Below are 144,179 nucleotides of genomic sequence, written 5' to 3' on the forward strand. Positions count from 1 at the left end.
TTTGGAATGGGCTGATTTTTTGGTGAGGATGATCCTCAAGAGATCATCCTCAAAAATCATCCCATCCAAAACCTCTAACCCATGTTTTGAAAATGTTTTGCCAAAATGTTTGTCAAAATGTTTGTTGCTGAACGGGATATATATATATATATATATATATTAGATTTCGACTTTCATAACCACTGTCCTTTGATTATTACTTTGAGAGAAATCATCAATCAATCATTCTTTTTTAAATATTATTTAGTGAAAAAAATGATCGACGTGATAGTAGGAGACATACTCAATTTCAATAACAAAAGATCTATACTTAAAATTTTTCAGAAATTTGTTCAAGAACAAGTGAGATAATCGTCTCATAGAATGTCTCCTTTAACAATCAAGATGACTCGAGCTATACTTAAAAATATAATAATAATAATAATCTAATCAGAGATGATAAGACCCGATCGAGTCAATTGGTTTTTATTTATTTATTATTAAAATAATTAATTTGTATAATTTAAGTATTTATTATCTAAATAAAAGTATAGGCTTGTGACTTATAATCTTCTAAAGTCAAATACTTCTTATTTTATATAAATTTTTTTTTATAAAATTATAAATTATTTTGCATATAAATACATGCACCTTCCCCATCTCCCATCACTATAAAAGACTGAAATTGAAGCCTTAAAAAAAAGGGAAGTTGTTGCATGGAAGAGAGTAGGAATCCTAGAAGAAGAGATTTGTGAGGGAAAGAGAAGAGAAGGGATTTGCAGAGAGAGAGAGAGAGAGACGGAACCCCCATCATGTCTGCCATAGTGTGCGGCAAGAGAACCTTCTTTGAAGATCTCCCAACAACCCCTCCTGTCTCCAAGAGAATCCGTTGTTCTTCCACCTCACCAATCCGATTCTCTCCCCCTAGATCATCCACTACCATATCGTTTTCACAATCTCCATTGTCGTCTGATCAAAACCCTAATTTTAATTCCCCTAATCCTACTGCGCTCGATCATCTACAAACCATCTTCCCTGATATGGATAAGGAGGTCTCTTCTCTACTTCTAATTTAGATTTGGATTTTTTTTTGTTTAATTAGGAAATGTTGAATTTTAATTGGATTTTATTGGTTTATAATGATTAAAATGGGGTTAAATCGAATGGGTTGATTTTTATTAAGGTGTATGTTCTAGGGTTTCTGATTTTTTACTGATGAAATAAATATAATTTCTCTTCGTCAAACTTATTTTGAATTTGTCGATGATGAAATTCGAAGGGATTGTTATATTTTGATTAAAATAAGATTTAAATCAAATGGGTTAGTATTTAAGAAGGATTATATTCTAGGGTTTCTGATTTTTACGGATAAAATAAATATAATCTTTCTTCCTCAAACTTATGTTCAATTGTCGAGGATGAAATGTAAAGGGATTGTTATATCATGAATAGAATAGGATTAAATCAAATGGGTTAATATTTATTAACGATTACGTTCTAGTGTTTTTGAATTTTAGGGAGAAAAGAAGTATAATCTTTCTTCCTCAAACTTGCCTTGAATTTGTCGAGGAGGAAATTTGAAGGGTTTGTTATGTTATTATGATTAAAATAGGATTTATTTAGCGAAAAAAGAGAGAGATTAAAATAGGATTTAAATCAATGGGTTAGTATTTATTAACAATTATGTTCTAGGGTTTCTGAATTTTACTGATTAAATAAATAAAATCTTTATTCCTCAAACTTATCTTGTATTTGTCGAGGAAGAAATTTAAAGGGGTTGTTATAATATGATTAACATAGGATTTAAATCAAATGGGTTAATATTTATTAAGGATAATGTTCTAGGGTTTCTGATTTTTTACTAATAATGACAAGATTTTTTGTTAATCTATGAATATAATTTTTCTTCCTTCAAACTTATCTTCAATTTGTATGTTTCGAGGAGGAAATTTGAAGGGATTGTTACCCCTAAAAGGGTTATCGAATTCTAAAATAGAAATATAGGGCAGATATTCAGCGGTCTCCATCTTCTTACAAAAGATTTTATTATTTGTTAGTTGATTTAGTTTTTTGTACTTTTAAATATATATGGATGTTTGTTTTCTTGTTTAATCTCACTGGTTAACTGGAGATGATTTGCTATAATCATTTACTTATTGATTACACTCTGAATCATGGTTTGAAAACTCGTTTTGACAACTAGTCTCGTTCATGAACGAGACCAAGTCATCTCGGACGAGTTTTCCGATACGGTTTGGGTCGTCTCGTTCAACAATGAGACAAATGAACCGTGGTTTTAAATCTTGTCCAATATGTTTGACTTGTCTGTCCGTGTCTCATTGGTGGACAATACCGAGACGTATCGAACGAGACCAAGTCGTCTCGGATGAGTTTTCCGATACATTTGGATTATCTCGTTCAACAATGAGACGAATGAACCATGGTTTTAAATCTTGTCCGATACATTTGACTTGTCTGTCCGTGTCTCGTTGGTGGACAATACCGAGACGTATCGGACGAGTCATCTTGGTCTTAGACGAGATTTAAAACGATAATCTGAATGATTTCTTTAAATAATAGGTTTTTCGTGTTTATTTGCTGTGGGTATCTGATATATCTGCTTCAGCTGATATGATTTGTTAGCTAATTGTTATATAATATTTTTATTTTCAGCTTTTCGAGAGAGTGCTTGAAGAATGTGGCTATGATTTGGATTCTGCCATTAGGAGCTTGAATGAATTGCATTTGTCGTCGGCAGAAAGAAACTTGGCATCTGATGAAGACAAAACTGAGCTACCACCCCAAGGTTTTTGTAAATTCATCTAAGTAAAACTTAAGTTTGAATTCATTGTGCTGTTTGCGGGTATAATATTTCTTCTATATCTTAAGAAGTTAAAATAAATGATTGTGTAGATATTTTTCTTTGATTCTTTTCTTATCATTTAAGTTTTCAGCATGAAGCATATGGAAATTTCAGTATGTATCATTTGAAGTTGGCTCCCTATGTCATGGGTATTTCTCTTGATAAGTATAATTCTTTTGGTAAGCATAATGCATTTCATAAAAGAACCAAAGAAGAGAAAAAAAATAAAACAATACTACGAAACCTTCATTTCTCTTGATTGTATCCCATTTGAATAAAAATGTACTCCCCCCCCCCCCCCCCCATCTTTTCCGGGGAAGAGCCTTGCTTAGTAGAATAAGTTACCTTATTTTATATATATATAAAATAAAACACCACGGTGGACCCCACTTTTTTGTCTCAAGATTTATACCCATGATGAAAGTATCTCGAAGATGGTTGTCCCTTTACCTTTATCTTCTCTCTTTTTCACCTTTTCAAGAACACCCCCAACTACTGTCTTTTCTCTTTATCCCCTTCTAAAAACTCCTCTACGACTGTCTACATAGCTTTTCCTATTTCCCCCATTTTCAAAAATCCACTTCCAAATTTATTATTTTTCTTTTTTCACCCCCTAACCCCAGTGTGGATGTCCGTATCGTAGGCATGGGCAAACTCTAATATATAATAAAACTCAATGGTGGACCCCACTTTATCCCCCATATAAATAGGGGTTGGGATTAAATCTTGCTGAGAATCTCAAGAATAGTTTTAACTTCATTATCTTTCCTCTTCTCTTCCTTTCCAAGAATTCCCTTCCAACTTTATTGCCCTTCCACTTCTACCTCCCTTTCCAAGAATGCCCCAACTTTTTTGTCTTTCCTTTACTATAATTTTCCAATAATACCCCGTCAACTTTATTGTCTTTCTTCTTCTATCAACTTAATCCCAAACGGCATGGGCAAGGTCTCGTATACATATATTGTCAAAAGAGAAAGAAAAAAAAAACAGGTCGAGATGGCATACCTTATTAGGAGCATGAAACATAAAAAATAACAAAAGCACTACAACACTACAAGAAGCAAAAAAAAAAAAAAAAAAAAAAAAAAGGAAAAAGAAACTATTATCTTCCATTACAATTAGCCTACAATAAAGGTATTAAATTTCAATATCTATTTCGTGAAAATATTTCAACCAATGTGAAAATCAATACAATTTTAAGGAAATAATGGAAATATTATGAAAAGATAGAAATGTTGAGGGAGTTTTCATTGAAAGTGTAGGAAATAATAAAATGTACATGAACACACACTCAAATCATCAAACCATAATAAACAACCATATGAATTGTGGAAATGAAGGTTTGTAATGTTTCTTTCACTACACGTTAGTAGGACTATCTAAGAGTCCAACACATAAAACAACTATATGCTTCTTGAAATGAGAATAACCGTATCACATAACTACAAATACTTTAATATATGTACTATAATTTGAAATGAATAAACTATATGCACTGCATTATATATATATGGGTTGGGATCCATTGACTCCTAAGAATGACTCATGGAAAAAACACATGATCCTAACCCTTTAAACACAACATCCAATGGTTGAGATTGATGAGTATCTTGATAACACAAATTTCGGGGATACTTATCCCAAGGATAAATCTCAACCATTGGATTTTGCATTTGAAGGGTTGGGATCATGTGTTTTTTTCATGAGTCATTCTTAGGAGTCAAGAGATCCTGACCCTATATATATAATCTTTTGAATGTGCATAAAGTTACTAATATATCTAACTATTAAAACATAAATGATTGTGTCTACGTAGTTATATGAATATTTTGATCGAAGTTCACTATTCATCGAAATATTTCGTGAAATGAATAATGATTTCCATTCCACCGAAATATATAGATAAAGAAACTGAAATATATACATAAAGAAACTGTTGGTCAAATTTTGAGTTGGACATTATGGAAATAAAATATTTCACTATATTTCATTGAAATTAAATACTATGCATCCAATTGAGAAAGAAAATCCACAAAGGATACACCATTAAAATCCTTGAGTTACTAGCATGAAAAGAACATGGAACCTAAAGTGCTAATAATGAATTGCCAAGACACGATTCATTGATTCACTTTATACATGGAACAAAAGTTAATTAAAATAATACTTGGGATATGATATAATCTGTCATCAAAATCCTTAGGCAACCATGCAACAACAAAAAACACATTAATTGAGAATCATCAAACACACACCTAGGTTGGTATTTGGAAAGAAATTTGTCCTAAATGGATATATTTACATAATCATGCTGAGAGAGCTATGACTAGTGTAAAAACAGATGGTGAGGCTCAATTGAGTTCTTTGACAATTGGTTTATTAGAGATCAACTTTGAGATCAGTTGTGTTTTCTCTAATTATAAATGCACTGCTCATATTCAAGAGTAGGTCTCTTTGTGTATGTTATTTGCTAATGACTTTGTATTAGTTGCTAAGACTAGAGGATTCAGAGATAAAAGTAGAACTGTGTAGAGTTGTTTTGAGTGCACAGGCTTTAGAACAACTAGAACCCAAACAAAGTTATTGGATTGCAACTTTAGCGATGACACCAATAAAGAGGAAGGGTGTGTAAAATTGATGGCTATGAAAAACCACAAAAAAATCCTTTTCGTTAGCTTTGTTCTATTTTCCATTAGGATGGGGAAATTTTGGAGGATGCTTTCTACGAAATTAGAGTTTGATTATTAAAGTAGAGATGTGCTCTTGGAAAAATGTGACTTAACACATCCCAATCAAATCAAAGGAGAAGTTTATAGGACAGCAGTAAGAGTGGTATTGCAGTTATGCCTTATGGATCTAAATGTTATGCAATCAAGAAGCATGTTCGTTGATTGAGTATAGTGCATGCAGATGCTAAGATGGATGAGGAGAAAGACTAGGAAAGGTAAAATTATAAATGAACGCATTCGTGAAAATATGGTAGTCTTGATAAGTGATATACTAAGGGAAATCCATTGAGATGCTTTGGCAATTTGCAACCAAGGTCCATTGCAGATCCAATTAGAAGGAACGAGCAAGTTGAGGTTCTAAAAGTGCGAGAGGAAAACAAAAATGAATGTGAATTGAGGTAGGGATGACAGATATGGACACAGTTGAGTTAGCAGAAGGAACTTGGCTTTAGACATAATTTGAATGGAGGAAAGTTTTGTTCAGATGACCCCAAATTTTTATAGTAGGTTTGATGATGATGAGCTGTGGATTTTATCTATTAACAGCCCTGAAATTCCAAAAAAGGGTATAGTACCAAGCCAGAAATGGCACTTGTCATCTGGAAGGACGATGAGTTTGGTTTCCCAATGGGCTTTTGAGGCTAGGATTAAAGTTGGTTTGAATGGAAATTTTGCAGAACTTAGGTGGACTCGAATGGACTGAAAAGATGATAATCAATGACTTAAAAAAATTAGGTTTTTTAAAGGGTAAATTATGACTTTCTAGTGAAGGAGCTTATGTATCTCAAGGTTCAGTGGCTTCAAGGAAAACTCCATTTTCTAAGAATTCATCACGTTGGACTAAAATTAATTTGTTAAAATATTTATTTTTAGCTTTATTTATATGTTGTTTATCTGATCTATTATCAGTTTCTCCTTATTCGCTCCTATATTGTTTACTTAATTGAAATAAAGTATTTTTAAAGAGTACATCTCTCAACATGTGGAATTAAATGCATGGATGTATAGATATGTCAGGTTTGTGGGTCAGTGTGTCCACATATCATTGTTGGACACTCATAAAACTAGTGTTGGGCACTGAAGCACCTGTACTTGTCTTTGTTACATAGACCTAACCCACTGTTCTCCAATCAATGATGGACGAAAACTCATTTCGTGACAGATCCACTCCTACATCTTTATATTCTCTCTTAAATACTCACTAGAAACTGTTCTCTTAAATAATATTCTACTCAACTGATATTTATATTTCTTCCCTCCCTGATATCATCCATCAAATGGATCAGCATTAGCATATAAAGCATATGCGTTCCCTTTGACATTCCTCATGACCTGCTTGTGCCAACAAGTAAAATGTTTCAATTTTAACACAACCATCTTTATCTTCCTGTATATCTTATGCTCATGTACAGGTTGTTTTAAGCTTGTTATATAATTACGAATTCATTTAAGGGACTTGCATTGTCAAGCAGCCCATCTCATAGAAGTGGACTTTCTGATCCAAAAATCACTAAAACAGTGAGTCTCTAATAATATATCTTTGAATTGACCGCATAATCAAAGCTTAGATGGAGTGGTATAGATTTTCAAACTAAAAACCGCTTGCAGCTCCTCTTTGCCTTTTAAATCTATATATTCGATTAACTTGTCGGAAGATACGTTTTCACCAAATTTAACAGGGCCAGGTAGGTCACATATAATGTTCTTACTTAAAACATTAGACAAATAGCCAGTATTCTAGTACAGAACCTACTGAACTGAAAGTTAGTCCTTGTCTTTTAACTGACAAGCAAGAGCCTCATGCATGTATTTGTATTCAACCAGGTGTAGAAATAAATGGAGGAGGTCTTGCATCTTCTGAAGATCAATTGGTACCAGACAATCTCCCCAAGAATGGTGCGGAATGGGTGGAACTGTTTGTCGGGGAAATGACGAGTGCTTCTAACATGGATGATGCTAGAGCTCGTGCGTCAAGAGTGCTGGAGGTTCTGGAGAAGTCCATCCGCACCAATGCTAGTACCGAGGCAGCACAAAACTTTCACAAGGTGAGTTGCTTACTGATTGTTTGATTTGTTTATGATGTCTGTTTACTTATAGTAGGGTGGTGTTATTGTCAGGAAAATATGATAATTAAAGAACAACTTAAAGCACTGCTTCGGGAAAACACCATTCTCAAGCGAGCTGTGGCTATCCAACATGATCGCCAAAAAGAGTTTGACGAGAGGAGCCATGAAGTGCAGCACCTGAAGCAGGTCGTAGTTCAATATCAGGAGCAGCTGAGAACTCTTGAGGTACATATTCATCTCTAGTGAGATTACATATTTTAACCAAATTGGGTGATCCGAATCTTGTGATCCAATGGTTTTGATTTTGTCTTGAAGGAGTTTTCTTTTCCATGCTATGCTGGTATTAAATGAATTGTGTGTTTTTTTTCGACGTTTTTATTGTGTCTGACGTCCGATATTGTTATATTGTCTTGTGTTGCCAGGTGAATAACTACGCATTAACGATGCATCTTCAGCAAGCTCAGCAAAGTAACTCAATCCCGGGGCGTTTTCATCCTGATGTCTTCTAATAAAAGGACATGAGAATAAATTGAGTAAGAGCTGTTCTTTGATAGGTTTTATTTCTTTTTCGTGGTGTTGTGGGTTTTATATGGAGGTGGTGTTGCATGAAAAAAGTGACTCCTAGGACACTTGCGTTAAGGGTAGCTTATTGAGGCCAAAACCAATTTATCTTTGTTTGATTTACATGATATGTGGCAAGCTTAAGCCATGGTTTAAAATAACAGACAAAACAGTAAAGTAATGATGGTCATTGTTGTGGTGTTATAGATACCCAAGTATTACAAACTCATTTTTCTGTTTATAGTTGTGATTATTTTAACTTTTTTTTAATTTTTATTTTAAAATAAGAATTTAGTGTTATTTTTTGTGTTTTCGAAAATAAAGATGTTGCGGTGACTTTGAATTATAATTTAAAATATACACTCTATTCTGTTCTACATTATTTTGAGTCTTGTTTTAAATTAAGATTTTTTCAACAAAGGCTGATTATAGTTCTAGTTAGTAGAAGTGTTCAAGTTGTTGGGGTTTTAAAAGAATTTATGAATACTTTCAATAAATTGGGGTAGTCAAAGATGGTTTTGATCTGAACTTGGATCCCCATATTTTTTTTCCACCCTCATTTTATATGACTTTTGACCCTAATGGGGTCAAGTCCTCTTAAAACACGTTTTAGAGTAGATGTAGTTCAAAAGGGTTGGTTAGACAAATAAAACAAAGACCAAGTCTGGGCTTGGCCTTGAAATTTTAATGTTAAATGTCCTAAGCCTTGGCTTACAATCTTGGTTTTAAAACTAGTCCGAGACCAGATGCATCGCCCGACAATGAGACCAACGGACAGTATCTCGTGAGATGAATGATACATATCAGACAAGATATTGAAATTTCGTTCGAGATTTTTGAATGAACTAGATCTCTTCTGTTTTCATCTCCAAATCGTACAGGATATTGAAATTTTGTTCAAGATTTTTGAGACGAACGAGATCTCTTCCGTTTTCATCTCCAAATCCTATCCTTTCACTTCCAAATCGATCGATTTTTCTCCTCTTGTCAACTAAATGAATAAGAGAAGGAAGGGGTTTTATAAAAAACTTCATCTTTCTCTAAATCAAATCAAGATGAAACCTTAGACGGTTTGCTTTTATCTTCCTCCAAATCAAGTAATATCTCTCTTCTCCCATCCATAGAAGTTCTTATTTAAAAAAAAAAAAAAATAGATTTTTTAAATGATTTAAAACCATTGTCTCGTCGCTGAACGAGACATCTTGAACAAAACAAGATGACTGGACAAAACGTGAAAATGAGTTTTAAAAGCATACTTACAAGGTAGTGATTTCTCTCTCTCTCTTTTTCATTTTTTTCCTGAAAAATTTAAAATGAATTGGTAGCCTTACTGAAAATATATTTGTGTGAAATGGGAAAATAATTTTGTGGGCTACAAGACCATTTTTATTTATTTATTGTAACATGTGGGCTTTTTTTAAATACAAATATTTTCTTTGTTCTTCACTTTTCCTGTCAAGGCCTCTAAGATTTATTTTATTTTATTTGTTACACTTAACTGAATAAGACATGAATTTTAGCTAAAGAAAACATGTCTCCTTCATCTAAAATAAATAAATAAATGAAAAAGACACATGCCCCCCTAGTGGTGGTGTGCTATTAGACTAAAAAAAGAAGAGAAAGACAAAAAAATGTTGAACTCTTTATTAAAGATGTGATTCAGATTTTTTTTTTTTTTTTGGGACCTGTTACTAAATAGACCTTCTCAAAACACCCAAAATGTGTATGTCATAGTGATGAGCGAGACACTTCGAATCAAACGTACTAATGAAATATTAAAAAATTTAGAATACCAACTTTGTTTGTCATTTTTTTTAATCACAAATCATCGAAAAAGATCAAAAATTACATTTAAATGTTCAAAATTAGGAATATATCATTCTCCATTCGTCATTCACATAAAAATCATCATAAATTATTGCAATTTGATAATTCACGCAGGTCCAATGACAAACATAATTTTAAATAAATAATCTAATTTTGTGTAATAGTTTATATTTTAATATATTGTAAGAAGAAATTTATATTATTTAAAATATTAATTAGGCAAATTTGAATTTACATGAGACCCTTTGTGTTAACAAGTTTATCATTTTGACTAAAATACCATAATAAAGAGTAAGTTTAAATGTATTTGGAGGAAAATTTTGGAGTGCAACAATCCTCTAAATGCTGAAAAAAAAAAAATTCTTGAAACATTAAAATGAATTGGTGGCATTAGTGACAATATATTGTGTGAAATGGAAAAATAATTTTGTGGCTCTATGGTCTACACACATATTTTCCAAAAAATTCCCTATTACCAAAGAGGGACTATAAGGAGCTTTATTTTTTTTTTTTAATGTAACATTTGGGTTTTTTTTATTTAATTTTTTTAAATCTTTTTTAATGCAAATATTTCTGAATCTTCTTTGTTGTTAATTTTTCTTGTGAAGTCCTCATGAATTTATTTTATTACACTTTTTTTGGATGGTGGTGGTGGGGAATAAGACATGAATTTTAGCTAATTTGAAACTTTTCCAATTAGACTTGGACTAGTTTACATTGTAAGAAACATGTTGGCTTTTTTAATTTTTAATTATTTTTTAATAATAATAAAAAATAAAAAAGGTAAAATTACTTAGAAGGAACCTGGGAGAAGGATTTATTTCTAAATAATTCCTAAGTTTTGGACGGTAGCTTAATAAGATATTTAGTAAATTTTTTACTTCTAAATGGTCCCTTAGAATCATAAGTCATTCTCCTCAATGCATATCTCGAGGAAATGATCTATGGTTCTGTGATGAAGGCGTAGAGGGCATCATATTATCACGACTCCTTTTTTTAATTTATTGTCAAGTTCACCACTTTTTATTTATTGTCGAGCTCACCAATGGTAAAACCCACTCATTTTCGATTTTTGAGTTTTTTCAACTAAAAAACATGGAAAGATCAACTAAAAACTTGAGACAATGACTTGTTTAGATGATATCAAATCAAAACAATTATTCTTGATCCATTTTCATCCAAAAACTAAGAAAAAAGTGAAAAATCCCTAATTTTTTTTTACATACATCTTTAAAATATTTGAAAAAAAATCCTTGAAAATAATTTTTTCTTAAATCTTTTTCAATAGAATGAAGTCTCTGAAATTCGATTGAGATGTCAAAAATTCAATTTTTTTAGATAAAAATAATGAATTACAATGGTTAGAACATTCCCTAAACTATTAAGAAAAGAAAAGTTCACTAAACTATTAAGAGACTGCTTAAAATTTAGGGATTATTTAAAAAAAAAAAATCCCTCCACCAAGGTCCTTAAAGTAATTTTCTCTAATTTTTTTTTTTTTTAAATGAAACATGACTCCCCCCTTCTTGCCAAGTGGTGGAGTGCGATTGGACTAAAAGAAAGATAAAGTGCCACACCACATATGGGAGTGTTTCAGTTGACCTTGCAATCCAGTGTGTTGAAATGGTGTGCAGTGAGTGGAAACCATGACAAGTAATGCCCACTTCAATGTTTGGCAATTTTTATATATGTTAAAGCTGTTAAAAAATTTCTTTATAAAATTTAGGAGTGTGGTGGGCCCCCTGACCAGACAGTCTATTGATGGGCTCACCTCTTTCCAAAAGGGTATTTTCGACATCATTCAGTTGTGTGGCAATGGTTATTATTAGTGCTTTTGTGAACTTTGTAGATCCCACGTCATTAAACCCAACAATCTAAGAAGACTAAACACACCCACTCTTTTCTTTTTAATAGAGGACATATATGATACTTTTTTCGAGGAAAAATGGGAGACCTTTTAAGTAACATGAGAGCTTTGATTTGGTTAATTTGCCCTCCAAAGCTATAACACTTAGAGAACTAGCTATATAGGCTTTTATTAAGATCAGTTGGATAAGTAAATTTATGTTTGTATGAGATAGACTTTGATTTAAGAAAAAATAAATTCATTGCATTTGAAAAATTAAAATTCAACAGTGAAAAATAATTTTTTTTTTTAAGTTCTTTAAATTTTGTGATCTACATCCATGTATGTCACACAGATCATGATTTTGGATGCGATATGGAGGTGTGGTCGTCGTGGAATTTTTTTTCCTACTTTGATAAGTGTTTTTGTTTACTTTATGCTCTTGGGTGTGTGTAGTCTTCTTAGATTCTTGGGTTTAATGATGTGGGATCTAAAAAGTTTACAAAAGCCCTAATAATAGCCAGTGCCACACAACTGAATGATGTTGAAAATACCCTTTTAGAAAGAGGTGGACCCATCAATTAGACATCTCAATGTATCAAACGGACGAGATTTAAAATCTCATATTCATTTTTATTCCATTGTTGAAAGAGACATCTCAAACATATTGAAAAACTCGTCCGAGACAACTCAGTATCTGGCATGGATGAAACGAGACGTGAAACCAAGTTTTAAACCATGATGTAGGTTCATAAGAAGGGTAAATAAGTAAATAGAAAATGCAACTCTTCAATTTATATAACCATTCTTGTAATGTAAATAATTATAAAATCAAATATATATCATTTTCATAAATATTTTAAATAAAAAACCCAGATTTTTATGAAAAAAAAGGCATAAGAGGTTTATGTGAACCTTATCATCATGAATGAGAGAGAGACTCAAAAAGTAGAAAAGGTAGGTCAAACATGTATTGCTGGTTTAAGAAGCTACTATCCACATGCAAGCTAGTTATTCTTTCTTTGCTTGAGAACAAAGAAATTTCTACCAAAGATAAAGAAAAAACAAATAATTAAAGGGAGTCAATATTTACAATGCTGACCTATTCAATCTTCTCCATTTGGGCAGGAATTTCATTGACCTAGAATGCCCCCAACCTTGACTTTTTGTTTTTCTCTCTCTCTCACATGAGAGGCTTGAAATCAATCAAACAGATTCCACAAGGGTTAGCAAAAGAGGAATGAATTTATAGTGCACCACACCAACCATACCATATTGTTTCATCCATCTAGACCATCCAAACAATTCCCTCACAAACACAAACCAATGGTCATGTTTGAAGAGAGATGTGAAGAATCATATAGTACAGTGATGACATGAGAGAGAGAGAGAGAGAGAGAGAGAGAGAGAGAGAGATTTAAAAGAAAACTTACTAGGAAGAAGAGACTCAAAGAAGAGAGATGAACTTGGATTTTTTTTTTCTTTTTTTTTAAGAGACTTCAATAAGCCTTTTTCCACCCTTCATCATCTTCTTAAACTCATCAAAATTAACCATACCATCTCCATCAATATCAACTTTCTTGATCATCTCCTTACACTCTTCAATCATCTTCCCTTGTCTAAACCCCAAAGACAACAAAACTGAACCCAACTCCTCCACACTTATCAACCCATCTCCATCTCCATCAAATACACCAAAAGCGTCTCTCATCTCTCTTTCTTCTTCCTCCTCCTCCCCATCATCATCTCCTCCTCCTCCTACTACATCTCTCCTCCCTAACGACTCGTAAATATCGAAAAACTCGTCGATATCAATTAACCCATCACCATTAGTATCTAACTTTTCAACCATACTTCCCACATCTTTATCAGTTATGAAGATACCAATGTTCTTCAAAGAATCTCCAAGTTCTTGCTTAGTTATAAAACCGTCACCATTCTTGTCAAAGGTTGCGAATACGCTTTCAAGGTCGGCCTTCTCATAAGAACTCTTACTCTTCTTCTTCTTCTTCTTCTTCTCCTCCTCCTCCTTCTCCTTCTCCTTCTCCTTCTCTTTTACTTCTTTGGTGGAGATAATTGAAGATTTCTTTGGAACAAAAGATTGAAGATAGGGTAAGAGTTTATTTGGAGGGAAATGAAAGAAAGTGCTAACGAAGCCAACAAGGAATAGAAGTAATAATAATAGTATGGCTATCACCATGTTTTACCAAAGAACAAGAAGAACAAGAAGAAAAAAGAAGAAGAAGATGTGGTGTGATTGTGAGAAACATTTGGTGGTTGAGATCCATTTGAGTAAGGATTGAAGAAGAAACGCGTTGTTAGTTGATGGGTTGATCCCACAAACCGCGTGAACTATAATAACTGTTAATGTCATAGTGGTCATATTCATGAGAAGAGACAAAATGATCCTATGTTTCACTATACCATCATTATAAATAGGTCATGCCATTTCCATCTATTTAATGGTCAACTCAACACAAAAATGGGTTATAAATGAAAAAGATAAAATTCATTAATAAACTTGGTTCGATTGAAAGTGCATGAGTAAGATCATTAACAAGTTATTAAGGAAAAAAAAAGGGTATGGGTGTAGATATAAGAAAGAAGATTTTCTTTAGTAATTTTTTTTTTCCTTTAATTATTTGTAGCACTTTTTTTACAATGAAAATGATGTTATGTTCGAAAAAAATTTATAATAATAACACCGTAAGTTTTGTTAACATGTGCCTTCAGGGAAATAAGCGTTAAGGAGTATTTTGATAAAAAACAAAAAAAAAAAAAAATTTGAGGTCATTTTCGATACAAATTCAATTTTCCTAGTGCAATTAATGTACTTTCACATGTGTCATGTGTCCTAAGGGCAGATGTTAACAAGACCCTAACACCACAAGCATCAAGGGTTGGTGCCTAAGATCAAATTTAAAAAAAGTGATTATAATTTGAAAAAGACCTATTTAGATCAAATAAAGGGTATTGAAACTGAAGGGCCATTGAACTCTAAAAATTAAACAATTGGATTTAGATTGTTTGATGATGCCACTGCTCTCTCCATATAGTTAAAAACTACCGTGAGGAAATACATGAAAAATGTGCTACAAAGATAGACTCCCTAAATAGAATTGAATAAGAAACAAGATTCATTTAGTCAACCCAAGATAAAACTTTAATAACGATTGCAAAATGCATCAGGTACAGCTAAATGCATCATGTTCATGTCCCTCAATTTCCCGCGGTATAGCATGTCCTCTTTACACTAAATTGTCGAACTTGATTGCATAAAGGAGGGTTTCATTAGGTTGGTAATTGAAAGATCAAATTCAATAATAACCATTGAATCCATGAGAAAGATGAAAAATATGTGAGGTGACTACTTGTTAGAACATGTACTCAACTAAATCAATAGAAGATCATATAGATAGAATGGAATGGAGGAACAAGATCCATTGAATCCCTTGTATTACTTAGGATAATACGATGATGATGATGATGGGTTATTGAAACCATCAATGATCATTCGATCCTGAAATGGGTCTTAGACTTAGAGAAAAAAAAATCTGACACCCCCATCTGATTAACGCCCCCATCACAGAACCGTAGATCATTTGCCCTGGGATACACAAGAAAAAGATTTATGATTCTACATATCCCGAGGTAAATGATCTACGATTTTGTGATGGGGCATATAACAGAGGGGGGGGGGGGGGTTTGTCAAAAAATCATTATTAAAAAAAAAACTAGATAAATAAAGAGTTGTGATAATATGATGCCCCCTTTGACACAAGTCCCCATCAAAGATCCGTAGATCATGTGCCTTGGGATATACAATAAGATATTTATGATTATGCATATCCCAAGGCAAATGATCTACGGTTCTGTGATGGGGACGTGTGTCAGAGGGGAGCGTTATAAAATCATCACACAAATAAAGAAAAGATCAACCATGTGAGATACTAATGAATCAATCCATTAAGATAAAGAGAGTGGTTATAGACTTCAATGGCTTTGTCATGGAAAAGTGAGTTGGACGCGTGAAGGGGGGTTTCTAAAGTAATGGAGATGCTCTCTCGTGAATCTTGGAATTTTCTTCTCTGTATTCGTCTTTGGGAAGGCAAAATTATATATATAATCTAAAGAAAGAAAGAGTATAATATTATAATTAACATTTTTAACGAAAAGATTAACAGGTTGACTTCATTTGTTGTTTTGTATATAATAATAATGCGCACCTTGGCATATTAAAAGCATTGGATACCTAATCCCTTTCATGATAATAAAGCAAACCAAATTAGAAAAAGGCCCTCATAGGGTCTTAGGCTGTTATAAATTCTCCCTTGATGTGGATTCCACAGCACTATTTTTATCTTAAATGATCTAAATATCCCCATTTCTGATCTATATATATATTAAGTAAGAAGATGGGCTCTATCTGCTCGATTAGTGCAAATGATTTGAAATAATAGCTTCTCTGTACTTGATAGGTAGGTGTGTATAACTGGATAAAAAATATTTAAAAGATCATAAAGGTGTCCAAAGCTAACAAAATATTTCAAAAAGATAATAATAGGGTCTAGCACACAAAAATGTAAATGATTTAACAAAGTAACTTAAAAGGCAAGAGAATGTATATTTCAAAAATAAAAATGTAAGAGCCAAAACTAAAACAGCCTGAGTTTGCAAAGGTTACCCCATATCTTTGTCGTGGATTCGAAGATTGGCATGTCCAAGAGCCAGAGAACATAACCATGTTTCAGGCAAAGATCACATAAACCAGGCAAATATGGTTTTCAATTTCGTAAATGTTCTTCGTTTCTACACTTTTCCATTATTCAATGTGGAAGAAAAAAAAAAGATAGAATACAATCATGCTACAGGGGAAGTGAATCTCAACAAGAATTCCCTTTTCTTTATATATAAAGAACAAAATTAAGTAAGCAAATCTGCTTCAGCACTTCCAGGATCGAAGATTTGAGAACTCCAGATGAATACATGGTATGGATTTGGAGATGCAGTCTGATCTCCTTTCTAATATTAGAGATCAATAATCAATATTACCCCCATTTCATCTTTCTAAGAACTTGTTTAATACAGTCTTTCTCGATGGGGTTTCCTCCTCCCCGACTTTTTCAGAATTAATGGTTGTTTTAAGAGCACAGCGGGTCACAGAGTTCACCTGTTTTCTTAATCTGGCATTGTCAATAAAGATATCAGTCAGCATCTTTCTAATCTCATCGTTTGTTTTTCTTAGATCATCGTCATTGATATTGTGAGAAGCGGCAACGGCATTTTCATCATCTTGTGCTAGGAGTTGTGCCTGGTCAATTTACAGAAGTCAGAAAAGTGTACAAAGAACAAGAATGAGATGGAATCGTACCCAAAAACATGAAACAATTGTGAGATAAGGGTGAAGCAAGTATAATGTAACTGATCTATTGTCGTAACCCACAAATTAACAAAAAGCTTAACGTCCTACATCATTGTAACATGCCACCATAGTCACCAAAGTCGCCGACTTTTCAAAAATCGTGTTTAAATCGTGATTTTAAAGACTGGCGATTAAATCACGACTTTTTGAAAAAGTCGCAATTTAAACGCGATTTAATCACGATTTAATCTTTGACATTTTGAGATAAGGGTGAAGCACGTATAATGTAACTGATCTATTGTCGTAACCCACAAATTAACAAAAAGCTAAACATCCTACATCATTGTAATATGCCACCATAGTCACCAAAGTCGTCGACTTTTTCAAAAATCGTGTTTAAATCGCGCGATTTTAAAGACTGGCGATTAAATCACGACTTTTTGAAAAAGTTGCAATCACGATTTAATCTTTGACATTTTGAAAAAGTCGTGATTTAAAACACACAAAAATGTGACATTTTTTTTTTTTGCTGAGCAAGATATTTTAAAAGAGTTTTTTCAAAGATTATTTATTCTTAAGTTTAAAATAGGATTTGATGATATAAATGATAACACAACTTAGTAGAAAAAAATATATTGTCTTCATACTATTTCGATTTTTTCTCAATTTTTTCGACTTTTTCCCGAACCCCGACTTGGTGACTATGCATGCCACATGACATGGGTTGCACGTCAGAAGGCTCCAAGTCCTACCTAAACCAATAGGATGGCCAGTTAGGCACCAACGCAACGATGTTGTCTCTAGCACGACCATCCTTTTTTTGATAAGTGTAATATATTAAATGAAGGAAAAATAAGTACAAAGAGGCTGAGGAAGCCTCTAAGAGAGTAAAAAGCTAAAAAGAGAACAAAGCATCAAAGACTACATAAAGAATTCCATCTAAAAACGAAATCATCAAAAGTGATCCCCTTAAAATCGATGTTCTGCTTTGCCCAAAGATATAATAAGCCCAAGATCTCCAAGAATATGTCGTGAGAGCTTCTCATTCTATTGTTAAACACCCTGTTATTTCTCTCGTTCCACACCCCCCAAGCTATAGCCGAGGGAAGAATAGCCCACAGAAATCTTTTCCTGGAAGAGAAGACATTACTGGCCCACCCTTCTAATAACAGGGAATACTTACAAGGAAGGACCCAATGAATACGGAAAAGACCAATGAATATTGACCAAATTTGGTGAGAGAATGTGCAATGAATTAATAGGTGGTCGACAGACTCCCCATCTTTCATGCAAAGAGGGCAACAATTTGGAGTGATCCACCCTCGAGCAATCAAATTGTCCAAAGTAAGAATCTTCCCAAGGGAAGCCAACCAAACAAAAAAGGATATTTTAGCTGGAACGAATTTTGACCAAATGATAGATCTCAAAGGGGATTGCTCGGCACAAGGGTTGAGGCACTTAAAAAATGAGCTGACAGAAAATCTCAAGTCTTTAGCCTTCGACCATTCCCATCTGTCTTGTTCACTGTCATTGAGAGGACACGAATGCAAAAGATCAAGGAAAGATACCACATCTGTTAGCTCCCAATCATTAAAGCTTCTCCTAAACCCCAAATCCCAAGTGGAGTTGCTATCGTTGCGAATCAAACACTGCTGAATCGAGCAATTCTTTTTTGTAGAACAAACATACAAGGACGGAAATTGAACTGCTAGAGGCGATGTGCCGCACCAACTGTCTTCCCAAAATCTGATCTTATTACCCGTACCTGCTTTGAATCTAATCCCTTTCTTGAATTCCTCGCTCATTTTCAAAACACCCTTCCAAACACTACACCCGTACGATCCTTTAGCCTCACCGCTATACCAACCCAACCTCTTTTCCCCATACTTCGCTACAATGATCCTCCTCCACAATCTACCCCTTTCCTCCCCAAACCTCCAAAGCCATTTCCCTAAAAGTGCTCTATTAGCAAGTCTAAGACCCCTAATCCCTAACCCCCCATCTTTCTTGGGCTTACATATAACCTTCCATCTAACTAGGTGATACTTCCTCCTCCCACTCTTGTCATTCCATAAAAAGTTCCTCATAAGCCTTTCCAATCTGATTTCAACCGACTTAGGGAGCGTGAACAGGGATAGGCAGTAAACCGGGATACTCGTCAATGTGCTTTTAATCAAGGTAACTTTCCCTCCTTTGGATAGGTACTTGGCCTTCCATGTACTCAATCTTTTCTCTATTCTCTCCAACACCCCTTCCCAAATTTTGATGCTATTGTAGGGTGCTCCCAGCGGTAATCCCAAATAAGACGTAGGTAAAACATCATGCCCACAGCCCAAGGTTGCAGCCATCAAATGTATATCATTCACGTTTCCTACTCCAAAAAGCTTGCTCTTTTGCAAATTGATATGTAAACCCGAAATGACCTCGAAGCAGCACAAAAGGACCCGTAACACCCTCACCTGATCTCTAGAATGATCCAGGAAAACCAAGGTATCGTCCGCAAATTGTAAGTGAGAAATCAACGGCCCATCGTTCACCCTAAATCCCGAAAGCCTTCCTAGTTCCACTGCTCTCCTAAACAATCTACCCAAAGCTTCTGCTACAATAAGGAACAAGAACGGAGACAGCGGATCCCCTTGCCTCAAACCTCTCGATCCCCTAAAGAAACCAGCCGGGCTCCCATTGACAAGAATCGAGTAGGACACCGTAGTAACACATTTCATAATCCAACTAATCCATTTTGCCCCAAATCCCATTCTCCCCATCATATATTCCAAAAAGTCCCAACTCACATGATCGTATGCCTTTTGTAAGTCTATTTTTCCAATCATCCCCTCTTTCTTTTCCTTGATCCTCGAGTCAAGACACTCGTTAGCCATCAAAACTTCATCCAAGATTTGTCTTCCCCTTATGAAGGCCCCTTGTTCATCCTCGATAATTTTGGGGAGGACTATTTTCAACCTCGAGGCTAGCACTTTAGATATAATCTTATACACCGAGCCCACTAAACTTATAGGTATGAAATCACTCAATTTATCCGAACCGATTTTCTTGGGGATCAAGGCCACAAAAGTACTATTGAGACTATAATCCATGCAATTCTTGTCTTGCAACTCTTTGATCACTTTCATGAAGTCTTTAGCTACGACATCCCAGCAATGTTTGAAAAACTCCATAGTGAAACCGTCTGGCCCCGGGGCCTTGTCCCCACTCATAGAGAAAAGAACTGATTTAACCTCTTCCTCTTCAATTTGTCTTTCCAACCAATCCCTATCCTCTTGACTTATCGCTTTAAACTCTAGGTTATCCGGTCGGGGTCTCCGTGGTTCTTTTTCTTTATACAGATCTTTGTAGTAATTCACCACACCTTCCCGAATCTCATCTTCTCCCAACCATCCTTGCTGGCACTATGTTTGCCATATGTCAGACAATACATTATGTTATAACATCACTGACTGGAGCAAACACCATTGTCTTACAGTTGCATGGATACCCAAATGAGATCATTTAGACCCCAGTCGTTTGGGGGGTCAAACCACCACTCATGGCCTCCAAATTTAAGACATCCCTAACCCCCACAAGGACGTGACTTGTCCTCTCATCCGCATTGAAGTATATGTGGCACCATTGTGGCACTGACGCAGTATCTAAATACTGCCCGCTTAATGTTGATGTATCACCCATTTATCCGCCTATACAAACTGATGAGATAAGATGGATAGAACCATCTTATCTATCAAAATTTCAAGAATCAAGACTGTCATAGATTGAACCTTTAAAATGATCCAATTGGATAAACTTCCAAACCAGGTTACTCCCAAGGAAGGATCCATAAACACTAATTCATGTCTCCCAACTCTCATCCACACTACACTTGTGACTACCTGAATATTGCAGTTTTTTTCTCTCCTCCCATTGGGGTCTAAGTACTCCAAATGAGAGTAAGGAAAGAGATGTGGAAGCAGAAGAAAAAAGCTAAATATTTCAAATACAATCACCAAATTCAAATTACAACCACCGGTTCTAATTATTAAAGAACTATGCCTAAGTCAGAATAGAAGAGTGAGCTGGAATAATGTAACATAAACAAAAGATCAAGATGAGATATGAAAGATACCTCTGCAAGGAGGAGGCCGATTCGGTTGTCAGATGTTGTCAAGAGACCTAAAGCATCTGAAAGCGAAGAAGAATCCACATTTAATTTATCCTCCTCTGCAATAATATTAACACTGCATTCTTGAAGCCGGTGGCAAAGAATTTCACATTCATGCAGTAACTTTGCTCTAGCATTTTTCGCATGTTCTGCTCTTAGTTTTTCATTTTGAAGAATTCTCTGAAAATTGGCATAGAAAGAAAGAAATACAATATACAGTTTCAGCATACTATTTAACCTGTACAAGGAAGCACACTTTCTGGGAAAACAAAGTTATCCATGGCAACTGGCCAAAAAACTGAGTGTCCACCAATCAATAGACCATCCCTTATTTGCAAGTGGCCAAAAAATACGTTATCAGTAAATCCAACCAATAGATTTATCATCAAGAGTATTGTTACTGAGATACGCCAGAACAGTAATGAGGTCGAACCTTTCCTGCTACAAAGACCACAGTTGTCTTCATGATGCGAGTGGAATTTTCCACCCATCTATAGCTTCATCTAGGGGTGGCAATTTTAACACAACCCGCGAACACGACACAAAATTAGTGGGTTTGGGTCAAGCCTAATTGGGTTTGGGTAAATGGGTTGTGTCTAGGTTAGGGACGTCAACCCGCTTAACCCATTTTGACATGTTTAATTATTGTGTCATTATCATGGAACATATGTGGTATCTCAAATATCAACAATTATTTAAGGGTTTTTTTTAATTACCCATTTTTTTCAAATTTTATAAAACATAGAGGGTGTTTTAAGATATTTTTCAAATAAGTAAAGGTTAAGCTTTTAGTTTGGGGAAGAAAAAAAACTTTCTTACTAAATTAGTAAAGACTAACTACATTACCTTGTGGCATCCAAAAACATGATCCAATGCCACAGGGATGTAGAGGAAAAAATTCTAAGAACGTTGGATTTTTTCTTTTGTGTGTGGTGACGATTGAACTTATTTTTTCCAAAAAAGATTAAAATTTTACTGAACGGGTTACAAGGGTCGAGTCAGGTCACCTATTTAATAAGTGAGTCGGGTTTGGGTTTAAGTTTTTTGACACGACTATTAAATGGGTCAGGTTTGGGTTTGGGTTGGGTAAATTTTCAGAATACTCTTACCTCAACACCACCCAACCCATTGCCACACCTAGCTTCGTCATTTTTATATGGTGTGCTGAGGAGATCACAGAAGTCAACAAGTTGATAAGGAAAGATATGTGAACATGGAGTTATGAAATAAAGCAAGGACCTGACTCCAACTGTCCACCATGTCATTGCAAAAGGTACCCCATGGGATCCATTATCATAACCTCTTATGATAGGCACTATGCTATTGGATATTTTCTGATATTTCCAAGTACATATGCATGTGTGGCAAACACACACAGGCAGGCATATTGCGATCTGGTGAGCCTTCTCAGCATGATTTACTCACCCACATGTAAAATGGTAAGCTCTGATATGTTTGCATTTCATTAAGGATTTAATATTCTTTATCTAGTTTGTAAGAACCTTGATTCTAGGAGAGTCAACTAATTGTCAGTTATGTTATACTGGAGTTCCCAATTACCTCTATTGCAGACTTTTCCTTCAGTGACTGACCAAGCTCCTGCTTCAATTCTGTTTGAGAATTTCTGAGAGATTTAACCTCTTTCACAAGAACTTTAGTATCAGCTTTGGATTTCACCAGAAGCTCTTCGTGAAGCTTCTGCAAGTTCACAAGCTTTTCTTTTGTGGAATCCAACTCCTGCACCAACAATTCCTTCTCGTGAACAGCAGATGTTTTTGTTGACACAGTGAGAACCTTTTCATCCTGAAATAATCGCGATCATTCAAGCAATCAACAGAATAATTGGTTCACAACACAGTCGATGAAGAGGTTGCACCAAAATATAAGTACCTGTTCTGCTCTCAGCTTTGACTCCATCTCCAAAGACTTCCTCCGAAGTTCTTCCATATCCCACTGCATTTGGGTAAATCTTTCCCTTTCAGTTAAAATGGCTTGCTGAAGATTTTCTTTACTTCTCTGTTTAGTAGTTTCAAGTTCTATTTCCAAATCCTTAACCTGAGCAGAAATCATCACCATACATCAGGTCCACAGTACAATAACCATATAATGATATAAAAGCACTGGCTATATACCCAATGGACATACAAGTGGTCAAATCTTTTGAGGTCCGTAATGTTGGTTATAAATCAATAATTTTTTTTTCTTTTGATTCAAGGGAAAGTTTTACATTGATCCTGAGAATATGAATGATACATAGAAGGTACATCCTTTCAAGAAATATTTTCATAAAATAGTGTCATTTGTGTAATACAGAATTCTGATTTTGGTAAAAAGTTCCTGAAGTTGGAAGTGTGAATTTAATACTATGCCATGCACTTACAATAAAAGTAGGGTCGTTACTGATGAAAATGGCTTAATACATGCAACCCGCACACAAGCGTATCAAGTGTCATACCATTTTCATCAAGATTATTGTGTGTTATAAATGCACAGCTCCAATGATGGTTCCAAAAATCAATCAATTTGAGAAGATATAAAAATCCGGGGGATAGTACAGATAATGTAGAAGGGTTGCACCTTAGTTGTAAGGTATTCTTTCACCGCTATTTCTTGATTCAATCTTGCTATAAGATCCTCCATATCTGTTTTTGCTGTAGCTAGTCTCCGCTGCATGTTCATAAGAACTCTGTTCATTTTAAGGCGCTGATCCAATGAAAGAACCACTTGAATATCACTTGGAAACTGTAAATCTGTTCTGCCACGAATTTCCATTGTTGTCGGAGCTTCAGCACCTCCAACCAAGTCAAGGGACCCATCACCAAGTGAATTAGCCACCCCAATATTTGATATTTCACTACCTCTAATGGAACTTATGTCACTTCCAACACTATCAGAAGAGAGTCTTCGAGCATGACCAGCTAGCCTACCATGCTCTGCTTCAGACAGAAGGTCCACCCTATCCCCAGAAAGAAATTTAACCCCAGAAGTATTTCCATGAAATGTATCTCTTCCTGTAACACTGTTTTCTTTTCTGGCAAGCATTTCGTGCTGCTCTAAAATAGAGTTTCCCATAAAAAGACCATTATCCTTATTAGACATCCCATACTTAACAAGCGTCTCCATTGAAGTTGTCAAGTCATGATCCAAGACTAAATCTTCCGTACCAATTTCAGAGCTGTTATCCTTCCCTTGCCTTGGTGTCCCAAGCTCAGATGTCTCATATGCATTATCACTACCATAGTCAAGTGTTAAGGAAGAACTGCCACCAACCACAGAAACACCTGAACTTTGTTGAAAAGAAACTGCACTGTTTCCAGAAGGCTTTGCCTCTAAAGTTTGCTGATTTATATCATGAAAAGCTGGAAAGAAAAATATGTGGAACCAACATGTTAATATGAAGTCATACTTATTAATATGTGTGTGTGTGTGTGTGTGTGAAAGTTCAAAGAAAAAAAACGAAGTACAGATGTTTCCAAGCACAAATGATGCATTAAGGACAGTAGGAGACACCTACAAGACCTAGCAGCAGCCTCTAGCTCAAGGAAGGATGCCACTGGAACACTTCTAGATAAATTAATATCAGATAGTAGCTTGCCCATCCACTCCTCCAAAGAACACCTTCTCTGAAACAAAACTAAGCAGTTTGTGAACATTAATTATCCATACAGAATGCAGATAGCTGATTCCAAGTTTCTAGATAAAGGTAACTAATAATTTGGTATTTTTACGAAGCACATCACAAATAAGTATTGCATTCCATGGTTTGAAAATTGTTGTGTCCTAAAGTTCTGTAGGATTTGTGCATCTTTTTCACATCACCCGGTAAGATACATAAAGGTTGGGAACATATTGACACAAGTAAATTATCTGGGATAAGGTGTAGATGATAAAGAAGATAAAGATAGCTACCTATCACTGATAAAAAATGATAGCTGTTTATCATAAGAAATGGTACAACAACAGATTTTAAAGGGAAAAAAATTACACCTCCAAGATAAAGAAGTGCCAAAGTAGACAACATTCCAATCATATCTTCTAATGCTGGACATAATCAATTGAAGAGAATAAATGATGGATTTATAACCAAATCTAGAAACAGGGTAAATACGAGTAGCAATAATGCATACAAAGCCTGAAATGCTGCAAGAACATAACACTGCACCGTGCACATTGATCATAACACTTAACAATGAGGAAAATCGCAGCCTCAAACTTCAAAATATCATTGCCACGACAATCCCTCCAAAATTAAATATACCCCTCCCATATCTTTTCATACTAGTCATCCTTCTAAAACAATCTACCACTTAAAAATAAGCTATTTTGTCCATCCATCTTTATCGTTAACTTCCGAAATTTAGATTATCATCGTCCAAAGATTATTAAATGGGGTCCATTGTTCGGCTTCAAAGATTATCAAAATCCTTGAGCGAAAAATTGAAAATAGAAGTTCTAGCATGCCATCTTCTTGAAGCAAGCACTGCGTTACGGACCTAGCCCCTTGTTGTATAGCACTTGTGCGGCACTCAAGCTATTTCCCTTGAAGTAGTTTAATTCATCATTATCCCTAAGTTTTCTTAAAAGTTATCCAACTCACTTAAGCACACACAACACGAGAATACTCACACTTAGAGTTTAAACTTTTAGAATCTTTACACTCAACAAACATGGGTGATCTCAAAATGGATGATTTAAATGATGACTTCTCTCTTTATATAGAATTGGTTGTAAGGAGATTTTCTATAGAATTGTCATTAATTACATTTTCAATGTCTTACCAAGACACCTAGAAGTATCCTAGATTTACTCCAAAATATCCTAATCCTAAAACATTTCAAGTGTACAAGACTACACACAATTCTTATTGTACATTAGAGACTCATAGAAAATTCTAGATTCTTTCATACTTCTCCAAAGTTTTTAATATTTTTTATTACATTATTGACATTTGCAAGACCTTCTAGAACTCTCTAACATTCCTATGACTTGGTGAAGGAAAAAGTCTCAGGTCACATTATGGGATCGTGAAACTCTCCCCCCACTTGATTGCGTCAATGGCTTCATCACATTCAATAATCTATTACTTCTCTGAGCCTCTTCCCTAGGTCTTCCGTCCCTTGCCCAACTTGCGGTGCATATCATGTCACCTCCTCGAACCCTCTTTGGCCCTCACCATACTTTACTTGTCTGTTGACATTTCTTGCCTTCTTGGCATCAGTGACAATATCCTTTGTCTCTCCAAGTTTCTTTCCTGGGTCCTTTGTCCTGCACAACTCATGATTGTTCTATGCATCATTTGTGCTAGAGAATTCCAAAAGGTCTTGAAAAGATCTAAAAGGAAGTAGAAAAATAAAAGAAGTTCAAAAGAATCTAGAATATTCTAAGAAACTCTATTGTATCATAAGAATTGTGTATAATTTTGAATAATTGAAACATTTTAGAATAAGCATGCTTAGAGTAGGTCTAGAAAAATAGACGTCATAGGAAGATATTGAAAATGAAATAAATGATACAAAAATTTAGAAATTCCTCCGACTCTATATAAAGGAGAGAAATCCTCATTTGTAATCATCCCCTTTGGGATCAATCAAACTTATTGAATGTAAAACTTCCACGACTTTAAGCTCCAAGAGTTAGTGTTTTTTTTTTCCTTGTGTGTGTTTGCCCAAGTGAGTTGAGGCAATTCCTAAGAAACATTGGGGCAAAAGGAGGACTTAAGCTACATCAAGGGGATTAGCTTGAGTATTGCATGGGAGATGCACAACATGGAGAAGGGTCAGTGACAACTGGCATGATTAAAAGATTTATATCATTTGGGAATGTATCGTCTAAGACATTCTAGTTTTTGCCAAGACCAAAATGAAACATTAACTCCAAAACATCATATGTTTCGTGAAAGTCTAGGAATATTTCAAGGAAGACTAGATTTTTTCTCAATTGAAACATTGTTTTGAGAGGAGATTTTAAACCTTGACAATTGGCACCTAATATTTTCCTTAAGAATCAATTGAAGGAGAGTCTTTCAAAACTCCCCCATGTATCATATACTTCATTTTCTCTTTTATTTTGAGAAATAACATAAAAATAACGAGAAGTGGTGATATTATTCCTTCTATAAAATAGATATCCATTTATACCCTTTTAGCAAAGGAATCCACAATGGCTCTTATTCACAAATAGTACCCTCAGCTAGGAATCTTAAGATGATCTCTAATACATTGAAGTTTCCATAGACTTTCACTTTTCTCTTTCCCCCACCTTATAGTATTCATGGAATCTCTCTCCATCTCTAAGGGACCTAGCTTATTATACCTAAAGAGTTTTGAGGCCTTGAGGAAAAATGTAACCTCTACTTCACCAGAATTTGTACAACCAATTTAAAGAATATTGACTTGATCATTCTTGAAAATAGCCTTAATCCTTGGTGGCTCCCATCAAAGTTAAGCTTCAACCAACTAGCCCTACCCATTTCAGTCTCCTCCATGAAGAGGAGAATTCCTTATGAGGTCTCTCGAGAGTACAATTTCAATTACTTACGAGACTCAAAATTTTAATATCCAGGAATTCCTAAGGGATGAGACCAAATCCTCCAACAATTCCAGTCATAAATCAATCCACATTTATAACCAACTATCCTTTCATTCCACTCTTTCACACTTCCAAGTAATCATTTGTTTATACTTTTTGTAATAAGATGAGTTATAAACAGCCTGCAAATCATTAAGCTAAGTGGAGAACTAAAGATATTTAACGTTTAAACAGGGTCCTAACACATGAATTATGGATACAACGCCTTCAAGAAAATAGCATAACATCAATCTCTCTTTTTTTTGCTAGGCAAGTGAGATTAGTGGTCAATAATTAATAGTTGAGGGTGGGTTTTTGAACCCAAGTTGTGGTATCAACAATCACAAACTTCAACCAACTTAGCACGTTGGCACCTTCATCACATTAAACTGCAATCTCTATCAAAACTACTTGTGTATATCTTTGGTAAGTAGGAAATCTTCTCCTTGATTTCTCAAAAAGAGTTGCTATTTATTGAAAATTACTGCTAGAAACTAATTGTAAATCCTAAAATGTGAATCAATACAGAAGTCATTTAAATTCCAGAATCACATCCAATAAAATGCCATCCACAGATCCATACATGTTTTGAAAACTTGGAAGATGCCAACCTCATGTCAGATCTAGAGTAATCCCAAAGGCAAAGCCGTGAATAAGTTTAGGCTGATTAAATTCCAAGTCTAAGTTCATTCACAAATTCAAAGTCGACTTGGACCCAAGGCAACCCAATCAAGGCCAAGTCAAGGCTGAGTAGGGAAAGTTGGACCAAGTCCAAGCTGATCTCAATTTGCATAGGCTGATCACGAGTTGGATTGGAGGATACTACTTGGGATCAGCTGAGCTTTTAAACTATCAATCAAAAGTTACCAAATTAGAGCTAGAAAAGTACCAAGTATGTTACGTACCTCTTCCAACTGTTGTTTGCTGGAATTTAGTCTCAAAATGTGCTTTGGAGGTGCTGGAGGAAGATTTTTCTTGGGAAATGACCTTTTGAGCTACAAAAAACAGTCAAAATCTTTAAATGAAGGTGTTTCTAACTCAAAGAATTCTAAACCCAAAGGAAATCAATGACTCACTTCAGTAAATAGCTTCATGAAATCACTAAATCTCCGTAGTACTCTTCGTGCATTACTAATCCCTTCTGGTGATTGTATACCAACTTGAACCCTGTAAAACTGTTCCTTAGGGACGTTAAAACAGGGAACACCTGAAGCAGAAAACAACATCACCGAAGTTTTACGTGCATCTAATCTTATCGGATACGAATGTGTGGAACAAGCATCAATATTGTCAGTGTCACCCATGTTATCAAGTTTTGGAACATTTTCAGGAAATATTTCTAATACAACAAGGCCAATAGGAATGTTAATCGACAGTTTCATTTTGTATATATCAAGGTGAACAATAGACTTCAACCGAAATAATAAAATTTTGAGTATAAAAATGCATAATTTCGGTGAAAAAATACTGATAAACAATAAAACTTGACCATAATATTTACTAAATTGTGGTTGGTTAGGTGTCTATCTCATCCTATTTTTATGTATTCAAAACATAAGCAGACATTATACAATCAGTCCTGTAAAAGTGGAGGTGTGCTTCCAAAGTACTATATGATAAACACATACTAATCAAATTAATGTAAGACGGCAATAAGACCAACTATGCTTTTATGGAGCTGAATGTTGGGGGTCGAGAACCATGATGTTAATAAATTAATGAGGATGTCGAGATGGATGAGTGGAAATACTTACTAAAATATGAAATTTCGATAGAGAACAAAATAGTCATATTTATCACATGCAATCTGGTCTAGAAAAAGACAAACGAGAATATTATACGAAATTGCAGATGAATTTGATATCTTATCACGCCAAATACTATTGACGCAATATAAGCAATCAGTAATCTCACTTTCCATAAGTGAAAGCTGTAAAGTCATTAAACTTAAACAAAACCCTTACCACTATACCCTCTGCATCTCTTGATTTGGGAAGGATGACCCAAGAGGGAATTGTAACACAATAACTCCATCCTGTTCGGGGATCATGCGGCCAAACAGTATCTTTTCCATCCTACACAGAAAATAAGGAACTTTATTATGGAGGAAAGCCTTAAGTTACCTAGATTACCAAAAGAATTAAAGTGCATGACAAAAAAATAATATTACAACATTGACAAATTCCAAATCCTTAAGGTTCATGTCCTTCCTCTAGAGATTAATCTACACCTATTAATCAAACCACGCCACATTTAAACCTATCAAGAGAATTTAAAATATAAGTGCATTCCTCTAGCATCTTGATGATAATTCTCCAAACTTCTCATGTAACTTTAGTACCTTGGTTTAAAAATCTTCTTCATGTTGAATTGAAGTTCCTCAAATTAACTCTAACTTTGATTGAGGCGAAATCAAAGTTTAATAATTTGATAGAAAGTATTATAAGCACTGGCATGAGTTAATATGCCTTCAGCGAAGGATTCCAATCCATTTATGGAACATTGAACAATGACAGCCCATTGAGAAATAGTAGCTTTTATTATCAGAGCAATCAAATTCAAACCAAGATACAAAAGTTATTATCAAAGCAAAGTTAGAGCTGTCCTGATTTGAGAGCATTCAACGTACACTATATTGCATAATGAACATCTGGCATGATATGCATGTAAAGCGGTTCTTTAAGGTTTCACAAGGCAAAATAGAAAAACCCATTAGTAATTGGCTTCAATATCCTTTTCGGTCTTTCTTTTCTACTATAAAAATTCACAAAGATGACAACTTGATCTCCCCCATAGATTAGTAAATGTGAAACAAGAAAATCCCATAATTCAAAATCAATTATTTTACACTAATTCATTGAATTGAAACAGATGTTTTAGCTTCAAATATCAAACAACCAACAACTGCATGAACCTGAACATCTGAATTACACATACAAGACTCTAATTCGATCAAAATCATCTATTTTACAAGAATTCGTAAATCTAACGATCTAAGAAAGATCACCAATAAATCTCAACATCCACAGAACACTAATACAGGCAAATTACTTCCATTAAAACTTCAAATGAATTGGGGATTAAAATATTACCCATTTCTTCGGTGGAGGACTCCAATCCATCGCCAAAGGCAGAGGCGAAGTCCCATCATGTCTATGTTTCGGAGGACTCTGCCTCTGCATAGTTTTCCTTTGTGAAGGATCGATTCGTCAATCGATCGATCTTTCAAAAAAAAAACAAAATTGAAGATGAAACCGAGGAAAGAAGAACTATGGTTTCGTTGATCCGATCTGGAAAACCAGATGTTCGTACAATTTCATTCTCCCCTCTCTCTCTCTCTCTCTCTCTCTCTATCTGTCAGTCTAAGACGACCAACTGAGCAGACGAATGGCGCATTTTAAGAGGGTAATAGAGGGACGTGGCTAAAAGAAGCCGGGGTGTTCCCTTCTCTCTCCACAGAAATATTCGCTTTTCGTCGAGACTTGACGTCTGGTACACTGGTTCGTCTCTCTCTCTCTCTCTCACCCCGATTTTATATAACACCTAACCGTCTTCGGTGCCTCTGTTCTCACGCCAAGAAAAGAGACAAAATGGGTCGTCATGGAAAGGCTAATTTGACTCTCAAGTCAAGATGTAGACTTCATGGTTTGGTTTGCACCCATTGATGCTTGGGTCCAATGCTTCTCGTACTAGGCTCAGCCCCATCGCCATATATTTTTTTCTTCTAAAGCTGCTATTGACACCCCAAGCTATTACTTACTCAACTATTCATTTATTTTCTTTATTTTTAATGGGATGTAATGAGAAAAACTTTGGGTGCCAATAGCAGTTCTACCAATTTTTAGAGCTTTCATTGTCACACCAACTTTTACTAAGAGCATCCCAGTATGTGTGCTAATAAAATTTTCCCATAACATGCACAACTTTTACAAAAATTTCAATTTTGGAACACTGTTCATTTTAATTCCCAAAACATGTTTTCAAGCGATTTTGTTGATTGGCATTCTAATTTAAAATAACGATCTTGTTGATAAATTTAAAGAACAAATATCATTTATTTTAAAGTAACAATCTCGTTGATAAGAAAGTCACGATCTTACTAGTAAATTTAAAGACAAACATCTTTAATTTTTAACAGTGAGATCACTGGTAATTATCAACAAAATTTTCATTTTTTATCAGTGAGATCGTTACTTTAAATTAGAATACCTATCAACGAACTCACACTTGAATACATGTTTTGATAATTAAAATGAACATTGTACTAAACTCAGAATTTTATCATATCCAACACATGAATTGGTAATTTGTCCTCTGCTAATTCTTTGGTGATTTACACATGAATTGTGATTTTCTTAGTAAAAGTTGGTGTGACAATGGAATCTTTCGTTTTTTCCCACCATTGCAATTTGGGTAGAGGTATTCATTTACTTTATTGGACTTTTAAATGCTATTCACACCTACCATTTGTGCACACTCCACCCAAAGACTTTTTAAGTGTCACCTATATTGGTATTGTTCTCACCCAAGCACGTTTAATAGAAAATTTTATGATCGTATCTTATATGAGTACTATTAACAAGGAAAGTAAAGTTTGTTGTGGTCAACCCAAACCCAAACCCAAGCGTAATTTGAGCTTCAAATCACTCAACATGAGTCTTATGCAACTTGAGGATGATTTTAAGATGATCAATCTGAGTCCAATTTGAGCTATTCATTCCTCAATCCAAATTCGATGATAGTTTGATTAGGTTGGTTACATTTTGAAAAGAAGATGAAGATAAAAATAGAGAAATAAGGCATCATGGCAGGTGTTGATTGAAAGAAAATGAAGGACAAAGGTAAAGCATTGACAGTGGGGGATTAATGAGGGAAATATATGTAGATAAATGAAAAAAATAAAAATAACTTCGACTCAAACTCTCTTATTATTAGGGTACGAATTAGGCAACATGGCTCAATTGGGAGGGGGAGGGGAAACCTTTCTCTTACTTTAATATGGAAACCAAAACATTCAATAACTACCTTGAACTAGATTTGGGTTGGGCTTTGCTTTAAATTTCTTTTGAATAATGCTGAAAATACCTCAAGATTGTACATCATATCTCATTTTTTTATTTATTTAGAAGTGTGTAGGAACCATAAATGCTTTTTCACTCGTTGTTTACGGTTCCTACACACTTCCACGTCAGGAAAGTGAGATATGAGGTACAATCTTGAGATCACTCCAACATGACTCATTTCTTTTTGTTCCCAAACATGATCTGGAGCAAATGACCATGAAATCAAACTTGAGTCCCACGAGAGTTAAACATAATTGAACGCAAGCCCACATATGTTAGGTTAGTTTGCATCTTGTTGATCAATTGGCCATATTTTTCTTGAAAAAAAAATTGGAAAGAAAACAAACATGATGATAATCATGAAAAAAATGAAAGCCGACAAGTTGGTGGTGGGAATAATACACACATGCACATGACCATGCACACATGCTAACGTCCATGGTTGAATAAGACACTGAGAACCTAAAAAACCATTGTATTAATATAAACGTATTTTCATAATTTAAAAATAAATATGTTTATTTTCTTAAAATTAGTTAATGCTAAATTGTAAAATAGGTATTTTTTGCAACAAAGAGTAAGGGTGATAGAATAAGTACGCAAATGAAACGTACAAAAATAAAATTAATATTTAAGAATATTATTTGTGAGAAATGCTAACGTCTTTTTTCAATAATACCCCTACTCATTTTGTCTTTTAGTGAAAAATACAAAAATATATTAGACTTTTTATATAATAAATACTAATGACATTTATTCTTTAGATTTAATATTTTATTTGCAATAAATACTTTGATAATTAATGTAAATAATATTTATTATATAAAAGACCCACATACCCTATCTTTTTCACTAAAAAAAAAATTGATAAAATGTATTATAAAAAAAAAAATGTGATGGACAATGCTAATGTCCCCATGAAATTTGGACGTTAGCATTTCTCATTATTTATATAATACTTTGAACGCGTTCTACACCTAAGATATTTTTAAACTTGGCGCTCACGCTCTAACACCAGTAACTGCTCCATGCTTTGATCACTAAGATCCGAACGTGAATTACAATAATTAATATTTATGCAAGGTTATAATTATCTTTATAATTAATTTATAAAATTAGAATGATAATCTATCTTTATAATGTGCAGTATTGTTTAATATAATGTAATGTAATATAACTTTTGTATTAAAAAAATTATTAAAGTAGATTTGGGTCGATAATACTCACCCCTTCTCTCAAAATAATAGTAGAAACGAGTGGTTGTGGTGGTCAAGTTAGTCCAATAATCCAAGCCCAACCCACTTTCCAGTCACTTTAAAAATGTAAAAAATAAAATAAAAAGTGTTCTAACAGTCAGGATCCAATCATTTGTGAAAAAACATGAAATCCTAACTATTAAAACACAAAATCCAATATCCTGAATAATATTACATATCCCAAGACTATGTTATATATAAATCCTAATTGCAGGACTTGTAACAATAGGAATAATCTTTCCAATCGGAATTTCCTAAGTGGAAACCCTTTCCTTACTAACGTAGTAAGATCTTAAGTCTTAACTAAGGGTCATTTTGCTCAAATGGATTATTACATCAGAAATCCAACGTCACAAACAAGTTTCATCAAAAACTTAAACTTAAATTCAAAATAACAACAAAAATCTTTTGAACTAGATCCAAGATTTTAAAATGGATGGCTATCGAACTTCCACATAGCTCCCAAATTTTAAAAATGAAATTCAATGGTGAAAAATAAATTTTTTTATTTTCAAAATTCATACAATTTCGTCCATTACAATTATGAAGCATAGGATCATGTTTTCGGATGTCAACAGGTGGGGTGAAATCCTTACTAACTTAGTAAAGTTAGGGGACTCTTTTCCCAAAAATTGATATTGTAAACCCAGTAGTAAGTTAATAAACTACCAATACCTAAAAAGCCAACATATTTCATAGACCTTCTCACTACCTATATAACATATAAGTGGGCCACTCATGATCTCGATCTATAGTGGGTCCTATATATCACAACGTACACGTGGCTCATCTTGATCTTGAAGTGGGCCCAGGAATTGGTGGATTATTTGTACGGTACTCTAAGGTCCGACATTAAAACCTACCTTTTAGAGTTCAATTAGGTTTCGAGGTCCAATCCAAAAGCCCATTACTATCGTCACCGTATCCGTCTCTCCCTCCCTCCCTCCCTCAAAACCCTAGAATTTCCTTAGTTGCAGAGATCTTCGAAGCGATTTATTTATCCAATTAGCCACATATATATTACCCAATCGCCGAAGCAGGTAAGAACCCTAAATCATCTCTCCGCAATTCGTTTTATAAAGCTTAATTCTGTTATTTAATGGTGCGATTGATGCTCAGAAGCCGCATTTTCCATCGTTTTTTTCTTTCTTTTTCGATGTTATCTATATATATATATATATTTTTTTTTTTTGATTGTCAAGTTTACGAGTAATTTTTTTGTTTAAGAAGCTTGTTATGAACCTAATTAGACCATCGATTAGTCCAAACTTAGATAAATTTTCTGAAAAAATTGGATATTGATGATCTTAAAAAAAAATAGCTTCTTTTACTATCTGGAAATTCAGTGGTTTGGGTTTCAGTAGATTTGGGGTCAATGTTTTTAGGTTTTGGTGGAGCTGAAATCAGATTTTTTAGAGCTACTATTGCCACACCAATTCCTATATAAATCACTAAAGAATTGCACACAGTTGGTGTGGCATTAGTAAAATTTTGTGTGGCAATATCAACTCTCTTTTTTGAACCCTAGACATGCTTTATTGATGGGTCGTATTTTGATTGAACCCATAAAAATTTTGAACCTAATTAAGCTCAAACCCTAGTCCTTTATAAGATGAGATGGGCTTAACTAGTGGGCCCATTTACAGGGCTTGGCTGGACGTTTTGGGATCTTTGTCGACCAGTAGTTGTTTATGAAATGAGATTGTGTCTTGTTTTCATCAGATGTGTAATGTCAAAACACTTGCATATTTTTTATTTTGGATAGAATATGATTGGGGAATTTAGCAAATATTTGCTTATCTCACATAACCAAACATTCTTATTTGAGTTTTGATCCATCTATTGGGCCCAATTAATAATTGGGCCTGATCAGGGTTGGTTGACAACCACTCCCCATTCCGAATTTTTACAAATGCGTGTCAATGTGAAAATGTGTGATTCATATTCTTTTATTTAAACTCTTAAATAGAGAACTTTTTTTTTTTTATAACCAAAATTTTATTGATGAGAGGACAAGAAGTCTGCAAAAACAATCAAGAAAAGAGCAAATAACAAAACAAGGAGAGGGGGGAATCAACTCTCATCTAAATAAAAGGTCATCAAACTTAAGCCCCCTGAATTCCTGAAACTACTTCCACCAATAGAACAACAACCCTACAATACTAAAAAAGATGTCCTGAATAGCAAGTTCCCTTCCATCAAAGATATACCTATTCATTTCTTTCCGTTATCCCCAACAAATAGCCGGGGGACAAAATTCGAAAGAATCCTCTCCTTACCAGAAAAAGATGTGAACTTCCAACCAACGTGTAAAGCAAGGATAGAGCGAAGGGCACACCAAGAGAGATTGAACAAAGATAAGAAATGAGACCAAACCTGATGAGCCACCCCACAATGAATGTTTTTACAATTGCATTTTGCATTCCTAGCATGAATTAAGGGCTCGTTTCAGTGTGTACTCGACCAACACCAAGAACAATACAAGTTGGTGCCAATTTGACCAAGTTGTAACTATATTTATACAAAGTTCACAATTCATGCTCTTGCAGAAAGTTACTAACGTCAACATTTATGATCCAACCAAGATAGCCATTGTTGAAATGGACTACTTAGTTTGAAAAATGCCTTTTTGTTCCTATTATCCTCACATAAGAAATATAAGTGATTTATTTAGATCATATAGTAAATTAACCCTCATTCCCTTGGAAAATATAGATTGGAAGCCGCCATTGTGCATCATGGGGATTACGTTCTGAATTCTTGTAATTCGGTGCTTTTCTTACCATCCATTGTATTGTTATTGGATTTTCATCTCTGTAGGTGTGTATAATCTCGTTCTGCTTCCTTCTTTTTGGTTTTTGCCAGCTTCGTAGAATGTTATCAAAAGTCTTACTTGTAGAAAGACTTTACAGTATAAGAAGTTTCATTGCATTTGGCATGATGGAAATGGAAAATTAAAATTTAGCTTTAAAAGATAACAAGAGAAAATTTTGGTGTCAAGAAATTGGATAATAGCTTTGTTCATATTCATGTCCTCAATGTTGGTAAACTGGGAATCGTACCAGTGTCCATATAAGTATCTGTGCGTGGGCATCTTAGATATTACTTCAGTCCGACCTCACTTTGATGTTCGTCGGTGCATGTGAAGGATGGAGTCTTTTCTGTTGAGCGTGTGGATGTTTATTTGATTCTTCTAATTAAATTTAAATTTATTTTACTTTTTTATCTGAATTTTTTTTTTAAATCCCTGTAATTCTCATGTAGAATTATTCAAATTTTAACATCTTTTTTCGCACCTTTCCTTCTTAATCAGAAATTCCACTTTCCATTGAAAGTAATGAGCTCTGCTGAGAACAACGAGCCAGGCACCTCAGAAGCACCGAATAACAAGCGTAGAAGAAAGAAATCCATAGTGTGGGAACACTTCACTGTGGAAACTGTTGGTGCTGGATGTACTAGGGCTTGCTGTAAGCAATGCAAACAAACCTTTGCATACAGTACTGGTTCGAAACTTGCAGGTACAAGCCATCTCAAACGGCACATTGCGTTTGGGACCTGTCTAGTAAACCGCCGCAAAGAAAAGAATCAACTTATCCCATATTCATCCCCAGCTTATACAACTGGTGGAAGTGGGAGTGCTACTGATCCACCAAAGAAACGCTACAGAGGATCTTCTTTCTCATCAAGCTTCCCATTCGATGAGAACCGTTCCCGACGTGAAATTGCTAAGATGATCATCATGCATGAGTACCCACTACACATGGTGGAACATCCCGCATTTGTATCTTTTGTCCAGAAGCTCCAACCTCAGTTTAATATGGTGAACTTCGACACCATCCAAGGGGATTGTATGGAAATTTACATGACGGAGAAACAAGAACTATTGAAGCTGTTGGGAGGTATCCCCGGACGGATCAATCTCTCTGTGGACTTGTGGATGTCTAGTCAAACCTTAGGCTATGTGTTTCTAACGGGACATTTCATTAGTAGAGGTTGGAAGTTGCATAGAAGGATTCTTAATGTTGTGATGGTACCATCTTCCCATAGTGGAGATGCTCTTAGTCATGCCATTGGAATTTGCCTCAGCAATTGGGGTTTGGAAAGCAAGTTAGTTTCCATAACATTGGATAAGAGTATCATGAGCAATGAATCTGGAAGCCTCAGAGGTTACCTTTCCATCAAAAACCCACTTATATTGAATGGTCAGTTCTTAATCGAGCATTGCTATGCTCATGTTTTAAGCAGCATTGCACAACATGCTCTAGGAGAAATGCAGGAAACAATCAGCAAAGTCCGTGAAAGTGTCAAGTATGTGAAGACATCACAGGTTCACGAAGAAAAATTTATAGAACTCAAACAAAAACTCCAAGTCCCGAGCACGAAGAATCTGTCCCTTGATGACCAGACACAATGGAACACAACTTATCTCATGTTGGTTGCCGCTATAGAATTAAAGGAAGTGTTTTCTTGCTTGGATACAGCTGATCCAGACTACAATTTAGCCCCATCCGTGGATGATTGGAACCTGGTTGAGAGTCTATCTACTTACTTGAAGCTTCTGTACGATTCGGCTAATATCTTATTGGGTTCAACGTCCCCAACTGCCAACTTATACTTCAATGAAGTGTGCAAAATCCAGTTAGAGCTGACCCATGCAGCCATAAGCCAGGACCCTTTCATTAGCAACCTTACTAAGCCACTTAAAGAAAAATTTGAAGCATATTGGAAGGACTGCAGCCTTGTCTTAGCAATTGTTGCAATTGTGGATCCTCGGTTCAAGATGAAGCTCGTGGAGCTCAACTTCTCAAAGATCTATGGAGATGATGCCAACACATATGTCAAGGTCATTGACGAGGGTATTCATGAACTTTTCTCTGAATACACGGGGCAACCCCTTACACCAATACCAGATTCTGTGGAACAATTTTTTTATGATAAGTATAAAGATTTTATAAATATTGCGAGAAACGAAAGAGAAGCACCACTCCAGGTATCACCAGGCGAAACCCATCTCTCCAGTGATAGATTTTTGGACTATGATGATGTCTTCGTATCTGAGATATCGAGTTCCCAACAGATGAAGTCGGAACTAGATCAGTATCTAGAAGAGTCTCTGCTGCCTCAGACACATGAATTTGACATATTGAGCTGGTGGAAGTTGAACGAACCCAAGTATCCAAGACTCTCCAAGATGGCTCGTGATATCTTGTCTATTCCAGTGTCGACGGTTGCTCCCGAGTTTGTGTTCAACACTGGAAGTAGAGTGCTTGATCGCTACAGGAGTTCTCTTCGACCGGAGACAGTTAGAGGCCCTTATTTGTGTCAAGGACTGGCTTCATTATGGATCAGCTCAGACCTCCAATGCGCTCGTCAAAATGGAAATATCCATCTTGTAGTGATATTTCATGTCTTGGTAGGTTTTATATTTGTAGAGTTTGTGTTTTTTTTTTTTTTTGTTGACTTTTTACCTTTTATGTATTAGTTGGTAGTTCAATGGTTTAAAGAACTGTTATAACATGCATTTGCACATCTAAGGATTGTTTTTAACCTTAGATGAGTGTTATAACATTGTCATGGCCATATTGGGCATGAAAAAATTAAATAGATATGTATTACAAATACTTAAATTAATTATTAAAAAAATAAAAAAAGCTTTAGTTGTCCTTACTGTTGGTATGAATTGAGATGGTGAATTTTGTGTGTTAGATTCACATTGGGTTCCAATCCTTATTACCCCATACACCCCACTCACGCCACTACCCCCAAAAAATAAAAGAAATGGTAGAGATCAGGGGCGGATTTAGAGTGGGGGCTGTGGGGGCACTTGCCCCCACAAGAGTTTTCAAATTCTATGGATTAAAGTGCTATTGCAACAGATTTTAGGGGCGGATAAAGAAATTTACCACTATTGTCCCCACAATTTTTTTCTACTCTTGGTTTCCCCCACAAGAGCAAAATCCTGGCTCTTGCCCTGATAGAGAGATAAATTTCAAAGGTGTAAGTTTTCAAAAGGTGCTACTTTTTTCTACAAAAGTAATAATGATGATTTTGCCATCCTTATTTATGAATAAAAATTAATTTGGACAAAATTCAGAACAAGCTTTGTTTTGTGCTCTTTACCCTGAGAAATATTGCATATTCTTTACTAAATTATTTGTTGTTCTGGTTTTGGATTGCTGACATAAAGTGCTGCTTTCTCTTTGTTATAATATTTTGGACCCTTGACATAAACATGGGCTCCATTCTAGTCATTTTCAGTCTTCTTTGCTCATTTTGAAGCCTTTTGAGTCTTTTGACTATCTTACTGTATTGGTGTATTGTGTTCGATTTGGCCTCTCATTTACAAATCATTTTATATTTGAGAACAATAAGGGTCCAAGTGCATGGCCATTGGCATCATTACCCAATTTGAAAAGAACAATATTTTTTTGGGGTTATATGCAGCCTGTATGTCCAAGTTTGCAAACTTCTACCTCATATTAGAAACCATAGCTGCGTTTATTTGATTTTCAGGCTTAGATTTTATTTTTAAATACTCTCTCTCTCTCTCTCTCTCTCTCCTTTTTTGTTATTATTATCAGTAAGCACGATATCATCAGCCGTAGACTTTACCAACTAAGCAAGCTGTTACCTTCCTTTTTAAACACTTATTTCGCTCATTCCACTGGCGATACATGATGTTTGTAACGAACTTAGTTTGTAACTCAATGATGATCAGATTTCCAAATAAAAGTTAAGTGTTCTGATTATTGGTTACAATCTCTTAAATCCGAAGAACTCAAATATTATATTCCTAACTAGTGTAGGTAAAATGAAATAAGAAACAAAGGAAATAATGATAAATAAAATAAATTATTTGAATTTTCATCTCTTCTTACATTAAAATGATCGTCAATCAACCGAGAATAGGGATAATAACATCAATCCCAACATTATCTATCCATGCCTCCTTAAGAACATTAACTTTATAATTCAACCTTGACAACATGAACTTTTTTACCTTCTTCAGGTAGGTGATCCAAGTTCATAGTCAGAAGTCCACATGAAGAATCATAAATGAAATCAACTGTGGCAGAGTTCCAAGTGCATTGTCTAGGCTTAGCAGATGAATACACACCAAACCTGCCACAGCCCTTGACCTCCATCACAACTGTACAAAATGGTTCTGAGCTCCTATTCTCCACCGACTGTGCAGCGAACCCATTTGTCTCCCCTGAGTACCCATCATACAGTTCTGACATGGCAGCACCACCCTTCACTTCATATCTCAGGCCTTTGATCGCTCCACCAGAGTTGAACATATCTATTAACCCCAATGGTGCAAATCTAAACCCGGGCGCCATTTTCTTGATTGGTGATACTGTGAAGATATCATGCTCGAGAACCTTGAGTGAGATAGGTATGGCTGCATCGTTAGGGAGGGTGACCAATTCCCCAGCCCGGTGGCAATAAATGGCACAATCACCATTCCAATTCAGGTCAGCGGCAGCCTCAGAAATTAGGTGAACGTCTCGGCCCTTCACTACACCCGTAAGCTCCTCGGTTCCTGTTTTGTGAAACATGTTCTTCTCTCGACACTACTCCATGCCGCACCTTGGCAGTTGTAAACTCCAAGGACGCCGGTGTACTTGTTCATGTTCCATATCTTTAGTAAACTGAAAGAAAAAAAAAATTAATTAAATTAGATTTGTTTCAACGACTTAATCCAATTTGAAAGACACCTTCATCGATGCATGAACTTTTACTAGAAGACACTCACCTGACACCATCCCGAGAAGGATCTGTAAATAGGCAATCTTGAGTAGGCCGGCCAGGAAGTTGGGCTCGAAGAATCGAACCATCTGGCAAGACCAACTTCCTTAGTAGCTCAAAGTCGTGTTTTCCAGGAGCATCACTGCACAAGTGTGGACCAATGTCTTCATAATAAAAAACTTGTCGAAAACTTTTACGGACTTATCTGATTTAATTGAATTAAATCCTAGCCGAATCTGAAATTTAGTTACTATGATGAGAATTATTACCTGACATAGACGGGCCCACCGCTGATCGCCCGGGCTGATGCATGGTACTCTGCAGCTGGATGAAGGGAATGGAACATGTCCCAATCAGGCTGCATGAATTCTCCTAGAAAGACACTATTGTATGACACTGATGCGATGTGGATCGTGTGCGATACAGGATCACGTGGGTAAAAATCATCAGATGCCCTCACCACAGCTGTCTGCTTCGAGCTGTTTCACAAAAATTCAGTAATACACACAACATCAGATCACAACTCTCATTATCCTATTGGGTTGGTGAGAAAACATTTTCCAAAAAAATTGCTATAATCATACACCTGCAAATTGCAATTTTCTTGAAATCATTTCTCCCATATTCAAATCACTGCAAAAATGCAATTCTGCATGTGCAAGATTGCACATTTTACGGAAAAACCATTTTCCATAGAAAACAAGTTTGCCTTTCTGGTGGGAATCCCTAAGAAAATGATTTTCCCATTCGGGAAAATCCTAAAGCGAATATCTCACATTTACTCCAATCCTCCAAGCTAAAAAGAGAGCTTCTATTGGCACACCAACTATTAGTTATAACACACCAATCTTTTTGAAATTAAATGGTTGTTTAAAACTTTAAATCATATAAGTTTGGCATGTTATAAGTAAAAAAACTGGTGTGTTAATAGAAACTCTCAATAAAAAGCGCTATCTTTTTAACAATTTTCCACATACAATCAAATCACAAACCTTTTTTTTCAAGTAAATCGATTTTCTCATTATCATTTTGTGTAAAATAAATTTTATCTTAGAGAGAAATTTACCAGTAGAGCGCATCAGTATTGTGGCTCATGCAAGCGATAATCGCATTATCCTTGAAATTCCTCGCCACAGACGCATCAAGAGCTTGATGAAACTGCCGAGTCAACTCAACCCTTCCACCTAAACCTGCACCGAGTGTCTCTAAAACGCACTGTACGTCCACCTTCACACCGTCCACCCCAGCTGACGCTAAGTACCCATGCAACTCATTATAAAACCTGTACGCCTTCTTCGGATCCACCAATCCCAATCCCTGCACCGCCAGTACATCATTCTTCCATCCTGGTTCATTCCACGTCACCCCAGGCGAAACCTTCGGATACTGTATGGTCGAACCATATCCGTCCACATCAGTGTGGACCCCACCCCAATATCCAGTAATCGCATGCCACACGTACACATATTTCAAACCGTACTTTTCTTTAATTAAACTTACTATATTTTCAATCCCAACCGTCTGATCTTCCTTGTTTTTAAACTTGGAGTTCTCTTTGATCCCAGTCAACCTAAGCAACGGTTCTTGATTTTGATTTTGTGGGTCCGCACCTACTGATTGCCATCCATCATCGATGATCACAAACCTTGGAGGAGTCCCACCTTTGGACAGAGACTCGAGACCCGATTCGACTCCTTCTTGGGTCACATCTTGATAAAACGCGTCCCACGTGCACCATCCAAAAAAGTCAACGATTTTAGGTAATTTTTTCTCGGATCGTTGACGAAAGGTTTTGAGATGGGATTTAACGGCTCTGATTGCATCGGTAATGGTGGAGAATGGATCTGTTCCTGAGCTGATGAAGAGAGAATGAGTAAAGGTTGAAGCTTTTGTTTCTGTGTCTCCACTTTCGAAACAGAGTTCGAGTTCGTCCTCTGAGTTGCCTTGAAGAGAAGCTCGAAAGGGACCTTCGATCAGAGGAAGGAAGACCGTGTAAATGATCTGATTGGTTTCATCTTGACCGTCAAATTCAACGTGGGACTCTTGTTTGGTTTCTACGAGGAGGAATTGTGTCTCGAGAGGGATCTCTCGCCCTTTATCGCCCATTTTCTGAGCCATCCACCATAATTTGAACCGAAAGGACGACAGAAATCGAACATCTCTGAAGAAATTTTAATAAATTTGAGATTCATTAATGAAAATTCAACAAAAAATTAAGACAAAAAAATGAGTCTTTTTCTTCTTTTTTTTTTTTTTTTTCAAGATTTAGGTACCTGAGAGTGCCGAGAGAGACTACATGTCTACTGTTGTTCTCTTCAAATAGGGCACCGACGAAGATACCTTCGACCGGGCCGGAAGTTGCAGCGGAAGTCGAAATAACGCTGTCCGGTACACCGGAAAGGATAGTCCGGTCCTTGACGACAAGTTTCCGGTCAGAAATCCTAACTGCCGGCGTGATTGTCATCTCTTCTTCCTTCTTTTGTTTCTCCTTCTTTTCTTCCTTTTCTACGAAAACTGAGCCAATTCCCTATACAGATCCAAACAAATCAAGATCAGATTTTTCCATTTCAACCCATCTAGAAATCAAATGAAGGACGAAGAAATAGATCTAGAAGCCTAAAAATCTTCAATCTACCTTGTTAGCTTGCAATGGCAGAGCTCGATTTGAAGAGTACCTGAAAACCCTAGAATATGAACCCCAAAAACCGAACCCGTTAATAACCAAAATCAAAGATCAAAGATGAGAAACAAATACAAATTACAGACAAACACAGAGAAGAAAATTAATACCAGAGAAAGAAAACTTTTTGTTGGATCGATTTGTCACAAAAATAGGATGGAATGAGAGAATCTGCATTGGAGGGATCAAATTTATACTAATCGATGAACTGTAACACAACATCTTGTTCATCTCTCTCTCTCTCTGCGCGAAAGACGAAACAGGTTACTTAATTGAATATTTCTTCGAAAAACAAAGGGTTTACTTATCTATCAAACAAACGTTTGAGGTTACCAAGATACGTACGTCAGAGATTTCATAGAGATATGTACTTACTCCTCAAACGAATGGTGACCCTATCTTTTCCCAAATTATTAAACTGCCACGTTGGATCCACGCACTTCTCTTATCGAATTAGGAATCTTTAGGTAAATTATTGACCTAATGACGTGGAACCACATAGATAAAGTGTCGCGTTGTCGTGTTCGTCAGCCGCATTAGAAATCGTGTTGGAGTTGAGGTTCAAATAGCGTGAACCCTTGGTTTGATCTTTACACGTGGCACCTGGTCAGAATCGACGGTAATGGGTTTGAACAAGTAATTAAAGAATATGGTCTGTTGTTTTTATGGAAAGACGCAAGGGACACGCGTGACGAATCATGTTTGATACATAATTTGACCAAACTATTAAATGGAATAATTCCTTCCAAATTGATGAACTAATACGCCATGTGCAACTCGTTACGTAAGGTAGTTTTCTAATTTAAAAATTAATTTTTTATAACGTAATCTAGGGGTGTCAATTTTTAAGGTTTTTAGACCTGGACCATCTTTATAATAAAACACAATTGAAGGGACCACTTTTGTAAGAGACAAATCCACTTGAGATAGACATCCTAATTATTTTTATTATCTCTTCATCTCTTCTAATTTTATCATATTTTCTCTTTTATCCTTTTAATTTATTTTATTATTTTTTACCATTCACATTTTTTACTCTCCAACTTTTTTTTTTTTTTTTTTCATTTTTACGTTTTTAATTTCTATTAAATTTTATTGTCTTTACTCTCTTTCTCTTTTTTCTCTTTAATTTTATTATGTTTCACCTTTTACCCTTTCTATCCCTAAGTGTTTTTTTTTTTTTTTTTTAAGATCAAGAGGATAAGAGAGACCCAAAAGGAGAGAATCTCTTTTGTTTGGAGCTAAACAAGAAGGGAATGGATCAAGGGACATGAAAAAAACATATGTAAAAATAATGTAATATTAATAAATTTCAAAATATGGGTTAGAAGTTTCGGATTAAGCTGAGTTTTTGTGAGGATGATCTCTATGATGGGAAGATCATCTGAAAAAACAAAAAATCAGTCCAATCTAAAACTTCGAACCCCATTAAAAGTGATTTAGAATATGAATCATTGATTTTTTTTATCAATTTTTGTCAATAACTTGTAAATCACTTTTAATGGATTTAGAAGTTTCAGATTGAACTGATATTTTGTGAGGATGATCTTCTCATCATAGTGACTATCCTCGCAAAAAATCAGCTAAATCCAAAACCTCTAACCCATATTTTGAAAAATCATTATTTTTTCATATATTTCATGAAACGCTCCAAATAAGAAATAAGATTCAAAGAAAAAGAATCATTATCAATCTCACAAAGTTTTTTTTAATAATACTACTTTAATTTATTATATTTTCTTTTTTACTTATTCATCTAAAATTTATTTTACTAATACTCCTTTAATTCTATTAAATTTTTTTTTTAACCCTCTCAAAGACCTTGACCGCGCCTATGCGTGAACTCTAGTATTTGAGTAAGGGAAGTGTTTCTCAAAATTTCACATCAATTATACATGTGTTCCACGTTGAACTGTTGTCGAAACAAGAACGCGTACCACCACGACTTTTTACCAACACGTGATTTGTTTCTTCACTCTTTGGTTGCTTTTGAAATTTGATGAGAGAATCACGTGTTTCTAGCCGTTAATTGGGTATGAAAGATTGAGTCCTACTAGCCTTACTAACTTAATGAGATTTCAACTCTTACTAAAGGTTGTTGACCTAACCTTGGGGCATCCAAAACATGATCCAACCCCACTGGGTTGCAGAGGACGAAATTTTATGAACTTTAAAAACAAATTTTAAAATAATAATAATCATTATTGAATTTTAATTTTAAATTTGAGAGTTTTGTAGATGGAGTAGCCATCCATCTTCAAAACCTTGGATCAACCCCAGCTTTTTGGATCTGAGGAATCTAGTGCAATGTGCTGTTGGATTGGTAATGTGGTAATCCATTTGAGCAAAGCGACCCTTAGTAAAACTTAAAATCTTACAGAGTTGGTAAGAAAAGTATTTTTCTAAAAGTTTCGGTTATCTGGCTAGGTATTATCTGATTTGCTGCAAGAAGCACGCATAACTAGGCCTATCAATGGGCCAGTCCTAGTTGGACCTCAATTTTAGCCCAAATTCGCATGTAATCGGGCCTAGTTATACCCGTCCAAGTCGATATATAAGTTAAGGATCAGGATCGCTTGACTCCTAAGAATGACTCATGAAAGAAACACATGATCCCAACCCTTTAAATGCAAAATCCAATTATTGAAATTTATTCTCGGGATATGTATCTCTAAGATTTGTGTTATCAAGTTACTCATAAATCTCTACCATTAGATTTTGTATTTAAAGGGTTTGTTGGGGTCACGTGTTTTTTTCATGAGTCATTTTTAGGAGTCAAGGGATCGCAACCCATAAGTTATAAGTTATTAGGCCATCAAACAAGTATCGCTCTCAAGCTTGGCCTTAAACATGAATTTGGCCTAAGATGACTTGATACTTAATGGGCCTAGTTTTCTATCCAAACCTAATCCATGCCAAGCCAGGCCAGGCCCAAAAACAGCCCATTTTTATTTATTTTTTGATCGATAAGTTGAGGTTGAAGGGCCTTACCTGAAAACACTACTATTGAGTGTAAATACATGTAAGATTTATTTAATATGTAGGTTTGAATTCTTTTGGAGAGAAACAAAGATAGACAAGTAGATTTAGCTGTGAACTTGCCAATAAGATTCAATGCCAAGACTATCTTATCATTCATCAACCTTCTTGGAACTGTTCTAGACTTGATCAACTTCTCCACGGCGGTCATATGTTCGTTATATGGTGTTGGGAATACCCAACAACCATTGTCAGAAAAGAAAAAAGAAAAAAAATATAAACTCAAGAACCTTTGCATTAATATGACTATCAAATTGGTTTACAATACGATTCCCATACCTCGAGATAATATTCTCTTCTTCTAACCAGGGTCCCTCCAAATCAGTGTGTTTTTTCCATTTCCAACTATATATTAGATATGTTTTCTTATAAAATCACGCACTTTCAAAATGCCTCTCCAAGCCCATGAAGCATTATTCGGAGCTTGATACCCCCAAATATTTCCATTAGCCACATATCTATCCCTCATCCACTTTGACCAACTAGTTTCATTTTCCATCAATCTCCAATAGAGTTTTGCCATGCCAATTTCATTGCTATCCCTGAGGTGTCGAATGCCAAGGCCTCCTTTAGCAAGAGGTTTACACACCTTATTCTAACTAATTTGATGAATAGACCGAACAAGGGAAGGACCTCTCTAAAGAAAAAATTTCAAGATGTTTTCAATTCTTTTCAAAATACTCACTAGAATGTTAAAAGATGCAAACCAATAGATTTGGAAGCTAGATAGAATCGATTTAATTAATTCCAATCTACTTGCATATGACAACAAAAACAATCCATTGATAACCCTAGTTTTGACAACTGGGCCATATGGTAAACTCGCCTAATCCGGTCGGGCTAAGGTTAGGTAATAATATGCAAAAATAGATCCTAGTGATCAAAACTCAAAATTACAAATATATTATAGTACTCAACATGTAAAAAATGTTAGATGTACGACAAAATTGAAATGAGGTTCTAATAAGGATCCAATTGATGTACGAAAAACACCTAGGTATTAATATTGCAAAAAGTTAAACCTAGTTATGTTTAGACTCGTAATGGTACCCTTCTTTCAAGGCTTGTTGTAGTGCCTTCCTCATATTGTTGTGGTTTCACTCTGGTACTTTTTTTGTTTGCCCCCCCCCCCCCCCCCCCTTCTTCTCCTCAAGTAGGGCTTAAAATGAGTTAGATTTTATCCGAAATCCGAGTGATCTGAATTCAATTTTAGCGAGTTTAATCCCTTTAAGTACATCTGAATTAAATATATGGGTTGATGTCCTTTGACCCAAGTAGGATCTGGGTCGGATACAGATCCATCATATATTTGAATGATATATTACTTTGTATGTTATACTTTGAAGTTATTTTTCATTAAGTAATAAGTGTTGGGCATATTAGTTAAGGCTTCTCTTAAAAAAGGGAGAGGTTTTAAGTTCAAGTCACCTTTTGACTACGCATTTAACAATTTTTCTTAAAATGATTTGACCTGACTGACTTAAATCAATTAATCCGGTTGGATAAGATTGGATACAAGTTTAATGATTTGAAATTATCCTACCTTACCAGTTTTATTTATCGTCGAGCTCATCACTTTTTAATTATCAAGCTCAACAATTTAAAAAAAATGTCGAACTTGACAATTAAAATATAGAATTCAAAAATAAAAATTGTTAACCTTAACGTTGTAAAACCCACTAATTTTTGAGTTTTTCAACTAAAATACATGGAAAGATCGACTTCAAACTTGACATAACGACTTGTGTAAATAATTTCAAACCAAAAGAACCATCCTTCATTGATTTCCATCCAAAAGCGAAACAAAATAATTGAAAACCCCTAATTTTTACATACATCTTTAAAATGTTTGAAAAAATAGAAGGAAAAAAAAAACCCTTGAAAATGGCTTCTTCTTCCTTCTAAAATCCTTTTAATTGAAATTGAGTCTCCAAAACTTGATCAGGATGCCGAAAATCCAATTTTTTTAACAAAAAATGGTGAGCTTGAATGGTTAGGACAATTTTGATATTTCAACCATGAGAAATGTCTAGAGTGAGGGACTAGTTTGAAAGAAACCTCTCCATTAGGGTCCTTTGAGTTATTTTTCCTTAAAAGATATAAATACCAATGTTACCCTTTTATATACATATGGGAATGCTGTTATCCAATACCTTGTAAGAATGATAACATTGTCCATCACCTTTATTTTTTTCAATAATATTCCTATCCATTTTGTCTTTTACTGAAAAAAGATAGGGTATGCCCTTAATATTTATTGTGTAAAAGACTAGTATTTATTATGCAAATAAATATTTTTAATGTAAAAAGACTATTATACTCTAATCTTTTTCATTAAAAGACAAAATGGATAGGAGTATTATTGGAAAAAAAAATGTAGTGAAAAATGCTAACGTCCCCATGAGGTCTTCGATGTCAGCATTTCCTATATATGGGGAGTGTTCAAGGAACATAAGTAAAAACATATGTAAAAACAATCATTTTTCAAAATATGGGTTAGGAGTTTTTAATTGAGTTGATTTTTTGTGAGGATGATCTCTATGATGAGAAGATCATCCTCACAAAAAGTCAGCCTAATCTAAACTTCTGACCCCATCAAAAGTGATTTAGAATGTGGATCGTTGATTTTTTACTGATAATTTGTAAATCAGTTTTGATGGATTTAGAAGTCTCAGATTGGGCTGATTTTTTGTGAGGATGATCTTCTCATCATAGAGATAGTCCTCACAAAAAATCAGTCAATTCAAAACTTCTAACCCATATTTAAAAAAATGATTGTTTTTACAAATATATTTAGCCTTTATTAAAATGTTAACATCGTACACAACCACATTACTTACATGAATGCCCCTTCTTAACTTTATCTAGATGTTGCTTTTTAGTATTTATTTTGTATTTTAGTCTAAAAAGTGAGTGATTTTGTTGTCATTACACACATTTTTTATTATAAATAACTGGCCTATGGCACATGCATCATCTTTGGGGTTATGGAGTAGAAGATGAGAGACAATGGAGTTGGATGGGTGTTATTGGCTAGGGCGGAGCTAGTACGGAGCCAATGAGGGCAATTGCCCACATAGAACTTTTAGATACCCCTGTATTTACAGCTAAATCAAAAGTCCCATTTTGCCCCCACCCCCCCACCTCCCCCTTGAATTTTTTGGAGATGAAATTGCCTCTTGAATGGGCCTTCTCTCATAGATTAACTAGAAATGATTAAATATCATTTTCTTCAACTTGTAATACCCCCCCCCCTCTGAATTTCTCCCTAAAACCATTCATTTTTTAACTCTTCAACCGTAGCATTAACTGTAGTTTGCCCCCACTAGAAGAAAATATTGGCTATGCCCTTGATTATTGGAAAAGATGGGGAGAAAATGAGAGACAATAAATTTGGAGGGCTATTATTGAAAATAGGGTCTAAAATGGGTCGGATTTTATTAAAAATTCTAGTGATATGAATCCGAATTTTGCAAGTTTGGACCCTTTGAGTAGATTTGAATGAAAAAATGGGTTGATGTCCCTTGATCTGAGTTGAATACGGATCCACCCCTATATTCCCCTTGATCTGAATGATATATTGTTTGAAAATTACATTTTTTATGTTTTTCAAAATATATTTCTTCTACTATAATATATAGCATGAATTCTTATAAAATAAAAGAATTATAATGGTATAGCAATTACAAAAATAGATACAGCAAAAAATGTTGAATGGTCTGAACTTATGACCTAAATCAAGTATATCAGTAAGGTCGGATCTGGATTTAGTGAAAACAAAATGATTCAGATAATGGTTTAGATAATAGGATCCGAGTTGGATTTAGATATGTATCCAAGTCGGATCCATATATGGCTATGGATATACTTAAATTCGGCCCAAACCCAACCCATTTCAAGCCCTAAGTTTGAGGGATATTTTGGAAAGAGGGGGGAGACAAAAGGAAATAAAGTTCAAATTGTCCTTGAGATTGGTTGCAAGATTAAATCCCAAGCCATCTTCATAAGGATAATGATTGAGAAAAAGAGGGGGAAAACCATCCTTTTTCAATAAATAAATTTTCTTGAGACTTTGGGATATTTAAGAAAATTCCATTGAACATTAATAACAACCTACTTACCCAACTAAAAAAAAACAAGGTTCAGGGTCTTGAACTTAAGCCTACAAAGGTAGGATTGGGTCCAATTTTTTTCAAACCAATAAATTCGAGTTGGGATAAACCTAACAATGTCCAACTTAGCCCGCTGCTATTTTATATGTATCTACATTATACAGTCAGATGCATGCTTTCGTCTTGTTTTGTAATGGTTCGAATGAAACGTTTAAAATTTCAATTTATTAAGATGAAACAACCTTCAGATAAAAAATTAAGGTTTCGATCATTTTCTCTCGATGTACAAATCTCCAGGAGAGAACCGAGGAGAAAATCAAATAGAGAGAGGATACCTAGGTAGCCGATCATAGGAGTTATGCTGGATTAGTGTCAAATCTTTGCTATGTCTTCTTCTTCTCTCCTTTTTTCATCTTCTCATCTTCCTCTTTGTCTCATTGAGACAAAGCTATCTCTTTCGCCTTATCATATTATCTCTGAAATTTCAAATGGATGAGATGCCCTTGACCTTAGTCTCCTCTAGAAGGCTATGTCATTTAGACCAACCCCCCATTTTGGTAACTATTTGATACCCCTATTTTTTCAAACTGATTACATGCCCTTTGACCATGGTCTACTACGAAATACCTTTTTATTTATTTTTTTAATTTTAAAGTTATCAATCTATAGAATGTTTCAGGACTATTTTGTAATATTTTGGTATCATTTCAATTTTTGAAAAATCGAGACACCGAAATGAAATGATATTTTAATCCATGGTCATATGTATTATTTGATAATAAAAAATAATTAAAATACATAATAAAATAAAAACTTACTCTCATTTCTAACTATTTTTTCACCAAGATGGATGTTATATCTCTATTTTGATTAATAATAATATTAAACAATTTCAAAACATTCATGAATTTAGTATTTTTATAAAATCAAAAAAAATTAATCAAGCCTATTAGGGTTTGAATTGGGCTTAGACAACTTTGGTCGAATGAGGGTATGGAATAGGGCTAGTTTAAGCTACAACTTGCCTATTAAAGACTGGGTAAGGCTCATCCAAGCACATGAACCTCCCACATTGACAATCATAATTGAGATTTCCAATGACCATTATGATATAGGAAGATTCTAAACTGTCTGTTTACAACAGTTTGTTCAATGCTGTAGTGGTGTAGAGGTTTGTTTAGAACCATAGATGTTTTTCCTCGAGGTATGAATGTAAAACATCTTGTGGTTCTAAGCACACCTCCACGTCAGCGAAGTGTCGAGCATAATGTCATTCTCTGTCACTCTAGCATTGTTTTATGATATATTTTGACGTTTTGTAACAATGAATGAAAATCTTTTTTAAAGATTTAGTCTCCCAAGAATCTCGTTCTCTAAAAAGGAAAGTTATTTTTTTTTCCCCTGAAAATTTAATATATTTTGTTTTAAAAAAAAAGTTGGATACGGAAAAAACTCAATGTCTTTTTCCCTTTTTCCCTACCTACTCATATTAGTGAAAATAACGATTAAAAAACAATGAACTCGTTAATTTATTTGTTTTAAAACGACCCAATTGATGTTATACTCTATCTAACAATGCCCCATTGCCACTTTATTTACTTACTGTAAAAATGTGCAGTTTTTAATCAATCCCGAGGAAAGTAAATCTATAGTTTCTGAGCCTGTCACGTCAGGTAAGTCAATTGAGTATGTCACGTGCCTAAGTTAAATTATCAGCACTCTTACTTGTATGTTTGAGAATGATTACAATCCTGACCTACAAAATCCTAGGTTTCCCACTCCAAACCCTTTATTAAGAAATGTCAAAATTCCAAACTTACCCTTATACCAAATATCCTTGGGAGTTGGGACCATCAAATATTCCTTAATCAAGGTGTATTAAGTAATTTTTCTTGTAAAAACAAAACTTTAGAGCAAAAAATACAAGAAATTGATTCCATAATTACCAGAAAAAAGGATCTTGCAACATTCCTACAATTGGATTTAAAAAAAAAAAAAATTCTCCTATTAGATTTGTTTTTCTAGAAAATTGGATTTCCCTTTTATCCCCTCATTTAACAGAGAGAATCTGAAGTTTAAAAAGTTCATTAAACTCCTTCGCTGGCAACGGTGAAATGCAAACAATCGAAACCCAACGAGAATAAAATCGATAGAAGAGAAACCTCTCACATCCATCTCTCTCTCTCTCTCTCTCTCTCACTCTCTCTGCAAATCCGAGTCATCTCAGAACAACAGAGAGACTCCTCCTTAATGTTTTTGAAACTCTAGGGTTTCTATCAACCTCATCCACTTCGATTTCTAACTTTCATTGGGTTTCTAAAACCCTCAATCACTTGGAACCGAGTCCGAACTAAGATTTATCGATCTGAACTTATTCGATCTGCAAATGGATTCGCGAGAATCATCGTTGTTAATGTCTGCAAGTAGAGATGGTTCTTCGGGTGATGAAGATGGGGTTCTATCTGTTACAGCTGGACTCGCTAAAGATGCTGCTTTGTTATTTCAGTCGAGGAGGTTTGCGGAATGTGTTGATGCGTTGATTCAGCTATTGCAAAAGAAGGAAGATGATCCAAAGGTGATTTTTTTTTTCTTAATTTGTAGGTTAGTTTGTTATTTATGTATATTTTGATGGGAAAGGTTTTACCTTTCGGTGATTTTTAGTCCAATTTTGAAGTACTTATAATGGATTTTGATTGGATTCATTGCTCCATTTTGATTTTGGTTCCGCTGATGCATTTCGTTTGTAGTTTAATTTGAAATAAAAATAAAAATTATGATATTGGCTAAAAGAACTGAATTTAAATCTAGAAATACTATTTTTGTTGTGTGTGGTGTGATTAGATCGATTATTATTGGGTTGGATTGTTAGAGTTTTGAATGCAGTTAGACTAAAAGAAATACGTAAGAATTCACACAGGTTTCTTTCCCAATCAAAATCTTAGAGGGAAAGTTGAGATAAGGAAAAGGGGTATTTGACTTACTATGACAAGTTATATGCAGAATCTTGTTTTTTCACACTGGCTTTGGACCCCTAGTTTTTGAGAAAATCTTCTAGGAAGAAGATTTATAAAGAGAAGATCCAAAACTAGGTTAGAGGGATAGATGGTGATACAGTCTCGGTCCCGATGGTTTTAACATGTGTTTTTACAAGAACTGTTGGAAGTGACTTCATGTAGGTAGCTTAGGATTTCCAAGATAGGTATTATTTGGACTAATGCTCCAACAACACGTTCATAACCTTGGTCCTTAAGAAACAGGAGTTTGGGAGTGTACAAGCTCGTAACAAACTCGGCGAAAGGAAATGAGCATTTTTAGGAGGTCGTCAAATTCTTGATGGAGTTCAGATTGTTAATGACATGGTAGACTTTAAGATTAAATTAGACATTCTGGGCGTGGTGTCTAAAACTGACATGGAAAGAGGCATACTATCACATGAATTAGAGTTTGTTAGATTATATTCTTGAGATGATGTGTTGTGGAGAAAATGTACGAGTAGCTCCATTAGGCGATAAACTAAGAAAAAGTCATTTGAAATGGTTTGGGCATGCTCAACGAAGGCTCTGATTACAACTCCAGTTAATAGGAATTTACAAGTTGAAGATTCATTTAGCAAAATAAAATAAAATAAATATGAGGATATAAATTTGTGTTGGGAAAGTGGACCTTCGAGGAAATTTTCAGTTGTAGCATTTGGAAAGGTATTTAAAAGTAAAAAGGGCTTAGACCCATAGCTCAGTTGGTTTGACCCATTGCAAAGCAACTTTGAGGTTATAGGTTCAAGTTCACCGTACCCATAAAAAGAAGATTTAAACAAAGGTCTTGAGTGGCATCCAATTTCACAATGTAGGGAGGGGGTCTGATTTTGGGAGGATTTTACGGTGTGGAGATTCCTCTCTCAAATATGTTTGCTCAATGTTATATTCATTGTCTAGCGAAAAAATTGCTCAATCTAGCCATTTGGGATAGGGACTTACTTTCTTGGTACCTTGCTCATGGGAGAAATCTTCATGATTGGGAGATTAAAATCTTTATCTTGCTTCTCTCTACTTCTCTAGAATAATTGGAATCATCAGCCACCCTTTTTATTCTGACAAAGAATTCAGATCCAGAACAAAGATGGTGTCCACACATTTAGATCCTTCTATGGAGTTTTTATACCTAGATTTAGTAATTCCTACCTCTTTTGTGTGGGCTCTCCGTGTCCCTTTTGTGTGGGCTCTTCATGTCCCTTCAAAGATATTTTTTTCATGTGGACCAGTTCTCTTGAAAAGATTCCTAGAGTCAACCATCTAAGATCTAGAGGACATATTGTTTTTGATTTATGCCTTAAGCAAATCAAGCGTGGAATCTGAAAATCATTTTCTAATTTATTGGCCTTTTGCCAAAGTTATTTGGAACCTCTGTCATTTTGGTATTGCATGGAGGATGCTCTGATCTGTTAGCATCTGTTTTCAAAGCCTGTCATAGCTGGTATTGCATCTCTTTTTTGTTGAGATAGCGTATTTTATGGAGTTGGCATCATTTTGAGGATTTAGTTTATGGATGGGATCTCATTGTTAGACAAGAGCCTTAACTGTACTGTAATTCCTTTTTAGCCTTGGAAGATCGTCTTGACCTCTAGGGCGGGTGCTTTCTTTTCTGATTTTTTTTCCTTAATAAATTATATTTTTTATAGGAAAAAAGTCTGAACTCAAATATTACACATTGTCCCCATCTTGGAGAGAATGCAAAATTCTTCGTTGTTTTCACTAAATTCACCATTGCCCCCATCTCATTGTTGTGATGCATGTCGTGCATCTTTTGAGAATTTTGTTTCTAGTGCATGCTTATAATGATTCATATAGATGCATAACCTCTCATGTCCTCTTCCTTTGCATCTCTGATAGATAATGGTGTATTGATGATCTTATACATATATTTATTGCAGGTTCTTCATAACATTGCTGTTGTAAAGTACTTTCGTGATGGTTGTTCTGATCCAAGGAAGCTACTTGAAGTGCTCAATAATGTTAAGGTATGTCCCGAGTTTGGAACTGGTGGTTTTTAATGTGTTAGTCAGTGTGCTCCATCTGGTCATATATGTTTTATATTTTCTACATGTGATTGTATGAATATGAGCAATTTTTATAATGTAATGTTTCTGTTAGAAATAAGTCCTTTTTTTTTGTTCTCTTCTTGCTAGATAGCAAAATTGAAATGAGTTAAATCTTTTTTGGGGTGGGGGATTTGGTGGAAGATTCTCATAAAAAACACTGATAAAAAAAAGAAGAAAAAGATCCTCATAAAAAATGAATAAAAACGTTTTTTTTGAATCCACCTTAAGATCTTTTGCATTTCACACTACTTCAGTCTTGATAATAAGGTTGGGTGTTTGAGGGCTCTCAAGGAGCAAGAGCAAGACCGAAAAGAACGTGGATAGATACAATGTAAGTTGTTATGAACGTGGATAAAGACGTGGCTTTGGACACACTAGTATGGAGGATCTCTCTCTCTCTCTCTGAATCCGGCTGACTAATGATCTAGTGTAGTTAAATTGATAAAAGGAAGAAAAAAACAGCAATTTTACCCATAATCCTTCAACTAATTTTAGTATTTGTGGTCAAAACTTTAAACTATATGAGAATATTTTTCCATTTACTACACTTGGTTGCTTTTTTTGAAGGTTCCTAGATAAAACATGACCACTTCATTAAGTGCTTTTGAGTCAAACCAATTTGTATGTGGTGAAGGCAAGATCAATCGCATGTTTGTTTGTGTGTTTTGAATTCATTATTTAGTAAAAATCAAATTTTCTATTATTTTTTGGTTGTATCTCAATAATTTCAGGTTTCTTTTGAAATTGAAACTATACTAATATTACATTTTGTAAATATATGAAATCTACATGATTATGAAATTTTTTTTACATAAAATTTCTTTGTTATTTTTTATTTGTAGGGTGAAAAACCAAAAAATTTGACAAAACCCCAATTTCCTTTCTCTTTAACAAACATATTTAGGGATGTTGGCCAATTTGGATGAGAAACCAATGATGTGATTGGATTTTATTTACTCAAGTGACATTCTCCTTGACAAATAATTTGTTCCTAGTCCTTTCTTCTAAGTAGGTCTTCCTGACCTCGTTTATAGTTCTCTTTTATGCTTTCTCATATATAAATTCTTATGGAGAAAAATTCATAGTGGCATATTTTTGTGGTGGGTAAGCTGGACTTGAAATTACGGCCTCAACTTGCATTGCAATATGTCAACCAACTCATCTATGGTTCCAATCTCTAGTTCTTAGTGTTGTTATCATGCTTACTATGCCATTATCTAAAATATTAGTGCTTTGGCAATAGTCCTCTATTATCTAATAATTTTATTTGTTATTTATGAAAAATGAAAATCCGTACCTCTCTCTTGATAAGTAAAATCCATACTTCTCTCTAAGTTGACAACTTTTAGAAAACTCCACGCTTAATTAGACTAATTTGAATTCATTTGGAATTTATTTGAGTGAAGTTTATGGTGAAGCCAAAATTTTGTACCTTCCTTCTGGGTTGTAGAACACTTTGGATGTTGGAATTACCTCTACTCATTGTTCTTGATTCTACAAATCCTAAGTTTCTTACTGTTGTTGTCGATGTCTTATTCCTACTATATGGGGTCAACAACATAAATTCTGTAACCTTTGAACTCTACCTAAAGTTTCTATGGAATTTATACCATTATTTAAATAGAAGAGGGCAGCTCCTCATATGGATTTAGTCAATACAAAAAAATGTTATTCAGGAATGCCCTTAATGTTATAAAAAGAAAGTTGCATTTTATTATTGAATAAATATTATTCTATGTAGAAGTTACAAAAAGAAAATTCGTCATCTTCAACATCATAGCCTATACACAACTGTTTTGGAATTGACTACTTAAAACATGTTAAGTAAGTCCCTATATCTGCCATGTCACTTCAAAAGTTTTCTTAGTATCTTGATCCACATTCTCTTCTTATCCTCAAATCATGTTAACTCACAACCATGGTTCAAAACTTGTTTCAAATGAATGTTTCGGTTAAGGAAAAAATCAAGACATTCCCGAGGTGGAATGAAACACTTGGAATTTTAAAAATATTCATGAAATATTTCAAAACATTCCACTACATTCATTGAAACCAGTATTCTAGTAATAAAGGTTGTTAAAAAAAACAGGTTTTAAGTTATAAATGAACCTTACAGCAATTAATGTTAAATGTATCTCAATTTTCAAATGTTGATGCGTATGGTAAATATTGATACGTTGAGAATATGTTTTTTTTTTTTTTTTTTGATAAGTGTAATGTATTGATAAAAAATAACAAAGTACAATGAGGCCGAGGAAGCCTCTCAAAGAACTACAAAACAAACAAAAAAGTTAAAGCATCAATGATTACATAAAGAGTTCCATCTAAAGACAAAATCATCAAAAGTAGTCCCTTTGAACTCTAATTTCTGTTTTGACCAAAAGTACATCAAGCCCAAAATCTCTAAGAAACTGCCATGAGCGCTTCTCATCTTGTTGTTGAAGACCCTATTATTTCTCTCACTCCACACCCCCCAAGCAATGGCCGAGGGAAGAATAGCCCAAAGGAATCTCTTTTTGGAAGAGAAAGCATTATTGGCTCATCCTTCTACCAACAAGGAGAACTTACAAGGAAAGACCCAATGAATACGGAACAAACCAAGAAAATTTGACCAAATATGATGAGAAAAAGGGCAATGTTAACCTTTTTCTGTTTTTAATAGAGAAAGTATGTTGACCTTTCGATAAGCTATAACTACCCATATACACATAATTTTTAGAAAACTTTTCAGTGCCATTATATGAGCATTAAAAATTCCGTTTAAAGGTAGTTTTTATCAAGTAAAAAACTTGTTTTTCATAGTCAGCTTGGGCACGAGCTGGGTTAAGATTGAGTATGGCTTGGTCGTAGTCACTTGTTGGGTTAGCCTGGTCATGGCTTTGGCTGGACTGCCCCTGTATCTATTGGTTTATAGGTTTGTCATAAAGCTCACGGTGAAAAACACTTGTATCCAAACTGGCACGAAACTTTGACCCATGGTCCAAATATTCGTTGATTGACGAATCTGCCAATTAATCGCGTGGGTCCAAAATAAACCTGAAGTTGTTTAGCAACCCAACTCCCTGAAATATATAATAAAATATTTTTTATATACACAGTCAATGACTGAAGATCGTAAGAGGCCTACCATTCTCTCTTAGTTTGACTGGTCTGAGGTAGCCCGGCATCTCTACAAAATAATCTTATTTAGTAAATGGTAAGTGTATCTCATTTCTTATTGTTTCTACCCCCCCCCCCCCCCCCTCCCTCTCTCTCTCTCTCTCTCTCTCTCTCTCTCTATCTGTTTCTGATGTGTGAAGGCTTGATTAAATAGATGTTTTCTTAGGATGAATCAAAGATTTGAAGGACAACTTTTGATCCATTAGTGTCTTTTTAATATCTGTTTTATTGCAATTTTTTCTTTGAGTGCCTTCTCTTAAGAATCTTGGCAAAATTGTAGAAAAGTCAATTTTTCTGGTTCCATTCTGAGATGGACCAAAGCATGCAAATTATTCATTCCATGATGTTTCATTTCAGAATGTTCAAATTCCAGAATGTTTCGGCTACAACATTCAGCAATGAAATGAAATTTTGAACCCTGACAGCTACTCTCATTGAATGATTCAAGGACCTATTTTTCAAAAAGAAAAGTTCAAGGAACTGAAGAGTAATACTTTTTATTGAATCTCTTTAAATTGAATTTATTAGTTTAATACTTCAAAGTTCTAATTAAGGAACAAAGATTTGGATAAGAAACTCCTGACAAGTAGTGAAACGTCCCTAGAATTTCTTCTTTTGAAAATGCACAAGTAGTCAGAAAAATCTAGAAAAAATAAAAAAGAACAGAAAGTAACACTAAGTTGCATATGATTTGTAGGAAAACATGGAAAAATATAAGAAAAACAGCATGCTCTTTTATGTTTGTGTGTAGACCTCTATTCCCATGTCTTTATTTAACAAGTTCAAAATTTATTTGCCTTGTGACTTCAGTTTCAGTTTCACTCCTAAAAAATTATTATGGGATACCATCCCCATGGATGTTTGGTCCACTTCTTGTCAGATTTATACACCAAAATTCAGCATGATTGGCTATTTATAACTAACAGATTCAAGGTTTTTTTTTTTCTGAGGTAATTTCTATCCTAAAGGGTAAGTTTGCAGAGTACTCAAATCTGATGTTCAAAAATCACTAACCTAGGCGATCTTTGGTTGGAGTTCCACCAAGAGTCGGTCCTGACAGTTGTATCTAAAGTTGGATACTGACATCCCCATCAATGCCACGTGGTACTCATTGAGGCCCAATAACACCATGATTATCTGTCTCACCTCTAGTAAATCTATACACCAAAGGTCAACTTTATTGGTGAGATCATAACTATTAATTCCAATTTAAAGGGCACTTCAATTAAAAAAAAACTGTGGTATTGCATGCTTGACACATGCAATGCAACTTCTGGGAAAAAACTTGAATTTATATTTTTCGTTGGTATTAAATATAGGTACTACAAATTTGACATTTCAATGTATTTCTCATAGTGTAGATGTTCTTTTTATTTGTACAGTGCTTTGCTTGGCTTGTTTTACACAATATATTTTCTACACTATCGTATAACTATAAGAACTTTCAGTTTCTTTCTTCTTCTTTTTTCTCTTCTTTTTTCTTTTTTTTTTTTCTTTTCTTTTGAAGGTAAAGGGTTAGTGGTTGGAAAGGTGAAGTTGGGTTCATGGGGTTTGAACCTAGGATGTCGGAACAACACTCCACATATTTACCAACTTGTTTTATTTATTCTCACATTTTGGTTCATTACTTTATGATGGTTTAGAAAAGAAGTGAAGATCTTGCTCGTGCATCTGGAGAAGAGTTGGAGTTAATTAGCAACATTGCAAATAGTGTTGGTTCAGGATCTAAAGGGAGTGGGAATATGCCTCATCAGTTTTCTTCTACAAATAATACCAGTATTGCTTACACAGATGAATTTGACACTTGTGTCACAATGCTAAACATTGTATGTTCTCCCGAATCCTTCTAATTGGTTTGTTATCTGTTAAAGATTTTGTTCTGGTTATGTGTCCTGGAAAACTTTATTATCAGGTTAACATATTTGTTACTCAAAAATTGGAGTTGTGCAGGCAATTGTCTTGTTTTATCTTCACGAATATGCAAACGCGTTGTCAGTTTTGGAACCATTATATCAAAATATAGAACCCATAGATGAGGTACTTTATTGATTAACAACATTTGTTTTGTGCTTGATTGTTATGCTATGTTAATTGTTTTGTTCATAATTTGACGCAGACAACCGCACTTCACGTATGCCTTCTGCTACTGGATATTGCATTAGCCTGCCATGATGCAACAAGAGCCGCAGTAAGTGCAAACTTAAATGGCGTATTTCATTAGTTCTTTGCCCTTATTGAAAATTTTGTTAGTATGCTATCAGGGAGTTTTTCCATGGGAAGATGCTTCGTTGTGGTTTTTCTTTTGGGCGGATTGACGGCTAAGTGAACATCATTAATGACCCACTATCAAGTTGAACTATATTCTGAAAGTTGTTTCATGCAGCTGTTTATGAATATGATCCTTCTGTTCTTTTGTGTTTGTAAATGAAACAAATGTAGGGGCGTCAATGGGTATCCATTTAACTGGAACCAGAATTGAAAATACTTTTTCCGATCCATTTTTATTGTAATTGGGTCTAATGGAATCAAACTGATTGAAAATTGAAATTGATAAAGCTGATAGGAATTGATAACCGTTTAAGAAGAAAATTCTTTGCAGTTCTGGTTCCAGTTCCGATTCCTTTTTTATTGATAATCGAAACTAATAAAATTTAATGGTCTGGTTGAATCAGAACCGACTCATTGACACCCCCAAACAAATGCTATTTACCCTTTTGACTCAATGAGTACCTTTAAAAAAAAAAATATTTCGTGCTTGTATTTTGTTTCGTGCAACCTTTATTCTTTTATCAGTATCATAATATATTCGATTTTGATTCTTGGTGTTCAGGATGTAATTCAGTACCTGGAGAAGGCGTTCGGTGTTGGTTATATGATCAGTCAAGGTGACAGTGGAAGTGTTCAACAGCATCAATCTTCCAATCCACCAATAAAAACTTCCTCCACACCTAGCAATGCAACTGCTCTGGATGTATCTAATTCAGATTCCATTGCCAGTCCAAAAGCATCAGAAGATCCTTTCGCAAGAGCCTTCTCAGACGAGCCACTCGATTACGAAACCTTGTTGTCAACACTTGACATTGGTGGACAGAGTTTAGTAAGGCCCGGACTCCCGTCCTCAAACGATCTATCAAGAACATCTGCTCATCGACCTGCTCCTGCTGCTGATCTGAAGCTGAAGCTACATCTCTACAAGGTCCGTCTTTTGCTTCTCATTAGGAACCTAAAGGCGGCAAAGCGCGAAGTGAAACTAGCTATGAATATTGCTCGTGGTAGAGATTCTTCTGCAGCATTGCTCTTGAAATCCCAGCTAGAGTATGCTCGGGGTAATCATCGTAAAGCTATAAAGCTTTTGATGACTTCGAGTACTCGGACTGACTCAGGGATGCCTAGTATATTAAACAACAATCTTGGGTGCATCTACCATCAACTCAAGAAACACCACACATCAACTGTATTCTTTTCGAAAGCACTGAAAAGTAGCTCATGCCTTCGATCCGAGAAACCTCTGAAGCTGTCAACTTTCTCACAGGATAAGTCGCTCTACATACTGTACAACTGTGGTCTGCAGTATTTGATCTGTGGGAAACCAATAGTTGCTGCCCGGTGTTTCCAGAAGGCCAGTTTGGTTTTCTACAATCGACCACTGTTCTGGCTACGAATTGCTGAGTGCTGTATATTGGCTTTAGAAAAAGGTCTTCTGAAACCCACCACAGCTCCAAATGATGAGGATATTAGAGTTAATGTTGTTGGTGAGGGTAAATGGAGGCAACTTGTTGTGCAAGATGGTATGTCAAGAAATAGGCAGTTCGAACAGGATGATAGGTTACGGGATGGTGATGGCCAACAAAAGCTTTCCATTCCCTTTGCTCGGCAATGCCTCCTCAATGCCCTGCATTTGTTGGACAGTTTTGAATCGAATTCTTATAAGGATGGTTTGCCGTGTGTCCTTGAAGAGGATGAATCAAGCCAAGCAGCACAGCCTTCTAAGAATTCAAACACCAAAAGCTCCAAGGCTGCATCTGCTCAGACTGGTACAAATGGTGATTCAAAAGATCCTAGGGTGGTAGTGAGCCCGAATTCCACCTTACAAAGCTCAATCTCTGGATACGAGGATATTTGCAGAAGAGAGAACCACATGATCAGGCAAGCTGTTCTAGCAGATCTTGCCTACATAGAGTTGAATTTGGAAAACCCTTTGAAAGCACTATCAGCTGCGATGTCTCTTTTGAGACTTCCGGAATGTTCCAAAATATACACATTTTTAGGTCATGTGTATGCAGCCGAGGCCCTCTGCCACCTTAACCGGCCAAAAGAAGCTGCTGAGCATTTGTCAGTCTACATGTCAGATGGGAACAATGTCAACTTGCCATACAGTGAAGAAGATGGAGAAAAATGGAGAGCTGAAAAGGGTGGAGATGGTGAAGAGATAAGTGGTTCATCTGCAGTTGCGCAGAACACATCCCCCTCAGAAGAATCTCCAAGCATTGTGTTTCTCAAGCCAGAAGAGGCACGTGGGACTCTTTACGCAAATCTTGCTGCCATGTCCGGGATGCAAGGTGATCTTGAGCAGGCTCATGAGTTTGCAATGAAAGCACTCACGATAATCCCCAACAATTCACAAGCCATTCTCACAGCAGTTTATGTGTCTCTCTTGCTCGGGAACTCACAAGATGCTCTCAACAAGTTGAAACAATTTAGCCATGTTAGATTCCTCCCTAGCAATGTGTCATTGAGCAGCTCTTCTTGAATGATTGCTTCATTGGCTTTAATTGATCGTCTCCAACTCACCTTCTCCCGTGCGACAAGTTAGCAGGTCAACCAGGAATCTTTTAGAGCATTTGTATCATATGTGCTTTGAGTCATAGAATAAGATTTACTTTTTTCCCTTATTTAGGGTTTGGTGGCATGGCACAATTGTTTTGTTTACCGTGAATGCCCACAGCCCACCTTCCAGATTCAAGTAGTAGTTACTGATCATATTACAGTCTTGAGTGGTTAATCATGTCCAGTATTCAAACAAAGGAGATGATGACCTATTCTCAGAAAAAGGTATGGAAAAATTCTTTTACTGCAGAGAATTATTTGCTAAATCTATACCCATCAAAAGGCCTTATCTTTTCTGGCTTCTGAGCTTAGCAATGGGAGATAAAGCAGCATCTCCTCATGTCATCTAAGTTACAGGAAACATATGATTTGAAGGTTGATTTATTTTCTAAGCTCACAAATGTTTTTCGAAGGAAGACTTGAGATCAATTCTTCCAAACTCCTGCTTCTTCTAAGCTTTGTTTTCTGCAGTTAAAATGCGAATGGTATCTGTGATCTACAGTTTTTTTCCCCTTGTGTGTGGCAGCTGAGGCGGTGCATCGAAAGACGTTCATGTGTTTGTGTCACCCTCTTAATGTGGCAAGTTCCGACCTAATATCGCTCACATGTGGCCAAAAGGTGGGCCATTCCTTTCACCTCCATATTTGCAAAATTGAATGTGTTCCATTGCCATCCCACATAAGAGACACTAATAATTTTGCCAGACTGCTAGAGGATGAGGTCATGGCATTTGTGCTGCAGACCCCTCATTATCATCCCTGAAACCTTATCCCAAAGTTTTGGGGTTTGGTTGAATAACTTGGGTTCTTCCATCGATTCTGTCTAGAACCGTGGTTTCTGTGATTGCAATTATATTCATATCTGTTTTGGCCATCTATCTCCCACCTTTGTTGTCTTTTTTTTTTTATATATCAGCAAGCCTGTTTTTAATGAGTTGAGGGTGTGTTTTATTGCACGACAAACTCTAAGGAAAATAGTTTGTTGTGGAAAATTTAATTTAATGGTGTTTTGAGTGCAAAACAAATAAAATAATCGGAGAATTTTGTCACTATGTGATATGCCACCTTTTAGTTTAATTATAAAAAATAAAAAAAAAAAACTTATACAACCCAATTTAAATTAAAGATCACAAAGAGAGGAGCATATGGATCCAGTGGTTTGGTTTCTGGATCTTAGCATAGACTGCTCATGCAGGTGGTCCCGTGACTCCGCTCTTATACTTTGCGTGGTTGCACGACACCTTGACTCTCTTCGCTATCATTGTACCACATAGGCTCGATTCCATGAGATCTGTTCTCTCGATACCTTCCCAGCCCATTTCTCTTTAACAGTATCATCTTATTATCTCTATCCTTGAAATCAACAGTAGCTGGTCTCATCGATCAAATGCCCAACATAGCCATCTCCTTAAGGCCATGTTTGGATTGAGAGAATTGGAGATAAGAGATACTCATTGAGAGAAGAGAAGGGAAGATGAGAGAAATTTAATTTCTCTCTCCACCATGTTTGGATGGACATGAGAGAATTTGGGATAATTTTGAAATTATAAAATATCTTTAAAAAAAGATCTAGGGGCAGAGTTGGAATTATAAAATATTTTAAATTCTCTCATCTTCTCTCCACTTTTGGAGAGGAGGAAAACTCACTTCTTTTTCTCTCCAATTCTTTTCTCTTCTCTCCCCACTTAACAATCCAAATAAGAGAAATGGAGAGAAACTCATTTATTTTCTCTTCTCTTCTCTCCATTTATCTCAATCCAAACACAGCATAAGGGAGGAGGATAACAAAATCTCAGATAATATACTAGGGAGAAGTATTGGTCAAAGTATCCCTATTCGCATGGGCCGCTATCTAGAATAAAATTATAGCTTCAATTAACATTATGGCTTGGTTAATTTTTATTCCATATATGTGTAAATTTTCAGATGAATCAATCAATTAATCATGTTCTAATCCATTGCAATGATGCATGGATTGTGTGATCTCACTTAATGTCAATTTTTCGATATCCTTCTATTTTTTGTTGAATGAGAGAAACAACCAGGTTTTGAACAAAACGAGCAATCAATTCAAAAGCTAAGTGTAGTTTTTGTTGGGTCTTCTATTTTTTATTTTATTTTTTATGTTAAGTACTTAAATGGAGGTTTTTCTTAGTTGAGATATTTAAGTTTAAGGTATGTAAAGGGAGAATTAGTAGTATTTATTTTGTGACGATCAAATTAACCATTGCTTTCACCTTAGTATTTAGGGGATCGTTCAGAGGCCCTAAAGAGAGCGAAACATTTTTCAATATATGGGTTATAAATTTTGAAATAGGCTGATATTTTGTGAGAATGATTTCTATGGTGAGGAGATTATCCTTACAAAAATATCAGCCAATTCTAAAACTTCGAACCCTAGTTTACAAGTTGAAGAATCATTGACCTTTAATTATTTGTAAAACACTTTTGATAGAGTTATAAGTTTCAACATGGGCTGTTTTTTTTATGACACAATCTCCTCACAAAAAATCAGCTCATTCCAAAACTTCTAACCCATATATTGAAAAATGTTTGGCTCTCTTTAGGGTCTTTAAACACTTCCCTATTATTAATGAGAGTGGTTTAGCAGCCCTAAAGTTTGCCTAACATTGTGCCAAACATTTTTCAAAACATGGGTTAGAAGCTTTGGAATGAACTGATTTTTTGTGAGGATGATCTCTACGGTGAAGAGATCATCCTCTCCAAAAATCAGCTCATTTTAAAATTTCTAACCCTAGTTTACAAATTGAAGAATCGTGGACCGTCCAAGTTTTGTAAATCACTTTTGATGGGGTTAGTGTTAGAAAAATAGAACTTGAACTTAAATTGTATTGCTCTGAGGCACGTAGTAATCTACGTTGTCTTATAGACAACAGACGCCCCCACTCCGATTAAACACGAAGATGCAGATGGGTTGCTGGCGAACTTGTCTTCAGGATACAACAGAGCCCAGTTTTAAAATAACTGTATATTTCCTCAAAATTTGCACTATTTTGAGAAAATCTGTCACTAAGAATCTCGGATACACGAATGCCTCTTTTTGTAGAAATTATTATTATTTTTTTTTAAATTAGTTATTGTTTAACAGAATTAATCTCCATAAATATATATCAATTTAAAAATCACACCCATTCGTAAATGATTTTTGAATCTCAATAGGTATGAAACCCATTGGAACCACTAGGCACCTATTCGGATCAAGGAATCCGTTAAGCACCCTTAAGCCCCTTCGACACCTTTCGGTTCGGCCTTGGTGCCTATCCAAAATTGGACGGCCCTATTAAATATTTAATTTTTCTCTCTCTCTCTCTTTCTTTCTTTCTTATTTTATATATATATATATATATAAAATAAAATAAAAAAGAATTATTAAATTTCCATATAGCTTGAAGCCATTAGGAGCTCTCAAGGAGAGAGTCTTTGGAATGAAGAAAGAGTTGAGAATAGGTTCTTATATATAGGTTTAAAAATCCTCCAAAACATTTTAAAAAGCAATGTGGGATTTATAAAAATTTGAAAAAAGGAGCCAAAAGAACTTTTACAAATTCCAATCCATGTGAAAAGTTATCAACCAATAGAAATGCTCTTTTTAAAAATTACTTACTTTTCTTTTAACAAAAAGTAAACCAACCATAAAGTAACTTTCAAAATATCATTTTTAAAATAAACCAAATTAATTTTATTTGAATCAATTTTAAATAAATATTAATCATCATTTATTAACATTTATTTTAACAATCCCCCACTTGATTCAAAAAATAATTAATTAATAGAGGCAAACTGAATGTGTATCAGAATGATCATAATAAGTATAACCATAGGTACCTAACGGTTTGAACCTTTGGCTTATATATATAATTCAAAGTTTATAAGATATTTAAGTAGCTTATAGCTTTGAACTTAAATTCTATGAAATAAACCGGAATTATATATACACTTATTATAATCTAACTCATTAGTGACAAAGAATAGCGCTTTGCAGTCAAGCGCTTAAATCCTGATTTTCATGAGTATTTCAGAGAGATGACCAATTCTCTGTTTAAAGTAGTTAAACCTTTATACTCATATAGGTGAATTTGTCATGAGTGCTCTTGTAACTTCTTTGACACCCAAGCTTAAAATAGCCTACAAATTCATTAAGAGTTTAACTCATCCTTTTCACATTACAAGATATGTGCACTAAGTAACATCATAGGGATAGCCAATATAAATATTATGTGCACTTACAAAGACAGTAAATAGCTTCTTATCTCTTTGAACTTAGAAAATGGGATCTCCAAATCTACTAAGTTGAGGTTCACTACTCTGTCTTTATGGATATTGGTCTTAGACCCATCCCCCTCGATGTTCTCAAAACTACCTCTCTAGGTAGTGCTTTTGTTAACGGATCCGCTAGCATTTCTGAAGTTGGTACGTACTCGAGCACGATCACCCCATCTGTCAACATCTGTCGAACAATGTTATATCTAAGGCCTATATGCCTTGATTTACCCTTATATTTTCTGTTTCCTGAAATGGCTAACACAGCTTTATTATCACAATAAATAGTAATTGCATAATCTAAAATAGGAGTTAATGGAATAAATTTAATAAAACTTCGAAGCCATTCTGCTTCTTTTACCGCAGCCGATAATGCTATGTATTCTGATTCCATACTTGAAGCAGAAATACAAGTTTGTTTCTTTGACCCCCACGATATCGCTCCTCCTGCTAAAGTATAAATCCAACCACTTGTAGATTTTGAATCATGAGAATCAGAGTTCCATGTAGCATCTGAGAACCCTTCTACTAGTTCAGGTTTACTATTATATTGTAAACAATAATTTTGAGTACCTTTTAAATATTTCAGAACCCTTCTAATTGCTTCCCAATGTTTAGGTCCTGGGTTACTTGTAAATCTACTCAATACCCCCACTATAAAAGCTATATCAGGTCTTGTACATTGCATTAAATACATAAGGCTACCAACTATTTTTGAATATTCTAATTGAGATTCTGCTCTACCCATATTCTTAAATAATTTCTTACTTGGATCACAAGGAGTAGGAGAAGGTGAACAGTCAAACATATTATATGTTTTCAATATTTTTTCAACATAATGTGCTTGAGATAAACTAATGGTTTTATCTTCTTTTATTATTTTTATTCCAAGAATAAAGTCTACCTCTCCAATGTCTTTCATATCAAAAGATGATTTAAGATAATTTTTAGTTTCTACAATTATATTAATATCTGTACCAAAAATTAACATATCATCTACATACAATGACACAATCACATAACTTTGATTTATAACCTTACTATAAATACATCTATCACATTCATTTGATTTAAAATCAAATTCTTTTATTTTCTTATCAAATTTATCATGCCACTGTTTTGGTGATTGTTTAAGACCATATAAAGATTTATTCAATTTACAAACCAAATTACTTTTATTTGATTCTACATAACCTTCTGGTTGTTCTAGGTAAATTTCTTCATCTAAATCACCATTTAAAAATGCAGTTTTTACATCCATTTGATGTATATGTAAGTTATGAATAGATGCTAATGCTAAAAGAACTCTGATAGAGGTTAATCGAGCAACAGGAGAAAATGTATCAAAATAGTCTATTCCTTCTTTTTGCCTAAAACCTTTGGCTACTAATCTTGCTTTAAATTTTTCTATACTACCATCTGGTTTTAGTTTCTTTTTAAAAACCCACTTATGTCCTATAGCTTTACAACCTGGAGGTAAAGATACTAAATCCCAAGTTCTATTAGATTTAATAGATTCTATTTCATCATCCATAGCTTCTTTCCAAAACACACTATCTAAAGATGTTACAGCTTCTTTATAAGTCTTAGGATCTGATTCTAAAACATAGGTATAAAAATCTGGACCAAAATTATAATGTGGATCCTTTCTTGGTCTCTTACTTTTCCTAAGTTCTAGTTCTCCATTTTCTTGTCTTTTTCCTAACACTTGTTCAGAATGAGTTTCATTTTTTAAATCAGAAACATTATCTTTATGTTGAAGATTTTCAAAAAATTGTGCTTCTACAGATTCGATAATAACATTATCATCTAAGTTTAAAAATCGATAAGCTTTACTATTTTGAGCATATCCTATGAAAGCACACTTATATGTTCTAAAACCTAATTTTTTAATCTTATCATCTGGTTTTCTAACATAGGCTAAACAACCCCATACTCTCAAATATTTTAAATTCGGTTTTCTATTTTTCCAAAGTTCATATGGTGTTTTGTTTACTTTATAATACGGTACTCTATTTAAAATATGACATGCAGAATACAAAGCTTCACCCCATAAATTCATAGGCAAATCAGAATTTATTAGCATAGAATTTATCATTTCTATTAATGTCCTATTTTTACGTTCCGCTACACCGTTTTGTTGAGGTGTTCTAGGGGCAGAAGTTTCATGTATAATTCCAAAATTTTCACAATAAACAGTAAAATCGTTATCAAAATATTCCCTCCTCTATCACTTCTTAAAATTTTTATTTTCTTTTCTACTTGATTTTCTACTTCTGCTTTATATAATTTAAAAGCTTCAAAAGCATCATTTTTATTTCTTAACAAATATATATAACAGTATCTACTAAAATCATCAATAAAAGTGATAAAATATCTTTTACCACCTCTAGTTAGTATCCCATTTAATTCACATAAATCTGAATGGATTAATTCTAAGATAGTAGAAGTTCTCTCTACACTACGATGTGATTTCTTTACTATTTTAGACTGTATACATATATGGCATTTATCATTATTTTCTTTATTAAACTTAGGTACTAAATTTAAATTCATCATATTTTTTATAGCTTGAGAATTTAAATGTCCTAATCTAGCATGCCACAAATCAAAAGATTCAACAATATAAGCAAAAGAACTTTCATTTATTACATTCAACTTAATCATATTGTTTACAACATACCCTTTACCAATAAAAATATCATCTTTGGTCAAGATCAGTTTTCCAGAATGAAGGACTAACTTAAACCCATTTTTGTCTAACATACAAGCAGAAATTAAATTCTTCCTAATTTCTGGAGCATGTAGAACATCCTTCAACAAGAGAGTCTTTCCAGAAGTGAGTTTGAGTTCCACAGTACCGGATCCCGCAATCTTGATGGTAGAAGAATTTCCCATGTAAAGTTGTCCTTCATCTTGAACTTTGTATGATTTGAAAGCAGATCTATCAAATGACACATGCCGTGTTGCACCTGAGTCGATCCACCAATGTCCTTTTGTTTCAATCATGTTTACTTCGGACACAACGGCAACCACTACATCTCCTACCATGTTAGATTCGGTCTTCGATTTTTTACCTTGACGTTTTCTACAATCTCTTGCAAAATGTCCCTTTTTCCCACACACATAGCAGTCACCTTCATTCTTTTTAAACTGACCATGACCATTTTTCCTGATAAATTTCTTGAATGGTTTTCTATTGGTAAAAGGCTTGTTGTATTTTTTCTTTTCTTGAATTACAGACTCAACTATATGAGCCTTAATTGATTCAGAGCGATCATCCTTTTTATCTCTGATCTTATTTTCTTCTTCTATTTTTAAACCTTTGAAAATCTCATCTAGAGTTTGCAAATTTTTATTATGAGACAGGGTTTTTCTATAGTCTTTCCAACTGGGTGGTAATTTAGAGATTATTGCACCCACTTGGAAACTTTCGGGAAGTTTAATATTTTCTTCCTCCATCTCAGTAACAATAAATTGCAACTCTTGAACTTGTTCAAGAATAGGTTTATTTTCTGCTATTTTAAAATCGAAGTATTTAGAAACTAAAAAAGTTTTTGTACCCGCATCTTCGGTTAAATACTTCTTCTCTAGTGAATCCCATAATTCTTTAGCAGTTGTGTACTTGCAAAACGAGTTGAACAATCTGTCAGTCATTGCATTGAGTACATGATCTCGACAATCCAGATCATCATCTTGCCATTTTCGTTGAGCGTCGATTTGTTCAGAAGTTGCATCCGTTGAAATAGTTGGACATGCTGTTGTAAGCACATAAGCGACCTTAAATTGACGGAGCATAAAGAACACCTTCTGTTGCCATCGTTTGAAATTTGACCCATCAAAACGATCAAGTTTTACAAGGTCTTGATTCATAAACTTGATGCTTTGTGCCATTAGAGCAATCTTCTGTTGTCTATAAATTGTTAGAAAAATAGAACTTGAACTTAAATTGTATTGCTCTGAGGCACGTAGTAATCTACGTTGTCTTATAGACAACAGACGCCCCCACTCCGATTAAACACGAAGATGCAGATGGGTTGCTGGCGAACTTGTCTTCAGGATACAACAGAGCCCAGTTTAAACAACTGTATATTTCCTCAAAATTTGCACTATTTTGAGAAAATCTGTCACTCAGAATCTCGGATACACGAATGCCTCTTTTTGTAGAAATTTTATTATTTTTTTTAAATTAGTTATTGTTTAACAGAATTAATCTCCATAAATATATATCAATTTAAAAATCACACCCATTCGTAAATGATTTTTGAATCTCAATAGGTATGAAACCCATTGGAACCACTAGGCACCTATTCGGATCAAGGAATCCGTTAAGCACCCTTAAGCCCCTTCGACACCTTTCGGTTCGGCCTTGGTGCCTATCCAAAATTGGACGGCCCTATTAAATATTTAATTTTTCTCTCTCTCTCTCTTTCTTTCTTTCTTATTTTATATCTATATATATATATATATATATATATATATATATATATATATATAAAATAAAATAAAAAAGAATTATTAAATTTTCATATAGCTTGAAGCCATTAGGAGCTCTCAAGGAGAGAGTCTTTGGAATGAAGAAAGAGTTGAGAATAGGTTCTTATATATAGGTTTAAAAATCCCTCCAAAACATTTTAAAAAGCAATGTGGGATTTATAAAAATTTGAAAAAAGGAGCCAAAAGAACTTTTACAAATTCCAATCCATGTGAAAAGTTATCAACCAATAGAAATGCTCTTTTTAAAAATTACTTACTTTTCTTTTAACAAAAAGTAAACCAACCATAAAGTAACTTTCAAAATATCATTTTTAAAATGAACCAAATTAATTTTATTTGAATCAATTTTAAATAAATATTAATCATCATTTATTAACATTTATTTTAACAAGAGATCATCCTCACAAAAAATCAGCTCATTCCAAAACTTCTAATCCATGTTTGGCTAACTTTAGGACTGCTGGACCGCTCCCATTATTAATATGTAATACATCTTATTAAATAAGAAATCTTGTAATAGTTCAATTGTTGAAGTGTCGGAATGGATAATTTTGAGACAATGTTTCTCGCTTTTCCTTCTCATGTTCTCATCAAAGAATACAATATCTATGAAACCATAGACTCCATACAAAATCACCCCATCATAGACACCACATGGGTTGGAAAAAGAAGACAAGCCAAGTTCATGTGCAAAAACTTGAAAGGTCCCTACCTCATGTCTTATTCCTTTTTTTTTTCTTCTATTTTGGCAATATATGTTGGACATAAGATAAAGGTATAAATGCCTATAATTACACCCAAGAAAAGTGTGGGTCTTTCTATCTTTCTACCACATAAAAATCTAATGGAACATGTCACACCCTCCCTAAAGGTTAGTAATTACAACCACTATCACAAAATTCTTCTATCTTTGTCTTCAAAATTTTGGAAAAATTCACTGAATAGGGGACCAACCGATAAATCAGTGGATCTGTTTATTTACAATAAATTTTTTATCCTTCAACCTCAACATTTTATTTTCTTCAATCTTCAAATCCCAAGAACAAGATAAGGTTTCTATGGAGGTTGAAGATGAGGGTATTTGGGAAGAAACCCAAAAATATCAGTTGTTTCTAGATTTATCTGAATCAATCAAAAGCATCCCCAAAAAAAAAAATACCAAATCCGAACTTGCTTGCTATGATTAATAAAACCAAGGTTTAAAATCTCGTCTCCATGCATTGTATCCGACTAGAGTGAAAAATCAAGACTATCTAAAATGAGACAATCCGATCGAAACAATCAATATCTCAGTATTAATATTTCCGTTCCAATCTCAGCCAGGCGATTTTCTAAGAGCTATATAAAACTTCTAACTCAATTATTATCATATTTTTAGACTACATAAAGACTAAGACACATTCCCCTTGGACAAAAATTTATTTCCTTAGTTAAAAGTCATTGAATTATGAAACATAAAAGAACCAACCAACACTTAAATCTTGAAGAATAAAAGTTGAAAATAAAAGTACAGGAAGAAGAAAGCATCCTTGCTTTCCTAAGACAAACAATTGCATTGCAACAAATGCGTACGATTAAGCCACACATACATCAAACAAGGAGAGAAAAGAAAAACATCAATTGCGTTGACATCAATCCTTTTATGCCGAACTCATCCATCCTCCCATATCATCAATCTAAAGACCTGTAATCACAAACACCATATAACATCTAATAAGCAAACATCTAACCCAAAAAAAAAACAAATATTTATGTTGTTAGAAGAGGTGACAAAAGTTTCTAACTTAACCTCCAACTGTGGGCAAATATATGTAACTTTGTAGAAAAATTTGATAAAAGTTCCAAATTGAATTAATGTATGTGTGTGTGTGTGTGCGAGAGAGAGAGAGAGAGAGAGACGGTGTATCTTAATTCAACCATATATATGAAAATAATCAAACCAAGATTGGAACCCAAAGTTTAAGTATTAGGGTTTGAGAAACTGTACACTTAACTAAGATCTAAAGACTGCAGGTATAGCCAGGAGGAGGTGTCTTCCCACAAGTGAGAAGAAGTTGAAGAGCAAGTGGAACATAAACTTTAAGATTGAGAAATTTGAGCTTAAGAGTGGTGCACAAACAAACTGCAGCTTCAGTCTCAACAAGACCTTGAAGAACTGGACAACACTCATTCACAACTGGGTCTCCAACACCAATATGCACCAGCCCACCTAGAAGATCAACACAAGCTCCAAGCTTAAGAGTGTCAATTGGGCATGTCTCCTTTGCCGGAGGAGATGGACAAGGTTTTGCTTTAGGTGGTTTTACGATCGCTGGAGGTAGTGTCACTGGAGGGAGTGTCACCGGAGGTAGTGTTACAGGTGGTTTTACAACAGGAGGGAGGGTTACCGGAGGGAGTGTCACTGGAGGGAGTGTCACGGGTGGTTTTACGACCGGAGGGAGTGTTACCGGAGGGAGTGTCACGGGTGGTTTTACGACAGGAGGGAGTGTTACCGGAGGGAGTGTCACGGGTGGTTTTATGACAGGAGGGAGTGTTACCGGAGGGAGTGTGACGGGTGGTTTTACGACAGGAGGGAGTGTTACGGGTGGTTTTACGACAGGAGGGAGTGTCACCGGAGGTAGTGTTACGGGTGGTTTGACAATGGGAGGTAGTGTCACGGGTGGCTTAACGACAGGAGGGAGTGTTATGGGTGGCTTAACGACGGGTGGCTTGATGACGGGTGGGGGAGTGATGGGAGTCTTGGGCTTGGGATGGGGCTTGGGACAGTAGTTACATGAAAGGATGGGAGTGGCTGAGGAGATGAAGAGTATGGAAATGAGAAGTAGAGCTGAGAGCTTGGAGGAGTCCATAGGTGTTGAGTGAGGCTTATCTTTGTATAATTGCTTTGGTGAATGAATGGAGAATGTGATTTGTGAGGGAAGAGGAGTTGATGAGAGTACACATTTATAGAAAGAGTGAGGAAACATGTCACGTGAACATGGTAAGGCTTAGAAGGCAGCTGCCAAATCTTGCTAGTTGGCAAATTGTTACTAATACATCAACCCAATATTACTTCCATTACCCTTTTATTCTTTTCGGTGTGTGTGTGAGAGAGAGTGAGGGGGGAAGGTCTTGATACGGGCGATTTGTAACCATGTGAAGTGTGGAAACCAACACGCGCATTGCGGTAAGTGCAACTTCACTCGTCCGTTAATTAAACACAAAAAGCTTGATGTCCCTCTTTCTACACAAACAAGCTGCACTTGATTTGTGAATATTTTTCATGGGTGATTTTTAGTCATTGGTTTAATCCCTTTTTTTTTTAATTTTAAATAATTGGATCCAATGTCTATATATCACAAAGTAATCTAAATTATTTTTTCATTATGCATTCACGACCAAGAAATAGTTGAGATATTCAAGTGATTGAAAACACAAATAAGAGTATCGCGAAGGCATTTTCAAGGGGACAATTTGAAGATTTTTGTGTTAATGGGATGCAAATTAATTCATTACGTAGGGACATGTATTTTATGTGAGTCGCTTGCATCAAACTTGATCGTCTGTCAAGTAGGGTGCACATGTTCCATAAGTAATGGCATTGTTTAATTTTATTCTTACTACTAAAAATAATAATTTAGGAGTGCTTTATTAATTCACTAATGCTGAGGTGACACAGGGTTTTTACTGCAAGTCTCACAATTTTGACGTGGGATGTGCACATAATCATAGATGTGTTTCCTTGTGATACGAGTAAAAATCATCTACGGTTATGTATGCATCTCCACGTCAGAATTGTGAGAATCACAGTAAATCCTGTGTCACCCCAGCACGACTCTTAATAAATTCTATGTGGTAATAATATTGTATAGTTTTTGTTTTTTTGTTTTTTTGTTTTTTTTTTATTATTTTAAAATAACTAGAGTTTTCGAGCCAATGTCTTTAGACAGAGGTAATGGAAAATTTTATTAAAATATAATTATATTACTTCTTTTTTTATGACAGGATTCCAGATCCTTAGGCCCAATTAGCAGGGATGAGATAACTAACCTCTTAGAGCACCATATATCGCCTAAATCCCCCGGGCACATGCAATACCCTACAAACCATATATACCAGGTCAATAGAGATAAATCCTTGTGGGTGGCCAATGAGGGGGCTTGAACTCAAAACCTCTCCTTTTTTGGAGGGATGCCTTGGCCATTGCATCCGATGTTGTTGGTTTAATTATATTATTTTGTATATATTATTCATTATTCCATAATATAGAAACTGAAGTTTGTAAAGTATATAATAATTTTTTAAATATCATTAGTAAAAATAAAAATAAAAGGCTGTGCACCCATTTAATTTCACTGTGGGTCTCTCCATTAATATATTGGAGTGCCCACATGTCCCTTCTGTTTCATGTACTTTGTGTGAGACTCATTCCTATGATTCCATTGTTCTTAAAATGCATCCTGAGTTAATAAGTGTAGTTGGCCCACCAGTTCATGTTGTTGAATCTCTTGGATGTGCCGTACCCTAAAATTGACCCCAACCGTTGGATGCTATTCTTCTTCTCATGATGAAATCAAAAAGCTTATGGACCATCTTGATTCCACGTTTGCATGATTTCAGATTACGATGATCCATCCCAAGGTGACGTTTCATTTAGATTACTGATCAAAAGGTCAACTCTGATTGGCACTTTTAGCTAAGCTAAGAATTGTTATGCACATCCATAAGGTTTAAAATCTCAAAATGCTATCGATCAAAATATTCTGAAACATTTGAAATATTTTGAGACATTTTGAGAAATTTCTAAAATAATGTTTCATTCTAAAAATCATATATGTTCTTCCCTTTTCCAATAATACTCCTCAAACTTTATTATATTTTCTTTTTTACCTCCTCACCCTAAAAAGGATGCAATTTATTAATATGAATGATTAGTGTATAACTTGTTACAGATAAATTAAAAAAAAGGAAGAAATTAAGTGCACAAATAATAACATGAAAATAATCATACAATAGGTATCCTTTTTGGTAAAAAAAATAAATACTAAAATGGATATTTTCCATTTTTGATAAATACTGTAAAAAAATGTATGTAGACCAATAATTTTGGCAAAATACTCAAAAACCCTTGTAAATATTCATGAATTATTCCCAATCTTTAATTTTATATTTTTAAAAAGAAATACTATTATATCATAGTTATTGTTGTATGGGTAATAGAATTATAAAGGAGGAATGATTGGGAGTGTAGAATGTGAGGGAGGGTTGTGTCTAGGGGAAGATTACAGCTAGGCCAGCATGTGAGATGAGGGCCAGACACTGTGTTTGTGTGTATGTGTCACGCTGTTCCATATGATTGGTAACTATTGTGAATGGGTTGGATAGCTTGGAATTTTGTGGATTCAGTGGTTCTCAATTGCTCACTTTGATGTGATTTTGCTTTTTGGGATCGTCCTCTTTGCCTATCTACTCGAACTTGGTTGCAAGAGATCACTACATGTTTACTAGGGACCAGCTTCTCCAAAGAACTCTTAGGAGATGTTGAGGGGCTGTCAATGGGCTGGCTTTTGGCTTGACGTGGTGTGGTCCAGGTTTGCATGGTGTTATTTGGCTCGTTTAGATCTCGGGTGGGTCGGGCTTGGTAGCTAGGCCATAATCACGTAAATATTGTATTTCTTGATTGTTCTAGTGTAGTTTTCACTATATACATTGCTAGATCTAGGGATCATGCATTAATTAAGGAATCGAAAGCCATATTCTTTCACAAAAATATAAGTTTTACATCGACATAATTGGGGTGGTAACAAGTTGCGAGAAGGGAATCAAGTTGTGGTTGCATTGGGAGGAGAGATTGTTCGAAATCGTTGTGATGAACATTTGAGAAACCTCCTATATTTTCAAACTAATGACATGCCCTCTTGATCTCAGTATTTTCTAATAAGTTAATGACAATTGATCAAAATGTCATTATCTTCAACTAGTTGTATTCAACATAACATATTTTAACCTTATCTTCAACCTTTAGATTTTATCTATTTCAAGCCTCAAGAACAAGATATGATTTTTAGAGAAATAGAAGATGACGGAATTTTAGGTAGAAAAAATAACAAGTTTTCTAGAAGGGGTTAAGGCAATGTTGAAAAATGATGGATTGATACTCCGAGGGGTTGGCTCAATGGCATTAATTCGGGGGGGGGGGGGGTGCACCTGCGAAGGTGTACCCTAGCCTCACTCACCTGGTGCATGTGATGTGTGGGGGTTGCATGTACCCCGGGACTAGTCCTTAGATAAGACTATGATTTATGGACTGAGCAACGTAGAGATATGGGGCCGTCCATTGCTTAATGGGATACCAAGTTATCAAAAAGAATGATGGATTGAAAAATGAGATTTAATATATTAAAAGTAATTTATCATTTAATATTGAAGAGGTTAGAAAATTTTGGGAAGAAAAATGCAATGGTTTTTTATGCTTTTGGATGAAGATAAGTGACAATGTCAACAATTTGAAAACATGGGGTATCTAAAATAGAGTCGTGATAATCTGACTACCCCACATGGCAAACTCAATCGACTACCTCCTGACGTGACAAGTTCAAAAACCGTAGATCTGCACTCCTCAGGAAACACAATTCCCTCTAGATACACTTTTTTATGGGGAAGTGAAGAGCCGCGTATCCCAAAGAGCACACATCTACAGTTCCCGAACTTGTCACGTTAGGGTAGTCAATTGAATTTGCCACGTGGGATAGTCAGATTATCATGATTCATCTAAAGGTGGAGGAGTATGTCCAAGTAGCCCAAGGTCACTAGCATAAATCCCCTTGATTTGTAAGGGATGTACATTCGGGTCCACCTCAAGCAGGGGCGTATTTACAGTGGGGACACTTGCCCCCACAACTATTTTCAAAGTCTATGGATTAGTGAGATATTGCGACAGATTTTAGCGATGGATAAAAAAATCTGTCACTATTGCCCTCACAAATATGTTTTTTCACTTTTAGAAACCCCCACGTAGGAAAAATCTTGGCTCCGCCCCTAACCCCAACTGAATTAGAAATTTAGGGTTCAATTTAGGTTTTACATCAGAATGTAAAATCAAAACCGAATCTGAATTTTTCCAGTTTTGTATAGACTTAGTTCAGTTCGGTTTCGAGTTTGGTTCTTTGATTGGAAACTTTTATTACTATAAAATAATTTATTTGTTGCCTACTGTATGCATTATAAAGATAGAAACAACACATTTTTTATTTTTTTTGGTTGATAACTATTTATTACTTTAAAATAGTTATTTATTGTCAATTGTATAATAAATTATAAAATTGATAATGATTTTATGACTCAAAATTTTTCACTCGACTGATGTGGCAATGTCACGGCCCTATTCTTTCGAAGCGGGGTCGTGCGGCGCAAGGGGGTCAAATCCACTTGCAAGCCTGTAAAATGATCGTACACCACACACACGTAGCTAGCAAACAAGTAAACGAGGCAACACGAGATAAAGCCCGAAGGCAACTTTGTTGATATAATATTGATTACACGGTGTAACGCGTTACAAAAGCAAATAGATGCGTTACAAGCAATTGATGATCCTATGACACGCGGGACTTCCACGGAGCTGGGCTTCAAGGGCTTCAACAACGTGGGTGTAGGCCGGGGATTGGGATAGCACTGACACCCTTCCTACAAAGTGTATGCTAAGTCTTTACTAGATTTCCAGAAGGAAACATCAAAAGTAGAGGCCGGTCATACTCCCTTATTACGAAAATGCCACTAAGCTAACAAGTGTGCCCTGGCACGGGGCTGACACGTACCCTAAGCTAACAGATATGCCCTGGTACGGGGGCTGACATGGCTTCATAACGAGCCTTACATACTGTTACATGAGTGCTCCCGGGTAGCTCCGGGGCGAGCTTACACCTAACTCTAGGTGACAGATGATTTGGCCGTTACAGTCTCCCCCACTTATTCTGCAGACGTCCTCGTCGCATTGACCTGACAAACTCTTTAATCGGCTGCTTGAAAGGTTGTAGGTTCTCTGCACTCTCCTGTGTAGCTTCAAATTCTGGCATGTCCTGTGTGACGAAGTACTCCACGTGCTGCTGCTGCTGTTGCTGGATGGAACTGCTGCTGAAATGACGTCTTCGAGAACTTTGTCGACAACACGCTCTTACTGAAAGGCTGAATGAGAAGTGGTACGTGTTGGAATGCTGCGCGCGGGATCTCCTAGATCTGCTTGGTACGGCTTGAGACTTCTTGCATGGATGACAGAGTAGATGCTGTGTAACCTGTACGGTAACCAGAGTTTAGCAAACCTGTACGTCCTTGGACTGTGTCTCCTGTAGCCTGAAACAATAGTGTGAGAAGTTAAACACTGTTGGCCTGATATAAGTTCAAAAGTACTCTTGTTGGAGGAAGAGTTCTTCTGAGTGGTGGAATTGAACAAATTCGCCCAATTCGGATGATCGGCATTGGCAAGATGCCTAAAATACTCCAACGCAGAACTGAATCTCTCCGTTGGCCAAGCTGATTGATGATGTACACTGCTCGGAAAATCAAGCTGGAATCTAAGTAGTCTGCATGGTCCGTTCCATAACTTCCCTGTGACTCTTGAATCTCTGACGCTGACAACACTCTGAGGTACATCACAATTCTTGCTGACACTCCGACTAAGTGGCTGAGGGGCTTCTTCTGCAACTTGAATCTTACAGTAACCTGATCTCTGACCTAACTCTGAAAAACACTTGGCTGTCCCAAGCTTATCAAACAAGTCGGCACTCTGCTGGATAGGATACTTGTTCTTGATGGTGATCTTCTTCACTGCTCGATAATCGATACAACGTCTTGAAGACCCATACTGCTGTTTGCTCAACTTAGCTAGTCTTGGATGATTCATCCTGTAAGGCCTCTCTATAAGAGGTGTGGCAACAGGTAGCAATTCATTCTGATGATCATTCGACCTACGTGGCTGTAGTGTCTTCGGAAGCAAATTCGCTATCGCGTCATCATCTTCTGCTAAAACCTGTGTGGCTTGTGTGGGAGTTGAACTATGGTCCTTTTCTTCGGCTTCAACTCTCAAGGAAGCAAGGTACGGTTGCTTACCTTTCTTCAACCCTTTCTTCACCTGAATGGCTGAAATCAAATTTCCCTCTTCCTTGCCTGTGGAGACGGGAACAAAGCTTGGACAATCACCTAGCATGCCCAAGGTGTTGGCGAATGGCATCGGTACAACCCTGTTCTGTCGCATGAAGTCCATCCCAATGACAACTCTGAACTCATCGAGCGGAACTGCGAGTAAATCAAGCTTACCCTTCCATGTACCTATCTTGACGGACACTGACTTGGCCAAACCTTGGATAGGAGTGGCTTGGGAGTTTACAGCTTTCATACGGCTTGAACCCTTATCGAGCCGGATATTGAGACGCTTCGCCTCTGCAGGGGTAATAAAGCTGTGAGTAGCTCCTGTATCAACCATTGCCTGGGTGGTCTTCCCACCAACTTCGATATCGACATACATTAGACCCTTCCGTTTCCGGCTATTCTGAGTCTCAGATGTCTATTTCATTGCATTCAAAAGATGCAAGGCTCCCATGTGAGGAGAATCTTCATAATCTCGCCCACTCGTACTCTCGTGACTAGGGTTACTCTGGGAAGCTAATAGTGCAGTCAGTTTGGCTCGCTGTGGGCACTTGACTGTCTTGTGAGGCCCACCACACAAAACACATCCATGCTTGTGACGACGCTTGACTGGCGAGGTACTTCTGCTCTGTGAAGGCGAGGAGTTCCGTGATGATCCCGGACTGGAACTCTTTCTATGCCTTCCATTCTTGTCATTCGAAGACTTCTTTGTGTACTCAAGTTGCTGGTAGTAACCCTTCGATTGAGGATATACATACTGTTGGCTCCCTCCCGCGGGAGTATAATCAGTCAACCGCTCGGCTGCTGCAATTGCAGACGCGAGATCTTCCACACGTTGCCGTTGGAGTTCTGTCTGAACCCAAGGCTTGAGTCCTTCTTGGAATGAGAACAGCTTGTCTTTCTCTGACATATCACGGATATCAAGCATCAGGGCGGAAAACTGCTTGACGTACTCGTGAACTGTACCTGTGTGTTGGAGTTGCCTCAACTTTCTGCGGGCAATGAACTCCACGTTCTCTGGTAAGAACTGGTGTTTCAATTCTTTCTTGAGGTTCTCCCATGTATCGATGGAACATTGGCCACTTTCCATCTCGGTGTACTTTGTCCGCCACCATAGCTTGGCGTCACCTGCAAGATACATAGAAGCAGTTGTTATTTTTACCTCTTCGGAATCCGGACGAGCTGCACGGAAGTACTACTCCATGTCGAACAGGAAATTCTCGAGCTCTTTCGCATCGCGAACACCATTGAAGGTACGTGGCTCGGGTACTCGCAAACGCGAGGGAGAAGCTTCACTATTGGTAGGCCGTTCGTTACCGACGGCGCGAACTAGGAGACCTACTTTTGTAGTGAGCTCTGTAACCTGTTCCTGTAAGACGGCTAGACTGTCTCGGGTATCTTCCTCGAGGGCTGTCACTCTAGCTCTGAATGTCTCGGTTCCTTCCTCCAGCGTGCTCTGGCGATCATCTAAATGCGCAATACCATCAACAATACCGGATAGCATACCTATCCTTTCCTCCAATACCTCGATGCGTTCCTTGTTTGTACGTGGTGGTGGTGTGTTTGGAGCGGGTTGGTCCGCGGTACTAGTAGTTCCTCTTACCATCGTTCGCGTGAACCTGAATGGAATCTCGGGGAATAGCTAGGGGGAATACCAACTGTGCTCAAACAACTGCTGCTCTGATACCAACTGTCACGGCCCTATTCTTTCGAAGCGGGGTCGTGCGGCGCAAGGGGGTCAAATCCACTTGCAAGCCTGTAAAATGATCGTACACCACACACACGTAGCTAGCAAACAAGTAAACGAGGCAACACGAGATAAAGCCCGAAGGCAACTTTGTTGATATAATATTGATTACACGGTGTAACGCGTTACAAAAGCAAATAGATGCGTTACAAGCAATTGATGATCTTATGACACGCGGGACTTCCACGGAGCTGGGCTTCAAGGGCTTCAACAACGTGGGTGTAGGCCGGGGATTGGGATAGCACTGACACCCTTCCTACAAAGTGTATGCTAAGTCTTTACTAGATATCCAGAAGGAAACATCAAAAGTAGAGGCCGGTCATACTCCCTTATTACGAAAATGCCACTAAGCTAACAAGTGTGCCCTGGCACGGGGCTGACACGTACCCTAAGCTAACAGATATGCCCTGGTACGGGGGCTGACATGGCTTCATAACGAGCCTTACATACTGTTACATGAGTGCTCCCGGGTAGCTCCGGGGCGAGCTTACACCTAACTCTAGGTGACAGATGATTTGGCCGTTACACAAGGGCATAGAACCGTACATCATTTTTCTTGTGTATACCAAAGAAAAAGATCTATGATTCTGTGCCCTTGCCACGTCAATCATGTACAGATCGAATGAAAATTCTCGAGTCAAATTATCACGACCCTAATAAAAATTGAAAGAAAAGTAATGAAAGCATCATTCCTTTTCAAAAGAATTTGGTTGGATTTAATTCTTATTTCGATTTGATTTTTGGTCCAGTCTGGATTTTACTCTCAAGATTGAAATCAAACCGAACCAATTCAATTCGGGTAGGAAATGGGTTTAATCCGATTTTGATCTACATTTTCGATTTGATTTGATTTTTATCCTATATTTTTTTTTTCTAATCAAAAACACTATACTTACTAACAAATCTCACTAAGTATTGTTGAGCTCAAATGAATTACCAAGTTAATAATTCAATACTACAGCCCTCTAGATTTCATAGAAAAACTCAATAAATAATATATTTTTTGAGTTTAATCCAAGGTTTTGAAAGTTGAAACTTGACAAGTATTGAACTATCAACTTTAAAATTAAAATTTAATGTGAAAAATAATTTTTAAAATTTTTTAACTTTTCTTCATAGAATTTTTTCCTCTACACCCCTATCGATCATGGCTTTGGATAGCTCAAATATCCTTAGTGAAATTTGAAATCTTATTAAGATAGTAAGGCTAGGATCACTCTTTTTACACCACTATAATTTATTAAAAAATCTATGAAACGTGTCACTTAAAAAGATCTTGAATAGTTGGCTAACTAACTTCTAGAGGTACGTGATCAAGATTCGCATCTGTCTCTCTCTCTCTCTCTCCCTCCAAGTCTGGACATCTTCGAAGTTCGAACAGCAATAGAAAATTACAACTCCTTTCCAGTCTCCTCTATAATCTCCACTAAAGTTAGCGTAATTCTGCTAAAAACACCTCAAAAACCCTAATTTCGATCGAAATTTCGAGTTTTCAATCGAGAGAGAGAGAGATATGGCGATCTTATATGCTCTGGTTGCGAGGGGCTCTGTAGTTTTAGCAGAAATCAGTGCGACATCGACAAACGCAAGTGCAATCGCTCGGCAGATTCTGGAGATGATTTCTGGAAACCATGACACTCATGTCTCCTACACTCAAGATCGATACATCTTCCATGTGAAGAACACCGATGGACTCACCGTTCTCTGCATGGCAGATGACGCCGCAACAAGTCAGTTTTTTTTTTTCCTCCCAATTTTATGTTTCAACATTGAAAATCACAAAACTAATCTTAGTTGATTGACTGTGTAAGGTTAATCTGCATTGTTTTGCAAAATAGTAGATCAGATGAAGTATTAGGGAAATTTTAGGAAATTTTTACTTGAAATTGTGAGAAATAAAGGTCCAAACTTGGTTCAATCGAATTAAACTTTGGTGGAGAATTTAATTATAATCTAAGAAGAAAAGATGCATCCTACGCATGGTTTCAAATCTCGGTTTGTCCTTATTTATTCTTATATATTTATACGAGAATAAATTTAGTTTTTTTATTTATAATTAAAGTAGATTAGAAGATGTTTTATTATAAAATCATATATATTTTTTAGATAATAAATGTTTAAATTCTATAATAAAAAAAATCATTAAAATATACAAAATCCCAATTGACTTGAATGAGTTTAATGGACTCGGTCGAGATATTCAAAATATAGTTTCTAGTCAACTCGTTTATCTTGCGGGATTCTGCAAATGTGAGATGCCACGTCCATCTGTCTAGTTCATGGACGATATTGAGATAACTTGGACAAGTTATCTCGGTCTTAGACGAGATTTTTAACTATGTTCCTCACCCTTGTTAAAGGGGTAAAAAATATTTTACAACATAGAGAGCCATGTTGATAGACTCGACGTTTCTTGTATATAAGTGACTTAAAAATCAATGAAAGCTGCACCATTAAATGCAAATCTGCAATTAATTGGTCCAATTATTCCAAGGGTCAAAAATTTGATCATCGAGTCTCCATTGTGAATTTTCAAACTGAATAGTGATATCTATGAGTATTTTATGATAGAGAAATGTAATGTCTTTTGATATCTTGACTAGCTGAAAGAGAGATATTTTGAAAAAAAATTCAATTTGTGGAAATTTCACAACTTGATTGAGATGGACACTTGAGAAGGTTTTATTTTTGTTAATAGTTGTTACAAGATAATAATTGTAAGGAGCCTTTTGAATGAAGAATTGTCTTTTAGGATTTCAACTCCTTTGGTGATTTACATAGGAATTGGCGTGGCATTCGCAAAATTTGGTGTGGCATTAGCAGCTCGCAATATGGAATCCTTTTAGGTCTGGTTGGCTTGCAAGAGACATCCACATATGTCCATTCTAAAGCGTGCAACCTTGATAATAGTGGTCATATATGAAGTCTATTGTCCCTGCTAGATCAATCCAAATAATTGCAACAAAAAAAAAACCCTGTTCTTGATGTTCTCACAATCAATGCTTGAAATGTTTAACATTCTAAGTACTTTAAGAATAGGACTTTCTTTCAATCAAGATTTGATTTGAACTATCTGCACCAACTATAAACCTTATTTGTTGGTTGGAGGATAGCCCGAGATTTTGAAGAGTTATTCATTTCTTTAAGTGCAAGTTCAAGGGCATAAAAGAGCAAGAGGAAGACAAAAAAATAACGTGGGCTGAGGTATTGAAGGCTGTTATGAACTCACTAGCAATGATATAAGAAATGGTTTTGGACATAATTGAATGGAGGAACGAGATTCATTTCGCCAACAAATCTTTGGGATAAAGCTTTGATGATGTTAATAATGATTTATTTCTTTAAAATTTGGGATCCATTGTCCTTGTTTACCTTCTTTGCATATCCGATGAGCCAAAATTTTTGGCATGGTAGTCTTGAAACTTATTTAGGATCTCTTCCATGTTAATTACTTAAGGAAGTAGAACATAAATTGAGGCTTAATTTTCTTCTTCTTGGCTCTTGAAGGTGCATTATAGGTCTCACCATTGCTTCGAGATGATAACATGTGAATTGCATCTTTATATCTTTCTGTAATTTATTGCAGGAAGAATCCCTTTTGCATTTCTTGAAGATATTCACGGAAGATTTGTGAAGACTTATGGTCATATCTATTTATACTGCTCTTGCGTATGCCATGAATGATGAATTTTCAAGAGTCCTAAGCCAACAAATGGACTATTATTCAAACCCTAATTCAGATAGGTTCAATCGAATGAAAGGTGAATTGAGTCAAGTAAGTTTTGAATGCTTATGGTGGTTCATACATTCACGCGTCTATTTTATCCATTTTAATTGAATTATCTGTTTATGTCTGAAATGTTCATTTAAATATGTGATGGTTGTTATTTGATAGGTGTGTGATATTATGATAGTAAATATCGATAAAGTTTTAGAGAGGGGAGATCGATTGGAGTTGTTGGTCGATAAAACTGTGAGCATGCAAGCAAATGCATTTCTCTTTAGAAAGCAAGTTCGCCATATCAAGAACACCTTATGGTGGAGAAATGTAAAGTTGTCGTAAGTGCTCTGAACCCAAACCACTTGGGTCCTTTTCTTTTAAGACCGCGAAGGTGATCATAAGAAGATATTCCCCCCCAACAAATTTCTCTTAATGATTCTCACCCTATAACGAGTTCAATATGATCTATTGGATTCTCGAAAAAGAATATGAGGAAAGGATCACTCTGCCTTCACACTTATGCTTATAAAAAATTAAAAAAATAAATACTATTTATATACTATATGTTTACTCTTGAATGTCTTTTTCATCTCGCAGGGTTGCTTTGATATTCCTCCTTTTGATCATAATTTGTGTTGTGCTCGCATTTGTTTGCGATGGACCGACACTGCCCTCCTGCAGGTGATTTCTATATTACACGTTGAGTAATATTTGATCGGTTTGGGGTGGATAAGCGATCCATCCATTTTTAAGGTTTTTTATTTGTATTTTTATTTTTATTGTTTGTTACTTCAAATCCTACTTTTTGGGCTTGAAATGATTTTGTTTATCGAGACATGCATTTTTTTCCTTCTGGCCAGGCTAATGAGTAAAAGGTGATAACTTGTTGCATTGGTAATAATTGAATCTTGAAAATATATCCATATCAAACCTTTTGGACGAAAAAGGAAAAGAAATATATTTTAATAATTAATAAAAACAAAAAAACAAAAAAACAAAATAAAATTGGAAACTCTTTAAAGATAATATCTAGCCCTACATAAATATGATCTTCTAACATTGTTGAATCATTTCAGTTACAAGGAACTGGATGGGAGAAATGCTTCATGTCTGATTACGAAGAAGAGATGGCATTGACAAACAACCATCAACTAAATTCTTACAAGAATCAAATTCCACAACCAACATATAGGAAGAAGAGTGAAGGGAATATCATACCAAGGCAGGAGGATCCGTAATGAAAATTTTCCTTGGAGTCTTTTGAACCCATTGTAATTCGCTCAAGTTTTAATACCATGTACCATATGTTGAATGTTGTATTATCCACCTCTGCTCCCGAGTATCACATGCTCACGTATCAACAACATCGGGATACACAATAAAGAGATTTTGTGATTATGTGTATCCCGAGGTAAATAATCTATAGTTCTGTGATGGGGGGGTGTAGGAGTGGGTGTGTCAGAGAGAGGCGTCAGAAAATGATTACTCATTAAAAAAATAATATTGAAATTGGTAATTAGTTTGGTGTACTACTACAAATATAATTATATAAACATTTGGAAGACCTAATATCCTAGGCATCCACGTATTTCTTTACTTTCTTCTATTTAGGTCTCCCACTCTTCACTTTAATTTCATGCCATGGTTGGAAAATAAGTTTTATTTAACAAAACCTTGCAAAGTGCCTTCTTAGGCTCTGTTACAGATTTCCATTTGTGCATCTAAACCCATATATATATATATATATATATATATAACCTAATTCAATTAACTTTTCTCTTGCAGAATGTGGGGTTCAAAATAATCTGCAGGGCTAGACATCGAATCCTCTGTTTTTGTTTTATTTGTCAAAGGCGATTGTGATGTTTTTTCTGTCTCAAATGAAGTATTTGCTTACGATAGAAAACTAGAAAACCCATCCCAATTCCCACGTAACAGTCAAAAAGTTGGGAAAAAACAAGTTTGGTGATTTAAGAATACCCCTCCACATTTTGATGAATATTTGGGATACCCTGCTTTTTAGTTAAATTGCTGACATACCGCTTGACATAGGCCTACTCCTACAGACTTATAAAATGACTTAAATACCCTCATCTTCTACCTCAGTCAAAACCCTTCATTTTCTCCCCCCAAAATCTGTCATTTTTCATTCTCTAGAGTAAATTATTTTGAAATTTCTCTTCCTCACAGAATCCGGGATTCATGGCTTCCCCAATTTATAGAACCACCCTTGTTGGTTACAAAACTAATGCTTGACTTGCGTACACTGGAGAGTCTATGAGCACGGTGATAAAAAAAGCACTCAACTATATTTCCCCTCTCCCCCCCCCCCACTCGATAAAAAGGCTCTTATCTTCTGCTTCACCAATAATTATACATTTGTAATGCATGTTTGGAGTTAGAATCTTAAGGTTGATGCTAGGTTTTGGGAGGAAAATGAAGGATTTTTTCCTTAAAGAGGTTGGAGATGAGGGCATTTAGGTCATTTTAGTGGGGGGGGGGGGGGGGGGGGCGGGAGGGGATGTCTAAATCGGAAATGGATCCTCTGTAGCACACGGTTCCTGTAGCACAATTTCAACGGATGAGAGAGAGGTATTCAAGAATTTTTTTTTACATCTTAGCCTCTTGTGATCATAACTTGGATTTGATCTTTAAAATTTTTTTTTATTTATTATTCAGATCCATGTTATTCAAAATGAACGACTATTATACTCATAATATTTTAAGTGTCGGATCTAATTGTATCACTGATGTGGCCCTCTCTCATCCATTGATACTGTGCCATAGGAACCGTGTGCTTCAAAGGATCCACTTCCTGTCTAAATCATCCAAAGATGCAATAAAATAGGGTTGAACCACACATAAGTGTTTAATCAAAATTTTAGTATGATTTGGGCGTACCCCTCCAAATTTTGGTGAATATTTGAGAAACCCCTCCATTTCCAACGCCAGAAGACTAATAAAAAATGACTTAAATGCCCTAATTTTCAACCCCTGGGAAAAAACTCCCAAAATCCTTGATCTTCAACCTTTAGGATAATTATTTCCAATTTATTTAACTTCATCTTAAATGCAATTACTTCAATTAGAATACCCTCTATTTTTTTCTTATGGAAAAATGCATGTTTTTATACTTACCTAAAAATCTTATATTGTTCTTTTAAGGTTAAAAGACTTACTCTAGAAATTAAGAGCTGTACTACACTGACTTTTTTCTACATTGCCTTGAGCTTTGAAGGGTGAAGGAGATGAAGTCTTATAGTTAAAGGCGATTTCAAGAATTTTACTCTAGAAATTAAGGGATGTGTTACACAATCATCGGTTTTCCTCGAATATACAAAATAGTGCCGAGGGAAGGTAGTGTTATTTTCAAAGTCAGTTTAATATTTTTTAGAAATTAAAGATAAGGGTAATTAAGGTCATTTTCTTAGTCTTAGAGAAGACCAAGGTCAAATATATGTTATCAATTTGAAATCATTATCATCGATCAACTGAAAACAAATATTGACAAGAAATAATATTCTTGACCAATTGACTTTTAGTAATAGCTAGACCAAATAGTCATGTGGTTAGTTGCCCTTATGTATTTAAAGATGGAAAATGCTGAAGTAACATTGAAATTGACATCATTTGGGACATCGATGACATGGATGTGTCTATAGAACGATAGATGCTTTTCATCGAGATACGAGTGAGAAGTATCTATGGTTTTGTGCACACCAATGTCCCAAACGATGTCAATTTCAATGTTACGCCAGCACGACTCTTAAATGATTTGTAGAAAAAAAAATTTGTATTCATTTTGATATTTATTTAAATTTATAAAAAGAATTAATGCATGATTTGGATTTTGCAATATTACCTTTTTAGCCTTCTTGTAACTCTCAACTTTTTTATTTATAAAAAATTATGAAAGATGTAATAATTATATTTTACATTTAATATTTATTTCAAGATGAAAATAAATCTATAAAAATTGAGAACAGAAGCATCAAATTATATCTAATCAGATCTAATTAAATCTTATCCTAATTAGATTTTAACTTAATCTTTATCACAATCTATAGAGGATCTAGTATATCAAGAGTATCAAGATACATCTTATTAGTTATTAGAATACTTCATATCTACCACTCTAATAAATTCAATCAAATGAGTATCCTTTTGAAGAAAGAAAAAAATCAATTTACTTTTATGAAATAAAAAAAATGATATAAAAGTAAATTCAATTTAACGCCCATAAAAAATATACTATTTTTTAATAAAATGAAAGATTTTTTCCTTAAAGAGGTTGAAGATGAGGGCATTTAGGCCATTTTAGTGGTAGGGGGTGTCTAAATCAGAAGTGGATCCTCTCTAGCACACGTAGCACAATTTCAATGGAAGAGAGAGAGAGTTATTCAAGAAATTTTTGTACATCTTAGTCTCTTGTGATCATGACTTAGATTTGATCTTTAAAAAAAAATAAAAAATTATTTAGATCCATGCCTTTAAAAATGAACGACTACTGAACTCTTAATATTTTAAGTGTCGGATCTAATTGTATCACTGATGTGGCTCTCTCTCATCTGTTGATACTGTGCTACAGGAACTGTGTGCTATAAAGGATCTATTTCCTGTCTAAATCATCCAGAGATGCAATAAAATAAGGTTGAACCACATAAGTGTTTTATCAAGATTTTAGTATGATTTGGGTGTACCCCTCCAAGTTTTGGTGAATATTTGAGAAACCCCTCTATTTCGAGAGCTAGAAGACTAATAAAAATTAACTTAAATGCCCTAATTTTCAACCCGTAAAAACTCTCAAAATTCCATGATCTTCAACCTTTAGGCTAATTATTTCCAATTTATTTAACTTTATCTTAAATGCAATTACTTCAATTAGAATACCCTCTATTTTTTCTTATCGAAAAATGCATTTTTTCCTACTTCCCTAAAAATCTTATGTTGTTCTTTTAAGGTTAAAAGACGACTTCAACAATTTTACTCTAGAAATTAAGAGATGTGTTACATCATTGGTTTTCCTCGAATATCCAACATAGTGCCGAAGGTAGTGTTATTTTCGAAGTCAGTTTAATATTTTTTAGAAATTAAAGATAAGGGTAATTAAGGTCATTTTCTTAGTCTTAGAGAAGACCAAGGTCAAATATATGTAATCAAATTTGAAATCATTATCATTGACGAACTGAAAACAAATGTTGACAAGAAATAATATTCTTGACCAATTGACTTTTAATCGTAGTGGGCCAAATAGTCATATGATTAGTTGTCCTCGTATATTTAAAAATGGAAAGTGCTGAAGTAACATTGAAATTAATATCATTGGGACATCGATGACATGGATTTGTCTATAGAACCATAGATGCTTTTCATCGAGATACAAGTGAGAAGTATTTATGATTCTGTGCACACCAATGCACCAAATGATGTCAATTTCAATGTTATTCCAGCACAACTCTTAAAGATTTATAGAAAAAAATATATTTGTATCCATTTTGATATTTATTTAAATTTATAAAAAAAGAATTAATGCATGATTTGCATTTGTGATATTACCTTTTTAGCCTTCTTGTAACTCTCAATTTTTTTATTTATAAAAAATTATGAAATATGTAATAATTATATTTTACATTTAATATTTATTTATTATTTCAAGGTGAAAATAAATCTATAAAAATGGAGAATAGAAGAATCAAATTATATCTAATAAGATCTTATCTTAATTAGATTCTAACTCAATCTTTATCACAATCTATAGAAAATCTAGTACATCAAGATACACCTTATTAGTTATTCGAATACTTCATATCTATCACTCTACTGCCAAATATCTATATTTGATTTTTATTCTTAAAAGTACCACGTGGCACACCTGGGTCCATTATGTCGTCGTATGTAACCAAACATGGTACATCGACCGTCCATGTTTGATTCCAGTATCACATTTTCTCTCTCTTACGTTTCTAGATACATCACACGTGTATCTTTGACATTCATATGCGTCGCTTAGGGAATAAAGTATATTAAGCCACAAAAAAAAAAAAAGGCAATACACGTGCATATAACCAATCATATTGTGCCATGTCATATCATGCATCAGACCTCATTTTTATATCGCATATTCTAGAATCAGAATCAAGCAAATATATCAGGGTAAGACTAGTACGTACTACATACTATAATATATCATAAATAAATAAAGGACAAATTTCTTAATACAATCTTATATAGTGCTTTCTGGTCAAATGCCATCTAATTTTATTGGAAAATGTTGAAGTAACATTAAAATTGACATCGATCCTCACATTGCTGATGCGGATGTATGTACGGAACCATAGATGCTTTCATCGAGATCCGAGTGAAAATCAACTATGACTATGTGTACATCAACGATGTGAGAATAATGTCAATTTTAATGTTAATGTATATGGTGACTCGATAATCTAGTTAGTTATTTTTCCTTTTTTCTTTCTTGATTAGTTGGGTTTCGTGGATTCATGAGAAAAATGTGATTGCGAGCATGTAAACACAAAATCCATCAATTGGATTTATCATTATCTTGACACATAGCTCAAGAATTGATCCTAACTATTGAATTTTGTGTTTGCATGATTATGATTATGTATTTTTTTCATGAGTCATCTTTCAGAATGACCTCAAGATTGAACCTCATATCCCACATCTTGACATGAAAGTTGATAGGAACCATAGACTTTCACATTAGGGTGTGCGATGTGAGGTCCAACCTTGAGGTCATTTCAACATTATTCTATTTATATATGTATACTGGAGTTGGCCGATGCCTATTAGCACACCAAGGGCATTCTTTTTAGGGTTAAGGGGCATAAAAAGGAAAAATAATGAAAATAAAGTTTGATGGATATTATTAAAAAACGAGGGATGAGAGAAAAGACAATAAAATTAGATGAGTATTAAGAGTTATTCTCGAAAAATGGTAGAAGAAAAAAGTCAATAAAGTTAGGAAGATATTATTAGAAAGGAGAGAAGGAATAAACAATAAATATTATATAAATAGGATGGACAACCGTCTTGTTTTAATATATAAATATTATTTGGCACACTCATCTAGGGTAAAAGTTACGTTATTTTTTCTATGTTATTACCAAGCATATTTAGACGATCATGTTAGATGATGAGAAAAAAACAGTTGTAGGGTTTTTGAAATGGAGAGCTCTAGGTCTCTTTAGGTTCAATTATTCTCTTCTCTAGTAGTAGAAGGTGCCCTTTATAGAAAGAAAACTTTCCTAACATGAAAAAGTGCAATTAATCCTGGGTGTTATTGTCGATTGCCTTATTTGTAACTATCCACTAATGTGGCCTCACCTCATAATTCTCTAACGCGATATCTCCTCCATCAATTTATTAATGTTACCACACGGCATCATGGATACGATAGTGTTGATCTCTGGGTCTTAAGATACATAGTAGGTAATACCTTTGGATCTATATACTTTACAATCCTAGTACTTAAGATTGCACGTCCTATTGAAAGACTCGTTGGTGATACCAATCTCATAGACCTCAAAAACTTAACCTAGTTTAAGCACCCACCACATTTTCTAAGACGATGGCATATTGGACCCTAAATAAAATCTCGGTTTCTATTGATTTTGGTTCCAACTATGAGATCCTTGGAACTAGAACTGACTTGAAAAATACCTGATACCCATTGGCACTATGCGAAAACTGGAAAATTCTATAGGAAAATTTGATAGGTCAAGGCCCATTTTAGAAATCGAAATTTGACGGTTTAGAGCTGTCAAATATCTCCTATCCTCCATTAATTTGATAGTTTCACCCCATTGGAAGAAAAAATTCAACAAGGAAAAATTTGACACCATGGTCAGTCAAATTTTACGAAATTCGACGGCCTTGAGCTGTCGAATATGAGCTTTTTTCATGTTGTGTGGGTACCCACTAATATGGATTATGTTTTAATGGAAAACAGATATAAATATCAAATAAAATAGACAATTATTTATATACATAACAATTTATCTTGTAATTCCTCGACTAAAAGTTAAGATCAACAATAAAATTTTCAAGCAAATCAAACTTTTGAAAATAAAATCATAAAAAATTATAGCATGAACCATTTAATTGTCGTTGGAATTTTATAAAAAAAAATATGAAAAATGAATGAGAGTACATGCAATGAAAATGTAAACATTAAAGACTTCATATTTTCTTTATATTTTAATTTTACTTCAACTACGTTTACTTTAAGATATCTATTTGTAAGCATTTAATTAGGCTATTAATTTTTTTATAATATTATAAATTTATTATTCGAATACTCGAAGGAGACCCGATTCTTATCGGATCCTTAAGATAGCTACTCAAAATCATACCTAAAAATGATTGGGTCCATATTGGTAGACCCAAAATTGACTAATTGATTTCCGGGTACAAAAGATAAGTGAGTGCCCATTGACACCCTTAGATTTGAAATATAAGGTCGAAGTGCTTTTTAGCAAAGATATTAAGATTTGAAATACACTCAATAAGTTTGGGATGAGAAAGATCCTATGCTAAAATAGACGATTTCTTTGGTGATTGATTAATCTAAGGTGACGGGTCATTAATAGAAAGGTTTCGAGGGATGATGAGCGACACAAGAAAGTTTATAGGTTGTGAGCTCCTCCTCCTTCAATCAATAGCAAATCTAGCAAGGCAGTCCACTCTCATTGAAGATGGGATGAGCCACAACTCCTAGCTCCTCTATCAGTGACAGTGTTGGTTGATTTCTTAATTCGAGTTGCTCACTGAGCGAGAGTGGTGAATCCATATATATTCTATCTATTCCTCGTCGTCAATGGTGGCTCACTTTAATGCTAACGCAAGACTATACGTTAACACATTGAGCTGACGAGGAGTTGTCCACCAAAAACCCTAGATGCTTATCACTCGTATCTCAAGAAAACATCTATGGTTCTGTGCACACCTCCACATTAACTCAACGTCTAACATGGTGTCTTACACAGTCACTTCCGCATTTTCCCAACTTATTAAGATATTCTAGAGGTTTGAGAAAGCAAAAGTATCCTCGATGTAAGAGACCGACATAGATCCTGAAATTACACGTGTACGATAAATAAGCATTGAAAGTATCCTCAATGTAAAAGACCGTCTTAGATTCTGAAATTACACGAGTACGATAAATAAGCATTGAAAGTATCTTTGATGTAAGAGACCGACATAGATCCTGAAATTACACGTATATGATAAATAAGCATTGAAAGTGTAAGAGACCGACATAGATCCTGATATTACACGTGAACGATAAATAAGCATTGAAAGTATCCTCGATGAAGCATTGAAAGTATCCTCGATGTAAGAGACCGACGTAGATCCTAAAATTACACGTGTATGATAAATAAACATTGAAAGTATCCTCGATGAAACATTGAAAGTATCCTTAATGTAAGAGACCGACGTAGATCCTGAAATTACACGTGTACGATAAATAAACATTGAAAGTATCCTCGATGTAAAAGACTGACATAGATCTTGAGGTTACATGTGTACAATAAATACACATTGAAAGAATTTAATTCCTTCAAAATACAAACATTTAAAAATATATTAAATGAAATAAAAATAAAAATAAATATCAAGCGTTAGACCTTGAAAGAAGACCCAAGTCAAGAGGGTATCTCAAATATGGCAATAGGTGGGCCAAACAGATCTTTAAATCCCCATTATACCCTTAACCACATAGACCCCTCTCTCTCTCTCCTTATTTTCTCTCTCACAACAAAACACAAACACTTCTCCTCTCTCTCTATCCCTCTCTCGCTCTGGTTTCTTTCTTCAAGATGAAACCCACACCATCAGACGCAGTTTCATCTTCATCTCCATCACCATCCACCACACCTTTTTCTGACCCACCCCAACAATCTCAAACTTCATCTTCATCATCATCATTGTCTGCATCATCTTCATCCGTATCTGCATCTTTATCTCTATCTGCAGCAGAAGAACCAGTTTGTTCCAGAGATGGTGGTGGACAAGAATCTGTCTGCATCGATCGAAGAGGTGATCACTCCGCTATTTGTAGATGGACGGTCACAAATTTCCCAAAAGTTAAAGCTAGGGCACTTTGGAGCCGTTATTTCGAAGTTGGAGGCTTCGATTGTCGTCTCCTCGTATACCCTAAAGGGGACTCGCAAGCTTTGCCAGGTTACTTCTCAATCTATCTCCAAATCATGGATCCTCGTGGTTCATCTTCGTCGAAATGGGATTGTTTCTCGAGTTATCGTCTTTCGATCGTTAATCATCTCGACGAGTCGAAATCGATTCAGAGAGATTCTTGGCATCGATTCTCAACCAAGAAGAAATCTCATGGTTGGTGTGATTTCACACCTTCTTCGACAATTCTTGATCCCAAAGCTGGATTCTTGTTTAATACCGACTCACTTCTTATTACGGCTGATATTTTGATCTTGAATGAATCCGTTTCGTTCTCTCGTGATCATAATGAGTTGCAATCATCCTTATCGTCTTCTTCGGTGATTACTGGACCGATTTCTGATGTTTTGAGTGGTAAGTTTACTTGGAAAGTTCATAACTTTAATTTGTTTAAAGAAATGATCAAAACCCAGAAAATAATGAGTCCAATTTTTCCTGCTGGAGAGTGTAATCTTCGAATTAGTGTTTATCAGAGTTCGGTTAATGGGGTTGAGTACTTATCCATGTGTTTAGAGAGTAAAGATACTGAGAAATCAGTTGTATCCGATCGGAGTTGTTGGTGTTTGTTTCGAATGTCGGTGTTGAATCAGAAACCTGGGTTGAACCATATGCACCGAGATTCTTACGGGCGGTTTGCCGCGGATAATAAGAGTGGGGATAATACTAGTCTTGGGTGGAATGATTATATGAAGATGGCGGATTTTATTGGCCAAGATTCAGGGTTTCTTGTTGATCAGACAGCTGTTTTTAGTACATCGTTTCATGTGATTAAGGAGTCGAGCAGCTTTTTGAAGAATGGGGGGTCACTTGGAGGGAGGAGTAGTGGTGGTGGGGCAAGGAAGTCTGATGGGCATTTGGGGAAGTTTACTTGGAGGATTGAGAATTTTACGAGGTTGAAGGATCTTTTGAAGAAGAGGAAGATTACGGGTCTTTGCATTAAGAGCCGGAGGTTTCAGATTGGTAATAGAGATTGCCGTCTCATTGTTTATCCCAGAGGTAAGATTACGGCACACAGATAGCTTACTTTGTTAATTACTCAATTTATATCGAATACTTAATTAGATTCTATCATCTATATTTGAAAACCTTGTTTCTTAACCAGTTGATCGATTATTTAAAAAAGAAAAACTCTAGGTGATTGATTAATTGAGAATTATTTAGTTTTGTGAGGTATGAATTGAAAATAGAATTATGAATGCTTCTCATAGACTCATTGGAAATTGAATTGTATAATAGAGATTCCGTTTCATTGATTATCCGAGTGGTAAGATTACGGCACAAAATAACTTACTTTGTTAATTACTCGAATTATATCGAATTCTTATTTAGTTTCTAACATATGTAGTTGAAGTCGATCGATTCTAAGAATAAAACTCTAGGTGATTAATTAATTGAGAAGTATTTGTTTTGTGATATATGAATTGAAAATAGAATTATGAATGCTTCTCATAGACTCAAATCCATTTACTAGAACCTATTTAGTTGTATAAATTATGAAAAAGGAACGAAAACTGATGGAATGTCCACTTGTACTTGATGGAATCAGGGCAGTCTCAACCACCATGTCACCTTTCGGTTTTCCTTGAAGTTACGGATTCCCGAAACACTTCTAGCGATTGGAGTTGTTTTGTGAGTCATCGGTTGTCGGTAGTAAACCAGAGGGTGGAGGACAAGTCTGTTACAAAGGAGTCGCAGAACCGCTACTCCAAAGCTGCAAAGGACTGGGGTTGGCGTGAGTTTGTGACGCTCACTAGTCTCTTTGATCAGGACTCCGGGTTTCTTGTTCAGGACACTGTTGTGTTTTCAGCAGAGGTTCTTATTCTGAAAGAGACATCTATAATGCAGGACTTTTCTGATCAGGATGTGGAGTCGGGCAATGCAGGATACCAAATCGAAGCGGTTGGGAAAAGAGGGTCGTTTACATGGAGGGTGGAGAATTTCTTATCCTTCAAGGAAATAATGGAAACCCGAAAGATTTTTAGCAAATTTTTTCAAGCTGGTAGATGTGAGCTTCGGATTGGTGAGTGAAGGTTTTTGTTTTGATGCAATTGCATCATTAGCTTTTAGACATCTATTTAATTGTTAACTAATCCTTAATCAGTGTTTTTAGAGGCGTGTGAGGCTTACACTTTGAAGCACGCCTCAGGATGAGGTTCATTAAAATTGCCCTGAGGCACAAGGTTGAAACAAAAAACAACTAAGGCTTACACTTCAAACCATGAGGCACCTAATAGGCGTACACCTCAATGTGAGGCATATGCCTTTTGGCTGAGATACGCCTCACATTAATTTTTTTTTACGTAATGCATTTCTTCCTCACTTCTTCTTCTTCTTCTTCTTCTTCTTTTCTTTCTACTTTACTTCTTTCTTTTTTGCCATCCAAGTAAGATTTTATAATTTTTTTTTTCTACTTCTATTTCTTTTTTAATGCTAGTATGCAATATAATTGGAATGCTTAGAAGTAAATTTGAATACAAAATAGTAATATATGGAAATAAAATCATTGAGTTAGCTGTTTTATTAACAATTTTTTGTAGTATTTAGTATTATACAGATAAAGTTGTTCAAAAACATAAATATTTAGGTATTGTTTTGCAATAAATATCAAATATTTCTATTTTGCTAAAATATAAAATATTTGTATTATTATTTATTGTAATGGATTAGAACTTGAAATTCGATTGTGGATTTGAGATTTAGAAATATCTGATGGTTATGTTCTTTAATATTGTATTATTTTACTTGAAAAATATCATACTTGTGAGGCTTACGCTTTACATCTTGGGACTACACCTAGAGGCACTGGCCAACCGGGTGCCTTGCCTCACGCCTCAACGCCTGAACGTATTGTCCCTAATTTCTCGATTGCATTTCCCAATTGTGATACAGGTGTATACGAGTCCTTTGACACCATATGTATATACCTTGAGAGTGATCAGTCGGTTGTTAGTGATCCAGAAAAGAACTTTTGGGTCAGATACAGGATGGCTGTGGTGAATCAAAAGAATCCTGCCAAAACTGTGTGGAAGGAGTCTTCTATCTGTACAAAGATGTGGAACAATTCCGTCCTCCAATTCATGAAGGTGTCCGATATGTTGGAAGCAGATGCAGGATTTCTTGTGCGCGATACAGTTGTTTTTGTCTGTGAGATCCTTGATTGCTGCCCGTGGTTCGAGTTTTCAGACCTAGAGGTGAGTGTACATGTGCCCATTTCATTGATTCATCTTTTTTTTTCATGATGGAACACTTTGCCAATTAATATCTTGTGATATAATGTGTGACTAATTAATTCTTTTCATCAAGTCTTGGGAATGTTGCACTAGACCCGTATTTTACTATATTAAGGAAACTATTGACCAGGGTTACCTAATTTGATGGTTTCATACTGAACTATGAACCGGTTCAAACCGAACTAGTTCATGGGACGATTCGCTTTCAGTTCATGTAATTGAGCAAATTCAACGAATTGAGTTTTTTTTACCCCCTCCACACGTTGATAATATTTGAGACAACCCCCTAAAATCTTAAACTCATAGTAGTTCCCTTTGACCTTGGTCTTTATTACAAGATTGATGAAAAATGAGCAAATACCCTCATCTTTAACCTATAAACAATAGAAACTTAGATTTTTTTTTTCTTCCCAAAATCTGCCATTTAAGCTCTCTTCACTCTACTCATCACTTGAACCTTCAAATACCCTCACCTCTGTCTACCCCTACGAACCGGGTTCATTCTTGAGTGGCGAACCACGAATTGCGAACCTGAATTCAAACCGAGCGAATCCATGAATCAGGTAACATAGCTATTGATTATAAACACCTTGGTCGTGTGCTTCAAGCCCATTAGCATTTTGTTTAAATTCACATTGGTTGGGGTTTACATGTCGATATGAGGAAATTGATAATATTTAACAAATACATAGGACCTAGATGCAAGACGTATTGTTTTCTGTGTGTACCAATATGTTTTGGAAACATTTCTAAGCATTTTTATTTCAGTAAAAAATCTTTTTTTCTTTTTCAGGGAGAGTTGTAACATATAAGATTATTAGAAAACAAAGATAATAAATAGAATGTGACAAGGTTGAGAAAACCTACCTACAACAAAAAGGAAAATAAAAACAAGAAACTAGATGTGACTACTCAAGCCTGACAAACTATCTCTCAACTAAGAAGAAAATCTTCAAAGAAGACGCCCTTAAATTACTTGAAGATTTTACACCAAAAAAAGAAAAAAGAAAAAAGAAAAAAGAAAAAAGAAACCTAGGATGGATATGATGATTGATGACATCCTCCAAAAAGTGCTCTAATCCTTCAAAATCCAATAATTCCTTTCCTTCTAAATCCCCAACATCCAACAAAAGGGGGTCAATGACCATACTGTCAATTTTCTTGAGCTCAAGGTCGTGGTTTGCGAACCACTAAAAAGCATTGACATTGATTTTGGATAACACCATATAAGATAAAGCAAGGAGATGAAATGTGACCACATGGCGTGGGAAAAGTTACAATGGATGAGCAAATGGTTAATAGATTCACCAATTGCTTTGCAAAGGAAACAAGGTTCAACCGAAACAATTGCCCGAACAATGTTGTTACCCATGGTTAAAATTTTCTCCAAACTCATAGACTAAGTAAAAAAAGGCTACTTTAGAAGGGACCTTCCAGCCCAAAATACCAATGGTTGAAAACTTGGAATATTGAAAATGGGATGAGGAATGGTAGGAAGATTTAATAGAGAACCTCCCATCCCAACTAGAAGCCCATACTTGATGATCCTCTGACTATTGATAAGGTTGGGTTACATACTCAAGCTCCCAAGACAAGTCTTCTCTAGTCCAAACCATGAAATTGATAATTAGCTACTTTTCCTTTAACAAGTTAGAGTATAAGTTTGGAAATTGCATCTTGAGGGCCAAGGAGCCACATAACGATCCTCTAAAAATGGATAGTAGAACCTTTCCCCACCTTAAATGCTATCATGTTATGAAACTCTTGGTGAACTTTGAGTATTCCCTTCCCCACCACCGAAAGATGATATGCCTCTAAAATAGTTAAGGTGAAAGATTTTCCTTGTGGATATAGTATAAGGGTTTTATATTTTGATAAGTGCAGATATATTATTGACCTTTAGGAGCCCTACTAAGCTGTATGATATTTTGGATGATAAATTGTTATTGGATGATGAGCCAATGAATATTCCCGACTGTTTAAAGCTTTCCAAGTCTCTATGATCTAAATCTTAAACTAATTATTTAATAATATGTGTTACATATTTCCAGTTTCAGCATTCTTCATCTCAGGTCTTTGTTAAGGTTATGAACTTATGATAATCAAAGAATTTCCTTTCTTATCATTTACTTCTGAGGCCACTCTATCCTCAGATTGTCACAGTTTTTATTTTTTATTTTTGATGACTGGTGCACAACAATTCAGATCAAATTATGTTCTTTTACGTTCCAATTTTTGTGAACATTGTGTTGGTGTCATCCATCCATTCTTCTGTGCTCCATGATTGTAATTCACCTCGAGTAATTATACCCTGGATCGTTGGATGTTTGGTTTCATGGAATTTGTATTGATCTGTCTACCCATTTTGGAGGATCTTACACACTTGTTCGAAACTTGCTGTCATGCTTCTTTAGTGTAAGGTGCCCAAGCATGAAGCTGAGCATTAAGTAATTTTAATTTGAATCTCATTTTTTGGGGATTACACTTATTGCAAATTTTATCTGACAATTCAACATTAACTAATTTTAACTTGAATCTCAATTTTTGGGGATTGCACTTCTTACAAATTTTATCTGACAACTCTAGGGGAACTTTGATGTGGTAATTTTTCTTAAGTATGTTTATAATCATATGCCCCTGCTCAGTGTCTAGTTTTCCTTTCATCAGGTTTTGGCTTCTGAGGATGATCAGGATGCATTATCAACTGACCCTGATGAACTTATTGATTCTGAGGACAGTGAAGGAATAAGTGGAGATGAAGAAGACATCTTTAGAAACCTTCTTGCCAGGGCAGGGTTTCACCTTACATACGGAGATAATCCTTCGCAGCCTCAAGTCACTTTAAGGGAGAAGCTTCTAATGGATGCTGGTGCAATAGCTGGTTTTCTGACTGGGCTCCGTGTTTATCTCGATGACCCTGCAAAAATAAAGCGTCTACTACTCCCAACTAAGCTCTCTGGTGATAACAATGGGAAGAAAGAGGCCACAAGGACTGATGAATCCTCTCCGAGTTTGATGAATTTGTTAATGGGTGTCAAAGTCTTGCAACAAGCAATCATCGATTTACTTCTAGATATAATGGTTGAGTGTTGCCAGCCTTCAGAAGGAAGACTTGGTGATGATTCTTCTGATACGAGCTCAAAGCCTTCTCCAGATGGTGATGGAGCCATCAGTCCACCAGACTCTGGGATAGAAAATGGAGCAACAGAATCCGTTCAATTGCCTATATATGGGAGATTGGATTCTTCTGTAGATGAAAGTACCAATGCATATGCAGTACAAAGCTCAGACATTAATAGAATTAATATACTGGAAAAGGCTGTTCCTGGGCAACCAATTTATCCTCCCGAAACATCTGCTGGAGGTCTTTCTGTAGATAATGGTTTCTTACGAGTTCCCAAGGTATAGTATATATTTTTTTTGGAGAGATTCTATTGCCACACCAACTTTTGCTAATGCACCCCAATTCATATGTAAATCACCAAAGAATTAGCACATAACCTGGGGTGGCGTTAAGAAAAGTTGGTGTGGCAATAGAAGCTCTCTTTATTTAATATGTGGATTTCTGAGATTGTTTTCTTTTGTATTAACCTTTTGAAATTTTTTTATGGTTAGACCAAGTGGCCAGAGCAATCTGAGGAGCTCTTGGGATTGATTGTGAATTCACTAAGAGCCCTGGATGGTGCTGTTCCGCAAGGTTGTCCAGAGCCCAGACGAAGGCCTCAGTCTGCACAGAAGATTGCTCTTGTATTGGATAAAGCTCCTAAACATCTGCAACCTGATCTAGTTGCTTTGGTTCCCAAATTGGTTGATCATTCGGAGCATCCACTGGCGGCTTGTGCACTTTTGGACCGCCTTCAAAAGCTTGATGGTGAACCTGCATTGCGACTACCTGTAAGATATATTCTCAAGTTAATTATTTCATTTAATGTCTTTGTTCACATGCTTTTGGTTTAGTATACTATTCAATTGTTGCATCTTCAGACTAATCACAAGTTTTTTGGTTTCTCAGGTTTTGAGTGCTCTTAATCAATTGGAGTTTGGTAGTGAAGTGTGGGAGCGTGGCTTATCACAATCTTTTGAACTGTTGATGGATTCAAACGATGAGTCGCTTGCAGCAGCCTTGACTTTTATTTTCAAGGCTGCATCCCAGTGCCGGCATCTTCCTCAAGCAGTATGCACATGGACACATCTTGAAATTTTAAATGGATCTTCTTCCATGAAATCTCTTATGAAATAACATTTTGTGTTTTTGTTTTTTATATGCAAATTTCTTCTTATCTTCCATTGTAGGTCAGAGTGGTTCGTACTAGGCTGAAAAGTTTGGGTACGGAGGTTTCACCTTGTATTCTGGATGTTGTAAGCAAAATTGTAAATACATGGGAAGATGTCGCCGAAGCTATATTAAGGGATATTGATTCTGACTTTAAGACTTCTGGGCTCCACTTATATGGGGAAAATGGACTTACGGTTGATGAGCAGGTTTTAGGTTGTCATTTTTCTGATATTTATCTCCTGTTAGAGCTGTTATGCATACCTTCCCTCACTGTTGAAGCTTCCCAAGTTTTTGAGAGAGCTGTTGCTCGAGGAGCCATTATAGATCAATCAGTAGCTATGGTTTTGGAAAGACGCCATGGTCAGAGATTGAGTAGTAATTCTGGGCCCGTTGCGGTCAATTCTCAGCATAAAGATGCACTAGTAGAAGGAAAACCCAATGAATCATTGTCATTCGAAGAAGATGATTTTACTCCAGTTCTTTGCCTTGCTGAATCATTGGCCCTCTCTAGAGACCCTCGAGTGCAGGGTTTTGTGAGGATTCTATATGCTACAATGTTTAGGATGTACACTGATGAGGGTTATCGTTGGAGGATGTTGAAAGGACTTGTTGACCGTTCCACCAGCACCACGGACAATTGTCGTGAAATAGATTTAGATTTGGATATTTTGGTATTCTTGGTTCGTGAGGAAGAAGGGATTGCCAGACCAGTTTTGAGTATGATGAGGGAGGTTGCTGAACTTGCAAATGTTGATCGTGCGGCTCTTTGGCATCAGTTATGTGCCAGTGAAGATGAAAATATTCGTGTTCGTGAAGAAAAGCAAGCTGAACTTTCCAATATGATGAGAGAAAAAGCTATTTTGTCGCAGATGCTTAGTGAGTCTGAGGCCACTAACAACCGTCTTAAGGTACTTAATCTCTAATTGGAACCGATGATATGCCTGTGAAAAATACCATCATAAGTTACTTGTTTTATGGGGATTGTTAGAGTTGACATTTATTCCATAAAATGGCAGTCTGAGATGAAGGCTGAAATGGATGGCTTTACTCGGGAAAAGAAGGAACTTTCTGAACATATACAAGAAGTTGAGAGTCAGCATGAATGGCTTCGCTCAGAACGAGATGATGAAATTGCAAGGCTCTCTGCTGAGAAAAAAGTTCTTCAGGATCGTCTTCATGATGCTGAGACACAGGTTTCACAACTAAAATCCCGTAAACGTGATGAATTGAAGGTACATAATCTCTTCTATTTTCTCTACAAATTCTCGGCAGCTTTATGTTTACAAATTTATCACTTACCCCACTATCAATTTTCTCCTGAAATGTGGAACCGGTTCTTTCAATTTTTTGAGATTGGTTAGTTCATTCCAAGAATTTTTTTGAGCACTCTAAAGGGTGAAGATGGGACTTAGTCACTATTCTAGGAAACATAGACGCGTTGGAATTCCATAGTGTGGTATTCAGGTTTAAATTTGGTGTATCTGTTTAGATTCATTCCAGAAAGACTTGTTTCAAAGCTGGCACATTAAAGTGTCTCCTTCCAAGAAAAGACTCCTGTGGTCTTTAACTATCTTCCAAGAAAGAGCACTCTGTGCACGATGTGATTTTGAAGATATTGGGGCTGATCTACTCTTGGGAGTAAAATTTTTGAGGAGTTTTTTTTTGGTGGATTTTCTGTTTATATGGTTGTTCTGCATGGTTCTTGTGAATAGTTTTTCTCTTTTTCTTTTTTTTTGCTTTTGTCTCTGGGCGGCTAGCTTGGCCTTTCCCCTCCACCCTTGTTCTCTATTTTTTGGTTGATAATATTCTTCTTTACCTATCCAAAATATACACACACATATATATATATATATATATATATATATATATTTCTATTCTTAAATCTTCATCTCTGATCATTCTGAGTTTCTTGCAGATTTATATCTTAGGGACATATTAAGTTTGAGAAGTTATATTTTGGCTGTTTCGTGTGTGTATATTCCTTATCTTTTTTCTGTTTTCTTCAGTAACCTTATTCTGAAGGTAGTACTTTTTTTTGAACATTCATTATGTTTTGCATTTAAAGGTGAAACTTTCTTGTATAGTTTACCTTGGTCTTGTGTGCTAATACTTAGAGCTTGACAGTATGAGTGGAAATCACTAAGACCTTTGCTTGTTCAATTTTAGCTGGGTATGATTTTTATTGAAGAAAGCTCTAAACATGTTTTATTAGTGTAATGTGGATCTTCTTTATTAGCATAAAAGCTTGCTCATAATTTGATGTCAATTTTTTTTGATGCAAAGGGTTATTTAGACATGAACTTATAGAGGTGGGGATGGTGGCTGTTACATATAGAATCCTTTCATGTGGGGAAGTACTTCCTGATTATTGGGTAATTGGTGTTGGTGATGTGAGTTTTGGTGGAGAAGGATAATACAGGGCAAGAACCATTGGCTTGGAAGGCTGTGGAGAAGTCAGATGCTGGGGTTGCTAGTTCTTTTGCACAGACCTAGGCAATGCACCTTACCTTGCCCTAGGAAATCTCTTATGTTATCGATCTTGATAACACCGATTTCTTCAATGGTTGTTTGAATCAAGTCTGTTCCTCAGATACTGCATTCAGTAACTTTTTTTTTTATTGACATGTTTTCATGATTATCTTTTCTCAATACCAGATTTCTGTAAATATCTATTCGAGAAAAAAGGTAATTTTGGTTTTTAATTTTTTTTTTTTATAGGCAAAGCAAAAAATATCAAAGTAAAAAAAGTGGCCAGGGTGGGGCTACTAAACAGAACAACTACAGGAATATTTAAAAACGGCAAGCAAACAACCCAAACTAACACTATCATTCTAAACATAAAATTTCCCATCTATATAAGAAATCTTCAAAAAAGACCCCCTTGAACTCAGAACAATTTGCTCCATAAGAATAAGAAGCCCAAAATCGAGAGCAACACGTCTTGCTATGAATGCTTCTTTCCATCACTGCTGTTCCCTTCCATTGAAAAAATTCCCCAACAAACAGCAAATGGGATTAGAAACCAGAGGGTTTTTTTTTTTATTTTCCTAAGGGAAATTTTTGAAAAGCCAACTTTCCAACTTATCCAGATGATTGGTTTAATATGAAGGCTCTGCTTGTGTGATTTTTTTAGTCAAGCTTTTAATGACTATTTGTTGGCAAACATATCAGAAAAATGCGACGTTTGAGTTACTCATTTTATTATGTATGCCAGTTTATATTTTTGACTTAACATTTGATTGGATTGCATGGCTATAATTGTGTGTTATCATGGGTACCATGAATTTAATCTCTGCAGAAAGTTGTGAAGGAGAAAAATGCTCTTGCTGAAAGGCTGAAGAGCGCAGAAGCTGCACGGAAAAGATTTGATGATGAGTTAAAACGATATGCCACAGAGACTGTGACTAGGGAGGAAGTTCGAAAGTCACTTGAGGATGAAGTCCGACGGTTGACACAAACAGTTGGACAAACTGAAGGAGAAAAGCGAGAGAAGGAAGAACAAGTTGCTCGATGTGAAGCATACATTGATGGGATGGAAGTAAGATTGAATGCCTGCGAGGTTTTTTTTTAAATCTTTCTATTACTCTATGAAAAGTTCTTTGGGTTGCCATCTTTATGATAAATTCTCTTTCTTATAGCATGAGTTTTTGTGGCCAACCAGACCTTGAATGTTAACAATTGGATCTGTTGTCGATTGCTTATAACTTGCTTATTCAGACGGTCCAGAGCCACAATCCTTTTGAAAGGATGCACTGAGTGGTTGTGAAATAATCTGTTAATCCTTGCTCATGGCTTGAAATTGGCTTAATTTGCAGCGGGTCATGTTTGAGAAACTTCATTCTTCATTTTATGGGTTGTTTTTAATATACATGATGAATATTCTGATAGCAAATCCGGAGATGATTTAGGGTGTCTACTGATCACAACCATCCCTGAACTTAGCGTGTCATTTTGTAGTACTTGGAGGGACCATTATTCTGCCATTGGCAGCAACCCATGGTGTTGCTGTTTTAAGAATGTGTTCTTTTAGGGAAATTCATCCTATGTGACAGGAAGATTAAAAATTAAAAGGTCTCCTAGGTTACTCTGCTAAGTTGATCCCTAATGGACAAGTTGCACATATTTGAAAAAAGAGAATCATAGTTTTCATTGCTATTGGTGTTGGACATTACGCCCACACCATGATCTATGGAGGAATGCTAAACAACTTGACATGTATATTGGATTGGTATGTAGATTATCTTCCTTATACCAAAAAAGCTCCATTCACGTCAGTGGGATCTGTGTCAACATCCATTAGTGGCCTAACCTAGAAGAATTATGTACCAAAATACTCTGCCTGATCTTTGGCTACTCTTTGTCACAGGTCTCATATTTGAGGTCCATCATTTGGATCAAATAAATGTGTTCATGGCTTGCATGTTACGTATGTAGTAGGTCATGCCTCTGTTACTATTTATATATTTATTTTTTGTTTGGTTAAAGTATGAAAGCAGGGTTTTGATCTGTCTGTTACTATGTTAGTTCTTCATTAGCCATAAATGGGTTGCATGAGTCTTGGTCGCCAAGTCTTTCTTCCGATTGTTTTAATCTTGGGTATCTTCTGTTTATTCTTATCTATAGTCATCTACTTGTGCAGTTAAACATCAAATTATTTATTTGGTTGTGGAGTTCTTTTTTTGTTTTTGTTTTTGGTGAAAGAGGAAATTAGGATAGGAACCAATTTAATTATCCCTTATTTCTTTGTACTGCTTGTAGAATACGACAAATTGTTGGCTAAATATTACCTTACATTCTTTTGCAGGAATACATCCACACACTTGTGACTTCACTCCAGGAAGAGATGTCACGCCATGCCCCTCTCTATGGTGCAGGTTTGGAAGCTCTCTCGATGAAAGAGTTAGATACACTGTCACGGATCCACGAAGATGGTCTCAGGCAGATTCATGCACTCCAACAGGGGCAAGGAAATCCTGGTGGCAACCTTCTTTTGAACCCACACACCCTTACTCACTCCCACCCGTTGTACCCCCCAACTCCGTCTCACATGGCAGTCGGAATGCCTCCTTCAGCCATCCCTAATGGTGCTGGGATCCACGGCAATGGGCATGTGAATGGTGCTGTGAGACCGTGGTTCAACCCTACATAAATCCAGGAAAAAGATTCTATTAGTCCAAAGTTACGCTGGCGTATTGTTTTACGATAGTGGTCAGTAGAAATTCAATATGAAGGGGTTTCTTAATTTTCCTTCCTTTTTTATTTTTAACGTCTTGTTCGAGTCATATCTAGTCATTTGAACTGGTAGAACCATTGGATCATCTGTCAAATAAATAATTGAAAAGGAAATACAAAAACTCAAGAGGGGAGATGAGGGAAGAGGGGGTTGTGTTGTGGTGACTAGATGCTAAAAAGGTGAGAATTCAGTGGAACTAACAGTTGCAAATGCTGCAGCTCGCTTCTTTTTTCAATTTTTTTTTTCTTCTCACAAGAAAGGCATATTTGGATTACATTTACAAATGTTTGTCATCAGCTCTATTCTGGACTTTTTGTCCATTTATTAATTAAATTTTGGTTGGAGCTATTGATGATGGATGATTGTTTTTCTTACCAAAGTTTCTCTTAAAAAATGAACCATTTTAATTTTGTTATTATTATTATTATTTGTTTTGAGATGTCTGGTATTCTTGTTTTTTTTTTTTTTTTTTTGGGGGGGGGGGGGGGGGGGGGGGGGGGACTCGGCCCTAAGGGAACCTTTTCGGTTAAGGTTTTGATGGTTTTTGCTCTGTGATGTTCCTTGTGGCTGAGTGAGTTTTGTAATCTTTATTGTTGATGGTGGATTTTTCTCCCTCTCCTCTATGGATGTAGGCAATTTGCTTAATCACGTAAATCTTGTGTTTTCTGTATGTTTGTCTTCGTCTTTATTTTTGTTTGCTCTTGATATGTTTTCTCATGACATTACTATTATTATTATTATTGTTTTTCTTTCTGGTAGATTTGGAGCAACTCTTGTAGACCCAGCTGGAAGTCTTTTTTTCGATGATGTCATTGTAGCCGAGTCTGTTGACAAGCACGATCCCAGCTTTCAATGCTTTGGCATTCATTAAGGTCTTTCCTTAGTAATAGTTGTGCTCTTGTGCTGAGCTTACTTTGTCTCTCTCCCGATGTCTGCACATCTATCTTCTTCTTGTTTTCCTGTTATTTTGACTTGGGGGATATATCCCCAAGTTGATTTTGATGATGGGGTCTCGATGTAATTCCATCTATCTGCTTGTTTTCCTGTTATTTTGTCTGTTGTGTTCTTAAGGACACAAGTTCGCGACCTCTCTTTCTTAGTCTTGCCCTTTGTCTAATCCATGGATGCACTGCCGAATATAGGTGTTTCTCCATGGAGCTTCAGATCAACGAGTTCTAGGGATAAATACAAGTGATTGTCTTTCTTATCTCGTTTCCAAGTGAATTGGGTTTTATCTGAAACTTTCTTTTTTCTCTTTTGAAAGAATGGACCTTCCATATCTTTTCTCTTAGATAAAGACACGTTTGGACTATCCTCTCTTACGTTATTCCTTGGGGTCTAAGGAAAGAGAGAAACAATAGGATATTCCAGAATAAGGTGAGTACGGCCCAAGTTGTGATTTTGGAGATTTTGAGCCTTCTGTACCTATGGCCCAAGTTGGTCAGGAATTTTGTGCAGTGCACTTCACTTATGAGGACCGTGTTTGGATGGGATTCAATTTGTGACCTTTAATTTCTTTTGTGCTTTTGTGGTAGTTTTTGGTTTTTTTTTGTATTCCTTTGTATGGGAACTATCTCAGCCTCCTATTCTCATTTTTTTGAATAAATTTTACACTTGTCAAAAAAAAAAAAAAATACAAACTTGAATTTTGGTTCTACAAAGAATGAGCACTCTACCTATGTATTTTTCTTCCGTAGAGATTCCAATTAATAGGATGGTGTGCCTATGGGGACATTAGACTAGGGGGGTGATTGTTAAGACTTGAGGTGTAAGGGATCATTTTTATTCACCATTTGACAACTTGGTTACTTTCTGCGTATTGGCTTGAAATGATGTTAGACCCAGAAAGGGTACCAGAGTGAAAGTCTCCACAAAGTCCACCACCACAAAGGGCTGCCTGGTGTGGTGGTGCGTTTCTAACCGTAAGAGATAAGGCTCAATTTTTATCATCATTAATGATTTGGTTCTCTTAATGTATTAGTTAGGTTCTTTTTATCTGAAATAATAGATTAGTGGAAAATAGCCTTTGAAGCACAACTATATACAAGTACATGATTTTGGATAGCCCGCGAGTCTAAACCATGTACAGGCATCTTGGAGAACTCTAAAAAGAAGGGTACCAAAGTGAAAGTCATAAAAGAGTTCAATGTTTTCAGACGTTGAAGCATGAGGCAAGGCAGGTGCTCAGCTAGCTAGTGCCTTGAGATGTTAAAATAACTAATATTAAAAAAATTAAAAGATTAGAATAATTATTGCATATTTCTCAATTTCAAATCCACATAATCAAATTTCAAAATCTAATCCATTACAATAAATAATGATATAAAATATTATTATTTTATATTTTAGCAAAATCAAAATAATTTGTACTTTTGAATAGTTGAAAGTCTCTCCAATAAATAATTACTTTATCTTTATTTAAAAAATACAATTAAATATTATTATTCTCAATAATTCATTTGTATAATCCTTAATATGACAAAATTATTTATAAATTAAATCAACTCAATTATCTTATTTGCACATATTACTACTTTGTGTTTGAATTCATTTATAAGTATTCCAATCATATATATATATATAGGGAGGCGTTCGGATGCATGTGTTTTATCAGCAGTTTTAACAAAAGAAACCCGACCGTTGGATATTGTTGAATCGCACGGCCGAGATTGTCGATTTCGTTTAAGTTATAAGTTATGAGATTTTTACAGCGCCATCCCTCATGTTTGGCGTTATTAGTGCCACCTCCCCGAGTGAATTACAACGACAGATCTGTTCTCTCTCGTCTGTTCTCTCTCGTTTGTTCTCCTTCGAACACCTCTCTCTCTCGCTCTCGCTCCGCTGAAACTCTCTCTCTCTCTCGTCTCCTTCTCCCTGATCTCTCTCTCTTCTTTTTCCCCCCCACACGAAATCAAAAGAAAAAAAAATCTGTTGAGTTACAACTCTTCTTCTCTACAAATCTCTCTGTCGAAGTTGCCTCGGAGCTCGCTGCAACTCTCTCTCTCTCATTCTCCCTCTCTCATGACTGAATGAGGATCACCCATTTTCTTCTTCACGGCCTCACGATTAAGAGCTTACCACGAAAAGCTACCTGCAACTCTCTCTCTCTCTCTCTCTGCAACTTTCTCGCAAATCCTCCTTCTCTTATCGAGGGTTTCGAGGGTTTCAACGGAGCGAGAGAGAGAGAGAGAGGGAGAGAGAGGTTTTCGTCGATGAGTTGCAGCGAGAGAGAGGAGGGTTTCGAGGTTTCAGCGGAGCGAGAGCGAGAGAGGGGTTCGAAGGTTTAGAGAGAAGAGACGAGAGCTCTCTGTCTTTGAAATTCACTCGGGGAGGTCGCACTAATAATCAGATAAAAGAGGGATGGCGCTGTAAACAACAATAAATTATAACTGTTGTTGTAATTCACTCGGGGAGGTGGCACTAATAACGCCAAACATGAGGGATGGCGCTGTAAAAAGCCCATAACTTATAACTTAAACGAAATCGACAATCTCGGCCGTGCGATTCAACAATATCCAACGGTCGGGTTTCTTTTGTTAAAACTACTGATAAAACACATGCATCCGAACGCCTTCCATATATATATATATATTGGATCGGTAAAGATAATTTTATTAAGAGAAGGAAAACAAGGGGGGTCGAGCGGACCAACTCAAAACAAAGAGAAGAAAAAAAAAAGAAAAAGAAACAAACAACAGAGAAAACAGATAAAGAGCTCTCACGACAACAAACAAACCGTATCCCATCTCACAAGAAAATCTTCAAAGAAAATCCCTTTAAACTCCTTGTAAAGTTTACTTCAAGAGAACAAGAACTCCAAAATAGCAAGAACTAAGCTTTCCATCGTAGTCTCTTTCCCTTAAAAAATGATTTGATTACGATATTTCCAAATTCCCAACAAATTGCGAAAGGAATCAGGTACCAAAGAATCCGTTTAGAAGACAAGAAAGCTCCACCCCACGAAAGCCATGATTCCAAAGTCAACTTAACAAAACTGGGAAAGCAGCCCACAATAACAAATAACGATAAGAAATGCGACCAAATAAGATGAGCTACATGACAATAAATAAGTAAGTTATCCACCGTTTCCGCCTGAGATCTGCACATACAACGCTAATTTGGTGAAATAAAGCCCCTTCTAATCAACTGGTCCATAGTAGCCAGTCTCCCCAAAGCCGCCAACTAAAGAAAAGTCGAAATCTTCAGAGGAATCTTACTACCCCAGACAAACGAGTAGGAAAAAGACATTACTGTAGTAGGTGCAATACAATTGTACAAAGACTTCACCATAAATTTTCCATCCGTAGTCTCTCCCCACACCCTCTAATCTTCCAAGGAACTTTCCATACTACTGTTCTCCAATAAAGAAATTAACCTCCCAAGATTATCCATTTCCCAATCATTAAAAGCTCTTCTAAACCTAAAATTCCAATTCGCCACCCCATTAGTAAAGTTTCTAAGACTCGAGATGACTTGATTTCTTTTCAAAGACAAAGCAAAATAATCCGAGAAAAGGTCCTTCAAGAGACCGTTCTCACACCACCAATCCTCCCAAAATCTCACCTTGCTCCCCCTCCCCACCTTGCACTTCACTTTTTTCTTAAAAAATAGAATTCTTTTAAGGATACCTTTCCATACTCCACACCCTGACGCCCTTTTTGTTGGACCACTTTCCTACCCATTATCATTCACCCCCTATTTATTCACAATTACTTTCCTCCAAAGACTCTCTTCCTCCTTCCCAAATCTCCAAAGCCACTACATCAACAAAATTGAATTCATGTAACCAAAATTTCGGAAGCCCAGACCCCCATTCTTCTTAGACAAATGTAATTTTCGCCAACTTACCCAATGATGTTTTCTTACACCCTTTTTCCCATGCCATAAAAAATCTCGACAAATTCTGTCTAATTTAACTTCCACATTTCTAATTTCAATTCCAATCATATTGCATACTAGCAATAAAAAATGAAATAGAAGTAAAAAAAAGAATAAAAACTTTATAAAAAATAAAAAGTACTTTCTTAGAAGGAAAAAATAAATAAAGAAAGAAGTAAAGTATAAAAAGAAGCACAAGAAAAAGTTGAGGAAAAAAAATACATTCTTTAAGAAAAAAAAAAATTAAGTGAGGCGTATGCCACGGTCAAAAGACGTATGTCTCACATTGAGCCGTATGCCTTATAAGTGTTTCATAGTTTGAGATGTAAACCTTAATTGCTTTTATGTTTCAACCTGATGCCTCAGGGGATTTATAATGAGCCTCATTCTGGAGTGCACCTTGAGAAGTAAGCCTCACACGCCTCTAAAAACACTGAAAAAGTTAGCCACCTCGACCCCCATTAGAAGGGTTGACAAGGTTAAGGGCTATTATAGCGACAAAAAAGAAATGTATCAAAGTGAAAATTTTTAAATGTCAATTCTAGAATGAGGTGATATGTTACGACCCAAAGAATAGCCTTTGCTTTCCGTTTTTTTATGGAAGTTGAAACAGAGGATAGACATAGAGTTGATCTTACAAATTCATCCCCATCAGAGATTATCAAACAATTTGAATGTATTTTTCTCTGTTTTCAACAAGAAATGATAAATAGAAACAAATATATACAGGAATGAAACTAATAAAGGAGAATCCGGACTGTATTATTGAATATAAACATAAGTCGAAAGCATGCATACCCCATAAAAAAGCATAATATATAAATTTACATAAACTTGGAAAGATTTAAGCGGTTACCACGCCATCTGAATCGGAATTATCAATGGTAAGCCATTCGTTCGATTCCTCACCTTCCGATTCTCTCTCCCGAGAATTTGGTCTGACTGACTTTTTTCTGTCACTTCCAGTGTCAGAAGTTTCACTCAGTTGAACCCATCCACTAGAGCCATTTGGCGAAGAAACCTGAACATTTTGTACTGAGCTGGACAGTTGTTGTCTACTTGGTGTGTCGTTATCGTCATCCTCGAGATCGCTAAATGAGACATCTTGCTCGTGTCCAAATTGTTTTCGAGCATCAATTGAGGTTCCGGTTTCATCATCTTCCTCTAACCACTGATCAACGTCTGCATCTTCGAAATTTGTTACATTAACAGACTTGGCCATAATTTCGTTTTCTTGAACTGGGCTGTTCTCTTCTTGGATGTCACCATCCTTCCTGCTTGGCTCTACGGATAAATCATCAGCTGACTTAGATGTCTGCAACTGTGTATTGGGTGTTTTTTGCAGCTTCTGCAACAGTACATCTCTTGCTTCCAGAATCTGTAAGGAGATGAGCCACTTACTAAGGAATCATTTGTTAAAGATATGATACAGCAACACTCGTGTTTTGCACGAGAATTGCAAGACAAGGTGATAGCCTAATGAGTTTTGAGAAATGTTTCTTTAGAGTTCCAAATGAAGATTTTTCTTTATCATAGGGGTTCATCACATCACTAAATCGAAAGATGAGACGATAGCCTAATGTGTTTTGAGAAATGTTTCTTTAGAATTCCAAATAAATGTTTTTCTTTATTGAAGACTAGTAGAGGTAAAAGGTCCTTTGTCACATGCCAAGAGGAGGACGAAAATGATGATTGATTGATGTTGTAAGAAAATATACAAGGCAGACAATTTAAAAGAGAAGACTCTAGATAGAATTGAATGGCACAATGCTAACTGGTATGGTAAAAGCATCAGGTCTGGACATATGTCGGAATATTGATTTGGTAGACCCTATATCTTAAGGTACAAAGACATGGTTACGGAGTTAACATTATATTATATTTCTAATATTTTAATGTTAATATACATTTTTATGTTTTTGAAATATTATTTTAATAAAAATAACTTGGGTATGGTTAAGCCATATCCCACAGAAATCCCTTGTCCATATCCACGTGTCATGTTTGACATAGGTACCCTGAGGTTTTGGTTGGTCCTGGCACCATCATTCATATTAACACAAACATATTTCAGGAATTTTATTTGATTTAAGGGGGGAATTTTATTGATTTAAGGGGGCCAAAGAGAAGAGATGATGTCTAAACACATTACACTTGCCTGGGGCGTTGACAGAAGTTCTGAATCATGCACATTTAGTCTCGGATGCAACAAAACAAAATATATCATCCAAAAGTGTTCCTCATTCATGTGACTTGGGCAAAGCTTAACCCTTAAAGCTCCTAGACTTGGAACCAAACGTTCAACCATTGAAGCATGCTCCCTTTGAACATCAGACATATCAAAATCTGCAAGAATTTTTTTCTTTCAAAATTCACAAGCAAATAGGTGAAATATTAAGTGCAGACACAATCAGAAATTTTCTAGGAAAAAAAATTATAATAATACAAGATTCATGTTTTCTAGTGGACAAAGGAACATGTGATTGTAATCCCCTTGAAAATCCAACACATTTACAATGGAAGTGGGGCTTGTTACATGAATAATGCCACATGAACTTGCCACTATAATAGAGGAAATTTTGTCAATGAACCTAATTGTGCTAACATCACATAAGGTGCCTCAATAGTAGAGGAGTGCCAACAAGATTAGATGGGCAACCTACAACCAAGCATTTTTTTATTTGGTTAGGCCAAAAGTTCCTGGAAAGATAGCAATTTTTATTTGGTCAGTGGGCATGAGAAAAATTCTTATAATGGATCAAATCATGGCAAGAGAGATCACCTTGGTTAGTTTTAGTTCTCTTTTCCTAAATCCATTTATTTCTAATTTTATTTTTCCTAGTTTTTTCCATTAATCCATCTAGGCATCCTCATCTCTGCTACGCACAATCTTTTCATATGTTATTTCTTGATTACCAATCTTCCTCCCAATTGTATAAAATTTTCCTTTTAGTTTAAGATGTGTGGTCACACAACACTCCATAATTCTAGATGCACACCTCTGCTTTAAGTATCTAACTCTAATTCTATGGACAACATCCTCCTCAATCTCTCATTTATAATAGAACCAAGGTAAAGAAGATGGTTGCTTCGAGGTATTTCCTCCACAACAATTTTTCTTGGTCTTTTCTCTCTATGTTGCATTCTACATATTGTGTCCTCGTTCTACTTATTTTAAAGCCCAACTACGAAACAACTCTCTAAGTTTTAGTTTAGCGTTGACTCCCACTATTCTCATCAAATAACACAAAGAATCAATTCCTGATGCTAACTAAATGTAATTGGGAACTCATTTGTCTCCTCCCCAATTATTCCTACAACTAAATAACATGTTACATGAAATGGGCATAAAACAGATGAGGCTATTTTTTATGGATTATTTGAAAGAATAATAAACCTAAACTGGTTGAGATGGTTTCGGCAGACATACAATTAAGATCAATGGAAACACGAGTAAGATGGAGCACTTTCATGCAAGTTGAAGGCTGGAAAGGACACAAATTGGATAAAATAAAATAAAAACCCATGTAACAAGAGATATGGTTGCCAATAGAACTGACACCAAAACTCTGATGAAGCTAAAGTTGCACTCTATAGTCTATATTGAATATTTCTATATAGTTTAACTCAAACGCCATTGAAGCTTAAACCTTTTTTTCTAATAGCTACTTAATTTCAATCTGATAACCAAAACTGCAGCCAAAAAAAAAAAAAAAAAAACTCTGATGATGATGAAGTTGCATCTCTACATAAATGTTGCTTTATAGTTCAAATCAAACACCATTAAAGCTTCGAAAATCTTAAAGCTTTTTTCTAATTGCTACTTAAATAAAAAAAATTCACACAAAATTTCAATCTGATAACCAAAACAACAGCATAATAAATAAATAAAAACGGTAAAGTGAAATTGAATAAAATCCAATTACCATTATTATCCAACGAAACCAGAAAATCGATCCAATAATTAGATTGCATCGAAATCTCCTTTACAAACGCCAAAACCTCCTCAGTAACCCCAACATCCCTTCTTCCAGACGACTCATCATCCCCCTCATCTTCCTTCTGAAACTGCAACAAATTCGAAGCTAATCTAGAGATCTCATTAACAGCCTTATTTGTCGATAACAGAGAAATTCCAGACTTGAATCTACCACCGATCTCGGCAAAATCATTGCGAATCCCGAGAAGTGTCTGCGAAGATGAATCAGATGGGACCGAATCGATGGTGGTGGTGGTATCAGTATCGGTATCGGGTGGAGGAGAGAGGAAGGAAGAGAGACCCCAGATTTGACGAGTGATGGTTTTTCCAAGCTCTGATAAGTCCTCTGTTACACCTCCACCATGAGAGCGGCTTTCTTCTTCTTTTTCTGAGAGATTTTCTTGGTTTTCTTCTTGGGATTTGAAGGGGTTTGGAAGAGAGAGTGACAGCCAAGACATTGTTGGATTTAAAAAAAAATATATATTTTTTTTAATTTTTGGTTTCAGAGGTCCGAGAAGAAGAAGAAGAAGAAGAAGAGAGGAAGAACTCATTAGGTGGGAGAGTCTCCATCTCCTTTTTCTAGGGAGCTACTATTGGCACCTCAACTTTTATTTATTACACTAATTTTTTAAATTATTTATTACACCCCAGATAAGAGGTTAGGTTACATTGATTCAATAAAAGACACACATTGACTCAATAAAGGACAAGAGATCTTGACCGTATAAATTCAAAATCGAATGGTTGAAAAATATTCTCACGTTAAGTAATATTGGATATGTATTGTTGAGATGCATATTAAATCTCAACTGTATTTACATGATCAAGATCTTGTGTTATTTCTTGAGTCAACGAACTTGATCCAAGCTTAAAATACACACTTCAAACGTTATAAAGGTTTGGGTAAAAATTATAATCTCAACATTACAAAACATTATGACACTCAGTTCAATTAATTTCAGTAGTTGTTTACAATTGTGATTTGGTTCATATAAAATTCTAAACTCAAAATATAGAAATGAGAAGAAAAAAGGGTGAATCTCCAGTTCATGTGCATTGAATATGACGAAATTTCGATTTGGGTATACTATTCATTTTAATTACTAAGATATATATTTTTTATATAATGAATTCGACATTTTTACAAGATTAATGTTGGAGTGACTCTAGTGGGGGACATCTTGACATGATGGCACTGATGCTCGTAGATGCATTTTTTCGAGATACGAGTAAAACACATCAACAAACATACACACACCACCACATCAAGGTATCCCCCGCTGAGGTCACTTCTGCACGACTGTTTTTACAATCAATGAATTCATTGATAAAATACTATTGATTTTGCCTTATCAGCAATCTCACTAGTAATTATCAACAAATTTGTTGATTATAAAGTGACGAATTCACTTGAAAAATAGGTTTTGGGAATTAAAATGAATAGTATAACGAAATTGGAATTTGGATGTAAGTTGTGCAGGTTTTGGGAAAAAGTCTAAAAAAAAGGTGAGAGTTTCTATTGGCACCCCAACTTTTATTTATTCTCAATCATTCACTATAATTTTGAGGTGGATCTCTAGTTGAATATGATGAAATTTCGAGTTTGGTACATTGTTCATTTTAATTCCCAAAACATGTTTTTCCAGTGAATTTGCTATTTTTATAATCTACTAATTCGTGAGTTCGTCATTTTTAATATCAATGAATTCATGGATAAAAAACCAATGATTTTGCCATATCAACGATTTCACTAGTAATTTATCAACAGATTAATTGATCATAAAAGTGTCAAATTCACTGGAAAAACATGTTTTGTGAATTAAAATGAATAGTGTACTACAACCAAAATTTTGACATAAGTTGTGCACACATTTTGAGAAAAAAAATCCTTTTCTTTATTTTTAATTACAGTGTAATAAATAAAAGTTGGTGGTGACAATAGCAGTTCTCTTTAATTTTTATAAAGATGGATTAATCAATGTTTCGATAAAGATGTCTTTGAATGCAACCCTAATTTTGCTCGTGTTGATGATCATGTGCTCGAAATTGGGTGGTCTCCCGATTCATTTTGTTGTCCATTGAGAAACTTTTGTAGGGTTGAGATGTACGATTGTAGGAATTATTTCCATCCCAAAATGGGGTTGAGATATCCAAACATTATCAGAAAGAAAAAAAAAAAGAAAAAGAAAAAAGAAGTTGGATGTTAATGTAAAGATCTACTTGTAAGACTAATGGACTCAAGTAGTACTCCACAAACAACAGTTATTAAGTATTTTATATTCTTGGATACATCAAATTCACGACGCTTATAACATGTTCATCACTCCATACCTTAAGTTAATGATCATTGGAGAATTTTTTTCCAAAACATTTATAATACAATAAATAACCTATGATCTCATTTCCCATGATGTTTTCATTTTTATAACCACTCTTTTCGGAATTCAAAGAATTTCTTGAACATGAATAAAAAAACACCTGTGATAAATCGACGTGGCAAAACATGCACGGTTTGTACGCGATTGACGTGATAAGGGTACAGAATCATAGATCTTTTTCTTTAGGATACACAAGGAAAAAGATCAACGATTTTGTGCCTTTATCACGTCAGCCGTGTACAAACCACGTATGTTTTGCTGTGTCGCTATATCATTAACCATAAAAAAAAAGAGTCTTGTTAATGTGCGTTCTGTACCAAAAATGCCCTTAAAAAATTATTTTCTCACCAAAATACCTTTGGATTCCAATTTTCAAACCCATTAAAAAATGGGTAGAACTTTTCCAAGGAAAGAAGATACGAATTAGGGATAATATCATATATCACTTAGAAAATGTTGGTCGACAAGGAATGCTTTAGGAAAGTTTTGATACAGATGTCTTTATAAAAAAATCTATTATCTAACCACATCATGCATCTCACTGCATTATTGAAAATGTTTCAAATCTAATTATTAGGTATCAGAAAGGGACAATTGTCATGCAGTTTTGGAAGGAGCTGATTTTTGGTGAGGAGGTGAAGTAATCATCTTCACAAAAAATCAGCCTATTCTGAATCTTTTTGTCCATTTAAACAAAAATACGTTGTGGCTTTATGTGTATGTGGATCCCGACCCTTAGTTAATTGTTAATAGAATTTTAATTTATTTATAATATATAATAATAAATTTATTTAAATATATCTTATTGTTACATTATGAGAGAAGGGTGTGAGTTAGGATAGGCAATGGATCGGTTCGATATCAGATCAGTGCCACTCTGATCCAATCCAAACAAATTAATGAATATGTGAACCGAATCTGATGTGGTCCGATCTGAACACAAGTCTTATTTTCAAATTATCAATGTTCAAAAGTATAATATTTAAAAAAAATCTACTTTCCTACTACAATTATAAAGAGAAATTAAAAAGATTAAAATATTTTATCTATATGTATTTATATGAAATTAAAATAATAATAAAAATTATTAAAAATGTTCGGATCGGATTTTTTCAGAATAAATTGTAATAGATCCGAATCTCTTTCAGATCTAAGATTTCAATCTGAATCTGATTTTTCATATTTTTTTGGATTAGACCGATTCGGACATCATGTATATTTTGGATCATTGCCAACCTCAGGTGTGATAGTTGACATAAACCCACATTTTTTTTAAATTAAAAAAAAATACTCCTGCATTATATTTAGAATAATGATATTCTGACTAACACACGCCTAAATATGTGTAGTTGTGTATCCTGAGGAAAAATAATCTATGGTTGTAGCACATGCCACAAGGGGCATATGTTAGAGGGGGAGTCAGAAAATCGTGACTTTTATATTAAAGCACACATCATGTTACAAAATCAAATTATATATTAGAATTTTTTTTTTTTTTTTTTTTGATAACCGTGTATTCCGGTATACAGGGATTGGGCCTGTATCTAGGCTTTGCCCAGTCCATAGACCATGGTCTTGTCCAAGGATTAGGCCGAGGGCATGTGCAACACCCACACTTCACACGCACCAGGTAAGGGTGGCCCCTGAGGAATTAATGCTCGTATTGGGCATTAATCGCTTATCGATCCAAAATTGCCCTTGAGCCAACACCTCGGGGTTTATATTCGTAACTTCTAACATAATTATTTAAAACTTTACTATTATCAAGTGGTTTGACCTAATTTACATTAAATAGATGAACCCAAAAATAAATTTTCGACATGACTTGCATTTGGGCGTTAGTATCAAACCTGCATACAAATTCTATCAATCACAAATATTTGCAGGACACATAGTCCTTGCTAGTAAAAGAAATTGTGAAATTTACAATCCACAATCCATTTACATATCAAAACAAGAATCAATAAGCAATCATAAAAGCCTCTTAATCATCCAATTGTACATAATAAACACAAATGTTTACAAATTATTTATAAAATTCCAAACCCTAATCTCAATAAAGGAAAGAAAAAGAAAGAATTAAGATTCCTGCTTAAGAATTAATAACAGTAATGCAGGTCCAAAAAATTCGTGTAATCTCAGAAACATTATTCAGAACAATTGTTCACACAAATAATCAAATAATGCAAGGCTCATCGCTTCCCTAAAAATTCAACAATCTCTTACTACTTACTGCACATTCATGACATATGGTACATTTCTTCATTTCCCTTCTTGTTTTTCAAATAAGGCCGGTGTAAGGATTGTAGGCTTGAACAGGCATACCTGAGCCATATGTGTTGACCCCAGCAGTCCCATACGAATTACCGAAAGGATTTAAAGGTGGCGGTTGTTGTTGTTGTCCCATCATAATCATCTGTTGTTGTTGTTGCAACATGAAAGCTTGTTGTTGATGGGCCATTGCTGCCATCTGCACAGAATGAGGTGCCGCCACTGCATTGGATGCCCGGAATGGGTCATGCACCACTTGTTGCATCATTGGACCTGCCATGGGCATGGGCATTGGTTCCCATTGATTGTAGCTCACATTCTGGTTAGACCGTCGTAATGCGTCATCATATAAGCTGTCCAGTGTAAGCATGTCGAGTCCACCCGCCTTTTTTATAGGTTAAAAAAATTAGAATTACTTGTTCAAACTCTTGTTCTCTCGAGACAAAAAAAAAAAAAAAGTAAGTGTACTACTTAAGTCAGGATGGAGAAAAACTGCCGTTTCTTCCTCTGTCGTTCTCATGGACAACATGCATGGAAGCATGGTTTCATACTCAATGGGTGACTCCAAGGATATCTATTGGGATGAATGGAAGTCGATAATATGATCTCATTTATCATTATTTTGGATGGTCAGAAGTATGGCAAAGTGCATTGAGATAGGTTGGGATGGTGAAGCATATTAATTGAGTTGCTTTTGATGTTAGATCCTTGGTGCAAGCAATTACATGATGGGTCCTGAGTCAATAATTAATGAAAAAAATCCATGATCAAGCATGGATACAGAATATATGCTCCCACGGGAAACCTTATCTTAGTTTTGAATGTCAAATCAGATCGTATGGATAGGTTTAAAATCTTGTCTCGAGACATTCTCTTGGTGAATATCTTGATCAAGACAATATGAGACAAGCCAGAAACATTCAATGATTCGGAATCAATGTTTTGTCTCGATCTTGGCCGAAACCCAAATATCTCAGAGAGTAATTTAATGTTAAAATGCAGCAACAAAACCCTGGTGAAGAATGTAAATAAAGGAGATAAGAACCATACCAGTTTGCTTGCAGCAGTAGTGCTCTCATTTGAACTTGGAGCAGTCACAAGTGCCAACTCCCAGCCTGTAGTTCCATTTACTGGATTGGGACTGATGGAAGGGGCACCTGTTGAAGGATCAGCTGCAACAACCAAAGGTATCAAGAGGGCTGTTTGCATCACCGCTAAAAAACCATTAAGTCAACTTGAATTCAATCCACTGAAAATAAACTTGATTTGGTCGAGAATCAAGCATACTTGTCCAGTTGACTCAAAATCAACCAACTCTAGTAACTTTCCCCTCCAAATAGAGGGGTTTAATGTAAGTTTATTTCTGTAAATGTGAGAAAAAAAATTCCACTTGATTTTGTACTTTTTTTTTTTAATCTATCTGTCGGTTATTTAATTTTCGTACAAAAATTGCTTGTACTTCATTTCTAGAAAACTATTACATGTTGTGTAAAGTCTTGTATTCTGTTGGCGTTATGCTGAGTTGCGGGGGTGCAGCCGTGCAGGGGACAGTGCCCCCCCGGACCAAATTTTTAGGGTCACTAAAAAGGCAATTACATAACATTTTCTTAGGGGTTTTCTATTTTTGGGGCAACTTCCAGTTTTATAAATAAAGATCTCTGGGACTTGTAAAACTCAAGAGAAAATAGTGATTGGCCTTGATCTGAACTGTGGACGTAGGCAGACTGCCGAACCACGTAAATCCTTATGTTTTTTGCGATTTTTGTCCTCCTTGCTTTTTTTTTTTTTTTTTTGGACTCTTACTCCAGATTAGGGTGATTCTTTGCGTTGACATGGGCAACTTCTAAGTGAACTCCATTTTTCACAGAAATTCTCAAAAACCAAATGGACAACTTACCAACAGGAACAATAGCGAGAGCCAGAGCATTTTTCTCATCTAGTTCTGATGCATCTGGGATTGGATCATTCATCCCCTGTTAACCATGTAAATCAGTATTTTAGAGAGGATTAGAACTCCTCGACCATCAACTGAAAACAAATAGTAAAGCCATGGCTATTAGTAATATAAAGGTGACATTGGGTTGACAATTACCAACAAATCAGGTGGTTCAGAAATTTGAGTTTCCACTTTAACTGGTTCAGGTGGAGGTGGGGGTGGTGCCACTTCCACTTCTGGGGTTTTCTTGTACTCTATTGCCAAGACTTCTTTGGGAGCAGCAATTTTATCACCAGCAACCTGTTTACATGAAAACAAAGAATTAAAATGAAACATGGCTAACTCAAGCTATAAAATTTCATGGTGTCCCAATAGACACTTTGCAGGAAAAATTCAATTTTTCACAGGAACTTGGAGGTTCTCTATAAATATGAGTTTTTAAGATTCTGAATCATACATTACTCAAATTTGGTGACTGGAAAGTTAGTCATGAAAGTATCTAAATACAGTCCGTTAGACTAACAACCTCTCCATGAACTTGATATTATCTGCTAAAACATTCAAAGAAACTAAATATCTTCTCAAAACATCAACCGATCAAAACATCCAAAATATCGATTAGGTGTGTTGATTCATGATTGGTATCCGATCAGGGACGATCGGATCCCTTAGATCAAGTGTCAACCGATCAGACGCGATTAGAACCATTAGATCAACAGATTCAACTAATAGGTGTTGATTAAAAGGTATAAGACACATACCTTCGATGGGGTGCGATCTGGATCGTTAGATCTGAAATTAGACATGATCCAATGGCTTTTGAAACAAGAGACATTAATTTATGGCTCTTGGTCAACAGACACAAAAATGACTATAAATAGTCAACCAGAAATCAGATTTCTTCACTGAAAATTTTTGTGTTTCTTTTTTCTAAGCTTAAGTACTTGATATCTTTAGTTTCTAATTCTTTTGAGTGTTCTATATTAAATTGGATTGTACATATTCCGATTTAATAATTTGAGTTTAGACTTCTTTGTATCCTGAAGGCATTAATTCGTTGACCCTTTGTGTACTGTGGTTCTAACCAATAAGGGAGAATATTTGTCTAAAAGAGATCGAATCTGATTAGAGCCTTAAAGTCCTAAAAATCTCTTCCATCGAATTCTTTCAGTTCACCAAGAATTTTTTTCTAATACCTATTGTATGGCTAGGGTTTACTATAAATTCATATGATGCAACCCTAATTTAACATATAGTGAAAATTCAACCCTTCGCTTTTGTGGATGTAGGCACACTGCCGAACCACGTTAAATCTATGTGTTTTTATTTCTTTCTTATTTTTCTCTTTTCGTACTATTCATCATAATTGCTGCATGTAGCATAACATATTTGTTGTGGTTTGTGGAGTTTGATAGTATTGTTCAATAAGTAGGTACTATAAATCAAGCCACGCCTTCACGCTGGTCATAATTCCCAAGGGTATTTTCATAATTTCCCTAATTTTAAGTAAAACCCTAGTTAGGTTTCTTGGGGTGTTTAAATTTCTTGTTTTGATGAAAATGGTGTAATTTGTAACTGCGAGTTTTCTCTTCATAGTGGAATTGGTGTGATTCGTAGATGTATCTCAATCTTGAGGGAACCACGTAAAATCTCTATGTTTCTTTATGTGATTGTATCTTGTGTTTGTTTTTCAATTCGTTTTCTATTTCAATTGCACCTGTTTTCTTAACAATATCCTCATCATTACATAAAAAGTAATCATTCCTTATATTATTTAAAATATATTACCATGTTTACGAGTGTGTTCTCAAGGTGCAATCTAATACTTGGTATCCAAATCAGGCCCTAACATGCATACCATAGAAATGCAAGAGTACAATGTCACCTTTTCCAAATTTCGCATTATTTACTTAGTAAATAGGTAGATCAAAGCACTGTAAGCAACTAAGGTAACTCAAACGAAGCACAAAAAACAAACAGACATATTATGGATGCAAACTCAATCATGCTACACATCAAAAGATGAAAACTAGACTTCCCGTACCTGATCTCTACGGACAGTCGAAGCTCGTGGAGCATCTCTCACATACTCCTCCATGGCTGTTAGAAATGATGCCGGGGCCTACATTGTTTATCAGTAAAGCGATTCAAAATATTTTCTATTGGTGTGATAACAAGAAAATCAGGTATTGCTTTCAAAGGCATCATTAGAAAGTCCAAAACCTGCTCAATCTTGATAAATCTTTCTCCACGACCAAGATCAAGGCTTTTACATATTTCATAAAATTCCGACAACCTTTCCGCCTGGAATTCAGGAGATGACTTCAGAAAAAATGCAATGAACGCAGAAATTCTATATCTTCTCTATACCTAAATTGGTACTTACTGGGGCATATAAGAAATTTCCCAGAAAATGATGTCGTTACAAAAATAATTACATAAAAATTAGAAGTACCTGCTTCCCTGCTTTCCTATATATATCGAGAGCCCTAAGAGCATCATGACGTTTCATCTCAAAGAACTGCCATAATCCCAACATCATACATATAAATATATAATATATGCCTCCTGAATTGTAAGCTTTTTATTGGAAGAGCAAAATAATAACCATACCTTGTCAACCATATTAATTGTACCATCGCTAATAGCATTATAAATCTTAATGCTTTCCCCCGCAACCTGAAAAAAATGATAAAATATAACAACACACAAGAATATCATTGGAGAGTCATTTCTGCTAAATCAAGGAGCTTCTATTGCCACACCAACTTTTGCTAACACCATCCCAAGATGTTCGCTAATTCTTTGGTGATTTAAATATGAATTGGGGTGGCGTTAGCAAAAGTTGGTGTGGCAATAGAATCTCTCTAAATTAATCAGTCAAAATGTACATTAGAAACCTTACCATTGAGAGTGCTAGCTGAATCACAAAATTATAAACTGCTGCTCCTTGCGGCTGCATACAAGTTGCAACATAAATATTCCCACACGTGGATAAAAAGAAGTAGAAATTATTCAATGCTCCCATGTAATTTGCATAGGAAAAACAGGCAGAATTCAATAAAACGTGAACTCCATTTAAATTCTGAATAGATTCAAAAAATTTACCTGGCAACCAAGAACACGAAGAAGAAGCTGTTGTAAAGCAGGTAACTGATCGAGCAGTTCAGCAGTATCCAGATCCCTGGTTCTCTGTGGAGAACACACATATTATGTGTAAGAATGTCTTCACAGTCTTATTTGACTCATACCTTAGATTCTCAACTGAACCACCACCAGAGATAAAATAGTGTAGATTTGAAAACATAAAAGTGAGACTAGATACAAAGGTCTATTGAAAAAGTATGCATTTAAAAAGATTACAAAGGGAAGCTGCATTCACAAAGGGAAAAACAAAGAATGTACAAAAAACATCATAGAATAAATACTTACTGGGCGATCTGTCTCAACATCATATTTCAACACACGGAAGCATTCAAGCCTCTCCTCCAAAAATAAAGCATACGTACGAACCCACGCAGAATAGTCCCATGCTGAGATGAGATAAATGACAAATGTCATGGACAGGTTAAATTTTGTTTCAGAACCAGAGTGTTTAGGAACAATTAGTACCATTTGGACTGGAATCATCCTTAAAATGTGCCAAGTTGAGCATTTGGCTTCTGCTCCCTCCGTAATTAATGAGCTCTTCACGGAAAGTGGGGTCCACTTCCCTCAAAGCACGATGTATAACGATTAAAGTTTTCAGTGCAACCTATCATCAAATAACACCAAGTTATTCAAATTCCATGATATAAGCCTTAAGGATGGACATGGAAATTCCTCAAAGCATATGGTGCTAAAACCATTAGTTTACTGAGATATATGCTAAAACCATTAGTTTACTCCCTCAAAGCACGATGTATATTTTTTTCTTTTATTTATTTATTGAGATCAATAAGACAATCAAATTAAACCAAGTAATGATTGTTTTTCCCAAAAAAAAAGCAGCCCTTCCAAGTCGCAACTACAAAAGTATACCCTATCATATATATCTGATGATGTCCAAAGCCCCAAATGAATGATTTTAAAAAATGGGACTGTTGATAAACTTAAGATGTAAGAAGTAATCATGATGCCAGTACCAATGGTTAAATAAGAGGGCAAAGCATACTGAGGTTTATTGTCACTAGAAAAAAATGCCATTCACGCAAGCAAACATCTTAACTGGTGTGGTCTATGTTCCCATCACCAACCTTAGAAAACTAAGCATGATAAACAGAGCATCAGATCACAAAGCATATTGAGGTTTAGTGTTAATTTATTAAGGAAAAGGTGGTGTTTAGGATGATCTGCGTCATATTTATTAGTTTTAATGAGAGAATACAGATATTAATTTATCTATTTCCACGCAAACAGAAATATTGACATGATATTGGTTCTTCTTGTGTTCAAGTCACAACACTTCTAGCTCCTATGCTCAGTTTCAAGCATTAAAAATACTATTTTGTCATGAATCACATACCGCCCAATTATGTGTCTTGGCAAGACGCCTAGCAAGAGCATGAATGCAGTATGCGACATCAGCCCGCGGTCTCGTAGCTGAAATAGCAGCAAAGATAGCTGCAAAGCCAAAAAATGAAAATGCTTCAGATCTCTAATGATCAATCTTTTGTTTCAGAGATAATTTAAAGATGTGTAGCTTCAAATACATATAGATACTGTACTGCAAAGTATGATACGTAGCATTTTTCAAATACCAATGCAAAATATACATATCAAAATTTACCTTTTGGTGATGACTGATACTTAATTTAATTAATTAAACTGCCTCTTCAACACATAATTTTACTATAATGTGTATTTATTCTATTGAACATCATAATTTTAACTTATCTAAGCCTTATATACAGTATGCAGCATTATATCTTAGTGTATAAATGCAAACGTGGTAAACAAAAGTATGATTATATATATGGATGTAGTAGTTCAAGTGATTTAAAAAAAGGTTATTCATATCTCAATTATAGTTCTAAATACAATCTATCAATTTATATTGAAGCATGTCGATGATTTTTTTCCCAATGTATTGTACTATATAAACAGTATAATATATATATGGGGAATGCTAATATCCAAGTCCTCATGGGACGTTAGCATTGTCCAACACTTTTTTCCAATAATAGCCTCCTCGTTTTGTCTTTTAGTGAAAAAGACAAGGGCATGTTAGTCTTTTACAGTATAACTACATTTATTATGTTGGCATAGATTGCCAAAGCATTTACTACAAAAAAATATATTTAATTCAAAATACTTTAATGATCATAGCATTTATTATGTAAACACGCATTTAATGTAGCATTTATTATGTAAACACGCATTTAATGTGTAAAAGACCAATACACGCTTGTCTTTTTCACTAAAAGACAAAACGGGGAGGGGTATTATTGGAAAAAAAAGTGTTGGACAATGCTAACGTCCCCATGACATATTGAACGTTAGCATTCCCCTACATATAAGATATTAGTTTATATATTTCCTCTTACTTGCTCAGAAAAAAAATGCTATAAGAAAACGAAACTTAAAAGTAAGGTTCCTACATAAAACATGGCACTTTTAAGGTTTTTGTTGTGTTGGAAAGGTACCAAAGAGTGTATCCGTGTTGATACGTCTTCAACCTTTTATGTCAATGACTTCTCAAATAAGAAAATCACTTCAAGAGGATGGACATGGTCTGTAGCATTTTCAAAAAAAATAATTAATTTAGTTTATACTTACCACTGCATCTATTTGATATTATAAATAAATTTAGTATAAGCTTCATTAAGTTATTTGATAGTTCTATGGTATATGGAATGTTTACTTTTACTTGTTTTTGCAGTTCTTCCTTACATTTTAATTTTTTTAGGCAATTAAGTTAAATACAGATTAAATGTTAAAGTATAATAAATATGCACAGTCAAGTCACCATGACGGGCTTCACAAAGTAACCATGTTAGACACCTCGTATCCGTGTCAAACACTAACACACATGCCCATAAGGTAAAGCAAGCTCCCATTAATATATGCGGTGATATACCAATTTAAAGACAATCACTAACATAATACAACATAACATAACACACAAATACAGACATACTGATTTAGAAACTAGAGGACACACTCACCTCGTATATGTCTTTCCTTTGCCGGGTGTTCCACGTGATTTGTGGCCTTAACAATTGCAATATCCAATTCCTGAAAAATCCAATACCCAAAAGAGAAGTTCATAAAAATCCAAGCTTGCAAAAACAATCACAAGCATTCGAAATTCTCCCACCTTGTAATCACTGTTAACTTTAGCCAATCCTACTGTTGTGGAGTCCTTAATGGCTCCCAGAGCTTTCCTGAAGCTCTTCTGTGTACCTCCTCCAGACATTTTCTCTCCCAATTACAGAATTCTACAGAGTCCAGTAGAGAAATCAAGTAAACTTAGAAAGTAATTTATAATAAAGAACACATTAGAAAGTCAAACAGACTTGTTTCCAAATTTAGAAACTTGATTCCTTCCAATATCTAATAATTCTACATTTGGACTAATTGGATCCTAAAACATTTCTAATTTCAATTGAACAAAACACAGGCTTGATACAACTCTTGGAACCAAAATTAAGAGTTTGTTAAAAAAATGCAGATTCTCATTAGTTCTTTAGATTCGTAAAAAAAAAAACCATTCGATACACATTTGATACAAATCAATAAGCTAGCAGATTGCAAACGACAACTGATCTATGAATTTCAGCATAGAAGAAGATTAAATCTATAATTTTTTTAATTTCTTATTAGCTTAGAACCACTAAATCATCCACAATTCAATAAAAAAATAAAACAAAAACGAAAATTTGACGATATAAAACGTAAATAAACATCGAATCTAACAAAAAACAGATATCTATCTATAATTCCAGAAACGAAGCAGAAACAACATGAACTCTTCAAAGATCTAATATAGTAAGTAACAAAGAGCATAGAATCAAAGATACTCTACATGATCTGCAAGAACTAAAGAAGCTCGTTCTTACTGATTCGAATTCAGAAATCAAGAAAATCAAATAACACAGGAACTTAAACTCACCTGAATCTGAATCTGAATCTGAATCGAGAGAGAGAGAGAGAGGTGAAGAACAGAGGAGAGTTGGCCTGGTTTTGTCGAAAAAGTCTGAAAGATGAGCTTGGTTCTAGTTAGATCGTCGATGTCTAAGTTGGACTTTTCGAATCTCAAATGACAGATTAGACTTTTCGTCAATCGAACGGCTGAGATGGAAGGAACAATCTATCTACTTCTATTTTCATAGAGATACGTTTAAATTGTAAATCTCCAAGAATTTTCTCCCTTCTCAGCCTTACGTTTGACGTATAGACATAACCTTAGCGCTGCGGTACGATATTTTTATTTTTATTTTTTAATTTTCTCCCGCCTTAACTTAACCATGGTCAACTCTAAACTCATAATGCTCTTTTTATATAATAAGATCGGTTACAAAATAATAAAATACTACTTCAATCTAAACCGCTCGTACTGCTAAGGAAAACCTTATTATTCAATATTGACGTTAAATATTTTAGAAATATTATATTATCTTACAGCCGTAGTTACAACATCATGATCATCACTAAGAAGTCTCCGCGACAGAGACGATGGAAGGTGCCAGCTAAACACAGTTAGGCACACCAATTTTGAATACGTATATTTAAATAACCTTGAGTTCTTTATATATTACAGAAGCACCACCGCCGTAGCTTTTAAAAAAGTACTCGTTTTGTTGTCCAGATTTGCTGGACATGGACACAGGCCTTTACGTCAATTCCTAACATGTGTGTTTTTTTTTTCTTTTTTTTTCCGAAAATGCACCGACACAACTCATGATTTTAAAACAACTGAATTGATGATAAGTAGGACCACGGTTAGATCTAGCTTAATTTGGTTGGATCTGTTTACAATTTTAGAAAATAAAAATAAAAATCTTAATTTTTTCAAAATTACTTTCATTTATAAAAAGGTGAATTACTATTTCATGAACTGAAAATTAGTTATTTACGATTCTGACTCCTCATTTTAATTACGAAAACGTGAATTCGTAAAAAAAAAATGTGACTATTTCTCATTTCACTTTAGACCCGTGAAATTGTCATTTTAAAAACCTTCGAATTTGTTAACATTCATGTTTTGGTAATTAAAATGAACAATGAGCCAGAATCCTAATTTCGTCAAAAGTTGATCACTTTTTCGTAAATATCTCTTTATAAAATTATGAAAAGATTCTCATAACCACTCAATGACTCATTATTCTAGTCGATATTATTATAAAATTTAATTGGACCTATGTTACCTGATTCGTGGGTTTGCTTAGGTGAATTCACATACCGAATAGTAGTAAGCGGAAAAGGACTAACGAATTAGCAGCCCTCTTGCTCCTTGCTTTCATCAAACCATGCCTCACTTGAGCGTCGAAAAGAAGAGAAGAGTCAAAAGCTCTTCCATTGAGATGCACTTCGCTCAGAGGAAGTTGCCGCCTTTACTGTCTTTTTTGCTCGGGAAGCTTCCCCGAACCACAAATCAAATACAAATAATTTTGAATTCACAGTTCATGGTTCACCCACTCGAGACTTAACCCTAATCGTAAAGGTAGATAGAGATGACGACATTCAAAGGTTGTTGTGATAAGATAATAGCAAATTTTAAAAATTAAAAAAAAAAAAAAACTAATTTTATTTATTTATATGTTCAAGATGAAGTTATTTTGATCATTTTCCATGAGTCTTTTAATAAAGACCAAGGTCAAAAGGACATACTATTAGTTATAAAATTTAAGGTGGGGTGGGGGGTCTCAAATCTTATGAACATGTGGAGGAGATGTAAAAAAGTTAAGTAAATGTAATTCGTTAAGTCCTTGCATTTGATGAAATTGAGAGCGAACTGTACCGCGAACAACTTTGGTACCATGCTAACAAATTTGGTAATCCTGGGTTGGACCACCCCTACCAACAACACAAGCAAAATGTAAGGACCTCCAATAACGCTTCATAAATTCCTCATGGGACGTAAAATGGGTCAGATATAAATTGATCCATATTCAAATTCGATTTTTGTTTAATTATGCTAAATCGAATCATATTTGAACTATTTTATATTCACTACGGTGAGGGGGGAATTTAAGCTCCCCTTTTACATTCAGAAAAAAAAAAAGAAAAAAAGATTAGACTAGTCTGATTGAATTGCTAGATTTAGGCTGAGTTGGGTGATTCTCGATCGTTTGACCTTTTTCTTCTCCATATTTAATTATTATAACCTTTTTCATTTTGTAAGAATCTATATTTTCATTTTGTAGAAAATAATATTTTGAGAAACCTAAAAATATATATAAGTTTCAAAGTAATATATCATATTCGAGCATATCTAAGGATGGATCTGTATCCAACTAGGATCCCAATTAGATCAAAGGACATCAAATCATATTCGATCCATTTTTTTAATTTAGAATTATTGTAAATAGTATTCTTAATGGGCACCAAGTCTATGGGTCAAATATCAAGAAACCATGACCTAATTCCTTGCACTCAAGAGTGGGAGTTCGATCATGTTAGCCACACTTACTAAACAAGAGTGTAGGGAGTTCGACTATGATAGCCTACACCCTTGTGTAAGGAGCTAGGACAAGCAAGTTGTATTCACAACACAAGAGTATAGAGATTTTGGCTGAACCAGTTATACTCACTACACCCTTGTGTAGGGAGTTTGGCCAAGCTAGCCATGCTCCTTACACCAAAATGCAAGGGGTTAGACTAGACCATTTGTGCAGAGTGTTATGTCTTAAATGACCCCCTATCTTTTGAGTTGAGTTTGACCAAATTGAGTATAACTTGATCAACCAACTATAAGTTTCTATCATTAATGGACAATTAAGCTATCTATAATAAAGTATCCAATCAACTTGATGAACTGATTTCAACCAATGCACAAAGTAACTCGAGAAAATGAGTCCACACCGAATTTCAACTGTTACATTAATAAAACCCATTACAAGTAGTGGTGACTTTAATAAAGTTAAATGGATATTAATTACATTAGTTCATTCTCATATTAACTAGTGGATGAGCAGTTACGAATCAGGCAATAATAATCCAACTCATAACTGCTCACCCAAGTCTATAAAAAGAGGCATGTGTTTCCATCCAAAAGGACTTAGAAATGAGAACAAATATAGGTATTCTCAGTCCAACTCTCTCTCTCTCTCTCTTGCAACTTATTGTTTTAACTTGGTTGGACTAAATATTGACTTGATCGTTAGAGTCTATTAGGCAGATACCACACCAATGTCCTAGATCGTCGATACTTAACCTTTCACCGGAGAAGAAGATCCAAACTAAATCATTTCACTAGAGAAGAAGACTTGAGCCAATTACACTTCGGAGAAGAAAAATCGACCTTATCATCTTGCAACATGTATAATAAGGAGTGGGTAAGTAAAAAATTCACCCCACACTATCCCTCTTTGATCTCCAAAAATAGATTTTATCTAGTTGGTATCTAAGTTCTCTCTCTAAACAGATGGGATGTAAGTTATCATGCATCATCAATAATAATTCTAATTTCATTTTTGGCTTTTGCCTACATTCTAATATCCTGCAAACATTGCATCACTACTTTGTTCATGACTCACTTCGACCATCATGACATTCTAAATATACTTCATTTAAGAAATTGGCAAGGCTGGAATGTTTCTGTTGCCTTTAACAATGTTTCCACCCAATCCATTGAAGACATAAACACTGCTCATTGTCTTACCAATAATTTAAGTATACAATAAGACTTGGCTTAAACATCAAAGAAGGAAACGAAAAGATGAAAAAAAATCCATTCTAACAATAATATCCAATTCATGGATTGTAGTTCACGAAGACCAATAAATAATATGATGATTAAAGGAAGCTACATATTTTTTTTGATGGGTAAGCGGTAAAGGAAGCTAAATATATATGTATCTATACAACCAAACAACATTCCTCGCCAATGAGAATTGAAGCAAAGAAGTGCAATGTAGCTTGTCAACCCGATAACATACGACACTGCAAAACTTACATAGAAACTAGTAAGATTGCTTGTGTCATCTTCTGCATTTGAAGGTCTTGGGATCAATGATGGCATTCCAGTAGTAGTGCAACTTTTTTGTAAAGGAGGTCCACAAAGAAGGGAGTTACCTTCATAGCTGGTTTCATCGAATGTTCCAAACTGATTCTTCATATTTGGTGTCTTACCCGATAAGTTGTTGTGAGCCACCGTGAAGATTGACAAAAAAGTTAGCCCTATCAACTGTGGAGGGATTGTCCCACTCAATCTATTATAAGAAAGATCAAGGCTCTCTACTTGCATTAGTTTGGCAAATGTTTCTGGAATTAGCCCTGTTAAATAATTATGGGATAGGTTCAATGAGTGTATCCCACTTAAATCTCCAATTTCTGGGGGAATATGACCTACAAGTGAGTTCCATGATAAATCCATGCCAGACATGAAGTAAAGAATGTTACCCTTGTAAGACTCAGATCTACTTTTTGTTATAAACTCCACATCTTCTTGTTCATAAGATGCCATGTTTAAGGAAAGGGTACTTGGGTTAAGAAGTATTTCATATGTAAATAACGAGAAAAATCTAGTCCATCGATATAAATTCGGAATAAAAGCATAGTCTATAACTCCTGTTCTACCAAATGATATGTTATTCAAGCAAGAAGGTAATGACCCAGAAAGATTATTGTGAGAAAGATCCATAAGGCCTAATGTGACTAGGTGACATAATTGAATTGGAATGGAACCTTGAAGTTGATTTCCTTTCAAGAGAAGGACCCTCAAATTTGAAAAAACATTGATCCAATTCGGGATGTTGCCAGATAAATTGTTATCTGTCAAATCTAACGTCACGAGGGAGGAACTTTGGGTTAAAGCTTTTGGTAATGGTCCAGAAAAACTGTTATTTTGCAAATGTATGAACCTCAAATATGGAAAATTGAGGCAAGAAGGTATTGTCCCATAAAAGTTGTTTTGGGAAAGGTCAAGAAACTGAAGTAGATTGAGTTTGCAAAATGCAATTGGTATAGGACCTTCAAAATTATTTCTCGACAAGACGAGTGCTTCCAAGTTCGAAAAGTTCCCAATCCAATCAAAAACTTTACCCGAGAAATTATTTCTGGACAAGTCCAAAAACAATAAGCTTTTCATGTCACCGAGTGACTGAGGAAGGCTACCTTGTAAAGAATTTCTGGACATGTTTAAGATTCTTAAATTTGGAAGAATTGCACCGATATTCAAAGGAAGTTCTCCATAGATTTGATTGATGGAGATGTCAAAAAGAAACATGCTAGTATTGTTGGAACTGGATGGAAGATGAAAGGAACCTATAAAGGAGTTATCCATGAGACTTAAGAATTCCAATCTTGTATTATTCTCTAATATCCATGTTGGGAACTTTCCCTTCAAGTTGTTATGGGATAGATCAACTTGTCTCAAGTCGTATTGGTTGGCCAAAAAGCTTTGAATAGCATCGCTTGGGTTTCTCACAGTACAATTCGATAAGATGAGAACTTTTAGTTGAAATTTAGGAATCCAAGTTGGATAATCAATTTCTACCAAAAGTTTATTATTTTGACTTATAAGTTCGAAGATCTCGAGCTTGGAGTTATTAGCAAATAAACTCAGTTGTATTAAGCCCTCAAATCGATTATAAGAAAGAGAAAGACACTCAAGCAGTGTGAGATGACCAAGGATCATGGATGAAGGGAAGTCTCCTTCAAATTGATTTTGAGAGATATCCAATACACGAAGGGACGTCAAGTTGCCGAGACATGCTGGAAGATTTCCGTTGAATCCATTTAAACTGAGATCTAACTCTTGAAGGTTCTCCAATTTGCACAGACCTGGATGAATGAATGTAGAATTCATTACTTGAGATATAAATACCAGTAAGAGTTAGTGAAGAGCATTACTTCAACATGGATAACAAATTAAGCTAAATTGGGTGTGCACGACATCTTCATCATCAATCAATAAAACATGCAAATGAGGATCTATCACTTGGTATTATCAGTTTTCTAAGGTGGATCCGATTACAACACCAATAATTTCACCGTCACAGTGAATTACCTATTCAAGTCAATTCTAACATTTCTAAACTCATAAAAAGTTTACTTGAATTAGAAATATCAGAGATATTATTGAAATTTTTTTTTTCTGCTGAGCAAAGCTATTATTTAATTGAACAATCGTTGCAATCCTTATAAGATCCACATGTTTCGCAACCTTAAAATTCTCCTTTTGTGACAATATTGATACCAATAGCTTAAAAAAGAAACATATTTAATATTGTACCCGTAAAATAGATATATCCCAAATCTTTGAAACTTAATGCATATATAGATTTGAAGCCCAAAGTAACGATTTAAATGTGAAATTAGTAAACATAAGATTACCTTGGATCGATTGTGAATCATTGAGTTTGTTCTGACTCAAAGATAAGGCCTTGAGAGAGGTCAAATTCTCTACAGATGAAGGAATACTTCTGTTGAAATTATTACCTCTTAGATCCAACACCTCCAATTTTCTCAAAGAAATGAACTCTACAATAGGAAAAAATAAAATGTAAGATTAGTGATGTAGTTAATATATACTATGTATGAAGTATAAAACTACAAGAAGTTTTTCTTTTTCTACCTTCAATAGGAATGGTTCCTTCTAATTTATTGAGAGAAAGATCTAGAACAGTAAGAGATGAAAGTTCACCCAAGGATGTTAGACTTTTAAAGGCATTCACTCCCAAATCCAAGTGTCGTAATTTGCTAAGTCTGGATAATTTATTGAAACCTGAATGAAAAAAAAAAGGAGAGAACACACAAAGATTAGTTTATTTTCTATCATGTTGTTTATAACTTCCATGTGTCTTTATCTCTAAGGAAAATGTTGGAATGACTTTAAAATTCACTCCTACCAAAAATCTCCAATGCTTATTTTCAAGGTGTTTTAAATGCAACAAAACCAGAATTGAGAGAGAGAGAGAGAGAGAGAGAGAGAGAGAGAGAGAGAGAGAAAACCTTCATTGTCAACCCAACCAAATAGAGAATTGTAAGATAAGTCGAGTATCGTGAGTTCTTCAAAAGGAAGAAACAAGGATGCATTCAAATACCATGTTACTAAGTACTGGTTTGTACTATTAAGAAAAAGCTTGATGACTCTCCTTGTGGTGTTGCTGTTGTTACACTCAACTCTCTCCCACACACAACAGTCACTCTCTTTATTAGTATCCCAAGAAGAAAGGGAAGACCCACTTGGGTAATTGAATGCAGCTTTTAGATTCAGAAGACCCATCTTCTCTTCTTCTAAACATCCCAAACACCCAAAACCTCCACACTGAAATACTACTACCCATAATCCCCAAAAACATAACCAACTGAAAGAACAAGGCCTCATGTCCATGGTTATTTGACAAACTAACCATACCCAACTACCCTTTTATAATGTTTTGAAATTTCACTTATAGTATTATATATTAGACAATAAAATTTAAAAAAAAAGAAAAAGAAAGAGGAGGTGATTCAGTCAAGCCCCTCTACATTTTGGAGAATATTTGAGATACCATCAGGTGTTTTCAAACTGTTCATGTATCCCTTGACCATGGTCATCTATGAGAGACTAACAGAAAATGACAAACACCCTCACAATATAACAACTTTGTGAAAAGAAAACATCTTCAAGCTCTTCAATCATAAAAATTTGACCAATTTACCAATATATGCACTGAAAATTGAAAAAAAATCCCAAAACACTAAGTTACATTTTTGAAATTGGCCAATTTATGTAAAATGTTCTAATTCTGAAATTGAAAATGATAACTTACATTTTTGAAGTTAAAATGAATAGTCTACCATTTTCGAGATTTTCAAATTTTCTTTACAACTTTAGTAATTCCCCATAAGTTTTTTTTTTTTGACTTATTTTGGAACCTTGATATTTATTTATTTATTTACAAAAGACTTGATTATTTTGGTTTCAAAAAATATATTATCTTCAATACTTGATTTAGGGAAAGTAATCTAGGGTGCTTTTGTTTTATTTTCATTGTCTTAAACGAGAAAAATTTAGAAAATTTAGTAACTAATTTAATAATAATAGTAAAAACAAGCAATCTTCCTAGCAAGAAGCTAATGTCATTGAGGAAGAGATTTTAGCAAGAGGTTGAAAATGAAGGGTAATTGGTCAATAGCTGCTAGTCTCTCATAGAAGACCATGGTCAAAGCCCTTAGTTTAACAACTCGAGAGTATCTCAATTGTTCAACAAAACAACAAGTGACACATCTAAAGGAAAACCAGAGATGTACATATATATATATATGGATCAAGATCCATATACTCATAAAGCTACATCATGTTTTGTCTTATATGGGCAAAATGGTTTGGAATAAGCTGATTTTTTTGTGAGGATGATCTCTATGGCGAGGAGATCATCCTTGCCAAAAATCAGCTCATTTTGAAACTTCTAACCCAATGTTTACAAGTTGAAAAATTCTAGACCATTCATCTTTTGTAAACTACTTTTAATGGGGTTAGAAGTTTTAAAATTGGCTGATGTTTTGCAAGGATGATTCCCTCACCATAGAGATCATCCTCACAAAAAAATCAACACATTATGACCCTTTTTGCCTATATAAGACAAAAATGTTGTAGCTTTAAGTGTCTACGGATAACTGCAACGAAGTCGAGATGGAGGTAGTTGCAGCGAAGTCATTGCAAAGCCGTTCGAACAAGGTGGTCAACGAGAGCGAGAGAGAATGAGAGAGTGAGAGAGAGGGTCGAGAGGGAAGGAGGGTTTCAACGAGAGAGACGAACTCTCTGTTATTTTGTTTCTATTTTTAAAGAAGAAGGAGGAAGCACAAAATACTAAGAAAGTGAGGGATGACGCTATAAATAAAGTAATAGTTGATAACGCAGATCAACTGTTAATTTTAATCTCGTCCATCGGATTACGTGATATCGAACGATCCCAATTTGTTTGCTAAACAGTTTGTTAAACAGTGAGGCACCGAATGAGACCCATATATATATGGGTCCCGTTCGCGACCCTACGCTTTACCAAACGTGTTTTGTCCTACATGGGTTAGAAGTTTTGGAATAGGCTGATTTTTTATGAGGAGATCATCCTCACCAAAAATCATCTCCTCACCAAAAATCAGCTCATTCCAAAACTTCTAACCCCATAAAAAATGGTTTACAAAAAATGGATGGTCCACGATTTTTGAACTTGTAAACATGGGACTAGAAATTTCAGAATGGGCTGATCTTTGGTGAGGAGGATCTTCTAATTGTAGAGATCATCCTCACCAAAAATCAGCCCATTTCAAAACTTCTAACCCATGTAGGACAAAACACGTTTGGTAAAGTGTAGGGTATGGGAAATGTTCAACACCCTACACTTTACCCTACGCTTTACCAAATGTGTTTTGTCCTACATGGGTTAGAAGTTTTGGAATGGGCTCATTTTTGGTGAGGATGATCTCTACGATTAGAAGATCCTCTTCACCAAAGATTAGCCCATTCCGAAATTTCTAGCCCCATGTTTACAAGTTGAAAAATCGTGGACCGTCCATTTTTTTTAAACCATTTTTTATGGGATTAGAAGTTTTGGAATGGGCTGATTTTTGGTGAGGATGATCTCCTCACCATAAAGATCATCCTCACCAAAAATCAGCCTATTCCAAAACTTCAAACTCATGTAGGACAAATCATGTTTGGTAAAGCATAGGGTGGTGAAAGGGACCACATATATATATATATATATGTATGGATGGCGTTATTACGACCCCTATTACGACTCACATTGCGACACACTGTTTGTCTTATATGGGTAAAAATGTTAGGAATGGGCTGATTTTTTGTGAGGATGATCTTTGTGATGAGGGGATCATGTTGGCAAAAAATCATCCCATTCCGAAACTTCTAACCCCATCAAAATTGATTTACAAAAATTGGACGGTCTAAAATTTTTCAACTTGTAAAGATGGGCTAGAAGTTTCATAATAAGCTGATTTTTGACAAGAATGATCTCCTCACCATAGAGATCATCTTCACAAAAAATCAGCCCATTCCAAACATTTTTTCCCATATAAGATAAAACGGTGTGTCGCAATGTGAATCGTAATAGGGGTATACGGAACCCGACCCTATATATATATATATATAGGGTCCCGTTCAACAACAAACATTTTGGCAAAACATTTTCCAAAATATGGGTTAGAGGTTTTGGAATGGGCTGATTTTTGGTGATGATGATCTCCTCACCATAGAGATCATCCTCACCAACAATCAGCCCATTCCAAAACCTCTAACCCATGTTTTGAAAAATGTTTTGCCAAAATGTTTGTTGTTGAACATTTCCCATATATATATATATATATATATATATATATATATATATATATAACATAGTAT

The 144,179-nt window shown here is 35.3% G+C and overlaps 9 protein-coding genes and 2 pseudogenes across 19 annotated transcripts; 5 read left to right on the forward strand and 6 right to left on the reverse strand.

Moving 5' to 3' along the window:
- Positions 1-638: 638 nt before the first annotated feature.
- On the forward strand, positions 639-8,439 carry LOC147392598 (uncharacterized). Its single transcript, XM_086455875.1, has 5 exons — positions 639-1,031; positions 2,653-2,785; positions 7,396-7,616; positions 7,689-7,862; positions 8,060-8,439. Exons 1-5 carry the CDS (start codon positions 792-794, stop codon positions 8,144-8,146), a joined length of 855 nt encoding a protein of 284 aa, XP_086312001.1. The 5' UTR covers positions 639-791; the 3' UTR covers positions 8,147-8,439.
- Positions 8,440-12,925: 4,486 nt separating this feature from the next.
- LOC147392599 (calmodulin-like protein 3 pseudogene) lies at positions 12,926-14,239 on the reverse strand (annotated as a pseudogene). Its single transcript, XR_015182309.1, has 2 exons — positions 13,305-14,239; positions 12,926-13,066 (listed from the first exon to the last, which is right to left on the reverse strand). The product of XR_015182309.1 is annotated as a calmodulin-like protein 3 pseudogene (transcript).
- A 2,388-nt stretch (positions 14,240-16,627) lies between these two features.
- LOC147392600 (PX domain-containing protein EREL1-like) lies at positions 16,628-31,490 on the reverse strand. 7 transcript variants are annotated; one of them, XM_086456619.1, is made up of 10 exons: positions 31,046-31,490; positions 29,918-30,028; positions 29,030-29,160; positions 28,843-28,948; positions 24,901-25,020; positions 23,964-24,745; positions 23,277-23,441; positions 22,947-23,189; positions 21,351-21,566; positions 16,628-17,182 (listed from the first exon to the last, which is right to left on the reverse strand). In XM_086456619.1, exons 2-10 carry the CDS (start codon positions 29,985-29,987, stop codon positions 16,931-16,933), a joined length of 2,085 nt encoding a protein of 694 aa, XP_086312745.1. In that variant the 5' UTR covers positions 29,988-30,028; positions 31,046-31,490; the 3' UTR covers positions 16,628-16,930. The 7 variants fall into 7 exon arrangements, with proteins under 7 accessions (XP_086312745.1, XP_086312743.1, XP_086312744.1 ...); XM_086456617.1 differs by having other exon boundaries at positions 29,030-29,128; positions 31,046-31,489; XM_086456618.1 differs by having other exon boundaries at positions 24,901-25,009; positions 28,859-28,948; positions 29,030-29,128; positions 31,046-31,488.
- Positions 31,491-35,148: 3,658 nt separating this feature from the next.
- On the forward strand, positions 35,149-39,940 carry LOC147392601 (zinc finger BED domain-containing protein RICESLEEPER 2-like). The gene is given in 3 exon segments (XM_086455185.1): positions 35,149-35,312; positions 37,586-39,577; positions 39,579-39,940. Coding segments are annotated over 2 exon segments (2,058 nt in total). The 5' UTR covers positions 35,149-35,312; positions 37,586-37,609; the 3' UTR covers positions 39,669-39,940.
- A 1,161-nt stretch (positions 39,941-41,101) lies between these two features.
- LOC147392602 (putative galactinol--sucrose galactosyltransferase 6) lies at positions 41,102-44,972 on the reverse strand. The gene is given in 8 exon segments (XM_086455186.1): positions 41,102-41,842; positions 41,845-41,927; positions 42,032-42,166; positions 42,294-42,503; positions 43,091-44,185; positions 44,298-44,551; positions 44,660-44,715; positions 44,815-44,972. Coding segments are annotated over 8 exon segments (2,559 nt in total). The 5' UTR covers positions 44,936-44,972; the 3' UTR covers positions 41,102-41,237.
- An 8,960-nt stretch (positions 44,973-53,932) lies between these two features.
- Positions 53,933-65,202, forward strand: LOC147392603 (uncharacterized). The gene is made up of 6 exons (XM_086455438.1): positions 53,933-54,430; positions 56,783-56,869; positions 61,753-61,935; positions 62,060-62,146; positions 62,226-62,297; positions 62,940-65,202. Exons 1-6 carry the CDS (start codon positions 54,242-54,244, stop codon positions 64,857-64,859), a joined length of 2,538 nt encoding a protein of 845 aa, XP_086311564.1. The 5' UTR covers positions 53,933-54,241; the 3' UTR covers positions 64,860-65,202.
- Positions 65,203-75,168: 9,966 nt separating this feature from the next.
- Positions 75,169-76,674, reverse strand: LOC147392604 (uncharacterized). Its single transcript, XM_086456701.1, has 2 exons — positions 75,708-76,674; positions 75,169-75,397 (listed from the first exon to the last, which is right to left on the reverse strand). Exon 1 carries the CDS (start codon positions 76,560-76,562, stop codon positions 75,714-75,716), a length of 849 nt encoding a protein of 282 aa, XP_086312827.1. The 5' UTR covers positions 76,563-76,674; the 3' UTR covers positions 75,169-75,397; positions 75,708-75,713.
- Positions 76,675-85,769: 9,095 nt separating this feature from the next.
- On the forward strand, positions 85,770-89,749 carry LOC147392605 (vesicle-associated membrane protein 711-like; annotated as a pseudogene). Its single transcript, XR_015182233.1, has 5 exons — positions 85,770-86,307; positions 88,164-88,352; positions 88,473-88,636; positions 88,896-89,051; positions 89,375-89,749. The product of XR_015182233.1 is annotated as a vesicle-associated membrane protein 711-like (transcript).
- An 8,306-nt stretch (positions 89,750-98,055) lies between these two features.
- Positions 98,056-111,608, forward strand: LOC147392606 (TRAF-like family protein). 2 transcript variants are annotated; one of them, XM_086456986.1, is made up of 10 exons: positions 98,056-99,506; positions 100,057-100,530; positions 101,400-101,701; positions 104,408-105,142; positions 105,356-105,634; positions 105,753-105,914; positions 106,034-106,924; positions 107,033-107,248; positions 109,315-109,575; positions 110,821-111,608. In XM_086456986.1, exons 1-10 carry the CDS (start codon positions 98,138-98,140, stop codon positions 111,163-111,165), a joined length of 5,034 nt encoding a protein of 1,677 aa, XP_086313112.1. In that variant the 5' UTR covers positions 98,056-98,137; the 3' UTR covers positions 111,166-111,608. The 2 variants fall into 2 exon arrangements, with proteins under 2 accessions (XP_086313112.1, XP_086313113.1); XM_086456987.1 differs by having other exon boundaries at positions 109,315-109,554.
- Positions 111,609-116,868: 5,260 nt separating this feature from the next.
- LOC147392607 (uncharacterized) lies at positions 116,869-120,643 on the reverse strand. Its single transcript, XM_086456524.1, has 3 exons — positions 120,054-120,643; positions 118,286-118,473; positions 116,869-117,505 (listed from the first exon to the last, which is right to left on the reverse strand). Exons 1-3 carry the CDS (start codon positions 120,562-120,564, stop codon positions 116,972-116,974), a joined length of 1,233 nt encoding a protein of 410 aa, XP_086312650.1. The 5' UTR covers positions 120,565-120,643; the 3' UTR covers positions 116,869-116,971.
- Positions 120,644-124,448: 3,805 nt separating this feature from the next.
- LOC147392608 (putative clathrin assembly protein At5g35200) lies at positions 124,449-133,940 on the reverse strand. 2 transcript variants are annotated; one of them, XM_086455954.1, is made up of 16 exons: positions 133,785-133,940; positions 132,990-133,110; positions 132,838-132,907; positions 131,196-131,293; positions 130,304-130,445; positions 130,124-130,224; positions 129,800-129,883; positions 129,597-129,647; positions 129,305-129,370; positions 129,147-129,212; positions 128,915-128,995; positions 128,736-128,813; positions 126,848-126,991; positions 126,653-126,728; positions 125,806-125,927; positions 124,449-125,140 (listed from the first exon to the last, which is right to left on the reverse strand). In XM_086455954.1, exons 2-16 carry the CDS (start codon positions 133,086-133,088, stop codon positions 124,766-124,768), a joined length of 1,653 nt encoding a protein of 550 aa, XP_086312080.1. In that variant the 5' UTR covers positions 133,089-133,110; positions 133,785-133,940; the 3' UTR covers positions 124,449-124,765. The 2 variants fall into 2 exon arrangements, with proteins under 2 accessions (XP_086312080.1, XP_086312081.1); XM_086455955.1 differs by having other exon boundaries at positions 132,990-133,109; positions 133,790-133,912.
- Between the last annotated feature and the right edge of the window lie 10,239 nt (positions 133,941-144,179).

Source organism: Akebia trifoliata, chromosome 10 (genome assembly GCF_017979445.1).
Source record: "Akebia trifoliata isolate Shusen 1 chromosome 10, ASM1797944v1, whole genome shotgun sequence".
Classification (NCBI taxonomy): domain Eukaryota; kingdom Viridiplantae; phylum Streptophyta; class Magnoliopsida; order Ranunculales; family Lardizabalaceae; genus Akebia; species Akebia trifoliata.

What these genes read in the sequence shown, in the direction of transcription:
- LOC147392608 (XM_086455954.1), bottom strand. Translation starts at nt 133,088, where the DNA reads ATGTCTGGAGGAGGTACACAGAAGAGCTTCAGGAAAGCTCTGGGAGCC. An exon ending in GGATGATTCCAGTCCAAATG is followed by an intron (nt 130,225 to 130,303) that starts GTACTAATTGTT and finishes ATCTCATCTCAG; the next exon opens with CATGGGACTATTCTGCGTGG. An exon ending in CTGAACCACCTGATTTGTTG is followed by an intron (nt 126,729 to 126,847) that starts GTAATTGTCAAC and finishes CATGGTTAACAG; the next exon opens with GGGATGAATGATCCAATCCC.
- LOC147392603 (XM_086455438.1), top strand. Translation starts at nt 54,242, where the DNA reads ATGGATTCGCGAGAATCATCGTTGTTAATGTCTGCAAGTAGAGATGGT. An exon ending in AGAAGGAAGATGATCCAAAG is followed by an intron (nt 54,431 to 56,782) that starts GTGATTTTTTTT and finishes TATTTATTGCAG; the next exon opens with GTTCTTCATAACATTGCTGT. An exon ending in GTGTCACAATGCTAAACATT is followed by an intron (nt 61,936 to 62,059) that starts GTATGTTCTCCC and finishes GGAGTTGTGCAG; the next exon opens with GCAATTGTCTTGTTTTATCT.
- LOC147392604 (XM_086456701.1), bottom strand. Translation starts at nt 76,562, where the DNA reads ATGGACTCCTCCAAGCTCTCAGCTCTACTTCTCATTTCCATACTCTTC.
- LOC147392598 (XM_086455875.1), top strand. Translation starts at nt 792, where the DNA reads ATGTCTGCCATAGTGTGCGGCAAGAGAACCTTCTTTGAAGATCTCCCA. An exon ending in AACTGAGCTACCACCCCAAG is followed by an intron (nt 2,786 to 7,395) that starts GTTTTTGTAAAT and finishes GTATTCAACCAG; the next exon opens with GTGTAGAAATAAATGGAGGA. An exon ending in CAGCACAAAACTTTCACAAG is followed by an intron (nt 7,617 to 7,688) that starts GTGAGTTGCTTA and finishes TGTTATTGTCAG; the next exon opens with GAAAATATGATAATTAAAGA.
- LOC147392606 (XM_086456986.1), top strand. Translation starts at nt 98,138, where the DNA reads ATGAAACCCACACCATCAGACGCAGTTTCATCTTCATCTCCATCACCA. An exon ending in TAGATGTGAGCTTCGGATTG is followed by an intron (nt 100,531 to 101,399) that starts GTGAGTGAAGGT and finishes ATTGTGATACAG; the next exon opens with GTGTATACGAGTCCTTTGAC. An exon ending in TCGAGTTTTCAGACCTAGAG is followed by an intron (nt 101,702 to 104,407) that starts GTGAGTGTACAT and finishes TCCTTTCATCAG; the next exon opens with GTTTTGGCTTCTGAGGATGA.
- LOC147392607 (XM_086456524.1), bottom strand. Translation starts at nt 120,564, where the DNA reads ATGTCTTGGCTGTCACTCTCTCTTCCAAACCCCTTCAAATCCCAAGAA. An exon ending in GGTTTCGTTGGATAATAATG is followed by an intron (nt 118,474 to 120,053) that starts GTAATTGGATTT and finishes AAATTCTTGCAG; the next exon opens with ATTTTGATATGTCTGATGTT. An exon ending in AACTTCTGTCAACGCCCCAG is followed by an intron (nt 117,506 to 118,285) that starts GCAAGTGTAATG and finishes ATCTCCTTACAG; the next exon opens with ATTCTGGAAGCAAGAGATGT.
- LOC147392600 (XM_086456617.1), bottom strand. Translation starts at nt 31,135, where the DNA reads ATGCAGAGGCAGAGTCCTCCGAAACATAGACATGATGGGACTTCGCCT. An exon ending in TCATGAAGCTATTTACTGAA is followed by an intron (nt 28,949 to 29,029) that starts GTGAGTCATTGA and finishes TGTTTTTTGTAG; the next exon opens with CTCAAAAGGTCATTTCCCAA. An exon ending in CAAAGCTGAGAGCAGAACAG is followed by an intron (nt 23,190 to 23,276) that starts GTACTTATATTT and finishes CGATTATTTCAG; the next exon opens with GATGAAAAGGTTCTCACTGT.